At 55.9% G+C, this 136,027-nt stretch overlaps 6 protein-coding genes and 1 long non-coding RNA gene across 9 annotated transcripts; 2 read left to right on the top strand and 5 right to left on the bottom strand.

Moving 5' to 3' along the window:
• The first annotated feature begins 15,917 nt into the window (after window positions 1-15,917).
• RNF26 (ring finger protein 26) lies at window positions 15,918-18,548 on the top strand. Its single transcript, XM_036440166.2, has one exon. It carries the CDS (start codon window positions 16,399-16,401, stop codon window positions 17,695-17,697), a length of 1,299 nt encoding a protein of 432 aa, XP_036296059.1. The 5' UTR covers window positions 15,918-16,398; the 3' UTR covers window positions 17,698-18,548.
• Window positions 18,549-20,123: 1,575 nt separating this feature from the next.
• On the top strand, window positions 20,124-42,146 carry LOC123652457. The gene is made up of 3 exons (XR_006741809.1): window positions 20,124-20,303; window positions 27,548-27,552; window positions 40,948-42,146. It is a non-coding gene; the product is annotated as an uncharacterized LOC123652457 (long non-coding RNA).
• C1QTNF5 (C1q and TNF related 5) lies at window positions 20,182-21,563 on the bottom strand. The gene is made up of 2 exons (XM_036440167.2): window positions 21,210-21,563; window positions 20,182-20,948 (listed from the first exon to the last, which is right to left on the bottom strand). The coding sequence occupies exons 1-2, from the start codon at window positions 21,421-21,423 to the stop codon at window positions 20,431-20,433; spliced, it is 732 nt and encodes a 243-aa protein (XP_036296060.1). The 5' UTR covers window positions 21,424-21,563; the 3' UTR covers window positions 20,182-20,430.
• On the bottom strand, window positions 21,743-27,898 carry LOC118720351 (membrane frizzled-related protein). Its single transcript, XM_045582461.1, has 12 exons — window positions 27,823-27,898; window positions 27,638-27,740; window positions 27,427-27,537; window positions 27,178-27,324; window positions 26,845-27,058; window positions 25,994-26,124; window positions 25,737-25,868; window positions 25,533-25,609; window positions 24,848-24,996; window positions 24,371-24,495; window positions 24,125-24,247; window positions 21,743-22,684 (listed from the first exon to the last, which is right to left on the bottom strand). The coding sequence occupies exons 1-12, from the start codon at window positions 27,874-27,876 to the stop codon at window positions 22,263-22,265; spliced, it is 1,788 nt and encodes a 595-aa protein (XP_045438417.1). The 5' UTR covers window positions 27,877-27,898; the 3' UTR covers window positions 21,743-22,262.
• USP2 (ubiquitin specific peptidase 2) lies at window positions 36,034-61,511 on the bottom strand. Of its 2 annotated transcripts, XM_045582460.1 has the most exons (13): window positions 61,335-61,511; window positions 52,893-53,710; window positions 40,083-40,133; window positions 39,777-39,900; window positions 39,336-39,447; window positions 39,112-39,222; window positions 38,875-38,939; window positions 38,687-38,790; window positions 38,536-38,616; window positions 38,375-38,453; window positions 38,139-38,246; window positions 37,698-37,818; window positions 36,034-37,310 (listed from the first exon to the last, which is right to left on the bottom strand). In XM_045582460.1, exons 2-13 carry the CDS (start codon window positions 53,667-53,669, stop codon window positions 37,223-37,225), a joined length of 1,821 nt encoding a protein of 606 aa, XP_045438416.1. In that variant the 5' UTR covers window positions 53,670-53,710; window positions 61,335-61,511; the 3' UTR covers window positions 36,034-37,222. The 2 variants fall into 2 exon arrangements, with proteins under 2 accessions (XP_045438416.1, XP_036296058.1); XM_036440165.2 differs by lacking the exons at window positions 52,893-53,710; window positions 61,335-61,511 and adding an exon at window positions 43,520-43,785.
• Window positions 61,512-79,886: 18,375 nt separating this feature from the next.
• Window positions 79,887-97,572, bottom strand: THY1 (Thy-1 cell surface antigen). 2 transcript variants are annotated; one of them, XM_045582459.1, is made up of 4 exons: window positions 97,550-97,572; window positions 82,694-82,752; window positions 81,548-81,880; window positions 79,887-80,877 (listed from the first exon to the last, which is right to left on the bottom strand). In XM_045582459.1, exons 2-4 carry the CDS (start codon window positions 82,728-82,730, stop codon window positions 80,765-80,767), a joined length of 483 nt encoding a protein of 160 aa, XP_045438415.1. In that variant the 5' UTR covers window positions 82,731-82,752; window positions 97,550-97,572; the 3' UTR covers window positions 79,887-80,764. The 2 variants fall into 2 exon arrangements, with proteins under 2 accessions (XP_045438415.1, XP_036296062.1); XM_036440169.2 differs by lacking the exon at window positions 97,550-97,572 and adding an exon at window positions 87,106-87,175.
• On the bottom strand, window positions 91,126-91,511 carry LOC118720350 (FXYD domain-containing ion transport regulator 4-like). Its single transcript, XM_036440170.2, has one exon. The coding sequence runs from the start codon at window positions 91,509-91,511 to the stop codon at window positions 91,260-91,262; it is 252 nt and encodes an 83-aa protein (XP_036296063.1). The 3' UTR covers window positions 91,126-91,259.
• Window positions 97,573-136,027: the final 38,455 nt, after the last annotated feature.

The raw sequence follows: 136,027 nt of genomic DNA, 5'->3' as shown, positions 1-136,027 counted from the left end.
CCCATGAGCCCCCAGCCCTGAGCCCCAGCCCGGAGCCCCATGAGCCCCCAGCCCGGAGCCCCCATGAGCCCCCAGCCCGGAGCCCCAGCCCGGAGCCCCCATGAGCCCAGCCCGGAGCCCCAGCCCTGAGCCCCAGCCCGGAGCCCCCATGAGCCCCCAGCCCTGAGCCCCCGCCCGGAGCCCCCATGAGCCCCCAGCCCGGAGCCCCAGCCCTGAGCCCCCATAAGCCCCCAGCCCGGAGCCCCCAGCCCGGAGCCCCCATGAGCCCCCAGCCCGGAGCCCCAGCCCTGAGCCCCCATAAGCCCCCAGCCCGGAGCCCCCATGAGCCCCCAGCCCTGAGCCCCCATGAGCCCCAGCCCGGAGCCCCAGCCCTGAGCCCCCATGAGCCCCCATGAGCCCCCAGCCCGGAGCCCCAGCCCGGAGCCCCAGCCCTGAGCCCCCATGAGCCCCCAGCCCGGAGCCCCAGCCCGGAGCCCCAGCCCTGAGCCCCCATGAGCCCCCAGCCCGGAGCCCCAGCCCTGAGCCCCAGCCCGGAGCCCCCATGAGCCCCCAGCCCTGAGCCCCAGCCCGGAGCCCCCATGAGCCCCCCGCCCGGGGCCCCAGCCCGGAGCCCCCATGAGCCCCAGCCCGGAGCCCCCGCCCTGAGCCCCAGCCCGGAGCCCCCATGAGCCCCCAGCCCTGAGCCCCAGCCCGGAGCCCCCATGAGCCCCCAGCCCGGAGCCCCAGCCCTGAGCCCCCATAAGCCCCCAGCCCGGAGCCCCCAGCCCGGAGCCCCCATGAGCCCCCAGCCCGGAGCCCCAGCCCTGAGCCCCCATAAGCCCCCAGCCCGGAGCCCCCATGAGCCCCCAGCCCTGAGCCCCCATGAGCCCCAGCCCGGAGCCCCAGCCCTGAGCCCCCATGAGCCCCCATGAGCCCCCAGCCCGGAGCCCCAGCCCGGAGCCCCAGCCCTGAGCCCCCATGAGCCCCCAGCCCGGAGCCCCAGCCCGGAGCCCCAGCCCTGAGCCCCCATAAGCCCCAGCCCGGAGCCCCAGCCGGAGCCCCGCTGGAGGGCCATGGGAACCGGGTCCGGGCTTCCACCACTCCCCGGGGAGGGTCACATCCGCTCCCCAATACCGCCCCACGTCTCCAGGGAGCAGCATAAAGCCACTGTGGCTTATCCTGAGCAAGGGCCAGCTGGTCCATGGGACCTAGGGGTGCCCTGGGGTCTCCCGACCCCTCCCCCCACCTGCCCCTCCCCCCACCTGCCCCTCTCCTCCCCCCACCAGCCCCTCCCCCACCTGCCCCTCTCCCCCCCACCTGCCCCTCCCCCACCTGCCCCTCTCCCCCCCACCTGCCCCTCCCCCCCACCTGCCCTTCTCCCCCCACCTGCCCCTCTCCCCCCACCTGCCCCTCCCCCCAACCTGCCCCTCTCCTCCCCCCACCAGCCCCTCCCCCACCTGCCCCTCTACCCCCCACCTGCCCCTCCCCCACCTGCCCCTCTACCCCCCACCTGCCCCTCCCCCCCCACCTGCCCCTCTCCCCCCCCACCTGCCCCTCTCCTCCCCCCCACCTGCCCCTCCCCCCCACCTGCCCCTCTCCCCCCACCTGCCCCTCTCATGAGGGCTGCCCCTCTCCCCCCACCTGCCCCTCTCCCCCACCTGCCCCTCTCCTCCCCCACCTGCCCCTCTCATGAGGGCTGCCCCTCTCCCCCCACCTGCCCCTCTCCCCCACCTGCCCCTCTCCCCCCACCTGCCCCTCTCATGAGGGCTGCCCCTCCCCCCCACCTGCCCCTCTCCCCCCACCTGCCCCTCCCCCCACCTGCCCTCCCCCCCACCTGCCCCTCCCCCCACCTGCCCCTCTCCTCCTCCCCCACCTGCCCCTCCTCCCCCCCACCTGCCCCTCCCCCACCTGCCCCTCCCCCCGACCTGCCCCTCTCCCCCCACCTGCCCCTCCCCCCACCTGCCCCTCCCCCACCTGCCCCTCCCCCCCCCTGCCCCTCTCCCCCCACCTGCCCCTCCCCCCCACCTGCCCCTCCCCCCACCTGCCCCTCCCCCCCTGCCCTCCCCCCTGCCCCTCCCCCACCTGGGCGGGGGCCTGCAGGGGAAGAGGGGCAGCCCTCATGAGAGGGGCAGGTGGGGGGAGGGGCAGGTGGAGGGAGGGGCAGGTGGGGGGAGGGGCAGGTGGAGGGAGAGGGGCAGGTGGGGGGAGAGGGGCAGGTGGGGGGAGGGGCAGGTGGGGGGGCAGGTGGGGGGAGGGGCAGGTGGGGGGAGAGGGGCAGGTGGGGGGGAGGGGCAGGTGGGGGAGGGGCAGGTGGAGGGAGGGGCAGGTGGGGGGAGGGGCAGGTGGAGGGAGAGGGGCAGGTGGGGGAGAGGGGCAGGTGGGGGGAGGGGCAGGTGGGGGAGGGCAGGGGCAGCCCTCATGAGAGGGGCAGGTGGGGGAGGGGCAGTGGGGGGAGGGGCAGGTGGGGGGGAGGGGCAGGTGGGGGAGGGGCAGGTGGGGGAGGGGCAGGTGGGGGGACAGGGGCAGGTGGGGGGACAGGGGCAGGTGGGGGAGGGGCAGGTGGGGGGACAGGGGCAGGTGGGGGAGGGGCAGGTGGGGGGAGGGGCAGGGGGGGGGAGGGGCAGGGGGGGGGAGGGGCAGGTGGGGGGACAGGGGCAGGTGGGGGGAGAGGGGCAGGTGGGGGAGGGGCAGGTGGGGGGAGAGGGGCAGGTGGGGGAGGGGCAGGTGGGGGGAGAGGGGCAGGTGGGGGAGGGGCAGGTGGGGGGGAGGTGCAGGTGGGGGGAGAGGGGCAGGTGGGGGAGGGGCAGGTGGGGAGGGGCAGGTGGGGGAGGGCAGGTGGGGGGAGGGGCAGCCCTCATGAGGACACTGGTGCCCGACAGCTCGGAGGCGCCCTTGGGGCCGTGCTCCTCTCCGATGTGTGCGGTGAGGAAGCCGGAGCACCAAGGCCGTGTGACGGGCGCGCTTTGGCGGGGACAAACGGACACACGGACACTGACGTCCGTCCCGGGCGTGCGCGCCCGCTGCCCCTGCTCCGTCCAGGCCCTTTTCGGCCCCAAAGGGCCCGTCTGACCCGGCTATGTGGCTGCAAAGCCTCGGACCCGCCGCGGTTCACGCTGACTTAAGTGAACAGGTGGCGGGAACGGAGGGAGGCCGGAGCGCCCTGGGCTCTGGCGTGAACAGGAAGCGCACGGGCTTCAGCGCCGAGGCCCGGACAGCCCGGTGGCCGCGGAGGCCGGCGGGTCCGGAGGAGTCGGATGTCTCCCAACTTCGGCCCACCCCCAGGCCGTGGCCACCCTGTCGCCTGTCCGTGGGCTGCGCATGTAAGAATGTAAGTTCTTGCCAGGACTGGTTTGGCTCAATGGGTAGAGCGTCGGCTTGGGGACTGAAGGGTCCCGGCTTCGATTCCGGTCAAGGGCATGTACCTTGGTTGCGGGCACATCCCCAGTGGGGGGTGTGCAAGAGGCAGCTGATCGATGACTCTCTCTCATCGATGTTTCTAACTCTCTCTCTCCCTTCCTCTCTGTACAAAATCAATAAAATATATTAAAAAAAAAAAAAAGAATGTAAGTTCTTTGTCCCCCAACCAGAGGTACGTGTTCCGTACCCCCACACTTGGGGTCTAATTTTGCAGGTCAGTTCGTTTTGTTCAATGAATTCCACAGTGAGTGAGCTATGTGATACTTGTCTTCCTCAGACTGGCTGATGTCACTGAGCAGAATCCTCTCCGGTCCCTCCCAGGGGTCCTCAAACTTTTTAACGTGGGGGCCAGATCACGGTCCCTCAGAGAGCTGGAGGGCCGGACTATATGAACTACTGATTCCTACTGTAACACCTCGGCTGCGCTCACTGCCCAAAAAACCTGGCGGGCTGGATCAGACTCCTCTGCGGGCCGCATGTGGCCCGCGGGCCGCAGTTTGAAGACGCCTGCTCCATGCCATCCCACAGGGCAAGAGAGCCCTTCACAGCTGCGCAGGGCTCCTTTTGTCCCACAGCTCGCTGTGGTGGTAATCCTGGCCCAGGTGCAGAGCGCCTGGGAGGGCACCCGGCATTTCTTCAGTTGTTGCCAGCTGAATCCAGTGGTGGCAAGGCCACGCCTGGAAACACGCTTTGCAAGAGGCAGGCGTGCTGTCAGCCTGACCTTCAGCCGGGTGCCAGGGGGTGGGTTTTGTTATTTAAATCCAGCCAAGCACCAGGAAAGAATAGGCGGGGCTCACCGAGAATGCACATAATCTCCTTTGTCTTGACTTTTACTAAAACTTCCTGTTTTTTGCTGTATTGGCTCTGGGTTCCTGTCTCTGTCAGAGGACAGTGGTCCCACCCGGTCCCAGTGTTTTCCTTCCATCTGTGTCTGTCTCTTCTTTCATTTTCTCAATCCCCAGCAGCCCCTGTTCAGGAACCGGATTGCTCTCAAGCCATGCTGACGTGGAAAAGAGAGGTCTCCACACCAAGGATATTTTTCCCCATTGATTTTTAGGGAGAGTGGAAGAGAGAAAGAAATAACGATGTGAGATCGATTGACTGCCTCCTGCACCCTGACCAGGGCCCAGGCTGGGGAGAAGCCTGCAACCAAGGTACATGCCCTTGACTGGAATCAAACCTGGGACCCTTTGGTCCACAGGCCAATGCTCTACCCACTGAGCCATACCAGCTAGGGCTCTCACAGCTTTTATATTCACTCATGATAGATTAAATAGAGAAGGTAGCCAGAGACCGGGGTGGCAGGACACACAGGCTTTCTTGGAGGGAAGGGTACCCCTGCAGGCTGCTTCCACGGAGAGGGACGGAAGAGAGAGAGAAAGAGAGAGCTCCGTACAAGCACCTTTAAGGATAGGGGGCGGGGCTTAGGGCACTCAGCACACGCTGATTGGTGATTAGGGACCTGGGACTTAGGAATGGGGGCTTAGGATATTTGGCAGGTGCTGATTGGTGGTTCAGTGCTCAAGAATGTGTGGTACAGGTGGGAATTAAGTCTGTCCATCAACTGGAAGAAGGGAGGATCTATCAATTCACCAGCTGGTAGGCATTTAGGCTGCTTCCAAATCTTGGCTATTGTAAACAAAACTACAATGAACATAGGGGTGCTTACATTCTTTTGAATAAGTATTTTGGGTTTCTTAAGATAAATCCACAAAAGTGAAATCTCTGGATCACAAGGCAGTTCCATATTTAATTTTTGAGGAAACTCCATACTGTCTTCCACAGTGTCCACACCAGTCTGCATTCCCGCCAGCAGTGCTACGGTTCCCTTTTCTCCACATCCTCTCCAGCACTTGTCGTTTGTTGATTTGTTGATGACAGCCATTCTGGCAGGTGTGATAGGGTATCTCATTGTTTTGAATTGCATCTCTCAGACGATTAGTGACTTAGAGCATATTTTCATATGTCTATTGACCAGCTGCATGTCTTTTTTGGAGAAGTGTTTATTCAGGTCCTTCGACAATTGTTTAATTGGATTGTTTGGGTATTTTGGTGTTGGGTTTTATAAGTTCTTTATAAATTTTGGGTATTAACCCCTTATTAGATCTATTGGTAATATGTTGTCCCATTCAGTGAACTGTCTTTTCATTTTGTTGGTTTCCTTTGCTGCGAGAAAACTTTTTAGTACGATGTAGTCTCACTTGTTTATATTCTCTGCTGTCTTCCTCGCTAAGGAGAAATAGCAGAAAAAATACCGCTGTAAGAAATGTCTGAGAGGTGCCATCTCACTCCGGTCAGAACGGCCAACATCAACAAATCGACAGACGACAAGTGCTGGCGAGGTTGCGGAGAAAAAGGAACCCTCGTGCACTGCTGGTGGGAATGTAGACTGGTGCAACCACTGTGGAGAACAGTGTGGAGTTTCCTCAAAAAACTGAAAATGGAACTCCCAATTGATCCAGTAATCCCACTCCTAGGAATATATTCCAAGAAACAAAAAACACCAATCAGAAAGGATATATGCACCCCTATGTTCATAGCAGCACAATCTACAATAGCTAGGATTTGGAAACAGCCTAGGTGCCCGTCAGCAGATGATTGGATCCAAAAACTATGGTACATCTACACAATGGAATACTATGCTGCCATAAAAAAGAAGGAATTCTCATCATTTGTAGCAACCTGGATGGAATTGGAGAACATCATGCTGAGTAAAATAAGCCAGTCAATGAAAGAGAAACACCACATGACCTCACTCTTTTATGGATAATAAAGAACATTATAAACTGATGAACCAAAAGATAGATATAGAGACAGTAAAGCAACAAGCAGACTGTCAAATTACAGTGGGGAGGGGAGGAAGATCTGGGGGAGATAAGAAATCAACCGAAGGACTTGTGTACATGCATATCAGTACAACCAATGGACACAAAACTCTAGGGAGGGAGGGGATGTATGGGACGGGGGGGTAATGTTAAAATATGTACACATAATAATTTAATTAAAAAATAATAAATAAAATAAATAAAAAGTTTAAACTTTAAGGAAAAATAAAGGTTTAATCCTATATACTGAACTGAAGGAATATAAAACCCTCAACATCCCAATAAGATTATCCATTCAAATAAGGTCAGCAAAAAAGAAAAAGAAAAAAAAAGAAATGTCTGAAATATGACTATGTATCTTTTCTTCTAGGATTTTTATGGTTTTGAGTCCAATATTTAAATCAACTGAAACATTTCAGACCAGAAGGGATTGGCATTAAATATTCAAAGTTATGGAAATCAAGGACCTACAACCAAGATTACTTTACCCAGAAAGGTTATAATTTAAAATGGAAGGAGAAGCCGAAACGGTGTGGCTCAATGGATAGAGCATCGGTCTGCGGACTGAAGGGTCCGGGTTCGATTCCGGCCAAGGGCATGTACATTGGGTGCAGGCACATCCCCAGTAGGGGGTGTGCAGGCGGCAGCTGGTCGATGTTTCTCTCACATCGATGTTTCTAGCTCTCTATCTCCCTTCCTCTCTGTGGAAAATCAATAATATATATTAAAAAAAAGGAAGGAAGGAGAAGTAAACGGCTTCCCAGACAAGAAAAAGCTAAAGGAGTTTGTTACCATCAAATCGGCATTTAAGAACTGTTAAAGGACCTACTTTAAGAAGGAGGAAGGGGAGGGGAGGAGGGAGAAGATGAGGAAAAAACAAAAACAGGAATAAAATGGCAATAAATATGTAGCTATTAATAATCACTTTAAATGTAAATGGCTTAAATGCTCCAAATAAAAGACAGATAGCTGAACAAATAAGAAAACATGGCCCATGCACAGGGTCTCCCAAAAATGTACACACACGTCAATAGCTGTTTCTTTCTTCTCAGATTTAACGCGTCAGAATGAATGATTGCTCAGAGTGTGAGTAATATTCTGGGACGCCCTGTGTGTGCTGTCTACAGAGACCGCTCCTAAGGAAGGACACACACAGGCTAACAGTAAAGGGACGGAAACACAAGCTGGGGTAGCAATACTTATGTCAGACAAAATAGGCTTTTAAAAAGGCTGTGGGAAGAGACAAAGAATGACACCACATAATGATAAAGGGAGTAGTTCAACAAGAGGCTATAACCCTTATAAACATTTATGCACTCAACAGAAGAATATCTAAATATAAAGCAGATCTTGATGGACATAAAGGAGAGATGGACAGTCATAGTAGGGGATTTTAACATCCTGTTTACATCAATGAATAGATCTTCTAGGCAGAAAATGTCTAGATTAAGTGGCCTTCAATGGCACACTAGATCAGATGGATTTAATTGATGTCTCCAGAGCATTTTACCCAAAACAGCTAAATATACCTTCTTTTCAAGTACACATGGAACATTTCCTTAGAAAAACCACACATTAGGACACAAAACAAAGATCAATAATTTAAGAATATTAAAATAATATCAAGCATCTTCTCTGACTGTAATGGTCTGAAACTGGAAATCAATTTCAAGAAAAAACTGAAAAGCACACAAAGAGGCCAAAAAACATATTACTAAACAATGAATGGGTTAACAATGAGATCAGAGAAGAAATCAAAAGATACCTTGAAACAAATGAAAAAGAGAATACAACACCCCAAAAGCTATGGACGAGGTGAAAGTGGTCCTAAGAGGGAAATCCGTAGCATTACAGGCCTATCTCAAAAAAACAAGAAAAGTCTCAAATAAGCAATCTAACTTTACATTTAAAAGATACTTGGAAAAACAACCACAAACAAAATTCAAAGTGAGTGGAAAAAAGAAAATAATAAATATCAGAGCAGAAATAAATAAAATAGAGTCTAAAAAATCAATACAAAAGAACAATGAAACCAAGAGCTGGTTCTTTGAAAAGACAGAAAAGATTGACAAACCTTTAGCCAGATTCATGAAGATAAAAAAAAAAAGAGGGTAGCAATAAATCAGAAATGAAAGAGGTGAAGTAACAACTGACACCAAAGTAATACAAAGGATTGAAAGAAAATATTACAAACAACTGTATGCCAAAAAATTGGACAATGGACAAAATGTATAAATTCCTAGAAATATACAAGCTTCCAAAACTGAATCAGGATCTGAATAGATAGATTACAACTAGTGAAATTGAAGCAGTAATAAAAAAACTTCCTGGACCAGATGGCCTCACAGATAAAACTATCAAACATTCAAAGAAAAACTAACACATCCTTCACAAACTATGCCAAAATATTCAAGAGGAAAGAAGACTCCCAAGCTCATTTTATGAGGTCAGTATTATCCTAACTCCAAAACCAGACAAAGACACTACAAAGAAAGAGAATTACAGGCCAGTGTCCCTGATGAACATAATGGATCCAGCAACATTTAAAAAGATCGTACACCATGCTCAGGTGGGATTATTCTGGGGATTCTAGGTTGGCACACTATCCACAAATCAATAAACGTGAGGCATCACATAAACAAAATGAAGGCTAAAAACCACTTGGCCAGCCTGGCTCAGTAGCTGTGCATTGACCTCTGACCAGGAGGTCAGGGTTTGATTCCTGGTCAGAAAGGACACATGCTCGGGTTGTGGGGTGTGCAGGTTTGATTCCAGTCAAGGGCATGTACCTTGGTTGTGGGCACATCCCCAGTAGGGGGTGTGCAGGAGGCAGCTGATCAATATTTCTCTCTCATCGATGTTTCTAGCTCTCTATCCCTCTCCCTTCCTCTCTGTAAAAAATTAAAAAAAAAAAATAAGTAAAAGCAGATACAAATAAATTGGAGCATATACCTTGCTCATTGATTGGAAGAATTAAGATCATTAAAATGTCCTTACTACCCGATAGGGAGAAACCAAGATGGCGGCATAGGGTAGACACCTGAATGCAGCCTACCACAACAAATTTGAATTTAGAACTGGAAAACAGGGGAAACATCGCCCTGAAGCACCAGACGGCTGGCTGAGAGAAGGCTCTACCATCTGGGAAGGAGAGAGAAGGCACGCTGAACCTCAGGAACTGTGAAGGTGCGGTGAACTGCGTGCACCTGCGAAAAGGCGGCCGCCAGACTTCGCTGCTGGCTTGCACAGAGAGGGCTGGTGGCTGAGTTCGCTGCTGGCTTACTCCCTGTGCGCAGAGAGGGCAGACAGCTAATGTGCTGCTAGCTTTCTTGTTCGGGAGGAAAACAGAACCACCCTTTTGCTCTGATAGACGGCCCCAAACAGGGAGAGTCCAGACTGTCAGGCAGTGGGCAGAGATCTCTCGGAGGTGTGTGAAGCCAGTGGCTATTACTGCGGGACTCAGAAACCAGACCCTCGTAGGGAGGGGCTGAATAAAGCTTGTCTGCACCACCCGAGACTCCGCCCCATCCAAGCGGACCACAGAAGCCCTTCCAGTGGCCAGCTTTCTCGTTCACAGCCGCCGAGAATAGGACTCTTCTAGGGAGGGACAGACAGGAATCCAAAGCTTGTCTGCGCTTATTCCAAAGAGGTGAGCACGCTTGCAACCAATCTTTCGGGACTCACCAAGCTTGTCTGCGCCTATACCAAAGAGGTGCACGCACCTATAACCAATCTTGCGGGATTCACGAAAGCTTGTCTGTGCCACCCCAAGACTCCGCACCATCCAAACGGAATACAGAAACCCTCATAGCTGAGACACTTCTGATCCTCATAGCCAATTAGCTTGGAGATCAATGCTTCCCAGTGATACCAACAACAAGCAAAGCATAACAAAAAGACTGCACACACAGCTCACAAAGTGCTACACCAAGACTGTCCACCTCAGGTAACTGGGAGGCTGACTCACTGAACCATATAGGACACCTTAGCACACAAAGCCACCTACCAACTCAGGGAAGCTGTGAAAATGCCGAGACAAGGAAACAGATCACAAACAAAAGAAATGGAGGACAAGAAGCGACTGGATATAGAGTTCAAAACTATACTTATAAGGTTTTTCAAGAATTTCCTAGAGAAGGCCGATAAGACCTATGAGGATATGAAAAGGGATCAACTAGAAATAATAAGGGATCAACAAGAAATAATAGAGGAGAAACCAAGATGGCGGCATAGGGTAGATACCCGAATGCAGCCTACCACAACAAATTTGAATTTAGAACTGGAAAACAGGGGAGGCATTGCCCTGAAGCACCGGACGGCTAACTGAGAGGAGGCTCTGCCATCTGGGAAGGAGAGAGAAGGCACACTGAACCTCAGGAACTGTGAAGGTATGGAGAACTGTGCGCGCAAAAAGGCGCCGGCTTACTCCCGGCATGCAGAGAGGAAGGGCCGAGAGTGTTGATGGCATACTCGGGGTGCGAGAAGAGGGCGGGATGGGCTGAGTTCGCTACTAGCTTACTCCGGGCGTGCGAAGAGGGCGGACAGCTGACGTGTGGTTGGTTTTCTTGTTCGAGAGGAAAACAGAATCACCCTATTGCTCTGATAGACGGCCCCAGTCAGGGAGAGGCCAGACTGTCAAGCAGCGGGCAGAGATCTATTGAAGGTGTGTAAAGCCAGAGGCCATTACTGTGGGACTTGGGGAGCAGCCACTTGGGGAGGAGCCACTTGGGGAGGAGCTGACAGGAAAACAAAGCTTGTCTGCACCACCCCGAGACTCCGCCCCATCCAAGCTGAGCACAGAAGCTCTCCCAGAGGCTGGCTTTCTCTAAGGAGAGACTGGCTGGAATCCAAAGCTTGTCTGCGCCTTCATCAAAGAGGTGCGCGAGCCTGTAAACAATCTGGTGAGACTCAACGCAAACAGGACTTTTCTAAGGCAAGACTGACAGGGAACCAAAGATTGTCTGTGCCACCCCGAGACCCTGCCCCATCCAAGTGGAGTACAGAAGCCCTCCTAGCTGAGACACTGCTGATCCTCACAGCCAACTGGCTTGGAGATCAATGCTTCCCAGTGATAAGCTAGGCTTAACAACAAGACTGCACACACAGCCCACAAAGGGCTACACCAAGACTGTCCACCGCAGGTAACTGGGAAGGCTGTGCTACTGTGCTCTACCAGAACACCTAATACACAAAACTATTCCTTCAAATCAGGGAAACAACTAAAATGCAGACAAGGCACAGGACACAAAGGAAGGAGATGGAGGAAAAGAAAAGAATGGACATTGAGTTCAAAACCACTGTTATAAGGCTTTTCAATAATATCCTTAAAAAGGCCGATAAAATAAATGAGACCTATGAGGATATGAAAAGGGATCAACTAGAAATAATAACAGATCAACTAGAAATAAAGAAAACATTTTCTGAAATAAAAAAATATTATACAGAGTCCTAAAAACAGACTGGAAGATCGCAAGAATCAAGACAAAGATATAGAACACAAAGAGCAGGAAGATACTCTTCCGCAGAAGCAAGAAGGCCAGAGAATCCAGAAAGTTGAAGATAGTGAAAGAAACCTCTTGGACAATTTCAAGCGAACCAACATCAGAATTATGGGAATCCCAGAAGAAGAGAGAGAGCAAAATACTGAAAGAATACTGGGAGAAATAGTGACAGAAAACTTCCCCCACCTGGTGAAAGAATTAGACTTACAAGTCCAGGAAGTGCACAGAACCCCAAACAAAAGGAGTCCAAAGAGGACCACACCAAGACACATCATAATTAAAATTCCAAGAGCAAAAGACAAAGAGAGAATATTAAAAGCAGTAAGAGAAAAGCAGGTAGTTACCTATAAAGGAGCACCCATACGATTGTCAGCTGATTTCTCAACAGAAACCATGCAGGCCAGACGGGAAAGGCAAGAAATATTCAAGATAATGAATAGCAAGAACCTACAGCCAAAAATACTCTACCCTGCAAAGCTATCACTCAGAATCAAAGGCCAGATAAAGAGCTTCACAAATAAAAAAAAGCTAAAGGAGTTCATCACCACCAAACCAGAATTATATGAATTGCTGAAAGGGGGTTCTTTAGGAAGAGAAAGAAAATAAAGATAAAAATTATGAACAACAAATACGTAACTATCAACAAGTGAAACTAAAAGCCAAGGGAATTAAAAAACCTGATGAACAATATTAACTGGTGAATATAATAGAATCAGAGGTATGGAAGGGGAGTGAACTGACGATTCTTGGGGAAAAGGGGAGAGGGGGGCATGGGAAGAGACTGAACATAAACTGTGCACCTATGGATGAGGACAATGGGGGTTGGGGAAAGGGCAGAAGGTGGGGTGGGAACCTGGTGGAGGGGAGCAATGGAGGGGGGGAAAATGAGGAACATTTGTAATAATATGAACAATAAATATTTATTAATAAATAAAAAAAATAAAAATAAAATAAAATGTCCATACTACCCAAAGCAATCAATCTATAGATTCAATGCAATCCCTGTTATAATACCAATGGCATTTCTCAAAGAAATAGATAAATAAATTTTATGGACACAAAAGACCCAGAATAGCAACAGCAATCTTGAAAAATAATAACAAACGTGGCAGCATCACACTACCTGACAATAAACTATACTTTAAGGCCATAGTAATAAAACAGCACGGCACTGGCATAAAAACAAACACACAGATAGATGGAACAGAATAGAGAGCCCAGAAGCAAACCCATGCCCATATGGTCAATTAATCCATGACAAAGGAGACAAGAACATGCAATGGGATAAGACAGTCTTTTCAATAAATGGTGCTGGGAAAATTGGACAGGTCTAGGCAAAAAATTTTTTAAAAGAAACTATACCACCTTCTTACAACATATGCAAGAATAAACTCTAAATAGATTAAAAACTGAAAACTATAAAACTAGAAGCAAACAGAGGCAGTAAAGTCTCTGACATTTAAAAAATATATATTTTATTGATTTTTCACAGAGAGGAAGAGAGAGGGATAGTGAGTTAGAAACATCGATGAAAAAGAATCATCAATCAGCTGCCTCTTGCACACCCCCTACTGGGGATGTGCCCGCAACCAAGGTACATGCCCTTGACTGGAATCAAACCTGGGACCTTTCAGTCCACAGGCTGATGCTCTATCCACTGAGCCAAACCGGTTTCAGCCATTTTTTGTAGCAGTATTTTTTTCTGACATATCTCCTCAGTTAAGGGAAACAAAAGAAAAATAAACAAATGGAACTACACAAAATTAAACAGTTTTTGCACAGCGAAGGAAACCATCAATAAAATGAAAAGAAGACCTACTCAATGGGAGAAAATAATTGCCAATGACACATCTGATAAGGGATTAATATAAAAATTTATAAAGAACTCAGACAACATCCAAAAAAGAGCAAACAACCCAATGAAAACAAACGCCCCCTCCCCCAGACAACACAAATATTTACTACTTTGACTGTTAGAGGCAGCAGCCCTGAAAAGTCAGGACTACCGTGTTTCCCCGAAAATAAGCATTCTCCGAAAATAAGACCTAGTGCAACTTTGGGAGAAAATGAATGTAAGAGCCTGTCTTATTTTCGGGGAACAGGGTATATTCAGGATGCAGTGGCAGACCGAGGAGGTGGACTCGATTCAGAGCTCCGGCATATGCTGAGGAACGAGAGAACTCTTGTTAGTTGGCCCACAGCTAGTCACCGGTTAGTTACTCCTGTTCTCTCTCCAGCAACTTAATTTAGAATTTTCTCTGGTTAGTACATCACTTTTTACCCATGGCCCACAGGGAGTGACAGATGCAGGCGGTGTGAGGGGACACACAGACATTTCTGGAGTGCAGGCCAGCGTGTGGACGAAGAGCTCACTGCCAGCAGGAAATCAAAGGAACGGCGACCAGGGGACGAATAAGCTCCCAAGTCCTTGCTGTTAGCAAGTCAGTAGAGAACACCAGGTTTCAAAAATATTATTTGTTTTTTATTTTTTAAAATATATTTTATTGATTTTTCACAGAGGAAGAGATAGGGATAGAGAGTTAGAAACATCGATGAGAGTCATCGGTCAGCTGCCTCCTGCACACCCCCTACTGGGGATGTGCCTGCAACCAAGGTACATGCCCTTGACTGAAATCGAACCCGGGACCCTTCAGTCTGCAAGGTAATGCTCTATCCATTGAGCCAAACCAGTCTCGGCTCAAATATTATTTGAATATTAAAGAAAAAGGTAACTTCTTTTGTTTTTTTCTTTTTTAAAAATATTTTTATTGATTTCAGAGAGGAAGGGAGCAGGAGAGAGAGATAGAAACATCAAAAATAAGAGAGAATCCTGAAGGGTCCCAGGTTCGATTCCGGTGAAGGGCATGTACTTTGGATGCGGGCACTGGGGGTGTGCAGGAGGCAGCTGGTCTATGTTTCAAGCTCTCTATCCCTCTCCCTTCCTCTCTGTAAAAAAATCAATAAGATACACACACACACACACACACACACACACACACACAACCAGATCTGAAATACCATGGCTGACATGTTTGACATTGAAACTGGGACTCAAAAGAACTGTTGGCCCAGAAAGGAATTCACTTCAGACTGATTCATTTGCCTCTCAGCATAGCCATTATGGCTTGTCTCAGTTTCGGTCCTTATAAGGGAATTCCTTGTATCACATGATCTCACACATCTAGGGGAAATAATGAACAACATAGACTGATGAACAAAAAAGACCCAGAGACAGAGAAGCAGCGACCAGAGTGTCAGACCTCAGAGGGAAGGTAGGGGAGGGTGGGGGAAAAGGGAGAGATCAACCAGAGGACTTGTGTGCATGCATTAAGCCTAACCAGTGGCCATGGACAACAGGGGGTGGGCATACGTGGGGAGGGGTTTGGGATGGAATGGGGGGATGAGGACAATTATGTGACACCATAATCAATAAAGAAAAAAGAAGAAAAAAAGAGACTCCTTAATTGGCTGCCTCCTGCACACCCCCTACTGGGGATCAGCCTGAAACCCAGACATGTGCTCTGACCGGAATCCAACTGTGACCTTCTGGTTCATAGGTCAGCACTCAACCACCGGCTGCACCGCCGCTTCTGGAGCAACCTGGAGCTCCCCAAGCTGTGCGCCCCGTTAGATAGCCAAGGCCAGTGCACATTAACAGGGACTGGCGCAGAAGGCGAGCATTTCTGGTCTTGGCCTTTTTCTCAGACATCTGAGGATGCTGAGAAAAGCCGTGGAGCTTGAGGAAATGGCCGCTTAGGAATCCGTATAACAATCTGTCTCCCCTTGTGAACTGATTGAGAACGTGCCGGTCTTCAACATGTTTTGTATCCCTAGCGCAGTTGTAGGAAGGAGCTCAATAAAGGAGAATCGTTGAATGAACAGGAGTGTGAGGCACAGTGCCCGGGAGGCGGTGCAGTCCCCCGGCCCGGTGCACGACGGAGGAACCAGCACCGGAGTCCCCCCCAGTGCACGCCCGGGACGAGGAACGGACGCCCCAGGCCGGAGGGAGACCTGCGGGGCCTGCTTTCTGGGGGCGGGGCTGAAAGACAGCCGCCTCCGCCACTCAGCGCCCGGCACCGCGCGCGGGGCGGAGACTCGCTGTCCCGCCGTTCAAACGAGCCAATGAGCGCCCGCGTCCCCGCGCTGGCCCTGGAGCTCGCAGCCCTCCGGCCCGTCACGCCCCGGCCCCGCCTCCGCGCACAAAATGGCGGCGCGCGGCGGGGCGCAGGGGCTCGGCTGAGACCCCCTTCCCCGCGCCCTCCCGGGGCGCAGGGTGCCGCGAACCCAGGAGAGGGCCGGGCGGGACCGGGCCCCTGCGCGGCGGGGCGCGAGCCACGCCCGGCCCGCGCCGCCCCTCCCGGCCCCGCCAGCGTCCCAACCGCTCTCGGCCCCCGCTCCGCCCGCCGGGCCGCGGGGTCTACACAGCCGGCCTCTCCTCCCGCCCGGGCTCACCTCCGCCGGGAGATGTCCGGCCCCTCCCCTCCCAAACGGCCCGCCTTCCGGGCCGGGCGTCCCGGGCCCCGGGCCCCCCACTGAGACCCGCACCCCAGCCCGCTTCCTCCTCAGCGCCGATTCTCGCCCTCTGCGGGAGACTTCGTCCTCCTTCCAGAGTAAGCCTCCTTCCGCCCGCCCCCCAGCACACCTCCGGCACCGCCCCCACCCGCCCTCTGCCCGCCATGGAGGCTGTGTACCTGGTGGTGAACGGGGTGGGCCTGGTGCTGGACGTGCTGACCTTGGTGCTGGATCTGAACTTCCTGCTGGTGTCCTCCCTCCTGGCCTCCGTGGCCTGGCTCCTGGCCTTCGTCTACAACCTGCCGCACACCGTGCTCACCAGCCTCGTGCATCTGGGCCGCGGCGTCCTGCTGTCGCTGCTGGCCTTGATGGAAGCCCTGATGCGGCTCACCTTCGGGGGCTTCCAGGCGCTGTGGACCCTGCTGCACAGCTGCTGCTCCGGCCTCGAGAGCCTGAAGCTGCTGGGGCACCTGGCCTCGCACGGGGCCTGGAGGAGCCGGGACTTCCTGCACCGAGGCCTCCTCCATGTGGTCTCCAGCGGCCACACTCTGCTGCGCCAGGCCTGCGACGTCTGCGCCATCGCCATGAGCCTGGTGGCCTACGTGATCAACAGCCTGGTCAATATCTGCCTCATTGGCACTCAGAACCTCTTCTCCCTGTTGCTGGCCCTGTGGGACGCCGTGATGGGGCCGCTGTGGAGGATGACGGACGTCATGGCCGCCTTCCTCGCGCACATTTCCAGCAGCGCCGTGGCTATGGCCATCCTCCTCTGGACCCCATGCCAGCTAGCAATGGAGCTCCTGGCCTCGGCTGCCCGCCTCGTGGCCAGTTTCGTGCTTGTCAATCTCACTGGCCTGGTGCTGCTGGCTTGCGTGCTGGCGGTGACGGTGACCGTGCTGCACCCAGACCTCACCGTGAGGCTGGCCACCCAGGCCCTCGGTCGGCTCCACGCCCGCCCGTCCTACCACAGGCTTCGAGAGGACGTCACGCGGCTGTCTCGCCTCGCACTGGGCTTGGAGGTTTGGCACCGAGTCTGGAGCCGCAGCCTGCAGCTGGCAAGCTGGCCGAATTGGGGAGGGGCACCCGGGGCTCCCCAGGGTGGCCCTAGAAGGGTGCCTGCAGCCAGGACCTCGCAACAGGCCACTCTTCCAGAAGCAGGGCCCAGACCAGAGGCAGGAGAGGAAGAAGGTAGAACGGCCAGAGTGGCCGCTGCCTGGGGCAGGGAGCGGCTCAACGAGGAGCCGGGAGCCGGGCAGGACCCGTGGAAGCTGCTGAAGGAGCAAGAGGAGCGGAAGAAGTGCGTCATCTGCCAGGACCAGAGCAAGACCGTGCTGCTGCTGCCCTGTCGGCACCTGTGCCTCTGCCAGGCCTGCACCGAGATCCTGATGCGCCACCCCGTCTACCACCGCAACTGCCCACTCTGCCGCCGCGGCATCCTGCAGACCCTCAACGTCTACCTCTGAGGACCCCCTCCCTGCCCCTCCATGCACGCACCACAGCCACCTGACTGGGACAGCATTCACAGCTGCCGCCGGTCCTGGCCTGAGGCGCCTTTTGCCCTGTGGCTGTCATGACAAGCCTCCCAGCCATACGTCCGGGACATTGAGATGGACACCCTGGAAGACAGTGGCCTGGGCGGGGCAGGTTAGCAGCTTCTCCACTCGGGAGGTCCCTGTGACGCTGAGGGTGGTGCGTCCCTGTGCCACGCCCTGAGACTGTTTGCTGTCGCCTCCTTTCCAGCTTGCCAAGGCCCACCCAATGCCAGCCTCGGGCCCCTCCTCTGCTTCTGTTTGCTGCTGTTGGGGGTTTGCAGGTCCTCTTCCTAGCTTCTGTGGCCACAACGCACCAGTGTGATTTGTGTATTTGGCAACTTAAGGGCCTTGAGATGATCTTGAACCTTTGCTTTTAGCCAGAACTCCTGTTTTGGGGGTGGTGTCTCGCAGATGCCTAGAGCTTTTGCCTGCCATAATCTTCTGAAGCTCCTTCCCAACCTCATCCAGCAGCTGGGGTTGAAGTTTATCTGCGTGTGTGTGTATGTGTGTGTGTGTAGCTGTATCTGGCTTCGGGACCATGATTCCTCGCATCCCAGCTCCACTGGAGCCTCAGGAGAGAAAACAGATTTCTATTCCTGTCCTTCCATTCCCACGTCACAGGAAAATGGCATTCCCCTCCTGTTTGTCTCCCCGGCACTGGGGAAGGCAGACTGCACATTCCACTGTGGCCCACACAGTAGGGCCAGGGCCAGGGGCATATAGTTCCCTGAGGGGTCTTCTGGCTCAGTTTCCAGTGAATAAAGTTTTGTTGACAACCCTGACGGCCTCTGTAGCATCCTTGCGAGGTGAACACCTGGTCAGCAAGACTGACACTACAGCAGGTCCTTCAGTCCTGCTAGTCACCAGAGTCATCTGTGGGGGAACTGGTGGGGGAGGGAAGGTAGGACGGGAGCCCTGTGCCTTGGGGAGACCAGCGGTGTGGCTGGGTTGGCTTTTACCAACTCAATTTGTGTCCTCACACGAGCAGCCTTCGCATGTCTCCTGTCCTCTTTTTGCCGGAGCCCCAGTAGGGAGAAGTGGGAGCTTTCTCACGCCAGCCTTCCCTCTGGTGCCACTCTTCCCAGGAGGGACCCTGGGGTTCCTGCTGCTGGTGTCCAGTCTCCTCTGGTCCCTGAGGAGCAGGGGCTTGTCCTGTGTTTCTGGGCAGAGACCCTGATGGACCTGGTGGAGAGCAGGGAGCTGACGCTCAGTACTCCGGAGGCCTGTCTCCAGCTCACCCCAGACCCCATTGGTCACATCTGCCCTCATGGTCAGCAAGAGAGAGGGGAACATCCCCATAACTGTACTTAAATGTAGGAGCAGAATGCCAGGACAGCCTTCTGGAAGTGGGGGAAGAGGGAAGTGGAGAGCCCTCTGCTTTGTCGGGTTGAGAGGCTGGGCTGATGTGGGCCTTGCAAGCCCTGTTTGCTAGCTCTGGGTTGGGGTGTGGGGCTAGGGCTGCTTCGGAAGGTCAGAAGAGAGGAGCTTTGGAGGACTCAGACTTGGCACAGCTCACCCAGCCCGTGGGGTGGGGAGTTGGTGGAAACCAGCTTGAAGTTGGGAGGCCTGTTTCTACCCTCCCAACCCTGGAGAGCTGAGCGAGGAGAGCCTTGGCTCCTAGCACTGTTTACAGTGAGGATAAACGTTTTGGGAGAGAAGATAAACTTCCTGAGCAGGGAGCAGAAGACTCTCCCCTCCACCCCCAACAGGCATTCCATTGGCCAACCTCCACACGTTCCTCCCCCAACCAACCTAGGAGTCAAGAGCCCAAGCTGCCCTGGCCGGTTTGGCTCAGTGGATAAACTTGGATCTGCCTACGGACTCAAGGGTCCCAGGTTAGATTCTGGTCAGGGCACATATCCGGGTTACAGGCTCCATCCCCAGTGGGGGGCGTGCAAGAGGCAGCCAATCAGTGAATCTCATTATTGATGTTTCTCTCTCAAAAAACAAAAAAACAAAAACAAAATTCAAGCTGCCCAGGGTCATTGCTGTTGCATTCTAGAGCGGGCGCGCCCTCTTATGGCCACCTCAGAAACTACTCTAGACCCCAGGGACACTTCCCTCCCTGGCAATGGGGGTGAGGGAGGAGCAGCCTTCCTCCCCGCCATCTAGGGACCAAGCCAGCAGCAGGAAAACGGGCCAGGAAGAAGCCGGCTTGGTTTCCGTTGGCCAGATCACGGGTGTGTGTACAAGTAGCCCCTCCCAGGGCACAGGACACTGAATTCGGAAGTGGCCAGAGCTCACCTCCCTCAGCCAGGGAGCCCCTCCCTCGGGCCTGCGCGGTCTCCCCTGCCCTCAGGGCGTCTGGCCGAGGGCCCTCCCTCCCCCCCCCCCCCCCCCCGCTCCATCTCCTCGCTTTCCCCGCCCTCAGGCCCAGAGCATCTCCACCTCCAACCATCGAAACTCAGCCAGGCGCAGGGCTTGTAGATTTATTGAACGGCCTCCACCGAAAGGGCCCAGGAGCCCGAGGGGCAAGGGGAGAGGGAGAGAAGCAGAGTATAGGGAGAGAGCACCCGAGGGCGGTGGGGGGGGGGGGGGTCTGGGCCAGAGAACCCCACCTGCCAGCACAGGCTGGGTCTCCCAGAGGCCTTGAGCAGACAGCAGGGCGCCCCTCCTCACTCACAGCCTCCCGTGACAGGGGCCCCCGCCCGGGGAGCGAGGGCATCAAGCGAAGACAGGGGAGCCGTGCCAGTCGGAGTACACCAGGAACCCGGAGAAGGTGCTGTCCGTCTTGACGCTGGCGTAGATGCCCACGTAATCGCCCACCCCGACCTGCACCCACACCTGGTCCTCGGGCTCCAGCCTCAGCATGGCGCCGCCCGACAGCGAGGCGGGCTTGGGCCAGCCCCCGAAGAACTGGAAGAAGGAGGCCACGGCCTCGCCGTTCTTGACCAGGTCGAAGTGCAGGCTGGCGCGGAAGACGGTGGCGTGCACCGCGAAGTAGTAGACGCCGGGCACGCGGCAGGTGAACTTGCCCGAGGCCGCGTCGTAGTGGCCCTGCTCGTTCAGCAGCACCCGCTCGAAGGGCAGCGGCGCGTCCGGCGGCGGCGGCTCCCGGCTCTCGGCGCGCCTGGCGCTGAAGGCGGAGCGCGGGGGCACCGCGCACTCCCCCGCCGGCCCCGCCGCGCCCGCCGCGCCCGCCTCTCCGCGCGGCCCGGGCTCCCCGCGGGGCCCCGGCAGTCCTGCGGGAACGGGAGGGTTCGCGGGCTCGGAGGGCGACCCTGGGGACCGCGCGTCCCCTCCGAGCTCCGCAGCCGCCGGCCCCGCCCTGCCCCCGGCCCGCGTCCCGGAGCGCGGTCTGACCCGCTGGGTCCCGGAGCGCCGCGGGCGGGCCCCCTCCTCCCTCCCCGGCCAGGGGCGCGGCTGGTCCGGGGGAGCGCCCCCCGCCCGCCCCGGGAGGCCGCCCCCCGCCCGCCCGCCCGCGGCCCCGGCCCCCGCCTTACCCGGCCGCCCGCCCTCGCCCTTCTCTCCGGGCGCCCCGCGCGCGCCGTCCCTGCCGTCCCTGCCGTCGCGGCCGGGCAGGCCCTGGGCGCCGTGGTGGCCGGGCGTGCCGGGGAGGCCGGGGTGCCCCGGGCACAGGCTGGGGATCTTGTTGTCGTCGGGCGGGGCCGCGCCGGCCGCCAGGCGCAGGAGCAGCAGGGCGAGCAGCAGCCTCATGGCGCGCGCGCGGCCGACGCCGTCCTCCCGCCGCGGGCGGGCGGGGTGCCCAGCCTCCGGGCCGGCCTGGCCCCCACCCCGCGGCCCCCAGCCGGGAGCGGAGCGGCCGGAGACGAAGAAAAGGGCGCCCCTCGCCCCGAGAGCGCAGCGGGAGGAGAGGGGAGCCCCCGGCGGCCCGCCCCGCCCCGCGCCGCGCCGGGAGGAAGCCCAGGCCCGGCGGGAGGAACTCTGGTGCCCGGCGGGCGGCCAGGCTGCGGGGGGAGGGGAGGGGAGCGCCGGCCGGCCGCGGGGACAGACAGACACGCCGGCCCTGCGGCTCCGGGGGCGGTCGGGGAGGTGTTGCCCGAGAAATGTGCGCGGAGAAGAGGGCCGAGAGGGCTGCAGGCAGAAGGCAGACGTCTGGGTCCCGGCCCAGGACAGGCCCGTACAGCCCAGGCACTCGGGGAACAAACAAAACGGTCCGAGGCTGGGGCCGAGCCCTGGCCGGTGTGGTACAGTGGGTAGAGCGCGACCTGCGGACTGAGGGGCGTGCAGGAGGCAGCCGACCCATGATTCTCTCCCATCATGGATGTTTCCATCTCTCCCTCTCTCTTCCTCTCTGAAGGCAATAAAAATACATTTTAAAAGGTGGGTGACGGAGACACCTGGAGAAGCAGATGGAGGGGGAGGCAGGAGACAGGAATGGGGGTCGGGCTTAGTGGGAAGCGGCTGGGTTGCCAAGGGCACAGCTGGAGGTGCAGGGACAGAAGGAGCCTGCGGAGGGTCCCTCCTCCTCGAGGCCCCAGAAGGCCCGGCTGCCCCGTAGGCAGTGGGCGGGCGGAGGGCGGGCCCCGAGGGCGTCAGGGCTGGGCACATGCTTCCACGCCCGCGGCCTCGGGCAGCCGGTTGCAGTTGAAGGGCCAGGGGGTACCCAGCAGTGCCAGGCCAGACTGGCATCGGTGCTCCGCCTCCTGGCAGACAGAGCGGCACGGGGGGAGCACGCTGCCCAGCGGGGTGCAGCGGGGCACCAGCAGCCCGCAGAGGAGCCTCCGGAGGCTCGGGTAGCAGGGAAGGCGGGCCAGGCTCTGCGGGAGGAGGTCAGCCTCAGCCGCGCCCAGCGTCCGCCCCACCCCGCCCCTCCTCCCCTCCCGCACCTCGTGCTGTCTGAGCACCTCCCCCGCCTCCTCCTGGGCGGCTGCGCCGGTCCAGATGTTCGGGAAGGCGGTGGCGTTGTAGCTGAGCCCCAGGCACATGGCCACGCGGACGGGCTCACAGGCCGGCGCTGCGGGCAGGGGTCACGTGGGTCCACGCCCGGGGGTGGCCGCCGGCGCCCAAGCCCTCTAAGGGTCCGAGGGGGTGGTGAGCGTCATAGGGGACAGACGGAGGGAGAGGCCTTCACGCCTCTCTGAGCGCCATGGCCGGCCCTGGCACAGGCAGGCCTCTTTTAAAACAGCCTGCTAGCCTGCCAGGCTCTGTCCGAGGCCGGATCCAGGCCGCTCACCTGGAGGGGGACATGGGGGGGACACGGGGGACCCAGGCTGCTCACCTGGAGGGAGGACACGGGGGGGACAACGGGGGACCCAGGCTGCTCACCTGGAGGGAGGACACGGGGGGGACATGGGGGACCCAGGCTGCTCACCTGGAGGGGGGACACGGGGGACCCTGGCTGCTCACCTGGAGGGGGGACACGGGGGACCCAGGCCGCTCACCTGGAGGGGGACATGGGGGACACGGGGGACCCAGGCTGCTCACCTGGAGGGGGGACATGGGGGGGACACGGGGGGACCCAGGCTGCTCACCTGGAGGGGGGACACGGGGGGACCCAGGCTGCTCACCTGGAGGGGGCACACGGGGAGGGACACGGGGGACCCAGGCTGCTCACCTGGAGGGGGGACATGGGGGGGACACGGGGGACCCAGGCTGCTCACCTGGAGGGGGGACATGGGGGGGACACGGGGGACCCAGGCTGCTCACCTGGAGGGGGGACATGGGGGGGACACGGGGGGACCCAGGCTGCTCACCTGGAGGGGGGACACGGGGGACCCTGGCTGCTCACCTGGAGGGGGGACATGGGGGGGACACGGGGGGGGACCCAGGCTGCTCACCTGGAGGGGGGACACGGGGGACCCTGGCTGCTCACCTGGAGGGGGACATGGGGGGGACACGGGGGACCCTGGCTGCTCACCTGGAGGGGGGACACGGGGGACCCAGGCTGCTCACCTGGAGGGGGGACATGGGGGGGACACGGGGGGGACCCAGGCTGCTCACCTGGAGGGGGGACACGGGGGGACCTGGCTGCTCACCTGGAGGGGGGACACGGGGGACCCAGGCTGCTCACCTGGAGGGGGACACTGGGGACCGGGCTCACGGGGACACGGGGGGGACCCAGGCTGCTCACCTGGAGGGGGGACACGGGGGACCCTGGCTGCTCACCTGGAGGGGGACACGGGGGACCCAGGCTGCTCACCTGGAGGGGGGACACGGGGGGACCAGGATGCTCACCTGGAGGGGGGACACGGGGGACCAGTATGCTCACCTGGAGGGGGGACACGGGGGGACCAGGATGCTCACCTGGAGGGGGGACACGGGGGGACCAGGATGCTCACCTGGAGGGGGGACATGGGGGGGACACGGGGGGACCAGGATGCTCACCTGGAGGGGGGACACGGGGGGACCAGGATGCTCACCTGGAGGGGGGACACGGGGGGACCAGGATGCTCACCTGGAGGGGGCGACACGGGGCCGCACTGGGCGGGGCTGCCCTCTGCACAGTCTGGCCGCAGGTCACACATCCAGCGCCGACACCCCGGGTCCTGGCAGGAGGGCCCCGTGGGCCCACAGGGCTCTGCAGGTGCAGGGAGGGCAGTGCCCCACTGGCTCTGCGGTGCCCCACCGGACCTCAGCCCTGCCCTCTGCCCTCCTCTCCCAGAGGCACCCCATGCCCACACCCACCTGCCCAGGCACCTACTCTCTGAGGCGTCCAGGGCCCGGTAGGTGGCCGAGAAGCCCCCGGAGCCACGGCCTGCCCTGAGGAGCACGGCCAGCCGGGGGCGCGAGGAGAGGAGGCGGGGTGGCGGCTCTGCCCCACAGAACCTGCGGCAAGAGCGGCCCTGGGTGCGGCCTGAGGCCCCCAGGCCACGGAGCTCGGCGCCTGGGTGAGGCTGGAGCGGGTGGGAGACCCTCCTGGGGCATGGGACTTAGGGTCTGAGGGGGAGGCACGCGTGCAGGGGACGAAGTGCCAACCAAGGGAGCTCCGGCCCTGGGGATGGGGAAGTCCGGGCGCGCAGCGGGGCGGCCTCCTGGGGGCGGGGGCGGGGACAGTGCGGACACCTGCTGGGAGGAGCCGAGGGACCGGAAGTGAGGGAAAGGTTGGCGAATCGCTAGGAAGCGGGCGTGGTTACTGCGGAGGAAGGCAGGGCCGCCGGGGACTCCTGCGCTCAGATACCTGCCCAGGAGGCCCAGGGCCCCCGAGCTGCCGGCCTCGTACACCGCCACGTGGTCGGACTGACACTCCCCCTGGGCGTCCAGGTTGAAGGTGAGGAACTGCAGTTCTACGCCATGTCCGGCGGGGACGGAGATGTGCCAGGTGCAAAGCTGGGGGCACAGCTGGCATCATTCCAGGTTCCTGCTGTCCCTATGATCGCCCAGGCTAGGCCTGGAAGGGTGGGCACTGCCCACAGCTCCTCAGAGGTGCTTCTCCAGACAGGAAGGGCCTTCCTACTTGTCTGCTCTCAGGGACCAACGGGGATGGAATGACTAGGTATACAGTAGGCACTTAATGCTCCCTTCCTGTCCAGCTGTGTGGCTCAATGGTTGACCATCAATCTATGAACCAGGAGGTCACGGTTCGATTCCTGGTCAGGGCACAGGCCTGGGTTGCAAGATTGATCCCCAGTGTGGGACGTGCAGGAGGCAGCCGATCCATGATTCTCTCTCATCATGGATGCTTCTCTCTCTCCCTCTCCCTTCCTCTCTGAGATTAATAAAAATACATTTAAAAAAAATAAAAATAATACTCCCTTCCTGTCTGCTTGACCTCTGACCTTCCCAAGGACAAGGCCGTGTCTGCTGTGCTGTTCTCAGTCAGCCAGGCCAGATGCCACCTGCCCTCTCCATGGATGCCAGCTTACCAGTCGCTGAGGGTACCCCTGCAGGAAGCTGGGAGCAGAGAAACTTCCCTGGAGCCCCGTCAGGTTCCCGCCACATCCTGTCGAGAGGAGGAGGCGTGCTGGCCGGCCTCTGGCCTCTGTCCGCAGGCTGGCCGCGCCGCGGGGAACAGGGCCCCGCGGTTAGGGCGGGGCCAGACCGGGAGCCCAGCCTGCACCGGATCAGACCTGAAGCCCCTGAGGGGGTGCTGCAGTCGCCCTGGTCCCTGCCGTCAGCGCAGCGGGGGAGCCCGTCGCACGCCGAGCCGGGGGGCAGGCAGGTGAGCTGGTCGCAGGCGACCTCGTCCTGGGCACAGCTCCCTGGGGTGCGGAGCGTCCGGAGTCAGGACCGCCAGAGCCTCCCTGCCTGCGGTGCTGGGGGTGTCGGGGAGGAAGGGACCTGCGGCCGCTGGGCCCCCCCCCCCCCCCCCCCCGCACACGCTCACCGCGCCCCCGGGCCACGGCCTGGAACCAGGCCCGGAAGCCTCGCCCCTCCACGCTGCTGTCCGAGACGAAGGCCACGCGGAGGCGGCTGGCGTTGGTGTGGAGTGTGGGGGGCGGGTCCCTGCCGCACAGCCTGCAGGAAGCCGGGGAGGGCGAGGGCTCAGGGCAGCCTGCGCCTGCTGTGCCCATGTGGTCCTGCCGTGTCCCAGGGAGCTCTGGCTTCCTCCCGCTGGGCACCCAGCTCTGCACACTTTTCTTTTTAAAAATGCATTTTTAGCCGAAACCGGTTTGCTCAGTGGCCTGTGGACTGAAAGGTCCCGGGTTCGATTGTGGTGTGTAGGAGGCAGCTGATCGATTATTCTCTCATTGATGTTTCTAACTCTATCCCTCTCTCGTCCTCTCTGTAAAAAATGAATAAAATATATATTTAAAAATGTATTTTTATTGATCTCAGAGAGGAAGGGAGAGAGACATAGATGATGAGAGAGAATCATCGATCAGCTGCCTCCTGCACCCCCCCCCCCACTGGGGCTCGAACCCACAACCCAGGCATCTGCTCTTGATGGGAATCAAACTCGAGACCCTTCAGTCTAAAGGTTGACGCTCTATCCACGGAGCCACACCGTCTGGGCCTGGCGACATTTCTTGATGAGAAAGGAGGTCGAGGCTCCAGTTTACAGATTTGGAAACTGGCAGACGGGAAGTGACCTTCCCAAGGTCATAGAGCAAGAGGGCAGCAGAGCTGTGCTCGGCTGTGGAGACTGTTTCCTCCCGATCAGGCCTTTCCCCCCCCACTTCCTGGCGCTGCCTCCCAGACAGGGACTCAGGCAGGTGGGGCTGGGGCTGGGGCCACCTGAGGAGGGGCCCTTCCGGCTCTGGGGAGATTTCCAAGCGGTCGAAGAGGCAGGAGGCCGTGCCCTCCGTGCCCAGAGCTTCGATCCGGAGCTGTATGGCCCGGTCTGCGGGCACCCGGATGTGCCACACACAGTGGGTGTCGGGCGGATAGGGGTCTGGGTAGTTGGGGCTGCTGAAGACGCCCTGTGGTCCAAGGAGGAGGCCCCCACAGGCTGCGGAGACAGCGGTTAGAGCTCAGAGGTCAATGGGGAGAGACCCTTCCCCAGCCCGTGCCTCTTCCAGCCCCCCGCCCCCGCTCATGCCCCCCTCAAGGTCAGCCCGTGACACTCACAGGCCTGGGGCGCCAGGCTCAGGCCCGCCTCTCGCTGCCCCTTGGGGGTCCCCGAGGTGGCGGTGGCGGCAGGGGTGCCAGAGATGCCGAGGCCCCTGGCGGGCAGCGGAGGAGAGGAAGCTCCGGGTGGGGGTGCAGCCTGCAGCTCTGGAAGCAGGAAGGGGGAGGGGAGGCTCAGAGGGGCTGAGCCCTGGGGGAAGCGGGGCACAGCTCGGGCGTCCAAAGCCCTCTCCCGCAGGCGGCACTCACGGGCCAGCAGGACGGCCACCAGCCCCAGCAGCCCCAGCAGCAGGCTGGCCAGCAGCAGGGCGCACAGCCCTCCGAAGTGCCAGTCGGGTGGCAGCCCTCCGGGACGCCAACCTGTGGGCAGATGGGGTCGGACTGAACCCCGCTCCGCGGCACCCTCCGGTGCCCCTCAGCCCGGCCTCTGGGTCCTCCCCCGCAGCACCCCAGACGCTACCGTGCCAGGCAGCGCGGGCAGGACGGCGGGCATCCCCCCAGGAGGCGGGTGGCGGGTGAGGCGGCCCCCACTCGGGCTCGAAGGCGGGGTTGCAGAATTCGGTCTGTGAGAGAGGCGGAGGGCTGAGGGCAGGGCACCGCGGGGGGGGGGGGCAGCTGGGTCTGAGTGGCTCTCGGCGGCCTCACCTGGCTCAGCTCTGCGGACTCCACGCGCAGGACGGTGTCCGCGCCGTCCCTCATGCTCTTGCCGAAGCCGAACCGGGCGGCTCCTGACCCCGGCCGCCGGCTCCAGGGCCGCACTTGACAGGCCGGCTGGCGCTGGGGCTGTGCCCGGAGGGAGGGCGCGGCTGCCAGGAGGGATTTGCAAAGGGGGGACCGGCCCCTAATCCAACTCAGCTGAGGCCTGCGGGCCGCCCTGGCAGGCACTCGTGCTGCGCACATCCCACAGGAGAAACTAGGTGCTGTGCACGCGGGTGTGTGTATATGTGTGTGTATGTGTGTGCGTGTGTATATATGTGTGTATGTGTGTATCTGTGTGTGTGTGTGTGTGTGAGAGAGAGAGAGAGAGAGCGAGCAGGCAGTGTGGGTGCGCCTGAGGGGTGCTAGAAGGGAAGGCGGCCAGGGAGCTGAGTCCAGGCCCAGCTCCCCCCTGGCTCCCAGGACAGGATGAGAGCCCTGCGGGCAGACCGGCTGCTCAGGGCGGAGCAGTGAGGGGCGGACCCCCGCTGCCCTCAGCCTGCGAGAGGAGTGGGGGGGCGGAGAGGTGCCGCCTGGGCAGGAGGGCAGGAGGGCAGGGCACCTCTCCAAAGGGCTGGGCGTCCCAGCTACATCCACAACCAGAGCCTCCACGCTAACTCCCACCGGGGCGCTCCCTCCTCGCCGGGGCGCTCCCTCTCCACGGGGGCGCTCCCTCTCCACCGGGGTGCTCCCTCCTCACCGGGGTGCTCCCTCTCCACCGGGGCGCTCCCCCCTGCACCGGGCGCTCCCTCCCCGCCTGGGCGCTCCCTCCCCGTCTGGGCGCTCCCTCCCCGCCTGGGCGCTCCCTCCTCACCGGGGTGCTCCCTCTCCACCGGGGCGCTCCCCCCTGCACCGGGCGCTCCCTCCCCGTCTGGGCGCTCCCTCCCCGCCTGGGCGCTCCCTCCTCGCCGGGGTGCTCCCCCCTGCACCGGGGCGCTCCCTCCCCGCCTGGGCGCTCCCTCCTCGCCGGGGCGCTCCCTCTCCACCGGGCGCTCCCCCCCCCCACGCGCCGGGGCGCTCCCTCTCCACCGGGGCGCTCCCTCTCCACCGGGGCGCTCCCTCTCCACCGGGGCGCTCCCCCCTGCACCGGGCGCTCCCTCCCCGCCTGGGCGCTCCCTCCCCGTCTGGGCGCTCCCCCCCAACGCGCCGGAGCGCTCCCTCCCCACCGGGGCGCTCCCCCCGCATTGGGGCGCTCCCTCCGCACTGGGCGCTCCCAGGGAAGCCTGCCCGCCCGGCGCCCTCCCCCGGGGACACAGGGGTGGCTGCCTGGTCTGTGGGCGGCCGCCTGAGGGCGGGGAGGCAGCTGACAGCCACGGAGCCCCGGTGCCAGGCCCCGCAGAGCTCTGGCAGCAGTTTGTCTGTCCCTCCATGAGGTGGCACAACTATTTTCCAAAAGGTGGCTCCACGCTCACACCTGGGAGCGACAGAGACCAGAGCAGAATATGGGGCCAGGTGAATCCAAAGTGTTGGTCTGGCCCTGGCTGCTGTGGCTCAGTGGACAGAGCATCGGCCTGTGGACCAAAGGGTCCTGGGTTCGATTCTGGTCAAGGACACGTACCTGGGTTGCAGGCTCCTCCCTGGCCCAGGCCCTGGTCAGGGAGTGCAGGAGGCAACTGATCCATGTGTCTCTCTCACACCATGTTTCTCTCTGTCTCTCCCTCTCCCCACCCCCTCTCTAAAATCAGTGGAAACACCCTCGGGGAGAATGAACAAAGAACAAAGTGCTGGTCTTCTGCCCCCTCACCCACCCTGGCCCAGGAGGCCATCCTGTGACCGGAGGCAGCCCTGCCCCAGGCTCTGCCTGCTCCGCGGGGGCCTCGGCAGCTGTGTCCGCAGGCGGGGCTGCACAAGGATGCGCCAGCTGAAGGTCTCTCCGTAGCAGCACTGACGCCATCTCCACGTGCAGTGCCCCAGGCTGTGTGCTGTGTGTTCGCGGGACCTGCGTGCAGCGAAGGAGAACTCCCTGGGGGTTAGCGAGGTGGGCACTCACAAGACCTGCAAAAATGTAAAACTGCTACCCTGCTCGCTCGTTTCCTCCCTACCTCCTTTCCTTTCCTTTCCTTTCCTTTCCTTTCCTTTCCTTTCCTTTCCTTTCCTTTCCTCCTTTCTCCTTTCTCCTTTCTCCTTTCTTTCTCCTTTCTCCTTTCTCCTTTCTCCTTTCCCTCCCCTCCCCTCCCCTCCCCTCCCCTCCCCTGAGGATATCTTTCCATTGTTTCTAGGGAGAGTGGAAGGGAGTGGGAGAGACAGAGAGAAACACTGATGTGAGAGACACACCAATTGGCTGCCTCCTGCATGTACCCTGACCAGGGCTGGGGGAACCTGCAACCAAGGTTTGCGCCCTTGACCGGAATCAAATGCAGGACCGACCCTGCAAGTCTTGGGGCCGATGCTTTATCCACTGAGCCAAACCGGCCAGGGCATTAATTTCTTTTTGATCTGTAAAATGTAGTTTTTGAAAAAATGGACAATGTTATTTATCTTACTATAGAAAGGATTTACTGTTATTATTTTTTATTTTTTAAAATAGATTTTTATTGCCTTGACTGGTTTGGCTCAGTGGATAGAGCGTAGGCCTGTGGACTGAAGGGTCCCAGGTTTGATTCCAGTCAAGGGCATGTACCTTGGTTGCGGGTACATCTCCAGTAGGAGGTGTGCAGGAGGCAGCTGATGGATGTCTCTCTCATCGATGTTTCTAACTATCCTCTCCCTTCCTCTCTGTAAAAAAATCAATAAAATATCTTTAAAAATATATTTCTATTGATTTCAGAGAGGAAGAGAGAGGGAGAGAAAGAAGAAACATCCATGATGAGAGAGAATCATTGGTCAGCTGCCTCCTGCACGCCCCCCACTGGGGATGGAGCCTGAAACCCAGGCCTGTGCCTGATTGGGAATAGGTGGATGCTCAGCCGTGGAGCCACGTGGCCGGGCTGGAGTTCTCAGTCATTTCAGCACCCCCCCCCCCCCCCCCCCCAGAACTGCTGGTGCAGCGGACAGACATGAAGACAATTCACTGGGTTGAAGATCGGAGGTCGAATGGCCCTCGCTGGGGGCATGCAGAGGGCTTCCTGGGAGAGGTGGATACTGTCTGGAGTTTAAGGCTGGAAGGTATTTGAATGGGCAGACCTGGGGGGGTGAGTCCAGAAAGCAGGGGCCGAGCACATGGGTGGAGGGACTGGCGGACGGAGGGACGGGCCTGGCTTGGGAGCTGCTTTCAGCAGGATGGCTGGGCAGACTGGCCTTGGGGCGGTCATGTGCGGGGCCCAGTGTGCGGGAGGCGGGTCGGGAGCCTTCTCCCTGCTGGCTTTGCTAGGCCGCCCGGCGACGCGTCCGGCTGGCACCAGCGCTCTTGCCGTGGCTGCTTCACGTGGCCCCGGGGCCAGGCCCGGGGAGAGCGGCCCAGGGATGGCAGTGAGACAGGGAGCAGGGCCCTCCTCTCGTGGCCTCGTGTGACCTTCACAGCAGCCCTGGGCAAGGTCAGAGCTGCTTTTGTTCCCGTTTGGCAGATGGAACTGAGGCCCAAATGTGTGAGCTTTAGGAGCCGGGCTGCTGGACCCCTGGCTTCCCATTTTTGTCCCTTTCCTCTCCCTCCCTGCCCACGGCCAGGTCCTTTCTGTAAACCGTGCAGAGCAGTGGGGGCCAGAGGCCTGTGGGCAAGTACGAGGCCTTAGCTGGAGCCCAAGTGGGGAGGTGGCCCAGGCCGCACGCCGGGCCCAGCCGCTGCTTCCTCCTGGCCGCTGGGGGCCTGCTCCCTGCCCCAGGTCTGGCCCGGCCCTCCTGCTCGCACCCTAATTGCCAAAGATGGCCGTGGACAAGGCCTCCAGGCCCCAACTCCACAGCTTTGTGGAGACAAAAGGACACGCGCCTTCTGAGCATTAGTCACATGAAGTACATATATGCTCACATGTGCATTTTTTACATAGGGGTGGGTAAAAGTAGGTTTACAGTTGTAATACAAATAATGCAATAATACATAAATAAGAACACAAAAATAAACTGTGTTTTGTGTACCCACAACCGTACATCTACTTTTGCCCACTGGTATTTATTTATTTAATATATTTTTATTGCCGAAACCGGTTTGGCTCAGTGGATAGAGCGTCCGTCTGCAAACTGAAAGGTCCCAGGTTTGATTCCCGTCAAGGGCATGTACCTTGGTTGTGGGCACATCCCTTGAAGCGGTGTGCAGGAGGCAGCTGGTAGATATTTCTTCCTCATCAATGTTTCTAGCTCTCTATCCCTCTCCCTTTCTCTCTGTAAAAAAATCAATAAAATATATTTAAAATATATTTTTATCATTTTATTTTTTTAACAATATATTTTATCAAACCTGGGACCCTTGATTCCGCAGGCCGACACTCTATCCAGAGCAAACTGGTTTTAGGTTTTGTTTTTTTAAAATATATTTTATTGATATTTCACGGAGAGGAGGAAGGGAGAGAGACAGAGAGCTAGAAACGTCGATGAGAGAGAAACACCACCAGCTGCTCTTGCACACCCCCTACTAGGGATGTGCCCGCAACCAATGTACATGCCCTTGACCGGAATCGAACCTGGGACCCTTCAGTCTGCAGAACGGACGCTCTACCACTGAGCGAAGCTGGCTTTGGCTGGTTTTAGCTTTTTATCTTTTTAATGATTTCAGAGAGAAAGAGAGAGGGAGAGATAGAAACATCAATGGTGATGAGAACCATTGATTGGCTGCCTCCTGCATGCCCCACATTGGGAATTGCGCCCACAACCGGGTGTGTGTCCTTGATCAGAATTGAACCCGGGACCCTTAAGTCCACTGGCCAACGCTCTATCCACTGAGCCACACCGGCCAGGGTTGCGCACTTGCATTTCTATAGTAACTTCATGAACTGAAACCTGGGAACCAGAGCCATGTAAGTCTCCTTAGAACTCGGGGCACGTATTTGGAGAAGTGTCTGCAACGAGGACACGTGAGCGGAGACCGTTGAGGTTCACTAGCTTGATCTCCTTAAGTCAGACAGGCGTGCAGGCTCAGGAGGCGGAGGCCCGTGGAAGGTCCCACGGAGCAGGTGCAGGGGACTCGCTCCCCAGGCCTGCTGAAAGGCACGCGAAGAATGGGGGAGAAATCCCAGTTGCTAGGAAGCAAAGCTGACGGATAAAGAAACGGGGGCAGATTTTGTTTGCCATCTGGTAGCAGCAGGACCTGTTGCCACGGGGACGAGAAAGCACCTCAAGTTGAGTCTAGAAGGAAGAGCCAGGGACCAGGGCCCCCAGCCCGCCGCTCTCCGGAGAGGCATGCATTCTCAGGGAGGTGTGATTGGCTGGCCTGGCTCGGTGGGGAGTGTTGACCTATGAACCAGGAGGTCATAGTTCCCTTCTAGTCAGGACACAGGCCTGGGTTGTGAGCTTCACCACCAGTGTAGCCTGAGCAGTAGGCAGCTGATCAGTGATTCTCTCATCATTGATGTCTCTCTCTCTCCTTTGCTAAAATCAATAAAAATATATCATATAATAAAACCCTAATATACAAATTGACAGACTGGTGAAATGACTAGTTGCTATGACATGCACTGACTACCAGGGGGCATATGCTCAACACAGGAGCTGCCCCCTGGTGGTCAGTGCTCACGGCTGGCAAGCACAGTGGTGGTGGCAGGAGCCCCTCCTGTCTCCATGGCAGTGCTAGGGACCCTGGGGGATGCCTGCCTGCTGGATTCAGCCTGCAGGCAGACATCCCCCATCCCCCTAGGGTTCCGGACTGCCCAGTGCATGAATGTCATGCACCAAGCCTCTAGTATCCTATCTAATAAAGAGGGAATATGCTAATTGACCCTCCCATCATTGCAAAAATGGTGGTGCTCACAGCCAATAAGGAGGGAATATGCTAATTGACTGCCCCCCACCTTCAAAGATGGTGGTGCCCATAGCCACAAGATGGTGGTGCCCAGTCCCCTCAGCCCCACTGGGGCGCCTGCCTCCAGAGTCACTTAGTCCCCTCAGCTCCCCACCGCCCAGGGTCAGCTCGAGGCACAGGCAAGCCTCTGCTGTTGGCTGCCCAGCTGCCCAGGGACCCTGAGGCTCAGGTAACCAGGGCCGGCCAAGCCTTGCGCTGCCGGCAGTGGCAGCAGCAGAGGTGTGATGTGGGCGTCGCCTCCTGCCCTTGAGGGCTCCCAGTGTGTGCGAGGGGGCAGGCTGTGGAGGGATGCCCTTCAGCGCATGGATTTTCATGCATCGGCCTCTAGTCTGGATAAAATGGGGAGGCATAGCAGCTGACACGGACGGGGCTCTCCTGTTCACCTTGCTCTAACCCCCTTCATCCTGTGGGCCGCCCCATTCCCGGGGCTTCGGTCAGTCATCAGTGTTTAGAACCTTATTCGGGCGGACGCTCCAGGGCAGGGCAGGGAGAAATGCAGTGGGTGTTTCCAATCCCCCTTTTTTTTTTTTTAAAAATATATTTTATTGATTTTTTACAGAGAGGAAGGGAGAGAGAGAGTTAGAAACATCAATGAGAGAGAGTCATCGATCAGCTGCCTCATGCACACCCCCTACTGGGGATATGCCCGCAACCAAGGTACATGCCCTTGACCGGAATCGAACCCGGGACCCTTCAGTTCCCAAGCTGACGCTCTATCCATTGAGCCAAACCGGTCTCAGCTCCAATCCCCTTTTCACTCCTGGAAATGCCCAAATGCCCTCTCCGCCGCCTGCCTGCTCGGTGAGTCTGACAGCAGGTGCCACTGTCTCAGCAAGGATGGAATGGCAGGACGTGACTTTTCTTTTACTTTAAAAAAATATATATAGCCGAAACCGGTTTGACTCAGTGGACAGAGCATCAGTCTGCGGACTGAAGGGTCCCAGGTTCGATTCTGGTCAAGGGCATGTACATTGGTTGCGGGCACATCCCCAGTAGGGGGTGTGCAAGAGGCAGCTGGTTGGATTCTCTCTCATTTAAAAAAAAAAAATATTTTTTATTGATTTTTTTTAGAGAGGAAGGGAGAGGGATAGAGAGCTAGAAACATCGATGAGAGAGAGACATCGATCAGCTGAGTCCTGCACAGGGGATGTGCCCGCAACCAAGGTACATGCCCTTGACCGGAATCGAACCTGGGACCCTTCAGTCCGCAGGCCGACGCTCTATCCACTGAGCCAGACCGGTTTCGGCTCTCATTGATGTTTCTATCTATCTCTCTCTCTCCCTTCCTCTCTCAGAAAAATCAATAAAATATATTTAAAAAATATATATTTTTATTGACTTTATGGAGGAAGGGGAGAGACAGAAACATCACTGATGAGAATCATTGACCGGCTGCCTCCTGCACGCCCCCCACTGGGAATCGAGCCCGCAATCTGGGCCTGTGCCCTGACTGGGAATCCAACTGTGACCTCCCGGGTCATAGGTCGATCTCAGCTGCCCCGGCCGGCGAGCCGTGGTTTTTCTCTGCGGAGAGAGAATGGTGAAGGGGGAAATCCTGAGAAAACACTGGGGCTCAGCAGGCAGAGACTTCAGCTTCTCGTTCTGAGATCAGTGGCAGAGAGGGAACATCTGATGGAACTATGAAAAGATAAACCAAAGGAGACACCCCAATGACGATGGCTGAGAAGGGCGCGGGAGAAGCGGCGGTCCCCGCGCAGGCTGCCATCTCCTGTGGGTCCCGGGGCAGCTCTGCCCTCAGCCTCCGCTGGCATCTGGGCACGTCCTGTGTGCCGAGAACCGGTGCCCACGCCATGACGCAGAGTCCCCTTGCCCGGGTGTGGCTCGGGCTGAGCATCGACTAGGAGCCAGGTCTTTGGTTTGCGTCCCGGTCAGGGCACAGGCCGGGCTGTGGGTGAGGTCCCAGTGTGGGGTGTGCAGAAGGCAGCGATCTGTGATGTTTCTCTCATTGATGTTCCTCTCTTTGTGAAAATAAATAAAAACATATATTTAAAAAGAAAAATTGCCCGTCAGGTATGCCCGCCCTCAGGTGCAGGAGCGGAGACTGAGCGGAGTTCAGAAAGGCGACTGACATCTCGCCGACACGTTTGCTCAGAAGAATGAAGACTGCGAGAACCAGCGAGGCATTCAGTGTGAACGGGCTCGGAACGCGCAGACCAGCTTCTGGCGGAAAGCGTACAGGGCGGAGCAGGGTCTGGGCACGGCGCCAGGGCGTCCTCAACACCAAGCCCCCCAATCACGAGAGCGTCGCAGGCCAGTGGAGTCCTCCAAGCCGGGCTTTATTCTGTACACGCCCGTGTGCGCTCGCCCCTGCTTACACAGTAAACACGCCCGCGCCCGGGGCTCGGGGTCCCTAGAGAAGGTGTCAGGCCAGCGAAGTGCAAGTGGGTGTCTCTCCCCGATGCCTCCTCCTGGGAGCACGGGGATCTGCCGGCTCCACTGCACCAGCTGGGCCCTGAGTGGTGCAGAGCTCCCTGCCGGCACGCACCCTCCGGGGACAGCACAGGGTCTGCCCACGGCTCAGGGCACCCTGCCTCCGGCGAGGCAGCACCACCGGGCAGGCCGGGCACTGTGCGGGAGGGCGGCATCCCTGAGAACTTGTGAGGAGGCTGAGAAAGCGGGCGGCGGGGGGTGGGGGGGAGGTCAGGGAGAAAGGCAGGGCGGGGAATAAATTAAAGGTGAGAGGAGGCTCCAGGGACAGGAACTGTGTTGACCTTCACACAGCCGGAGTGAGCAGGGGTGGGAGGGAGCGGGCAGGGACCTGATTCTCTACGTCGTCGCAAGAGAGCGCCTCTCCCCTCCCGGCTCCTCGCCGCTGCCAGCCAGCGGGCTGGGGGCTGGCCCGCCCCCGCCAGTGGGACGTGGAGTGGGGCCAAGGGAAGTGGCTGTGGGACGTTTCAGGGAGGGACAGTCACCCCCCTGGTCCCCAATGCTATAAGGCACAATTCTTTAGAGGCAATTAGATTCCATCCAAAACATTAAAGAAAGAAAGAAAGAAAACAACAAAAACCCTAAAAACCAAAACTCTTTAGCTCCCAGGCCTCAGGGGCAGTGCTGGGCCTGGACGGCGAGGAGCTCAGAAAACGTGTCTGAGGAGACAGGAACCGCCGTGTCTGCCGGGCAGAGGGGGCAGAGGGCGCCTCCGCCGGACAGCCGAGGCCAGCGAGCCCCGGGCTTTAAAGCCGGGTCCCAGGACTGGCAGGCGAGCGGTCGGCGGGGCTCCTGCTCCTGGCAGGGAGGCCCCACTCGGAGGAGCCGGAGCTGGGAGCTGCAGAGCCCAGGCCGCGCCGGCTCCGCTCCTGCTGGTCTTCGCTGCGCGGCTCCGCCCGCCCGGTCGCAGCCACGCCTGCTCCGCAGCTTTACTCACTTTATTTTTCTCTTATTTGTCAGGTTTGCTGTTTTTTAAAAAACACGCAGGGCGTGGCCGCCACGTGGGGGCGCTCTGCGCTACATGCGGGAGGGCGGGCTGGCCAGCTCGTAGAAGAGCAGGTAGGCGTCGCTGGTGCGCACTTGGCCGGAGGACATGGGCGTGACGCTGCGGAGAGAGGAGTCAGCGCCCGGGCTGCGGGCGGCGCTGTGCTCTGGGCCCACCCGCGCCACCCTCAACGCCGTCTGCTAGGCTTCAAACGGGCAGCAGACATGCCCCTTGGCTTAAAAAAATATTCCCACTGATCTCAGAAAGGAAGGGAGAGGGAGAGGGGGAAACATCAACGATGAGAGAGAATCATCAATCGGCTGCCCCTGCTCGCCCCACACTGCGGATCGAGCCCAGCACCCTTCAGTCCAAGGGCTGATCTCCCTCCACTGAGCAACACCAGCTAGGCTCTGGCTCTAACTTTCCCGTCAGCCAAGGTGGAAGCCACGCAGACGGGCAGGGGCAGGGTCTGGCAGCGGGGGCTGTCTGGGCGCAGGCCTGTCTCACCTGGAGTCATTGAACGTGTGCCATTCGCCAGTGGCCGGGCTCCGGCAGTACGCGGTGTAGTGGCCGCCCATGGTGGTTCCGGAGTGATTGGACACAGCGTACAGGTTGTAAACAGCATGGTCTGGGGAAGAAGCACAGTCTGCGAGCCCCCGGCATTCCCGCCCCCCTGCCTTGATTCCCAGTTTCAAACTCCCTCTCCAGCAGCTCCCCTCCTCCTGACTTCCCATCTGCATCTACCTGTGCCCCTTCCCTCCCTCCCGTGACAAATACCACCGGGAGGTCACTGCTGGGGTCCGGGTCAGGGCACAGGCCCAGGTTGCAGGCTTGCTCCCCACAGGGCCGTGCAGAGGCAGCTGATCCATGATTCTCTCTCACCTTCTCTCTCCCTCTTCCTTCCTCTCTGAAGTCAATTTAAAAAATATTTAATTAAAAAACACTCACTGGTGTTTTCTGAAGCAAATTCTCTCAAGTCCAGGTCTCTCAGCGGGAAGTTCACAAACGTTGTGAGCTTGCTGGTCCGCACCCTGGACTCGGAGAACCGTTTCAGATCTGGCAGGAAGCGCGTCAAGGACAGACAGGGTGAAGCAGAGTCAGAGAACGGGCGGTCCCCAGGGCGCCCGGGACCGGAGCCACACCAGACCCTCTGCCCTGCGGCTGCGGCCGCGGCCTAAGGATACGGAGCACCAGCACCTTGGGGAACCGCTGGATGGAGAACTTCTTCAGGCACCGCCTGCGGGCGCGGCAGCGGCAGCACGTCTGGGGACAGAAGGCGGTGAGCCCGGCGAGGCGGTCTCCGCCCGCGGCCGCCGCCGCCCGGAGCCTCCCGGAGGCCACTTACAGGCTTCTCGTCGCCGTCCAGCACGTCCTCTTTGGTGAAGAGCCGCATGCAGTCCACTAAGGTCACCTCGGGATAGCCCCGCTGGCGGGCGAAGGACAGGTCAGAGGTCAGCGGCCAGAGGGTGGGGGAGTCCCGAGTGCGGGGCGCCTACCTTGGCGATGGGCAGCGAGAGGTCCCAGAAGGGGTCGAAGACCGTGGAGCAGTAGCCGCAGTCCGTGCAGGTCAGGGAGCTCTTCAGCTGCCCCACAAAGAGATCTGGGGGACGGGGGCGGCTCAGGGCGCGCGGGCAGGGCGGGGGGGGTCCTGGGCCCGCACGCCCCACTCAGCCCCCGCACTCACCGCCAATCCGGCTGTCTTCCCGCTCCAGGTATTTCCGCCACATCTGCCGCCCTTTCTCGTCATCGCTGGGGACCAGAGAGGGGAAGGCAGTGGGGTCAGGGGTCAAACCGTGGTGCCTGTAGCCTCTATCAATCTTATCCTTAATATTCAAGCTTCTTCTCAAGCCACTGCCCTGGGACGTAGGCAAACACCTCAAGTCCATCCAGTTTTGCTCCCCACGTTCCTCCTCTTACTTACGGAAGGTGATCGAGGTTCTCAGGGGTGGACTTAGGCCTCACTGTGACTCGGTTTACCTCATTGTGCAGCCCATCCAGAAGGAAGCGGAGGAACTCCTGAGCATCCTGCTGACTGAGCCCAGAACAGAGTGAGCAGCCGCCCTGGCCCAGCCGCTGCCCGCCCTCCGGGGCTGGGGGCTGGGGGCTGAGTGGGGCATGCGCCACTTATAAGTGCAAGGCCCTTACTTATAGCCCACGAAGCGCGGGGCGAATCTCTGGATCTGGGTCTTGAACTCCGAGGGACTCACCACCTCGTTGGGAGGCGAAGTCCACATGGCCTGGATGAGCTTGGCGAACTCTGCGGGAAGGGGGGCAGGGAGCGTCCCCTGTGAGCAGCTCCGAAAGCAGGCTCCCAGCGAGGAGCCCGCAGGCCTGCCGACAGGAGGGTCCCGGTTCTATTCCGAGCAAGGGCACAGGCCCGGGCTGCGGGCTGGATCCCGGGGGGGCGTGCAGGAGGCAGCCGATCCGTGATTCTCTCTCCCCACTGCTGTTTCTCTCTCTCCCCCTCTCCTTTCCTCTCTGAAATCAACACAAATATATATTTTTTAAAAAGGAAAGAGAACAGCTCCTGTGCAGCCACAGCGGAGCGGGAACGTGCGGGGGAAGGGGCTGTGCGGACGGGCCCACCTTCCATGAGGGCCGTGCTGGCGCGGCTGCCGTGGCTCAGGTCCCGCAGGTGGAGCCGCTGCAGGCAGAAGTCGCGCAGCTCGCGCGTGTTGCTCAGGCACTGCAGGATGGCGTTCATGAAGCACTGCGGGAGGGAAACGCTCCGCCGTGGCCCCGCCTGCGGCGCCCGCCCTCCCTCCGCCTCCAGCTCCTCCCTGGTGTGATGGGGCGGGGCGAGCCCAGGTGGTGCCGGCCCAGAGGGTGTGAGGAAGGGGCGGGCGGCGGGCAGGGGTCCCATGGAAGAGCGGGCGTGGCCGGAGGACTCACCGTGTTCCCAAGGTTGCGCAGGCCGACCAGACCCTGGGCGCTCTTGGAGTTCTGCAAGCGAGGGGCAGGCGGTGAGGCGGCCGGCGGGCACGCCAGGCCGCTCCAGCGTCATCACCTCCTGGCAAGAGGCTTGGGGACGCCGGCCTTTTCAGGGCCCAGCGATAGCCTAGGACTTCGCTTTCTTTACCTGCCCCCCATCTTAAAGGGACATTTTTTTGTTTTTTGTTTTTTAGAAAAAGCATTTTATTGAATTCAGAGAGGGAGAGAAAGAAAGAGGAACATAGATGATGAGAGAGAATCATTGACCAGCTGCCTCCTGCATGCCCCCCACTGGGGATGGAGCCTGCCATCCGGGCATGTGCCCTTGACCTGAATCACACCTGGGACCCTTCTGTCCACAGGCCGACGCTCTATCCACTGAGCCACACCAGCCAGGGCTTATGTTACTCTCCATTCTCTGCCATACTAGAGGCTGGAGGTTGAACCGGAGAGTAAGAATTCATATATTTGGGGACATATTTGAGTCCTGGTTACAAGAAACTTCAGGTCCCCAATCCAGACACTGGCTCAGAGACCTGTCCCTGGTGCAGGAAGCAGCTGTCAGAGGGCACCACAAGGAGAAGCTCAATGAGAAAAACATCGGAACTGAACGTAGGTCTGGGGAGGGGGGCGATATCAAGCCGGCCTGCTACAGTGAACGGCCAGAGGCTGGAGTCTTTCCGGGGAGCTGGGCCGGGCGGCCTGTCCTGCCCACCAGCCCCAGGGCGGCAGGGCGGCCTTGTGCTGGAGGCTGCGGCCGCGGAGGCACCAGCTGCCTGCAGGTGCCGCTCTTGCCCTTGCCCTTGGGGAGGTGGGGAGGTCAGAGAGAACAGGTGCGGGGAGGGCTCTGCGCAAGGTGTGTCCAGGCCCAGGCTAGTTCTGGCCCTGCCTCCAAGGAGTTAGAAGGCCTTCAGGCTCCAAAGGTTAGAGAAGCCGTCTGCAGATGAGCCTGCGCGCCCCCCTCCTCACCCCCCGAGTGCTCAACCAGCTCACCCTGATGGGACAGGAGCCAGAATAACTCAGCTGAAACTACGCATTCCGGACGCCAGAGGCCGTGGGCTCGCTTCCCAGTCAGGGCACTTAGCAGGTAGTGGGCTCAGTCCTCGAGGGTGGTGGACAACTGCCCTCCCTCCCTTCCTCCCTCCCTCCCTCCCTCTCCCTCTCGAAGAACGTCCCTGGGTGAGAATTAAAAAGAAGACACAAATACAATAGCGATGCCCTGTGCTGACAGCACCCCAGGAGGGCGGGCTGAAGGGCTTTCCCAGGAGGGACCCGCCAGCCACAGGCAGCACCCTCGCCAGCTGTCGGGCCTCACCAGGGGGCAGGGAAGGACAGGCCGGAGGGGAGGCGGCGCGGCCCGAGAGAAAAGCCCTCGCAGCACGAGGGGCAGCATTCGTGAGGACGAGCTGTCCCCGGCCCCAGACACAGCATCTGCCGTCTGAACCCGAGGTTCCGAAGAGGCCCACCGGGCGCGCCTGGGACAGAGCCCGCCGGCCGTGCTGGGACGTCCTGGGGAGGCCCCGGGCCCACAGGCCGCCCCCTCAGCGCGCATCCTGAGCGCGGCCCGAGCCTCACCGCCGTGGCACCGCTGCTCCCCCCGCGCCGCAGCCCACGCCTGCCACACAGGCCGCCAGGCAGTGCCTGCCCTGGCGCCCTCCACGGCCGCAGGCCCTCCGCTGAGAAGCGGCCCCTGGGGCAGGGACGGCGGCAGAGGCCCGGGAGGCTCCCTCACGAGGCCGGGCGGAGGGAAGGTCAGGAAGAGGCTGGCGTCGCCCGGTGACTCCCTCTGTTAAGTTTTTATTGGTTTCAGAGCAGAAGGGAGAGGGAGAGAGAGACATCAGTGATGAGAGGATCATTGATGGGCTGCCTCCTCTCTGGGGATCGAGCCCACAACCCAGGCCTATTCCCTGACCGGAATCAAACCCGGGACCTTCACTCTGCAGGCCGACGCTCTGTCCACTGAGCCACACTAGCCAGGCCAGTGACTGTTCTTGAGGAACTCGTCCTGCTAATGCCTGGTGCCGGGAGAAGTTCCGTTAAGGTGCTGTGAGGACTTGTTTTTTGGGGAGAGGGTGGGATATGGGGGGAGGTGCTCTGCCTTTCTCTGACTTCCTGAGTTCAGCCTGGCTGGTGTGCTCAGTGGTTTGATTCTGGTCAGGGCACAGGCCCGGGTTGCGGACTCAGTGTGGGGTGTGCGGGAGGCAGTTGATCCAAGATTCTCTTTCATCACTGATGTTGCTATCTCTTTCTCCCTCTCTCTCTCTAAAATGAGAAAAAAAAATATATATTTTGGAAACAATAAAGTTTTCTGAATTCACAACCACATGCCAATTTCTAAGGGCTCTGTGTAGAAGGCGGTGAACAGCGGCGTTGGGGGGAGGGCCGAAGGAAGCAGACACAGCATCTCTGTCTGAACCCGGGCGGGGTGCCCGGGTCCGTCTGCAGGAGGCGCCTGCTGTGCGCGCAGCCAGACATCCTCAGCCACCAGCAGCCACCAGCAGCCGGGGCGCGGGGAGGGAAGATCTCCGCCCGCAGAGAAGCACAGGTCCCGGGAGTGACCTTCCCCGCGGGAAACCACCCGCCCGGCCGCTGCGGGGAGAAGCTGGGCCTCAGGGCTGGGAGCCCCTGCCCAGCGGACTGGCCAGGAGAGGACTCCGGCGGGCCGGGCACTCGGGAGCTCACGTGCAGAGTGTGCATCAGGCAAACCTAGTTGGACAGCAGGGCCACGCTTCCAGGCCAGGACACAGGCCTGGTTCGCCCTCCAGCGATGGCGCAGGGTGCGGCAGGTGAGAGCTGGGCATAGGGACCAAGTAGGGGAGGCAGCTTGAGGGTTGTCTCCCCCCGCAAGACCCCAGGGAAGGGCTTTCCAGCTTCCTTCCCGAGCTCTGGGCTCAGCGGGCGTCCTGAGCCCAGCGTGGCCCTGGCAGGGGCAGTGGGCGCACGGCCAAAGGGGCGGCTGCCTGTTACGTAAGACCTGTCAAGCTCTGGCTCTCCTCCTCCCCAAGGTGGGCATGCCCACCTTTACCCCCAGCTTCTCTCGGTGCCTGCCTCCCTGAGGGACCCAGTGCCGCTGAGCAGAACCGGGAAGAGCGGGCTGCACCTCTTCTGCCCTCCACGGCCCACGGCCCTTGCCAAGCCTCCGGGAGGGGGCCGCCCGTGGGGTCAGCCTGTGTGTGTGTGTGTGGTGGGGGGCGGGCTGGGGGAGCTTTCCCACCAGCCTTCCTGGCGCCCTTTCGGCCTGAGTCGTAACCGGAGACCAGAGCCGCCACCAGGGCCCTGGCGGGCGGAAAGCAGCCAAGGTTACGCATTCCTGCGCCGGCCCCACCTGCCCACAGTGCGGGGGAGGGGCTGCGGGCAGGCATCACCTGGGGCGGGGCGCGGCGGCGGCCGCGGCCTACCTTGGCCTTGTTGAGCAGGAGCCCCACGAAGGTGGAGAGCAGCAGCGACGGGGAGAGCGGGGAGCGCGGCCGCAGCTCCTGCGCCAGGGCGGGGAGGGCGGCGGGGGCTCCCTCGGGCAGCGTCACGGTGTAGGAGGTGCGCATGCTGGCGCCGCCCGCGCAGCGGGGCCGGGGCGCGGGGGGCACCGCGCGGTCCCACCGCCCGACGCCCGCCGGCGGCCGCCCGGACCGTCCGCCGCCCGGTAACCGCTGCGGCGCCGCCCGCCCGCGCTCCTGCCCAACCTCCGGGCGCGCGGCCCAACGCCCGGCGGCCCGCGGCTCCCGCCCGCCCGCGGCTCCCGCGCCGCGACGTCAGCGCCCCGCCCCGCCCCGCCCCGCCCCGCCCCCGGAGACCCGCCGGGAGGGCGGAGGCCGAGCCCGCGCCGCCTGCGGGAGGGCCTCAGGAAACTGGCCTGGAGGCCGCGGCCCCGACGGACGGAGGCACTGGGCGGGCGGGGGGGGGGGGGGCCTTCTGGACCGTCTTCCCGGAGCGCGCGCTCGCCCAGCGCTGTACAGCCGGGGGAGGGGCGCGCTCACGCCCTCTTGGAGCCCGGCACCCGGCGGTGAGGTCCGGGAGCCCTGGCCGGGGCCCCGCCCTCCAGCCCAGATTGGCCCCGGATGGAGAGGCCAAGGCCATGTTCTCTAAGCCCAGAGGAGAGAGCCCTTTCTGGGCTCTTCCACGCCATTACTCACCTCCTCTTCTCCCAGAACCTCAATCTCTGACTGTTTTTTGGAGGTGGGGTGCCCGGCTATCGTGGGAGGGTGCCACGCTGACCCCCAGCGTGGCTGCACGGGAAGGTCAGGGGGCTGGTGTCTTCTCGGTGCTCCACCCCTTTACCTATCCAGGACCCACGGAATCTGCTTAGAGACAGCTTGCCTGGCCGGCTATTTTTAGCCTCTATTTTTAGCATCTCCAATACTCCGGAGGCCAGCGGCCCTGTTCCTCCCGCAGGCCCCACCGCACGTGCACACGCACATGCACACAGGATTACAGTTGTGAGGACCGTGTGCATGACACGCGTGGCTGCACCCTGGGCCACCCCCAAAGCAGCAGTTTCAAACCAATGGATGTGGGGTGGGGGGGCAGCAGGAAGCAGGACCTGCAGAGCTTCCACTTGGTGATAAAAGAGGGTGCTGGCCAAAACCGGTTTAGCTCAGTGGATAGAGCATCGGCCTGTGGACTGAAAAGTCCCGGGTTCGATTCCGGTCAAGGGCATGTACATTGGTTGCGGGCACATGCCCGGTAGGGGTTGTACAAGAGGCAGCTGGTCGATGTTTCTCTCTCATCGACATTTCTAGCTCTCTATCCCTTTCTCCTCTTCTCTGTAAAAAAACAATCAAATATATTATATTAAAAGAAAAGAAGAAAAAAAGAGGGTGCTGACGTTGAGAGGGTGGTCTCCAGTCTCTGAGCTCCCTCAGTGGCCCTGCTTTACCCACAGCCCGCAGCCTAGCTGGCGTGTGATCACGTCGCGTCTCCTGCGGCTCTCCTGGCGGAGCTGGGCGGTCCTGCCCCCGCCGGTCACCACCAGCCCGCTCTCCTTTCTCTGCCAGCCCCGGCCTTCTCCCGTGGGAACCACCCGCCTGAGCGCGTGCTTCCGGGAGGCCAGGGGCTGGCCGACGCTTTACTAAACCACGCAGGCGACACCGTCATGACAGTGCGCAGTGCGCGGCCTCTGCCTCAGACACGGCCCTGAGCTGAGAGCCGGGACTGCGTGAGGGCAGCACTAATGCCTGTCAGCTGGGGCTTTGGAGCCGGGCCTGCTCTGCAGCAAAACTCAGCTCACTCCGGAGACGGCGCCTGGCCTTCCTGGCCGGCTGACGGCTCCTTTCTCCAAAGCCTCCCGATGGGCTCCCCACCCCGCAAGGGCCCCGCGGTCTGCTGGCATCCGCCCTGCGCTGCTGGGGTGTCCCCCGTACCTATCTTTGCTGTGGTGTCAGACTGCGGACTGTCTGGCTGGGTGATGGTGCCATCAGGAAAGCACCTCAAAGACAGGGCTGTGGGTTCTTAGTAAACGGCGCTCTCATCTCCGCCAGGGGCCCGGCCAGGCTCTGCAGGGCTCCTGGGAGTCCCCCAGCCTCCGCTGGCGGGTGGGTCTGAGTTTGCATGTGGAATGGGGGGCTGCTCTGGGCCTGCTCCACCTAGGACGGCACTGCCTCCTGCCAGACGCTCCTCCCCTCCCCCGGGCAGAGGGTGGTGGCGAGGGTGGGTGCATCGGGGACAGGTGGGAAACCTTCACCTGGGAGCCATGAGAAGGCTCAGAGGAGGGGAGAGAATTCACACAGAGCCATCTTGCTAAGCAGGTCTGCACACCAACAGAGAACTGAGGCTCATTCTTGGACTAGCCACACCCCCTGGAGACCCTCTCTCTTTAGTGCCACTTCTTAACCCTCCGTGAGGACACTTCTCATTAATTCTAGAGCAAGAGGGAGGAAGAGTGAGGGAGAAGAGGGAGAAGGAGGGACAGAGAGGGGAACACTTGCCCCGACTGATCAGGAATGGAACCCTTTGGTGTCCAAGATGATGTGTTCTAACCACTGAACCACACCAGCCAGGGCCAGGGCCATTTCTGAAAGTGGAAGAGGTAAAGCCAGCCTCCTATATCTCTGGGTTTCACACCCATGGACTCAACTAACCTCAAGCTTAAAAAAAAAAGTGTCAGAAAGTTTCAAAAAGCACAGCTTGAATTTGCAGAGTGCAGGGCGCTACGCCGGGTCCGGTGAGAGGAGCGACATAGGTGCCCGTCCTGCCACAGCCTCCGGCAGGACGCCATTCCGCGAGGGGCTGCGCCGGGTTCGGTATTGGGAGGGTCCCCGCGGGTCCTGAGGGGCTAGTCTCCTGGCCTGAATCTGGCTCTGGCCGCCTGACTTGGGGGACCCGGGCTGGCGCTCAGGCTGCCTGCCCCGGCAGCACAGTGTTCTCCCTCCGGTCCTCCCTGCGCATGGGACACAGTCAGTCAGAGGTAGCTCCGTGAGGGCAAGACTGAGCGCGCGCCCGCCAGCCTGGCTCAGGCCTGGGCATCGGCCTGTGAACCAGGAGGTCACGGTTCAGTTCCCGGGTTGTGGGCACCTCCCCAGTGTGGTGTGCAGGAGGCGGCCGGCCAAGAGAAGAGAGAAACATAAAAGTACATGAAGACGGAGCGTGGCTGCTCCGCCGGCCTCAGTGGGCAGCGGGCCAGGGCTCGGAAGCACAGCTCAGGCCCCGGCAGGGCCAGGCCGGCCGGCTCCCGCACAGCCGCTGCTCTCGCTGCCTGCCCGGCAGCTGGAGGCTGGCGGGTGGTGGGGTTCCGGGTCCTTGCTGGGCTGGCTGTCAGCCACAGGTGCCCTGGGAAGGGAAGGCCAGTGGGAAGCTCACACCCCGGAGGCCACCAGCTGCGCCTGGAGCCTCGGCAGCCTGGCCTGGACCGGCCAGATCCCCGAGGCCCACACATTTCCCTCTCTTGCTTGAACTCTGTCTAGGGCAGTGGTCGGCAAACTCATTAGTCAACAGAGTGGCAAACCGCGGCTCTTGAGCCGCAAGTGGCTGGTCCAGGGCACCGGTTTATGTCTCCATCGCGGTCAGAGGGTGCAGGGTTCGCTGTACAGCGCCGGCCCTGAACATGACCTTCAGTTCTACACCCATGGCAGCGGAGTGGCGCCTGGGAGGGACCGTGGCCAGGCCAGACTAACTTCTGCCTGGTGGAGCTCCACCCACACCACGGCCACCCCGGGCAGGGTGAGGGAGGAGGCAGGGAGGATGGGGCTGGGCACCGATGGGGAGACAGCTGGGCAAGGCCGCACCGGGCCACTGCCAGGCCACAGCCACAGCCACAGCCGGCCTTCCAGGAATGACCGCATGTCCTGCAGGCTCTGACCACAAACCACGAGCCGCCTGCCCTTTCTCCGCAGCCGGCCCTGCCCCCTGGCTCCGGTCCCCTCCGAGTGGCTTCCCATGCTGACAGCACACACTCAAGCCTCAGCGAGTCCAGCCCCTCAGGGCGCCGACAGGCTGAGGGCAGGCTGAGGCATAGCGAGCCCAGAACAGCAAGGAGGTGGTCCCCCCCTCCCTCGGGAGCCTGGTGGTCCCCGTCTCCCTAACTGCTGCTTGTGGAGGACACCCCCCACCCTCCCCACTGCAGGCAGCAGGCAGGTCCAAAGTCCCACGGGAGACAAATCACATGACCTCAGCTTACATAATCTGCCTGCCACCCCACATCTGGGACCCGGAGCTTCAAGAGATGAGCCGGCAGTCCGGGGACAGACAGTCCGGGGACACCACGGGGCCAGGCCTTAGGGCCCAGACCTCTGGCTCTAGCGGCAGGTCCAGGGCAGAGGCACGGGAGCGGGGCAGACAGGCGGGCCAGGATCCCAGCCTCGCCCCGCTCTGCACAGAACAGCAGGTGCCTGGCCTGCCGACTGCTCTGGAGGGCCTGCCCCCGCCCCCCACTCTTCCTGGGGACCGGAGAGCGGCAGGGCAAGGCAGGGCAGGGAGCAGGCAGGGCTGAGGCTGCAGGCAGAAGGCCAGGGCGGCAGGGAGCAGTTGGCGGGGTGGGGAGGAGGAGGATTAGGACGGATTGTGGGGTGAAAGCAGTCCTGGCAGGGCTCAGCAGGAACAGCATGTCCTTGGGCCCAGGGACAGGAGTGGGCTGGGGAAGGGGAGGGGGGCAGACCAGATTGGGTACTTGGGCTCCAGCGTCTCTGCAAGGCCACCTGGTGTAGAGCGACCCCTGTCCCTTCCCCCAAAGTTTGCAGGGACTCCCCGACATCGCAGTGGCTTCACCCCTCCACACCAGCTCCGGGGCATCCCTGTGAGGCGGGTGGGCGTGTGGCCGCCCTTTCATGAGTGAGGGAGCAGAGCTCAGATGAGGGATGTCAAGGTAAAGAGGCAAATGCTGCTTCCAGCAGCCGCAGCCCATCCTGGCCACGCCCTCTCCCATCCCCCAGGACACCTGGAAACAACGAGGGCTGCATCCTATTGCAACTATTTTAAGAACTAATTTCCCACCCAACTCGACTGGGGTGGCTCAGTGGTGGAGTGCTGACCTAAGAACCAGGAGGTCAGGGTTTGATTCCTGGTTATGGCACATGCCTGGGTTGTGGGCTTGATCCCCAGTTGAGGGGTGTGCAGGTCAATGATTCTTTCATCATTGATGATTTTATCTCTCTCCTTCTCTCTTCCTCTCTGAAATCAATTAAAATCCCACCTAATAAAAGAGTAATATGCAAATTAACCACCACCAGCCAATCAGAGCGAGTACGCAAATTAATTCCAACCAAGATGGCTGCAGCCACAGAGCAGTTGAGAGGCTTGGGTTTCAATGGAGGCAGCCAAGCTTTCCACACACCCTGGCCGGCCTAGGCCTCCACTCCAGGCTACAAAGTTTAAATTGTAGAAGATACAAAAATCCAAACAGAAATGGCGGCAGCCACGAGTGAGCAGGCGGCTTGGCTCCGGTCCAGGCTACAAAGTTTCAGTTGTAGAAGGTGAATAAACCCCAGATACCAGGGCCTCCCGGGTCGCCGGGGGGCGTGGCCGGCCTGCAAACCACCACAGGACCCTCACTAGGCCACCCCACACCCCAAAAGAACCCCACCCTGATCCGGAACATCCTTCAGGGCAAACCAGCTGGCCCCCACCCATGCACCAGGCCTCTATCCTATCTAATAAAAGAGTAATATGCAGATAGAGCACATGTGTCAAACACAAGGCCCGCGGGCCAAATCCGTCCCGCCAGGCCTTGCAATGTGGCCGGCACCGCGCTGTCATCACTGCACTCCGCTGCGTTTCCATCACAATGACAGTTTATGACTGTTCAGTAAACCATTCGGCCCGCGATTTAGGCTGGATTTTAGATTTTGGCCCCTTCTCTGATTGAGTTTGACACCCCTGAATAGAGCATCACCCCAACACACAAGATGGCTGCCCCCATGTGGTCAAATATTCTGCCCCCAAGTGGACACAAGATGGCCACCACAAGATGGCCAGCAGGGGAGGACCAGGCCTGCAAGAGAAGGCAGTTGAGAGGGACCAGGTCTGAAGGGAGGACAATTGGAGGCGATCAAACCTGCAGGGGAGGGCAGTTAGGGATGTCCAGGCCTGCAGAGGAGGGAAGTTGGGGGCAAACAGGCTGGCAGGGGAGCAGTTAGACATCAATCAGGCTGGCATGGGATTGGTGAGGGGGTCATCAGGCCGGCAGTCAGAAGCGGTTAGGGGCAATCAGGAAGGCAGGCAGGCGAGCAGTTGGGAGCCAGCCGTCCTGGCTTGTGAGAGGGATGTCCGACAGGCAGTTTAACATCCCTCGAAGGGTCCAGTCTGGGCTGAGGGACACCCCCCAACCCCATGCACAAATTTCATGCACTGGGCCTCTAGCATTAAATAAAAAGGACTTACCCCTCCGTTACATGTGAATGCCCTGGGGCCGGCACCAGCTCACACAGCTCATGCCCCCCTGCACACCCGCTACACGCCAGGCCTTTCCTACACAGCCTACGACTAGTCAAGACAGACAGTCTGTGCCTAGGAGACAGGCGCAGGTGAGGCGCTTCTCCGGGCCAACCGCTAGGAGCTGAGCGCCTGCACTGTGTGACTGCGAAGGGCGGCCAGGGCAGATGCGCACAGAAACGGTTTAGAAATGGCGGCCCAGCCCCCTGACGGGCTGTTCTCATCTCAGCAAAGTGCAGGCTGAGCAGCGAGGAGAGGGGGAGCCAGGCCTCACACACCGCTCTCCTGGCTGCAGCACCTCCTTGGGCTCCGCGTGGGCACTGGCTCCGCAGGGCATGGCTGACACTGCTGGGGGCTGTAAGGTGTTCTGGAGCAAGGAGGGCTATTGGGGTGTCTAAGTGTGCCCCAGGGCAACTGGCCACTCCCCTGAGGCCCTCTCCCAGCACCTCCCTCAGCCTGGCCTGGGTGAGGGGGCCTGGCGTCTGCTTGGGCTGACGGGAGGGCGCGGACTTCTGCGAGGGTGGGGGTGTCTGTGTGGGAAGGAGGCAGAGCCCAGTGTTCGCACCCCAGAGCAGGAGATGCTGCTCCCTCCCGATGGGCTGAGGGGCTGTCCTTCCTCCTGGAGAGGCAGTGCTGGGCCCCAGTCTCTGGTGCCTATAGGCGGCTGAACATCTGAGCGCGGGTAGACTCGTAGGCACCAGCCTGGAGGCTTAACCTCAGGGAACTTGGGCCCCTCCACGTCACCCCTGAGGGGCAGTGCCAGCCAAGAGACACACTCCCCCCAGCGGCTGTCCTCTGAGCGCTCCCCTCTGTCTCCTCGGCAGTCTGCCATGTCCCACTCCTCCGCCCAGCCCGCGCAGCACCGGCCCGCAGCACCGGCTTCTGGATCTCCCTTGGCCCCTCAGACGCCTCGGGGCCAAGACTCTCTAGTCAGGTTAGCAAAGTTGTCCTCTAGACCGTGGTGCTTCCACGCTTTGTGGCCCGAAGCCCAGCCCTGAGCTGCACTCCCGTTCCATTTATCTGACAAGCCCGCTCAGCAGCCTTTCTCTTTTGGTTTTTGAACTTGAAGCAATCTTTTTAAAAAACCCATCCCCTGACAAAGGCTTTACTGACAACTTTCCATAAGTTAATTAAAAAATACAAAAATACAGAACATAGCAGACAGTATTTCATACACTAGAAACCAACATGACAGAAGTCCCTTCTCATCACTAAAAAAACCCCAAACCCTAAGCACTTCATTTTGGTGGGGACAGGACTGTGGTGTCCCACCTAATGAACCAAAACAACCCGGCAGAAAGTTCTAACTGGGTTTAGGACTGAGGCAGAGGATCAGATTTTAAAACAACTTCAGTATTTCTTACTGTGACACAGCAATAGTGTAAAAGAAGGCACATGTCCTAGGAATATGGGCTGAGCACATAAAGGAGTCACAACACCTAACTCTCCTTCCTTTATGCTAGCCTGTCCATCTGTTCACCCATCCACCTACCCACCTATCCATCCATCTATGCATCCATCCATCCACTCATCCACCCACCCACCCACCCATTCATCTACCCATCCATCTACCCACCCATCCTCCCCATCCATCCATCCATCCATCCACCCACCCATCCATCCACCTACCCATCCATCCATCCATCCATCCACCCATCTACCCATCCATCCACCCACCCACCCACCCATCTATCCATATTCCTTCCTTCCTTCCCACCTATCCATCCATCCATCCATCCATCCATTCATCCACCCATCTATCTATCTTCCATCTTCTTGTCTTCCTTCCTATCTACCCACCTATCTATCCATACTCCTTCCTTCCTTCCTTTCCTTTCCTTTCCTTTCCTTTCCTTTCCTTTCCTTTCCTTTCCTTTCCTTTCCTTTCCTTCTTTCCACCTATCCATCCATCTATCCATCCATCCATCCATCCACACACCCATCCATCCATCCATCCATCCATCCATCCATCCATCCACTCATCCATCCACCCACCCATCTACCCATCCCTCCACCCATCCATCCATCCACACACCCACCCATCTATCCATCCATCCATCCATCCATCCACCCATCCACCCATCCACCCATCCATCTATCCACCCACCCACCCATCCATCCATCTGTCCACTCATCCACTCACTCTCCCTCTATCCATGCAATCAGCTGAGTTCTGTGCTGCTCTAGGGACATGCTGAGGGGTCTAGAGACATCATTTCTTTCTCATCCCCAGAGCACTTGCCACTTAATAGGTTACCAACGGCCACAGACAAGACTGAATGAAGTCTGTGCCCCAAGGAAGGGGTGTTCAGGGATTAGATGCGAGGGAGACGCTGCCACCTCACTCAGTCTCCAGGAGAGCCCTGTCCTCACTGGGACAGGGAGGCTAGAATCAGAGGCATCAGCTTGTCTAAAGCCAGAGACAAGAATGTTTCTGAAGACACAGGAGATAGACGTCTGTCCAGGCGCCTGGCCCTGAGCCAGCTGGTGTCCATCAGTGGAGAACCCCTCACCCAGTGACCAGGCCTCCGGGCTGGGAGAGCCCAGACATGAGAGACCAGGTGGCCTGGGACCTCAGCACCGCACAGGAGGGGGCCGGCCTGCGGGTAAGAACTGTGGGGTGTGTGGGGGTCTCTGAGTATTGCCGGGAGCACTGCTGGACTGTCCTCATGTGCCCAGGTCCTCAGTGGGTTTCCCGGGGAAACAAGAAGCCTCGGAGCAGGCCCGGAGCCATCGGGGCACCGGCCCTGCTTGGCTGGGCCCCACCAGGGAGGCGGGAGCAGCGGCTGGCCAGGAGGCTTGGGGAGAAGCCCTCTGCCTGGATCAGCATTAGAGGAAATCCTTCCTGCAGCCTGGCTCTTCCCCAGAAGGGGCCCCTCCCGAGCCTCCCTGGGACCCCAGGGGCCAACTCACCATGGTGTCCCGCCCTGGGGAGCTGCTGCGGCTGGGTCCGGGGGCCAGGCCTTTCCCCTTCTCCCACAGAGTGTACCGGCCGCTGGGTCGGAAGGTGGGGCTGAGGACTTCAGAAGCTCGCGAGGGAGGGGCCTGGGCAGGCAGCTGAGGGGTGCCGCCCTTGCGCCCGTAGTTCTCCAGGTAGTCGGCCAGGTACTCCGAGCGGCTGGCCGCCTGGTAGAGGCCCTGCAGGGCACACAGCTCCCGGCGGGTGCGGGCCAGCCCGGGGCTGCGGCCCAGGGGCCCGGGGTCCAGGCGGTAGCTCTCCGAGGCCCGAAGGCTGGAGAAGTCCCTGGCCAGGTCGAGCTGACTGCTGGACTTCTTCTGCGTCAGGGGCAGCCCCTGGCTGCGGGCACTCATGGGCAGGTAGCCGAGGGAGCTGCTGGTCACTCCATATGGGAATCCGCTGCCCCCGCTGAGGCCGCTCCCTGCCGGCCGCTCCAGGCCCCGCGCGTGGCTCTCTGCCCTCTTACCGGCCCCGAGGACGTCTGACCGCAGCAGGGGGCGGCCCCTGTCGTAGTCCAGGATGGAGGAAGGGCCATAGGTACTGGGCCGGGCAAGGAAGCTGGCTGGGGGGCCCGGCTTGAAACCCCGCTTCTCCTTCTCCAGGAAGGAGGCAGCCAGGGTGGCACCGTAGGAGGAGGGAGTATAGGAGCCATAGCCTGCCTTGGCGTAAGGGGGGTCTGCGTAGCGGGCCGAGTCCGTGTAGCGCTTCAGCGTGGAGGAGAGCTGGGACATCCTTCAGGGCTGTGCTCAGTGGGGCCCGGGAGCCTCATGGGCTGGAAGACAAGGACAGATTGTCAGAGGGCCCTGCCAGGGGCCGGCTCCCAGCATTCCTGCTCCCCCACCCTCCACCTCCGAACCCTGGATCTCAACTAGGGACCACACGGTCCCTTTCCACAAGAGGCTGGCCTGCCACTGAGCAATGTGCCTCTGCACAGTGCACACACATGTGGGCATGCAGGCCTGCACACACTCAGCCATTCACACTTCAGGGAGGGCACAGAGGAACCAGGGCAGTCAGTCTCAGCACCTCCTGGCGTCCCAGAGTGCCCCCCTCACAACGCCAACATGCCAGCAGGAGCTGCCCTCTCCCCCAGCCTCCAACCACACACAACCCAGCCGGGCCCCAGCCCGCCTCCTGGGCTCCTCGCCCTCAGGATGGACAGTGCAAGAGCTAGGACCATCCCCCTCCTGTCTGACTCATGGGGCGAGTGAGTGGGAGTCTGGAATCAGTCTGCTGAGCCAGAAAGACCAGAGGATCCTTGGATCAGATTCCCGGTGATGAAAAGCAGCTCGTGAGGGGAGCCAAGGGGGTGGGGGAGGGGAGGAGTGGGCAGGTGGCCAGGAGGGGTCCCCACGCTCCACCCCAGCCCTTCCCTGACACCGGCTGCCCTGAGCTGTCTCCTGCTCTAAGTGGATCAGGGCACCGTGGCCTCCAGGAGTCCTGCCAGGGCCATGCCCAGCTGCTCCTGGGGAGGAGCACGTGCCCCTAGAGGCTGACACCCCGCACTGCAGGAGGCGCACGCTCACGGGGAGATCCGGTGAAGGACACAGACCAGCAGAGCCAGGATGGGAATCCAGGCCTCCCCAGCCCCGTGCTCTTTACACATGACCTTGATTCACCCCCGCCATCAAACAAACGCAGGCTCCCTCTGGACCCAGAGTCCCTTCCGCATCCCCAGAGCGCAGGCTTATCTACAGTGGAGCGGAGGGCACAGAGGCTTTGAGAGAGCAGCAGGTAGGACCGGAACCCTTTCCTGAGGGCCATCGGGGGCCCTCGGGGCGGGGAGAGCCACCGGGACCCGCAGAGTAGCCTGCCCTCTGGTGGACTAGCTGGGAATTTGCCCTCGTCATTTCACCCCTCCGAGCCGCAGGGTTCTCACCTGTGAAGGGAGTGTGACATCACTGCCATCATCCCTGCCTCACAGGGCTGTCCTGAGGAGGTCAGTGAGGATGACAGGGACAGCCCTCCACAGGACAGCTATTATCTCTCTGCTGCCCGTCCCCCGCAGGCAGCCTGTCCCGGAATAAGTTAAGGCAGGGCAGGGTCCCTCCCAGTTGCAGCGGCTTCTGACCTCAGCCTTGAGCACTCCGGTTCCCTGCAGCTCCCAGTGACCCGCACCCGCTCCTGGGGGTTGGTTGCTGAGGAGGCAGCAGCAACAATCGGTTGCTTAGGAGGCAGCCTGCAGCGTGCCAGGCCTGTAGCTCAGCCATCAGGGCAGAGAGGAGCTGGCAGAGGGCACTAGAGGCTCGGTCCATGCCAGGCTTGGGCCAGTGCAGGGGACACACAGATGGCCACGTTCGCAGGGCCCCGAAGAAAACGTTCAGCAGTTTCCAGCCCAGGCTGCCTCTGACCAATCGGCCACCCTGTCGTCTCCTTTCTCCCACCGGCCGCACCCAGCTTCCTCGCACACGCTGGCCCGCGCGCTCCCACCCCCACGGGGGCTGAGGGAGACCTCACTCAGGGCTGGGAAACCGCGTGCTTTCCTCGCACCGACTTCACTTTCTGGGTGCAGAGAGGAAGAGTGTGAGAGCTGAGGGGGCTGGGGAGGAACAGACCGGCCCGGGGCTGGGCCTGGGGCCGGGTCGGGCCCAGTCCAGCCGGGCTGTTTCACTATTGATGAGAACGCCATCAATAATTCACAGTCAAAGACACTCCGGGTCTCGGGAGCTGGGCTCCAGGACACAGAGCTGCCAATCAGATACGACCTGCCCCTCCCATGCTCCCTGCCTCCGGCCATGGCGGCTCCCTCCCCCACACCGTCCAGGGAGCTGGCTCTCCTCGGGCGGCGCCCAGCTCCTGACCTCCTGGCTGCCGACGGCGCCGAAGGGCTACAGCCAAGCTAGGCACAGCCCAGACAGGGACAGAGGGACAGACAGACGCTCTGGGACAGCTGATGAGCAGCCTGGAGGAAACCATGCCTCTGGCCTCAGCCCCAGAGGGGCTCCTGAATCGGTTTTCCCGCCTGGCAAGCAACTGGCCGGCCTCCCCACCCCTGGAAGCTGCCCCGGGGGGGGGGGGGGGTTCCTGCTCCCACACACAGACTGTCGGAAGCTGAGCTCTGGCTCACAGTCCCTGTGTCTGGGAAAGGGTTCCTGCTGGGGCCCAGGCCTGGAGGGTGCCCGCCCGCCCGCCCTGCTGTCTCACTCTTGAGACAGTGCGTACCTTCCAGGGGAGCAGACAGGTTGGGGTGCTCCTCCCAGCATTACCTGGCAGGGCCGACCCCGGAGGCTGCATCCCGCACCTCGGTGGGAGACCAGGTCAGGCCCTGGTGGTATCCTTGCCACACAAGCCAGGGGCAGGACTGGCACTCACAGGGCTACGCGGAGGCTGGTTGCCACAGGAACAGCCTGGACAGAATGGCCTTTCCGTGGGGCAGTGGGAGACATGCTGATTGGCTGGGGCAACCCCTCCCCGCCCTGCCCAGTGGGGGGTCCCGCTGCCTGGCTCCGCCCGTGTGCCCAGCGCTGGCAAGCACAGGCATGTGGCTCCCAAGTGCCTGGGACAGGAGGGCGTCTTCCCAGGCTGCGCCTCCGGCCGCTGCTCAGCCTCCTCTGAGCAGAGCCCCAGCCTCCCGAGGCGGGTGAGCCTAGCGCCCCCAGGCCAGGGCCCCGCGGAGCACACCCACTCGCCCCGCCTGTCTCCCGGCCGCCCCCGGCTCTTCTCAGTCCTTCAGACCGTCCCGAGCCTTCGCCCGCGTGAAGCCTGAATTCTTTTGGAAGAGTAATTGCCTTGCTCTGGCCGCATGACTCAGCTGGCTGGGTGTTGTCCGACGCACCGAAAAGTCACCAGTTTGATTCCTGGTCAGGGCACACGTCTGGGCTCGGCCCCGGGGGAGTGCAGGATGCAGGGCTCTGCGATGCTCCCTCCTCATCGTTTCTCTCACATCGAGGCTCCTCTCTCCCTTCCTCTCTCCCCTCCTCCCTCTCTAAAAGAATAATAATGACGAATAAGTGCCACAAACATCATTTGAAGATTTATTTTTTTACATTAACTTAAAATTTAAAATATTCTATTCAAAAATTTAAAAACAAATGGACATGAAGTGTAAAGAATGGAGCATTGAGACGCAGCACTCAGGTTCCCGAAGTTGTGAACGCTTACAACCACTGAGACTGTGGTCTCCGCCCTCAGGAGCAGGTGCTGGTCACGGCTCCCGTCTCACTGGGAGGAGGGCAGAGCTGGTGGGATCTGCGTTCTCACAGCCGCCCTGCCCTTGGCCCCCACTTCACCCTACCCCCTGCTCTCCCTGAGCTGGCCCAGGGAGGGGGCCCTTGGGACAGGGCGAGGGTGGGGCCTCCAGGAGTCACTGTCTGGCCACAGCAAGGCCGAGGCGGCAGCCTCTGCGGGGGCGTGAGCAGTCAGTGCAACCCGAGCTGATGGCAGCAAGACGGGAGATGGGCTGAGGCCTCCTTCCCAGCATCCGCCCCCGGCTAGCCCTGCCGGCCCCCGGCCCCGGCCTGGTCAGGGACGTGCTCCAGCCCCCCTCCTTGCTGCCACTGGCTCACTCCCCAAGGCGGCCGGGCCAGGTGAGTCAGGGGTTCAGATGAAACCGATCCCCCAGGGGCAGCCAGCCCCTTGCAATCAGTACTGTCATTTCCTGTTGCTCACGTGCAAGGCTCCCGAACCTGCCAGGCCAGGGGAGGACTCGCTCCCCAGGAATCCCGGGCACTCCTGGCATCCAGGTAGGGGACTGGGAACAGCCCACGTCCCGCAGCCTTCCTGCCCGCTCTGCCCAGATGTGCCCTGCTATCTGGGTGCAGGCATGCCAGCTCCCGTGGCCGTGTCGCTGCCAGAAGGAAAGTCAGGCTGGGTCCCCAAGGCAGGCCTCCCCAGGACCCAGGCTCGCCCCCGCCAGGTGGCCAGGGCAGGTGCATGAGAACCAGCCACCCCGGCCCCAGGACCACTGGTGAGGGCAGGAGGCCCTGCTGGTGTGCTGACCCGCAAGGCCAAGTGGCCGAGAGGGGCTCCGTCTCCCTTCACCCCCTCTGACCGCCCTCTCTGCTGTCCAGGCACTGGCGGGCACACGCGGGGGTGTCCGGCGAGTGTGGAGACGCAGGTGGAGTGAGGCTTGGCGAAGAGGCTGTGCTCACCCCCAGGAGACCCGTGGGCCTTCCCAGGGCCCCCGAGCCTCGGCCGGCTGCTCCTCCCAGCCTCTCCCTGGAGCTCTAGCTCAGGGGGGCAGCCAGGGCCCCACTAGGAGTGCCTGATCGTGAACAGGCCGTGACAGGGGTCAGGGAAGGGAACTTGGGGCCATTTCTGTCTCTCTGGCTCCCAGTAGGTGCCCAAGGATTGGGAGAGGGGCGGGAGAAGAGGTAAAATACATTGAGATGAGAGCAAGAATCCTGACTGGCTGAAAAGGAGTGGGTGGGCCCAGGGGAGTGTTCCCATTGGGTAATTCTTTCATTTGGGCTTGGGAGAGGGTAGGCATCTACAGGGCGAAGAAAAATCACCGGAAATGGGCCCCCGAGACGAATTGAAATCCTCACGTTCCCATCAGCGACCTCTGTGGGGCGCTCTGCACTCCCGGGCCTCCCCTCAGGTGGTGGCTTTCTCTCTCTCCCTCCAGGACTCCATCCTGTCTAGTCCTTGACCTCCAGCCTCTGGTCTTGCCCACAGCACCCACCAGGCCTGGTGGGCCATCTCTCCAATGTTCCCCCAAACAGTCGGGGACCCTCCATTCAGTGTCCCTGTGAAGCTCAGATATTAAAGGGGCAGCTACTAACCTGCGTTGGGGGCAATGGGCCGGACCTGGGGGCTTCTCCTTCCTGGCTGGGCCGGAGCGCCGCGCTGAGCCCTGGCGCTGGAGCAGCCTCTGGGCTGGTAATCCTGCTCAGGTTACTGACTGATATATATAGCACCTTATCTGACCTCACAGCCATGGCAGCTAGCTCCACTCACTGTGCTCCAAGCCGGGGATTAAAGGGGCAGGCACAGGCCTTCCCTTTAAGGGGCTGTCCTGACGGGCCGGGCCAGGCCAGGCGTCCCCAGAGGACTCTCTGAAGGGGGACACTGTGGAGGGAACTGGAGGGGAGTCCAGTGGAACACCTGGAAGGGATGCACACCGCAGAAGCAGGCGCCAGTCACAGACTTAGAGACAAGGAGCAGCACAACGCTGGCCCTTGCTTCTGAGATGAAGACCTCAAGGCGACAGCCCCTGTTCAAGGGCACAGACAGCGAGAAGCAGAAGAGACCAGCGCCAGACTTTCAGCCCAAGCCCTTTTCCGCGAGCTCCCAGACCTGGCTCCCAGCCCTTCCCTCCCTCCCAGTGGCCCTGAGACAGACAGTAGGCTCGGGCCTGAGTGACTGAGTCCACAGAACGGGAGTCACGGTCAGCTTAGTAACCCGACACCTCCGGTTGTGAGGGTAACTAAAGCACGTCGACATCCTGGCAGGACGGAGCCGAGCCGGCACAGCTCTGGCAGCGAGGCGGCCGAGGGGCCTCCTTCTCCTGCAGCCAAGCCCCCGCTTGTCCCCGGCCTTGAGGGCTAGCCCTGGCCGTGACCTCTGCCCAAGGCCTGGTTGGGGACATGCACCCCGGCCTCCTAATATAATAATAATTATATATTGAATGCTTCCACTTTTCATTATAGTTAGTGGTAGTATTTCTTGTTGTTGTTGCTGTTAACCCTCAACTGAGGATATTTTTCCCAGTGATTTTTAGAGAGTGGAAGGGAAGGGGAGAGACAGAGACAGAGAGAAACATCGATGTGAGAGAGACACATCGATTGGTAGCCTCTTGCATGAGCCCTGACCAGGGCCAGGGAGGAGCCTCCAGCTGAGGTATATGCCCCTGCCTGGCATTCATCCTGGGACCTTCAGTCTGAGGCTCTGTCCCTGGGCTAACAGTCCTCAAAATAATGCCCATCTCCCCGTTGTGAAGGTTAAAAAAGCGTATGTCGATATCCTGGCACACGCCCGAGTTCGGAAGCGGTCATTACTATTACGTGGAGGACTTGTATGTGAGTGGTGCATTGCAGTCGCACCTCCCAGGGAAGCTCCTCAGGGAGGACAGGGCTCTGTGCGGCCCTTGGAGAGCCCTGCCCTGACGCCAGGAGACGGCCCCGCTCCCTGAGCTGGTCTGCGCCCCGCAACTGGCCAGGGCAGAGAGGCCTGCGTGCTCCCAGCCCCAGCCCACCACGGCGGAGGCGGCCCGGGCGCCTTCCCCCTCTGCCCAGAGCAGCAGCCTGAGGGCCGCCCAGGGGCTCACTGTACCTGCCGGAGAGCGGGGCGCGCAGAGCTGGCTGAGCAGGGTTGTGGCGGGAGGAGCAGGTTCTCCACCTCTCGGCCGGCCGGGCTCTCAGTGTGTTTCTCGAAGGCGCTGCCTACGGACGACTGGGAGCCCCAGGCTGGGCCTCACCCTGTCTTGGCCGAGGCCTGACTCAGCCCCGGCCCTGATGCTGCACTTCGAAGGACGCCCTGGCCCGGCCCTCATTCCAGGCCTGCTGACTCCTCGTTTGGCAGCATCTGCAGCATCAAAGGAGTGCGGTGCCCAGCCCTGGCTCAGCCAGCTCTCTGCCCCCCACTTACGGGTCCCACTTGGGGGTCCTTCACATGCCCATGCCTGGGGAGGTGGTCATCACCCGCGTCTCCAACTCAGCCCCATTCTATTTTTTTTAAATTTATATTTGTTATTGATTTCAGAGGAAGGGAGAGGGAGAGAGAGAGGTAGGAACATCAATAAGAGAGAATCGTGGATCAGCTGCCTCCTGCACATCCCACACTGGGGATGGAGCCCACAACCCAGGCCTGTGCCCTGACCAGAATCGAACCCTGACCTCCTGGTTCCTAGGTCGATGCTCAACCACCGAGCCATGCTGCGGGGCTCAGCCGCATCCTAGAAGCAGCCAGGATGGTCAGTCCTCAGAGACCAGCTAGAGCGGGTTGGCCAGGGCTTTCCTAGCTGTTACTTGCCCCCTGAAGTCTCCCCCCGCCCCCCCTTCTGGTTCGGGATGGGTGAGGATTTCAAAGATGCCTCTTTCTGGTCCGGAGGGTGGGACATCCCTCCAGCACTTCATTGCTGCCTCCCGACACCCCCACTGCCCTTGGCACACTGACCAGAGGAGCCCCTCCCAGGAGCTGTGCAGGGAGGAGGGAGAGCTGCGCGCCCAGGCGAGGAGGTCCTGTCAGTGCCCGGCGGCTCTCAGGCCACCACCCCGGGGCACGGCACTGCGCGGGGCAGGCCCGGGACCCCGCCCCGCCCAGCGCGTTCCCGAGGACCCGGCAGCACGCAGGCCGCCCCTGGCACCCACGCTGGCACCCACGGCGGCGTCCTCCGCGCGGCTGGCGCCCGCGCTACGTCTCCAGTGCCCGTCCGCGCGGGCGGTCCCGGCGCTCCGCTCTCCGAGCCTCAGCGGCGCCGCCCGCCGCCCCCGGCCTCCGGGGCAGGTGGCACGTACCTGCGTCTTCGCCGAGGGTGGCCGCGCCGAGCCGGGCACAAGCATGGGGCCGCGGGGCCCCCCGGCGGGTCCGAGCGCGGGCAGCGAGCCGCTGTCGCGGGGAGCTCCCCGGCCTCGCTCCGTCGCCTCCCGCACCTCCGCCTCCCGCACCTCTGCCCGGGGCCGCGAGGACCTCCCCGGGCAATGGGCGCCACTCAGCGGGCAGCCGCCGCATCGCGCCGGGCAGCGAAGCCACGCCTCGCGCCGCGTCACGGGACGCCGCACGGGCATTGGCTGTTCCCATTGTGGCGTCACCAGCGCCCGCCCCGCTCGGTCTCCCTGGCAACGCAGTGCGCCGGCGCCGCTGGAGGGGCCGCGGCGGTTGGCAGCCGAAGCGCCGGGAAGAGCGGCGGCGTGGGAGCCCGAGGAAGGCGCACACATGGCGGCGGGGCGGGAAGGTGTTGGGAGGGGCGGGAGGGCCAGGGAAGGCGCCCTGGGGCGCGTGCGGCAGCCCAGTGGTTAGGGCGAGGGCCTGCCTCAGCCCCTTTCCCTGGAAGACACTCGTTTCACCGACGCCAGGCGGCGCCCGGTGGGGCTCCTCGGGACGCGGGCGGTGCTGAGGCCTCGGACCCGACGCTCCTGGTCTTGCCAGAAGAAGCCGCGGCAGAACTTGCATTCTGACCCTCGCTGTGTCACTCTTCCTGTGCGGCCTCCTCTGCCCCCGAGGGCGCGGAAACCCGCACAGCCAGCAGATGGGCGTGAAGACAAACCCGGGCTTTCCGCTCCCTGGACTCCCTCACCCCGAGGAGCGAGGCCTGGGCTCCCCGCCCGGCGCCCGGGAGGAAGCGGCCTGCTAGCTGCGCTCCCTTCTCCTCTGTGGGCGGCGTGCAGTGCCGCCCTCCTGAGACCCCTGTGTCCTCGTTTCCCCGAGAAACCAGAGGAGGAGAATCCTTGCATTTTTGCTGCAAACATATCTGAGCTCATTCTTCTGCGCACAGCAGGAAGGGGTGTGTCCCTTGTTTCAGACTCATCTTAAGGCTTGAGGATCTGGACCTCAACGCGCCGTTTCCTCAGGGCCCTGACTAGGCCACACCTCACAGGTGGTGGCTGACCGCCGGCACTCTTCTAGGCAGTGAGGATGCAGCAGCGAGCAAACAGGCAAAATCAGTGCATCCCGTAGAAGCAGAAGGACTATCGTCAAATAACATGTCCAGTGGGACGTTTGAGGGCAGTGAGAGCTATGGAAACAGAGTCGGGAGGGGAGGGGTCCCGTCGCAGTCAGAGATGGCCCCCAGGAGCCATTTAAACGACCTGACGGAGGTGAGGGAGAGAACCATCCGGATGTCTTGGGAGGGATGTTGGACACAAAAGGAGTATGTACAAAGGTCCTGAAGTGGAAGCATACTTGCCTCTTTTGAGGAAGAGCCACAAGGTCGTCGTGGCCGGAGTGAGGAGAGAGAGTGGGAGATGAGGTCAGAGTTAAGGGAAGGACTTCACCATGGCTCTAGGCCAGTGGTCGGCAAGCTCATCAGACCACAGAGCCAAATATCAACAGGACAACGATCGGAATTTCTTTTGAGATCCAAATTTTTTAAACTTAAACTTCTAATGTCATTTCTTCAACTAGACTCGCCCAGGCCGTGGTATTTTGTGGAAGAGCCACACTCAAGGGGCCAAAGAGCCGCAGTTTGCTGACCACGGCTGTAGGCCATGTGATGATGTTTGAGAGAGAAGCACCACTTTGTTGCTCCACTTACTTATGCATAATTGGTTGACTCTTATATGTACCTTGACTGGCATCTAACCCGCAGCCGTGGTGTATGGGACAATGCTGTAACCCGGCCAGGGCTGGCATATTTGAATGTATTATAGAACTCCCAGGGTCTCCGGATGGGCTGGTACTGTGAAAGGAAGGGAGGGCTTGTTGGCCTGAACATTGAGAGGGTTTAGTCTGTGAAGGGAGCAGGTTTGGGGGAGGGCAGTCAGGAGCTTGGTTTAATATATGATCCAGAATACTTTTTAATAAGGATCTATAGGATCTGACTGCCTTCCATTTACCTGCCTTTTAAAAATATATATGCCATCTAAGATTATGGTCTTGCCTCCATCCCCAGTGGTCAATCTGTTCAGCAAGACATGCTGACACTGAGACATCCTAGGAATGAGCCTTTCTAGCACCATGGGACTCCATTATCCAACCAAAAGGTTGGTCATCAATGCATCCTTTGGATTGATTAGTGACCAAAAGGGGAATGTGTGAAAGAAAAGAGCCACAAGCTAACCTGACAAGCTCCGGGAAGGCCTGCGTGGCAGTCTTGCAAACCCAGAGACCTAAAATAACCACAAAATATGGTTTGAAAATTAAATATTTTAAGTACAAACAGGTTATAGTGGGTAGTCATTTCCTAAGCCAATATTTTCCCAAAGATCAACTTGGATCTTTACTGAACCCATTTGCCTTTTTACCTCTAAGATAACATATGAGATGTCTGGGTAACTTGTAACTTCCCTTTTTCTGGAGCCCCTGGACAGATGCCTCAAATTCCTTCTTTATCATGTTAATTGTTCCTGCACTCACCTGAGTACACTCCATCATTTTACTTTTTATCCAGTCCCAGGAGTTTACCACCGCTTTGCTTTCTCCCACCTACTTACTCCATCACCAATGAATTTCACGTAACCCACCTATGACCCTCCTTTGATTTCAGTGTATAAATAGAGAAATATAACCCGCCATTCTTCGGAGCATTAGCTCAATCCATTGAGGTTTTGCTTCCTGGCATATGTCGACAGTTTGGCTCAGTAAACTCACAAAAATTCTTTACAGGTTTCAATGTTTTTTTTTTTTTTTAACATATAGATAAGTCTTAGATGTCTTTCAGTCATGTTAAGATGTAAAGAAAGTGGCTAGATGTATAAGTTTGGCAAAATATGAGTTGAAGATATAAAATTGAGAGTCATCATCTATGGTTATTTAAAGCCATGAGGTAGGAAGAGATTCCCAGGAGCAAGCATAAATAAAAAAATATGCAAGGACCGAATCTGGGAGCTTTCCAACAGTCAATGGCTTTATGTATCGCCAGCAGGCCTGCACACGAGTCCCTGCGCCAGCAGCTCTCGGCCGCCCTCCCGCAGCTCCCCCATTGCTCCCATAGCTTGCTGCTCTGCTCCCTCCTGTAGCTTTTCGTTGCCCGCTTGTAGTTTGGTGCCCCACCCTCCTGTAGCTCTGTGATGTGGTCATTAAGCGGTTGGTCTTTACGCCTCAAGGTGAATGGATAATTAGCATATTCCTCTCTTATTATATAGGACTAGAGGCCTGGTGCACAAAATTAATGCACAGAGTGTGTGTGTGTGTGTGTGTGTGTGTGTGTGTGTGTTGCTCAGCCCAGTCTGCCCACTCTCCAATCTGGGATATCCCTCTCAAGATCCAGGACTGCTGGCTCCCAACTGCTCGCCTGCCTGATTGCCCCTAACTACTTCTGCCTGCCATCCTGATCACCCTAACCACCCCCCTGCCCACCTGATTGCCCCTAACTTCCCTCCCCTCCAGGCCTGGTTGCCCCAACTGCTCTCCTTTGCCAGTCTTGTCACCCCTAACTGACCTCCTCTGCAGGCCTGATTACCTCCAACTGCCCTCCCCTGCCTGCTATCTTGTGGTGGCCATCTTGTGTCTACATGGGGGCAGCCATCTTGTGCATTGGAGTGATGGTCAATTTGCATATCACCTTTATTTTATTTTAAAAAAATAAATAAATCTTTATTACTCAGATAATTACAATTGTTTCTCCTTCCCCCCCCCATAGCTCCCTTCCACCCCACCTCTGCCCTTACCTCCTCCCCCATTGTCCTCATCCATAGTGTACACTTTTAGTTGTCTCTTCCTGCACCTCCCACATCGCTTTCCCCCTGATAATTATCAACCCACTCCCCTTTTTTGCCCCTGATTCTATTATATTCACCAGTTTATTCTGTTCCTCAGATTTTTAATTCACTTGATTTTTAGACTCACTTGATGTATATGTATTTGTGGATCATAATTTTTATCTTTACCTTTTTCTTCTTCCTTTTTTTTTGGGGGGGGGTGGGGGTTCATAGCTGGTGTTTATAACATTTCATTTATTTCTCTACTAGGGTTGGTGCATTTTATTTTATTTTAAAAAATAAATCTTTATTGTTCATATTATTACAAATGTTCCTCATTCCCCCCTCCATTGCTCCCCTCCACCAGGTTCCCACCCCACCCTCTGCCCTTTCCCCACCCCTCAAGTCCTCATCCATAGGTGCACAGTTTGTGTTCAGTCTCTTCCCATACTCCCCACTCCCCTTTTCCCTGAGTATCGTCAGTTCACTCCCCTTCCATACCTCTGATTCTATTAGTATATTCACCAGTTAATATTGTTCATCAGATTTTAAAATTCCCTTGGTTTTTAGATTCACTTGTTGATAGTTACGTATTTGTTCATAGTTTTTATCTTTATTTTCTTTCTCTTCCTAAAGAATCCCCTTCAGCAATTCATATAATTCATATAATTCTGGTTTGGCGGTGATGAACCCCTTTAGTTTTTTAAAATTTTATTAGTGAAGCTCTTTACCTGGACTTCGATTCTGAGTGATAGCTTTGCTGAATAGATTATTTTTGGCTGTAGGTTCTTGCTAGTCATCACCTTGAATATTTCTTGCCATTCCCGTCTGGCCTTCATGGTTTCTGTTGAGAAATCAGCTGACAATCGTATGGAGCACCTTTATAGGTAACTACCTGCTTTTCTCTTGCTGCTTTTAATATTCTCTCTTTGTCTTTTGTTCTTGGAATTTTAATTATGATGTGTCTTGGTGTGGTCTCCTTTGGATTCCTTTTGTTTGGGGTACTGTGTGCTTCCTGGACTTGTAACTTTAATTCTTGCACCAGGTGGGGGAAATTTTCTTTCACTATTTCTTCCAGTATTCTTTCGGTATCTTGCTCTCTCTCTTCTTCTGGGACCCCCATAATTCTGATGTTGGTTTGCTTGAAGTTGTCCCAGAGGTTTCTTAAATTATCTTCGACTTTCTGGATTCTGTTATCTTCTTGCTTCTGTGGAAGAGTGTCTTCTGGCTCTTTATGTTCCAAATCTTTGACTTGATTCTTGCGATCTTCCATTCTGTCTTTAGGACTCTGTATAATATTTTTTATTTCAGACATTGTATTCTTTTAAAAAAATATATATTTTTTATTGATTTTTATTTTATTTATTTATTTATTTATTTATTTATTTTTTTGTTTGCAGATACTTCAGTTTTATTAAATTCACCTGTTAGTTATGGGATAATTCACATCGCTACATAAAGCATATCATAAAGGGAAACAGTGTTCACGGTCTGCATTTATTTTATTTTATTATTATTGCTGAGCATTATCTTATAGGAAGGCCGTGTTAAGGTGTCCCGCTCTGGGTGTCCCATACACCGCAAACGCTGTGTGCGCTCCCATAACTGCTTGTTGAGCCAATGAAAGAGGGTGCGGTTTCACCCAGCCGCCACCAGGTGCCGCTGTTCCCGCAGCCAAGGCCGCTTGGCTCCTGCCCGGCCCTGCGTCTGGGTCTCTCCGGTGGAGGTGTGACCCCAGGCTCTTTATTTTATTGATTTTTAACAGAGAGAAAGGGAGAGAGATAGAGAGCTAGAAATGTTGATGAGAGAGAAACATTGACCAGCTGCCTCCTGCACACCCCCTACCAGGGATGTGTCCGCAACCAAGGTACATGCCCTTGACCAGAATCAAACCTGGGACCTTTCAGTCCGCAGACCGACGCTCCACCACTGAGCCAAACCGGCTTTGGCAGACATCGTATTCTTTATTTCTAGTTGATCCCTTATTATTTCTAGTTTATCCCTTTTCATATCCTCATAGGTCTCATTTATTTTATTGGCCTTTTCTAATAAATTCTTGAAAAACCTTATAAGTGTGGTTTTGAACTCTATATCCAGTCGCTTTGTCCTCCATTTCTTTCATTTGTGATCTGTTTCCTTGTTCAGCATTTTTGCAGCTTCCCTGAGTTGGTTGCCTTAAAAGTCTCTGTGTTCAGCTTGGATGGGGCAGAGTTTCAGGGGAGTGCCTACAGCCTTGGCTTCCCTCAACCCCACACTATGAGGCTCCTGAGTCTCAGTGTTCCTCAGTGTCCTTTGGTACTCGCTGAAAGCACCTCTGAGAGAAAGGTGCCCTCGAGTTTCGCCTGCTACCAAACAGTCTAGGCTCTCCCCCAATGAGCCCGGAACTGGGGTTCAGTTCAGTTGGAAGTGGGGTTGTAAGTGGGGTTCAGAGCAGTCTGGAGCTTTTTTCTCCTTCCCGCTAGGGCAATCCAGTGGCACTGTCAACCACCCATTCTCTGTGCGCAATGTGTGCACCTCCAGGACTTCCTTTCGCTGCTCCCCTGGATTTCCACCTTACAGCCCAGGCTCCCTCTGTATTAGCCTGGGTCCCCAGGGTCTGGCCTAGAGCTGGGGTTCAATGCAGTCGGAACTGGGGCTCAGCACAGTCTGCAGCTTTTGTCTCCTTCCCTCTAGGGAACTCTAGCCAGGCACTCAGCCTCTCCCTCCTCTCTGGCTCCATCCTCTCCATGCACACATGCAACGTGTCTCCGTATCTTAGGCTTTTACAGCTCCTCTGATTTTCCTTCTGGTTTTCTCTTTCTTTCTCATTGTAGCATTTCCAATCAGTCGACTTTCCTGTAGTTCTGGGTAATGTCCATTTTGTATTTTAGTTGTATTTTATTGAAATTGTTGTGTGAGGCTGCAGTTAGGTGTTATCCATGCCGCCATCTTGGATTCTCTTGTAGTTAAGTCTTAATTGTTGTTGGTATCACTGGGAGGAATTGACCTCCAGGCCTATTAGATGTGAGTATCAGCTGTGTCTACACCAGGATACCTTCTGTATTAGAGATAGTTTTATAGGATCAGACTTGAAAAATTGCAAAAGCTTCTGAGCTCAGCTTGGATGGGGCGGGCAGAGACTCAGGATTGAGCAGACAGTCTTGGCTTCCTGTCAGTTCTGCCCTTGTGCACCTGCACTTGTGCACATGCCTCAGACCTCTGCCTCCCATGGATCCCCTGAGTTTCTGCCTGACAGTCCAGATTCCCCTTGTAAGAGCATGGGTGCCCCAGGGGCTTGCCGTAAACTGGGTTTCAGTGCTCAGTGCAGTTGGAACTGGGGATTCAGTGCAGTTAGGAGCTTCGACTCCTTCTGCTATGGAGAGGCTGCGGTGATCTCCGTGGTCAGACCTCTCTGCGCACTCACTCGTGTGCTGTGGCTCCGGCTCCCCTGGTCTCCAGTCTGGTCAGACCACTCTGTGCACACTCACTCATGCGCTGTGGCTCCTGACTCCCCCGCGACTCCCAGTCTCTGAGTCTCTGGGTGCCTTTCTCTACAGTTCAGACTCCATCCGTATGAGCCTGGGTCCACGGGGTTTCCGCTGGGGCTGGGGTTAAGTGCAGTTGGAACTGGGGTTCAATGCAGTCGGGGGCTTCCTTTCCCAGCACTCAGCCGCCCTCCCTCTCTGTATGAGCATCTCCCTACCTCAGCACTTTGTGGCTCCTGATCCGATCTGTGAGCCTCTCTCTTTCTTTCTAGTTGTAGATTTCCTGCTCAGCCAGCTTTCCTCTGGTTTTGGATGATGTCCGTTCTGATTTTAGTTGTTATTTTGAAATTGTTGTGCGAGGTGGCAGTTTAGGGGCTTACTGAGGCTGCCATCTCGGTTCTCTTCACCTCTTTATTATGTAGGATTATATTAGGGGTCTGGTGCACTAAATTCATGCAATGGTACGATCCCTAGGCCTAGCCTGTAATAAGTGCCATCTTCCCCAGCTGCTGGCAGCTGGCCCCACTCCCCACCGCCACCCCCCCCTGGTTCCCCATTCACCAGTGGGTGATCGGAGCCTTCCGGTAGGGAGGGGGAGGGAGGGACCAAAAAGTTGGCCATCCTGCCTGCCAGATGGGGTGACCACCAGGGTGGGGGCCTTGGCCTGGCACCATCCGCTTCCACCACCATCCATGCCCAGTTCCCCATTCGCCATTGGCTGGCTGGGGTAAGGGACTAAGAGGTTGGCCATTCCTGCCAGCTCACCTGCCCCACCCCCGCTGCCACCCACACCCAGTTCTCTGTTCACTAGCGAGTGGTCAGAACCTGCCTGCCAGAGGAAGGGACTGAGAGGTTGGTCGACATAGGCCCTAATCAGTGATTGGAGCCTGCGCATTGGGGGCAGCTCCTGCCTTGAGCATCTGTCCCCTGGTGGTCAGTGTGCATCATACGACCGCTCGTTCTATCGTTTGGTCGATTTGCATATTACCCTTTTATTATATAAGGTTTTAAAAAATATAGTTTTATTGGTTTCAGAGAGGAAGAGAGAGGGGGGAGAGAGAGAGACATCAAGGATGAGAGAGAATCATTGATCGCTGCCTCCTACACACCTTACACTGGGAATCCAGTCTGAAACCCAGGCATGTGCCCTGACCAAGAATTGAACCCTGACCTCTTGGTTCATAGGTTGACACTCAACCCCTGAGTGTCGACACAGGCCGGGACCAATAGCACATGCTTTTAGAAGTCAGTGGGAACCACTAAAGAGACTGGCATGGCAGTGAAGTAGGAACAAAAACCCAGGAGGGGTGGTATGTGGGTGCCAGCAGCAGGGGACTTACTAGGGAGGATGGGAGGGCTGGGTCCCATGCTGCATGCAGGCGAAGGAGGGGAGTCTGAGAATTGACTTAGAAGGTTGTTGGTGACTCGACCTGGCAAGATGGGTAGGGTGGAGTGATGGGGTGAAAGTTGGATTGTGGGTGAGCTCGAGAGGGATGGGAGAGGGATGGATGACGAGAGCTTTCAGAGGAGAGTGGGAAAGGAAGGAGAGGGTTGGGTGGTGGAAACACAGTTGGGTTGTCAGGCAGCACCAGGGCCCATTGGAGGTCAGAAGCCACGGCGGGAAGTGTTTCTCTCACTTGCCATGAGCACAGCCACGCCTCAGGGTCAGAGTCCTGCATCTTTATAGCTTTCATCTCCCACTGACTTTCCTTTGGACTTAAAATTGTCCCCCGCCTCCCCCTCTTATTTTATTTATTTGTTTTTGTTAATCCTCACCTGAGGATATTTTTCCGTTGGGTTTTAGAAAGAGAGGAAGAGAGCGAAAGACAGAGAAATATTGATGTGAGAGAAACACATTGATTGGTTGCCTCCTGCATGAGCCCTGACCATGGCCCAGGCCAGGAAGGAGCCTGTAACTGAGGTACCTGCCCTGGGTAGGAATTGAACCCGGGACCCTTTGGTCCACAGGCCAATGCTCTGTCCACTGAGCCAGAGCGATTTTCCCCTTATAACTCCTTCTCTTTCTCCTTTTCTCCGCGTCCCTTTACCCTCTGCCTCCAGTGGAGCTTACTGCGGGGGTGGTTGTACAGGAGTCCCCTTTGTCCCCTTCGCTTCCTGTGGCTTCAGTTACCCAGTCTACCACGGTCCCCAAAGAGACAATTCCTACGTCTGAGATGGCCCACTCTTCTGAGGGCTCGAGGAACTCACACATCCCACCACCTCGGGCCCAGGATGCAAATCATCTCTGTGTCACGTGTTCACTGCACAGCTGCCTCGGCGGCCAGCCTGGTCACAGTGTTGCTGTATGGCGATGCTTGTGTTCAGAGTTACCCTCATTTTATTAAACAACGGCCCCACCGCCTCTCACATAACTTATGACAGTTTATTGCCATAATTGTTGTATGTTATTATTAGTTGTTGTGGATCACTCGCTGTGCCTCATTGATAAATTAAAGCTTACCATAGGTATGTACGGATAGGCAAAAGCATAGTACATATTGGGTTCTGTACTGTCCCCTGACCCGCAGATCGGGGACGATGGTGTATGCAGACTGTGGCTTTCCCGAGATGCCTTCTGACTCCCTCGCTTACCATCTGGAGGCCTGAGCATGTCTATCCGGTTTTCCATGCGTTTTAACAAGAGGGGTTAGCAGTGGCGTCTGCCTGGAGGAGTTGCTTTGAGCATTAAGTGAGTGGATATGCATGGAAAACTGACTGCAGGCCTGGCGCCGCTGAGCGTAACGCCACTCTTAGTGCGACTCACCCAGCAGCTACGCCTGTGAGGGGCTGCTGACGTCGGATGGGTCTTTCCGGGGGACTTTCCTCCTGAGCACAGGGCAGTTCCCCTGGCATGCCCGTGGACGTCCCACTCGCACCTCAGCCTCAACATGTCTGACCCTGAACTCACCATTCCCACTCTCTTCTCCCCCTTCTATACTCCTCACCTCTATGAACGGCACCATCATCTATCCAATTTCCTAGCCAGGAATTTGCTAGTTTCCAACTTTCCCCTCCCTTGATTCTTTTGACTTTTCCCCCCCTTTTATTTCAGAGAAGAAGAGAGAGGGAAAGAAAGATAGAAATGTCAATGATGAGAGAGAATCATGGATCAGCTGCCTCTTGCATGCCCCACACTAGGGATAGAGCCCACAACCCGGGCATCTGTCCTGACCCGGAATCGAACTGTGGTCTCCTGATTCGCAGGTTAACACTCAACCACTGAGCCATCCGGCCAGGCTGTGCTCTGACTGTTTCCTCTTGGGTTCCTGTGTGCTGGTGGTGAGGACGATGGGAGGCTTGGCTTTACCCAAGATCTCCTCCACATCTTTTGTCCAGGCCTCAGCAACTGGAATTCAAAAGCCAGAGTGCCTTCCCTTCCCTCCACCCCAATCTTCCTGCTCAATGAGGCACGGAACAAAGCCTGATGCTTGCAGAGGAGCTATAGGGCAAAAGGGAGGCAAACAATATCCTCTTACTATATCCCTTGCGTCTAGGGGGCGCTGTATATCTTACTGATTCTGTTGCTTTTCTCCAAAGATTCCTCTCCCCATTTCCATTGCTCCTGCCTCATTTGGAACTCCATTCTTTAAAACACACACACACACACACACACACACACACACACACACACACACACTGAGTGGCCAGATTATTATGATCTCTGAATGCATAATAATCTGGCCACTCCATGTATATAATATAGAATAAAAGGCTAATATGCAAATTGTCCCCTGGACCAGGAGTTCAACCAGCGGGCAGGCGGGGCCAACCGCCAATGTCCCCTCCCCCTGGCCAGGCTGGTCAGACCTCACCCATGCATGAATTCATGCTCTGGGCTATATACTGAGTGGCCAGATTATTGTGCACTTAGAGATCATAATAATCTGGCCAAAAAGAAAAAAAAGAAAAAAAAATCTGGCCACTCAGTATTTGCTGATCAAATTCATCCTATCATGTTGATGGCGTATCCCAGTGGAGATGGCTTCTTCCAACCAGACAATGCGCCATCCACGGTGCTGTATTGTGCAGGGGTGGTTTCAAGAACTGGGGAAGACTTTCCCTTGCTTAGGTGGCCCCACAATCACCAGATCTCAATCCAATGGAGCATTTGTGGGACGAAGTTAAAGAGCCATCAGGCAGCTGGTTCCACAACCATCAGATCTCACAGGCTGGACAGTGCTATCCATCAGGCACGGTGTCAGATTCCTCGCATCACCTGTCAGCATCTCGTGGAGTCAGTGCCAAGAAGAATCACCGCAGTACTGAAGGCAAAAGGTGGCCCAAGGAAGTACTGATGGGGCGGTCATAGTACTCTGGCCACCCGTGTGTGTGTGTGTGTGTGTGTGTGTGTGTGTCTGTGTGTGAGTGTGTGTGTGTGTGTGTGTGTGTGTGTGAGTGTGTGTGTGTGAGTGTGTGTGTTTCCGAGAGGAAGAGAGAGAAGCATCAGTGATGAGAGAGAATCACTGAAAGGTGGCCCAAGGAAGTACTGATGGGGCGGTCATAGTCCTCTGGCCACTCGTGTGTGTGTGTGTGTGTGTGTGTGTGTGTGTGTGTGTGAGTGTGTGTGTGTGTGTGTGTGTGTGAGTGTGTGTGTTTCCGAGAGGAAGAGAGAGAAGCATCAGTGATGAGAGAGAATCACTGAAAGGTGGCCCAAGGAAGTACTGATGGGGCGGTCATAGTCCTCTGGCCACTCGTGTGTGTGTGAGTGTGTGTGTGTGTGTGTGTGTGTTTGTGTGTGTGTGTGAGTGTGTGTGTTTCCGAGAGGAAGAGAGAGAAGCATCAGTGATGAGAGAGAATCACTGAAAGGTGGTCCAAGGAAGTACCTGATGGGGCGGTCATAGTACTCTGGCCACTCGTGTGTGTGTGTGTGTGTGTGTGTGTGTGTGTTTCCGAGAGGAAGAGAGAGAAACATCAGTGATGAGAGAGAATCACTGATCAGCTGCCTCCTGCACACCCCACACTGTGGGTCAAGCCTGCAACCCAGGCCTGTGCCCTTGACCGGAATTGAACTTGGTACCCTTCAGTGCACAGGCCGACATTCTCTCCACTGAGCCACACCAGCCTGGGGAGCTCCATTCTTTTATCTTTCTCCTTGTTGGGCAACATTCTCTCCCCAACCTGGAGAGTCAAGTTGCTAAAACAGTGGAAAGTTTTGCAGTTGACACTCCTTTTTGTTAAAATAATAAGATTGGGGAGGGGAGGGGAAAGGGGCCCCAGTATATGGTGATAGGAGAAGATCTGACTCTGGGTGGCAAGCACACAGTGCAATACACAGATCTTTCACATAGAAGCCCACACCTAAAACCTGTGTGTTCATGATGACCAATGTCACCCCAGTAAATACAATAGAAATAAAGAAGATTAAGACACTGACTGGCCTACAAACACTGGAGCAATTCTGTCTTCACTAACGCCACACATTAAGCACGAGCGTGCTAAAGGAAGGGGCACAGGGCAGTCACGGACGGCGAGTTAGCAGTGATGTGCGTTAGGCTCACTGGCCCTGCTTTTCACCTGCCTAGGATTTTCAACACGAGAGGCTAAGTGGGGCTTGTTTTGCTGTAGATGGCATGTAGGGTCCTCACGGCAGGTCCTTCTCACACTGAACCTGTGTGAAGGCAGGGCTTGCAGGAGCTGCCCTGCCCTAGCACTGGGGAACCTGAGATTGGATCCTATGATTTTTAAACACTTGGTGAGGAGAAACAGGAAAAACCATCATTTAAAAGTTGCAAGTAGCCCGGCTGGTGTGGCTCAGTGGTTGAGTGTCAACCTATGAACCAGGAGGTCACCGGTTTGATTCCCGGTGAGGGCTTGATCCCCAGTAGGGGATGTGCAGGAAGCAGCTGATCGATGTTTCTCTCTCATCTCTGTTTCTAGCTCTCTATCCCTCTCTCTTCCTCTTGTAAAAATCAGTAAAATACATTAAAAAAAAAGTTGCACGCAGCTTTGGTTTTAGAGGGAGAGCCCCCTCCTCGGGCTGAAGCAGTCTGCTTTGGAAAGCTGCTACACAATGTGGCTTTAGTTCCCACACTTAAACCATTAGTCACAGCGAGCAGAGGAATGTTCCATCTGGTGGAATGGGAAATGCTTGTCCCATTGTGCTTTTTATTTTCCCTAAGTGTGTTTTTTTTTTATTGCTGTCAGAGAGGAAGGGAGAGAGAGAGAGAAACATCAATGATGAGAGAATCATTGATCAGCTGCCTCCTGCACGCCCCCTATTGGGGATTGAGCCCACAACCTGGGCACGTGCCCTGACGGGGAATTGAACCATGATCTCCTGGTTCACAGGTTGATGCTTAACCCCAGGGCCACACTGGCCGGCCCCCGAAGGTCTTTACAGGAGCTGAGGCCCAGGGCGAAGGGGACTCACAGGAAAGGAGGTGAGAGCGGCAGGGCCCGGGATGGCTGGCTCGGATGGGATTTGGGATGTGTTGAGTGGGCGAGTCATGGTGTCTGAGGGCTTGTTAGGGTCAAAGGCCCCTCACACCCTGTGTGGCGGTGAGTCTGTTCTGCCGGAGGTGACTGCACGGCGAGGTGAGCGGAGGCAGGATATAAAGAGGGTCTAACCGAGTGGCAAGGACCACGCCCCCTCCCTGGGCCTCCTGACAGTGTTTGGGCTCGGAGGGGGTGTATGTGCTGAGCGTGGCTGGGGCTGTGGGAAGCTGACCTCGCCCTGGGGAGCAGGCTGCGAGGCTGGGCAGCTCCTCAGGCCGTGTGCGTGAGCTCCTGCCCAGGTCCCGCCTGACGCCCAGCGGAATGCTGCGGGTGGAGCTGCCGTGCCAGCCGCCAGCCACATGAGCGCTGCAGTGTAGCTGCTCTGACTGAGCAACTCATCTTTTAATATACTTGAATGTAATTTATTCATTTTATTTATTTTTAAAAATTTATTTTTATTGATCTCAGAGAGGAAGGGAGGAGAGAGAAAAATCAATGATGAGAGAGAATCATTGACCGGCTGCCTCCTGCACGCCCGCCACTGGGGATGGAGCCCTCAACCCGGGCAAGTGGCCCGGCTGGGAATCGAACCCTGACCTCCTGGTTCATAGGTCAGTGCTCAACCACGAGCCACACCAGCCGGGCTAAATGTAATTTAAGTTTAAATCTAGACAACAGGTGGGACTAGTGGCTACCACACTGCACAGCTCCAGTCTGAGGCAGGTCTGCAGAGCCGGCTGCCTGCTGAGGCCAGGAGAGGCTGAGGATGGTGCTGTGAGTGGGCGGGGCTGCCTCTGAGCCTCACAGCCAGCCCAGCAGGGGGCGGTATCCTGGCTGTGCCAGGCCCCCCACACTGACCACGCCGGCCGCACCCCGAGCCCAGGTGGTGGGAGCCAAGCCCAGGGCGCGCACGGACCCTGTGCCCGAGGGGCACCTTTCCCAGGAGCAGAGCCTGGTTTCACTTGCTTTCAGCACCTGGGGCGCAGGGGCCGTGCTGACAGGCTGTGGGGTGGATTTCTGCCTGTGCCTTACACACACACTCACTTTCTCACCCTTTTGGAAGCCACAAACGGAGGTGTCACAGGGCCACACACACACACACACACACCACGACGGACTTTCCTTCCTCTTCTAGTTCTGGTGGCCCAGGGTTCCTTGGCTTGTGGAAGGCTCACGCCAGCCTCCGCCTCTGCCTGCACATGCCATGGGCCCGTCCCGTCTCTGGGGCCGTCTCCCTTCTCTCACAGGAACCGCCTTCCTGCACTGGGACTGCATCGAACTCGATTCATTAGCAAAGACCCTCTCTCCACAGGCTGTCCGTCCACGGTGAGCGGGCGGCTGCCAGGCGGCCACAGCCCTGGTGCGTGTCCCTGCGCCCGTCCTCCCCGGGCGCTGGAGCGTCGCCCGGCCTCGCTGCACTATTGCTCCTTCTGCCTCGCCTTTGCCTCACCCTGTGACCCCCGTCCGGTCTCATCTCCCTTCCTCTGCCACCCTCTGTGCAGCACCCCTTTGCCCAGTGTAAAATCTAAAGTGCATCATTTAATCACTACGTTTAAGAAACAAATACTTTTATTGGTTTCAGAGAGGAAGGGAGAGGGAGACAGAGAGAGAAACATCAGTGATGAGAGAGAATCATGATCAGCTGCCTCCTGCACGCCCCCCTCTGGGGATGGAACCCTCAACCCTGGGCATGTGGCCGGACCGGGAATCAAACCGTGACCTCCTGGCTCAACCCCTAAGCCAATGGGGGGGAATACTTTGAAAGTATGTGTAATATTTCAACAAGAAAGATTTATTTTTAAAAAACCACAAAAAACAACTTCCTCTTCTCTGGCGCACGGCCCTGGTTGATGCTCTGTAACCTCCGGTGCTTCCCCAAAGCCTAAGTCCTGCCCAGCTCAGACCGCAGGTCTGACGTCATTTCTCTATCACGTTTCCCTGCATGGTTTCACCGCCCGGCTGACACCCACCCGCCCCAATGCTGTCCCCCCACCCCAGCTGTCTTCTCAGTCTCCCATTTGGGTGTCTGATGGGCAGGTCCCACCCCAGCCCTCCCCGCCTCTCCTGGCTCAGTGGGTGACATCACTGCCCCTTCATTGTTCCAGAAAAACCTGAGTCACTTAGGACTCTTCTTTTCCTTTCAAACCCTTTCCCCTCTGTCTTCCTCCCCCTTCAAACCACTAGTAAGCAAGTCTTCTCTGTTTTGTTTTTGTTTTTGTTTTTTGGGGGGGAGAAGCATTAATATATTTCTTTAAATATGTTTGATTTACAATGTTTAGTGAGCCAGTATATTTATGGAGATAAATTATTATTAGGCTTATAATGTAAGAGCCGTCTGTTACCCCATCCTAAATTTTCATTCCTCAAAGCAATCATTCTCAATTATTTTAGCTACTTTTTTTCACTATTTACTTCTGTATTCCAATATCTGTCATATAGTGATGTCTTGTTTTTCAGCTATAAGCGTTGTCTTTGACTTTTGACATTGCCCTCTCCACCAAACACGTACACTTATTCTCCCATCTTCCAATCTAGCTTTATTACAATTTTTGGTTAAAAATCAGTGTTTAGTGTTTATGGTAGTGTGACTGTATAAATATTATTCACAGATAAGCCATGCAATGTGCTACTGGAATTCTTTTTCCCCTCCCTCTGGAGTTACTAGGTGGCTTTTTTGGGGGGGATTATTGAGAATTAAAAACACTCGGTTGGGGTACGTGTGGGAGGGAAATTGATGTGTCTCACACGGATGTCTCTCTCTTTAACCTTCCCTCCCTTACAATCGCTAAAAATCAATGGGAAAATATCCTCAGGTAAGGATTAACAACAACTCACTTAAAAATAACAGATTTACAGGAAGTTGCAACAATAGCAAAAAGCAGTCCCCTCAGCAGTGACATCTTACATAGCTGTAGCATAGAATCCAAACGGGGGACCGATCCTGGTAAATCCTAGGCCACGTTCAGATCTCAGCTTTAACTGTATCTCAAAGCCAACACTTGTCTGCTTTTGCCACCACATTTTCTTTCTAGATGACCAGCATCTCTTTCAGGATTATTGCAATATCCTCCCGACTTTTAAAAGAAACATGCTTTTACTGATTTCAGAGAGGAAGAGAGAGGGAGGGAGAGAAACATCAGTGACGAGAGAGAATCAGTGACCGGCTGCCCCGCATGTGCCCTGACTGGGAGTGGAACCTGGAACTCCTGTCCGCGGGCTGCACTCTATCCACTGAGCAAACCGGTGAGGGCTCCTCCTGATTTCTTGCTCTTGTTATTCTTCAGCAACACGCCAGTAAACCAGTGCCTGAATCAGATGATCGTAGCTTCGTGTGGCTTTCCTGGAGGAGGGAGTCTGAGAGCAAGGGTGGAGCCTTGGCCGGGACGTGGGGGAGAGCCACGGAGCGGATGTGGCCATGGAGCGGGCCTGAAGATGTGGCCATGGAGCGGGCCTGAAGATGGGAAGACCCCTGACGAGCTGCAGGGGTGCCCGCAGCACAGGGTGGTGAGGGCACACCCTGCGGGCCCAGGGAGGGCGTGGGACAAGGTGTCCGTGGGGATGAGATCCAGGTCCCAGAGGGCCTCGGAGGTCATGATGAGGAGTTTGGGTTTTAGCCCCGGCCGGTTGGCTCAGTGGATAGAGTCGGCCTGCGGACTGAAGGGCACCGGGTTCAATTCCGGTCAAGGGCACATGCCTGGGTTGCAGGCTCCATCCCCAGGAGTGGGCATGTGAGAGGGCCAATCAATGGCTCTCTCTCACAGTTGTTCTCTCTGCCCTCTGTAAGAATCAATAAAAAACCACTAAAAAGTAGCGGAGTCGGTCTTTTGTGTTAACGCCTCCTCCTGCCCCCTCCCCGGGAGGCGCGGGGATGGCGGAGGGATGTGCACTTCGTGAGGCCACTCGAACATGAGATGGCCCCCCCTTCAACGTGAGAGTGCGGCGGAGAGCCTGTGCGCTCATGCCGGCGCGGAGCGCTCCCGCCGGGCTGCTGCGCGCCGGCCTCGGCCTCCGCATCCGCATCCTGCCCGCCCTCCGGCCGGCCCACCGCCCTGCGGCTCTCTAGGAATCTGACTTTGCACTATTTTTATTGTGGTAAAAACACATGGAAAACTTACCATCTTACCCATTCTTAAGTGTACAGTTCAGTAGTGTTGGGTACTAGTTTATTTTTTAAGCCTATCTTTTTAATACATTTTATTCTTTATTGATTTCGGAGAGGGAGAGGGAGAGAAACATCCATGATGAAAGAGAACTATTGATTAGCTGCACACCCCACACTGGGCATGTGCCTGACCTGGTTCATAGGTCACTGCTCAGCCACCAGCCAAGCTGGCTGGGCTGGATACTGGGCCTTCTACCAAGTGCTCAGAAGGAACCGCTCTACCCAGAGCTGCCCACGGAGTAAGAGGGCCTGGTGTCTGCACCGCCTCCCCCAGGCCCCGGCCCAGCAGGGAAGGCCGTGGGGGAGCCTCAGGCTGCCGGCTTCGGGGACCTGGGCCCGGCGCGGCCGTCCTAGCACCTGAGCCAGGACATGTGTGCAGTGCGGCCTGCACATGGCCTCTTCGGGGAGGGAGCTGAGCAGGTGCCCCGGCGCTCCCTCCCCCTGGTGATGGTCCGCTCCTGCTCCTCTGCTTGCCCAGCACATGCCCTCCCCACACAGGCACCACCGGAGCGGGCATTCCCGAGGACCAGGTGTGAGGAGAAGGGCGCCACCTCTTAGCACTCGTTGGCATGTCTCAGGGCCGGGGTCACCGTGGGCAGGTGTGTCCCGCTAACAGAGCGGTCCTGAGCGGCCGCACACTCGGTGACCTCACCGGCCAGGCGGGCCGTGGTGGAAGGAGCGGAGCCGGGACCACAGGTTCCAGAGGCCGGTTTATTGTGACCTCCTCCCTCCTCACGGGGAAGCCGTAGCGGGGCACAATGCGTGTCACAGGGCGAGGCAGAGCTGCCAGGGCCCCAGGAGCAGGCTGTGGGCAGGGGTCAGGCTCCGGCACCGGCGGGGGCTGCGATGGTGGAGGAAACACTGGGGCCAAACCCCGTGGCTCTGGGCGCCCTGGCCCCTCACCGCCTCCGGGTCGGCGTCTGGGATGCTCAGGGCTGGGACAGACACCTGCTCAGCTGCGGGGGAGCAGCAGGCCCCTTCCAGCGTCCTGAGGGAGGGAGAGGAGGGCCCTCCTGCACCCCTCCCGCCCCTGGGCGCGGCCCCAGGGAGGCCCGCTGTGGGAAGAGGCCGGCTTCAGGCTGGGGGAGGCGCCCCAGCTCTCCCCTCACATACCGACACAGGCCGCAGCTCCCTAGTCTGGGCGGGCTGCGAGGCTCTGCACCAAGCACACCTCCCTCCCACAGGCACCCTTCCGCCCCACAGCCCCTCCCCGTCCTCACTCTCCATCAGGCCCCAGCCTGGCTGTCCTTTACACAAACTCCCCAAGAAAAGGCAGGAAAACCCTGAATGGACTACAGAAGCAGCAGCAGCTCTGGAGCAAGAAGGAGAAGCCAGTGGTGTGTGGAGGTGGGAGGCGCGGGGGTGGGGAGTGGGTCGATGATGGCATGCAGCACAGGACTCCTTATGAGGGTGAGGTCCCCATCCCCCGCAGGTGTCTAAGGGAATGGGGGAGGGGCAAGCTGACCGGACAGGGCCTGTGGTTTCCTGCGTCTCTGTGGCCCAGCCGGTCACAGGTCACAGGTCACAGGTCACAGGGAGACGAAATCCATGGCCTGCAGGAGAGGCAGGGAGAGCAGCAGCAGCAGCAGCCACGAGGCATCCTGGGCCAGCAGGCAGGCGCCCCTGCACTTGACCAGCTTGTCTGTGGGGAGAGACAGGGAGAGGGCAGAGCAGGCGTGAGGAGCAGCCCAGGCCGCCCTGCAGGGAGATGGCCGGCTCCCTGGGGAGCTGGCACCATGAGGCTCTGGGCTGGAACCAGGCCAACCTGGTCCAGCAGAACCACCTTTCCCACGAGCAGGGTCCTGAGTCTTTGAGCTAACATCATATCCACTCTCTGCTAACATCCTCACGGGAAGACTGGGGTGACTGGCCAGTGTTGCTCAGTGGGTAGAGAGTCGGCCTGCAGACTGAAGGGTCCGGGGAATGTACTCAGGCTGCAGGCCCCTCGCCCGCCTGAGGCCCTGGTCAGGGATCACACAGGAGGCAACCAATCGATGTGTTTTTCTCACGTCGATGTCTCTCTCCGTCTTTCCTTCTCTCTCCCTAAAATCAGTGGAAATATCTTCGGGTGAGAATTAACAAAAATACAACCAAACAGAACTGGGTGAGGTGGCCGGGTCAGCCCCGTTCTCCAGGTGGGGAGAGGGGGGCCGTGGCAGCGGGTCATGGTGGAGGCCGTGCCTGGCCCTGACCCTCGCCCCCTCTCTGAAGGCAGGGACTCCCAAGGCGTGGGAAGGGGAGAGGCTGAGGCGCCCCCTCCGGCCAGCGGAGCAGTGCCCGCTCCTGCGCCCCTGCAGCCTCCGGGCGCTCACCTCTGAGCACAGAGATGTTCTTCTGGGACACGTGCAGCTGGCCGGGCAGGTGCAGCTCGCAGGCGTACAGCCCCTCGTCCCGGGAGCTGAAGCCGGACAGGTAGAGGACCTTGAGGGTGTTCCTGTAGGTGAGGTTGGTGCGCGAGCGGTACGTGTGCTCGGGGACGCCGATGGTGCCCAGCAGCACGTGCTTCTTGGCGTCCCGGGTCAGGCTGAACTGGAACTGGATGGGCAGGGTCGTGGTGTTCTCATGGCGGCAGTCCAGGCGCAGGCTCTGGTCCTCCAGGCAGGCCGTCAGGCTGGTCACCTTCTGTGGGCTGGCCACCTGCAACCCTGCCCCACAGCGCCCCTCTGAGCAGCGGATGGCCCGGAGGGGTGCGGGCTGCCCAGCAGCAGGCTTCCCTCCTTCCACAGCAGAGGGCCCGCCCTGGAGGGCACAGGGAGTGCCTTCTGAGCCCCCATGTCCTGTGAGCCGAGCCCTCCCCCAGACACCCATGCGCCTCAGGGCCAGGGCACCCTGGGGAGCTCCCCAGGGAGGTTCCAGCTCCCAAACCACCCAGGCTGCCAGGGCAATCGGCGCCGCTGACTGAGGGATAAAAAGCACCCTTTCTGCCGGGGCCTCGTGGCTCAGCAGTTGCCCTTGGATCCAGGAACCAAAAGGTCATGGGTTCGATTCCTGATAAGGGCACATGCTCCAGTTGTGGGCTCGATCCCCAGGGTGGGGTGTGAAGGAGGCAGCCGATCCATGATTCTCTCTCCTTATTGATGTCTCTCTCTCTCCCTTCCTCTCTGAAATAAAAATATATTAAAAAAAAAAAGAAGAAAAAAGAAAAAAGGATGATCCCTGACCGGTTTGGCTCAAGTGTCCCGGGTTCGATTCCAGTCAGGGGCATGTGCCTTGGCTGCAGGCACAGCCCCAGTGGAGGGTGTGCAGGAGGCAGCTGGTCGATGTTTCTCTCTCATCGATGTTTCTAGTTTTCTATTCCTCCCCTTTCCTCTCTGTAAAAAAATCAATAAAATATATTTAGAAAGAAAAGAAGAGCCCTCCCTCCGAAGTCCTCCCACCTTCCCAGCCAGGAGGAAGCAGCTGGCTTTTCACCGGAGGAAGCTAGGCTGCTGGAATCCCAGCCCGCCCTTGCTCAGTACCTGTCAGCAGGAGAGTGATACTGAGGACGGGGTTCATGGTGCCGAGCTCGGTCCTGGGTCTGTGGGTGGGAACAGGAGTCAGCCAGGAGGAGCCGGCGTGCCATGAGGGCTGGGGCCGGACACAGGAGGCAATCAAGCCTTCCCCAGCCCAGGCCCTACTTCCAGCGGCCGCCGGCCGCCCCTCCTTCCCCAGGAGCGCAGGAGGAGCGCAGGGAGGGGCGCAGGGGAGGGGCGCAGGGGAGGGGAGCAAGGGGGGCGCAGGGGTGCCGCTGGCTCTGCGATCTCACCCGTCAGGAAGGCAGGGACTCCTACTTGTAACGGTGGCAGCGCTCACACACCGGCACCACCTCAACCACTCAGCTTCTCTCTCTCTTTTTTTTTTTAATCCTCATCCGAGGACATTCAGAAAGAGGGAGGCAGACAGACAGGCTGCCTCCTGTATCGTCCTGACCAGGAGGGACCCGCAACCAAGGCCTGTGCCCTGACTGACCCACAGCCTGCGCAGTCAGGCTCCAAACGCTTTCCATCCCGCACCCTCTGAAAACAACGCCGCTCTCCGGCTTCCTAGTTCGCTCAGAGGGAACGTGTCCACGCTCCCGGCGGCAGCGCCCCAAGGTGCTCAGGGATGGACGCCGGGCGCCAGCGAACCGGGCTGTGAGGTCCGGAGGAGAGGACGGCGGGCCGCCGCGCCGCCTCTGCGGTCAGGGCCGCGGCCAGGCAGCACCACAGGCTCCCGCTCCGGGCGGGCGCTGCCCGCGGGGCGGTGCGGGGCGGTGCGGGGCGGGGAGGGGGTGCCCGCGGGGCGGTGCGGTGCGGTGCGGTGCGGGGAGGGGGTGCCCGCGGGGCGGTGCGGTGCGGGGCGGGGGTGCCCGCGGGGCGGTGCGGTGCGGGGCGGGGGTGCCCGCGGGGCGGTGCGGTGCGGGGCGGCGGCTGCCCGCGGTCGGGCTGCAGAGGAACCGAGAGGCTCCAGATGCCCAGTTCTCCCCGCAGGCCTCCTGGGCCGGCCTCAGCGCTCTCAGGCCTGGGCTCTATCCCTCCCCCCCTTTCTTCTTTGCAACCGCAGGCGACTCAGAGCGGGCACCAGCCGGGCACCTGCGCGCCAGGGAGGCTGCTGAGGGCCGCAGTGCGCCTGCCAGGCCAGGGCGTCCAAGGCGCAGTCCGGTCGCGCGCACTGCCCCGCGGCTGGGGGGCTGGGGGGCTGGGCCCGCGGCTGGGGGGCTGGGCCCGCGGCTGGGGGGCTGGGCCGGCGGCTGCGGCCGCGGCGAGAGGAACCTCTGGGGGCGCAGAAGAACGGGGGCGGCTCTGGCTTGTGCACCCCGAGCCATGGAGAGAGGCGCGAGCTTGGGGACGGGAGCTGAAGCAGCAGCGAGGCAGAGGGAAGGCGTGGGGCTGCGGGCAGGGCTGCGGGGCTGCGGGCCACAGGGGCGGGCGGGGCAGCGGCTCTCACCTCCTCCGCGTGGGCTCTCACAGACCGGACCCCGGCGAGGCCCCCGCCGCCCTCTCCGGCGCCCACACGGGTTCCTTTCCCGTCGTTCGGCCCATCCCGCCCCCCGCGTGGCTCCCGCCCAGCGCTTCCAGTTCCTCCTCCCCCGCCACGGCCCTGCTCTGCGGGCCCAGCCCTCCCAGTTCCCCCAGCTAACCGCCTCCTTCCCGCTGTACCGCCCTGCCTCCTCCACCCCCACCCCACCCCTCCACCCCCTCTCACCGCCCCACTCCACCCACCCCCCACTCCACCCCATCTCACCAGCCTACTCCACCCCTCTCACCCCCCCACTCCACCCCAACCCCCACTCCACCCCCTCTCACCCCCCCACTCCACCCCCACCCCCCACTCCACCCCCTCTCACACGCGACCGCCCCCCACTCCACCCCAACCCCCACTCCACCCCCTCCCCCCCTCTCCACCGCCCATCCACCCACCCCCCACCCCCCACTCCACCCCCCCACCCCACCCCAACCCCCACTCCACCCCCCCCCCACACCGCCCCCACTCACCCTCCACCCCCCACTCACCCCCACCCCCCACTCCACCCCACCCCCCACTCCACCCCCCACCCCCCCACTCCACCCCCACCCCCCACTCCACCCCCTCTCACCGCCTCCACACTCCACCCCCACCCCCACTCCACCCCACCCCCCCTCCCCCCCTCTCACCGCCCCCCCACTCCACCCCCAACCCCCACTCCACCCCCTCTCAACCGCCCCCCCACCTCCACCCCCAACCCCCCCACTCCAACCACCCTCTCACCGCCCCCCCACTCCACACCACCCCGCCACTACCACCACCCCCTCTCCTCACCGCCCACTCCCACCGCCCCCCCACTCCACCCCCACCCCCCACTCCACCCCCCACTCCCACCCCAACCCCCACTCCACCCCCCCCTCACACCGCCCCCCCACTCCCACCCCCAACCCCCACGCCACCCCACCCACCCACTCCACCCCCCCCACTCCACCCCACCCCCCCACTCCACACCCCCACACCCCCACTCCACCCCCCACTCCACCCCTCTTCACCCTCATTGCACCATCACCCACCGCCGCCCCCACTCCACCACCCCCCCCCCACCTCCACCGCACCCTCTCACACCGCCCCCCCACTCCACCCCACCCCCAACTCCACCACCCCCTCACCGCCCCCCCACTCCACCCCCTCTCACCGCCCACCACCCCCCCCCATCCACCCCCACCCCCCACCCCCCACTCCACCCCCTCTCACCGCCCCCCCACTCCACCCCCAACCCCCACTCCACCCCACCCCCCACTCCACCCCCTCGCACCCCCCACACTCCACCCCACACCACCCCCACGCCACCCCCACACCAACCCCTCCCAGCCCCCTCTCACTCACTCCACCCCCCCCCTCCACACCCCACACCCACCCCCACACCCCCACTCCACCCCCACCCCCCACTCGCCCCCAGCCCCCCTCTCACTACCCCCCAACTCCACCCCACCACCCCCACTCCAACCCCCCCACTCACCAGCCCCCCCCCCACCCCACCCCCACCACCACACTCCCACTCCCCTCTCAACCGCCCCCCAACTCCACTCCAACCCCCACTCCAAACCCCCAACCCCACTCCACCCCCTTCTCACTCACGCATCACTCACAGCCCCCCAACTCCAACTCCACCCCCAACCCCCACTCCAGCCCCCAACCTCCACTCCACCCCCTCTCCGCCCCCACCCCCCTCACCGCCCCCCAACCGCCACCCCCACCCCCACTCCAACCCCTCTCACCGCCTCCCCCCCCACCCCACCCCCACCCCACAACACCCCCTCTCACCGCCCCCCCACCCCGGCCTTCCGAGCACAGCTTGGAGCCTCGGGTGGAGAGCGGACCCCAGGGTGTCCTTGGGGCCCTTCCCCCAACTCCCCTCCAGCGGCCCGGCCCCGGAGCCCCTGTGGGCGAAAGCCTGGAGGCCCTCCCGGAGAGGCCCGCAGGCTGCCCCAACCCTCCCGCCCTCCAGAAGCGACCCTCCTCCTCCCCCTCTCCCCTCCTTTCCCTTCTCCCCTCCCTCCCCGCCCCCCTCCCCCTCTTCACCTCCCTCTCCCCCTCCTCACCTCCTTCCCCCTCCTCCCCCTCCCCTCCTCACCTAACTCCCCCCCTCCCCTCCCTCCCCCTCCCCTCCCTCCCCCCTCCCCTCCCCTCCCTCCCTTCCCTCCCCTTCCCTCCCTCCCCCTCCCCTCCCCTCCCTCCCCTTCCCTCCCCTCCCCTCCCTCCCCCCTCCCCTTCCCTCCTCTCCCCTCCCTCCCCCCTCCCCTCCTCCCCTCCCTCCCCCCTCCCCTCCTCCTCTCCCTCCCCCCTCCCCTCCCCTCCCTCCCCCCTCCCCTCCTCCTCTCCCTCCCCCCTCCCCTCCCCTCCCTCCCCCCTCCCCTCCCCTCCCCTCCCTCCCCCCTCCTCCCCTCCCTCCCCTCCCCTCCCCTCCCTCCCCTTCCCCCTCCTTACCTCTCTCCCCTCCCCCCTCCCCTCCCTCCCCTTCCCCCCACCTCCCTCCCCTTCCCCCCACCTCCCTCCCCTTCCCCTCCTCACCTCCCTCCTCCTCCCCCTCCTCACCTCTCCCTCCCCCTCCTCACCTCTCCCTCCCCATCCTCCCCTCTCCCTCCCCCTCCTCACCTCTCCCTCCCCCTCCCCTCTTCACCTCTCCCTCCCCCTTTCCCTCCCCCTCTTCACCTCTCCCTCCCCCTTTCCCTCCCCCTCCTCACCTCTCCCTCCCCCTTTCCCTCCCCCTCCTCACCTCCCAAGCGGGCGCCCCTCCTCCCCGGTGCGCAGCCTCCAGTCCCGTCCTCCCTTCGGGCTGCGGGGCTCACAGCACATGCCCAGCCCAGCCCTGCCCCCCTGCCCCCCAGCCCCCCAGCCCCCCAGCCCCCCAGCCCCCCAGCCCCGGGGCCCCAGGGCCAGCGCTCACCTGCTCCGTCTGCTCCGTCCGCTGCCTCCGCTGCCGCCTGCTCTGCGCGGGAGCCGGCGCCGCCGCAGCCCTGGGGGGGGGGGGGGAGCGGAGGGCGGCCAATCAGAGGCCGAGCGCGGCGAGCCGGGCTGACGGGGGCGCCGGGCGGCGTGTGCAGGGGCCTCCCGCCCGGGGTCGCTCCCCTTTCCCGCGCCCTCTCCCGCCGGCTCCGAGCCCACCGAGCCCTGGGCAGTGGCCTCACCGGGCGCCCACCCCCGGCCAGGGAGGCTCAGGAGAGGGTGGGAGCTGAAATGTGACAGGCTTTTCCGGAGGAAGATGGTGGGGTGTTTCCCGCCCTGGAGCGGCCCTTGGGGAGCAGGGCAGCACTGCCCCGTTTTTCCAGGTCCCCGCCCTCCCTCCATCCTGGCACCCAACTGCAGGGCTGCCTCCTCTGGGCGCCGTCCCCTTCCTGGGCTCTCCTTCCTGGGCTGGCAGCGCCCTGCGCAGGAGCTAGAAGGCTCCTACCCCGCTCCCCTCCCCCCTCCCCCTCCCCCTCCTCCTTCCCCATCCTACTCCCCTCTCCTTCGCCCTCCTTCTCCTCCCCCCTTCTCCTCCCCCCTTCTCCTCCTCCCCCCTTCTCCTCCCCCCTTCTCCTCCTCCCCCCTTCTCCTCCCCCCTTCTCCTCCCTCCCCCCCTTCTCCTCCTCCCCCCTTCTCCTCCCCCCTTCTCCTCCTCCCCCTTCTCCTCCCCCCTTCTCCTCCCCCCTTTCTCCTCCCCCCCTTCTCCTCCCCCTTCTCCTCCTCCCCCCTTCTCCTCCCCCCTTCTCCCCCCCCTTTCTCCTCCCCCTCCTTTTCCTCTGCCCCCTCCCCCCAAGTCCCTGAGCACCGTGTGTGCTTGGTCTCCAGACCAGGGCAGCAGTGCTGTTCTCCACCAAGCACTGTGCTGGGCATACCACCGGTGCGCCCCCCCCCCCCCCCCATCCGCTGGGCTCATCCCATTGCGTGGCTAGGGAGTGGGGGAGTTTCCAGTCTGCCTGGGCTGGTGAACCCGGATCCCAAGGCCCAGGCTAGTGGGGGGAGCCGCAGGCAGGGGGGGAGCTGGGCCAGCTGGAGAGGAACCGCAGGGAAGAGCTTTCCCTCCCAGGGCGCCTGTCCTGGTGCCCCGTCCGCTGCCACCGACCCGCTCTCACCACATCCGCTGTCACCAGAAGCTCGTGGCGCTTTTCCTTAAAAAGAATCCCGTTGCTTTTCAGAGAGTGGACGAGAGAGGGAGAGACAGAGAGAAACATCGATGTGAGAGAAGCACATCAATTGGTTGCCTCCTGCACACCCCTGAGCAGGGGGGAGGGGGGTCTGGGGAAGAGCCAGCACCTGAGGTCGGTGCCCTTGACCGGAACTGGACCGGACCCTTGGGGCCGCGGGCGCCGCTCTGTCTGCTGAGCCGCCCGGGCAGGGCTGGGCTGTCCTTTTTCAGCCAGACTGCCCACGTGCCTCCCTCCACAGGGGAGGGAACTTTTTGAAGGAAGGTTCCTTTTATTGATTTGCATTCTCATGGCCACTTTGTGAATTCTGGTCAGGACACCCTGCGGGCCTTCCCGCCACCTGCCTGCCTCCTCCTCTCCTGTTTCTCCGTAGCCGGGGCCTGCCAGTCACTGTGAATGGCCCTGGGCACCGGCCTCTCGGCCGGGCTGGGTGGCCTCCGCACTCAGAGCGACAGCTCTCACGGGAGGAGCCTGGTGGAGGAGCCTGGCGGGGGGAGCCTGGTGGGGGAGCCTGGCGGGGGAGCCTGGTGGAGGAGCCTGGTGGAGGAGCCTGGTGGAGGAGCCTGGCGGGAGGAGCCTGGCGGGGGGAGCCTGGTGGGAGGAGCCTGGTGGGGGAGCCTGGCGGGGGGAGCCTGGTGGGGGAGCCTGGCGGGGGAGCCTGGTGGAGGAGCCTGGCGGGGGGAGCCTGGTGGGGGAGCCTGGCGGGGGAGCCTGGTGGAGGAGCCTGGCGGGGGGAGCCTGGTGGAGGAGCCTGGTGGAGGAGCCTGGCGGGGGAGCCTGGCGGAGGAGCCTGGTGGAGGAGCCTGGCGGGGGGAGCCTGGCGGAGGAGCCTGGCGGGGGAGCCTGGCGGGAGGAGCCTGGCGGGAGGAGCCTGGCGGGGGGAGCCTGGCGGGGGGAGCCTGGCGGGGGGAGCCTGGCGGGGGGAGCCTGGCGGGGGGAGCCTGGCGGGGGAGCCTGGCGGGGGGAGCCTGGCGGGGGGAGCCTGGCGGGGGGAGCCTGGCGGGGGGAGCCCGGTGGGGGAGCCTGGCGGGGGGAGCCGGGGGAGCCTGGCGGGGGGAGCCCGGTGGAGGAGCCTGGCGGGGGGAGCCCGGTGGGGGAGCCCGGTGGAGGAGCCTGGTGGAGGAGCCTGGCGGGGGAGCCTGGTGGAGGAGCCTGGTGGAGGAGCCTGGCGGGAGGAGCCTGGCGGGGGGAGCCTGGTGGAGGAGCCTGGCGGGGGGAGCCTGGTGGAGGAGCCTGGTGGAGGAGCCTGGCGGGGGGAGCCTGGTGGAGGAGCCTGGCGGGAGGAGCCTGGCGGGGGGAGCCCGGCGGGGGGAGCTCGGTGGAGGAGCCCGGTGGAGGAGCCTGGCGGGGGGAGCCTGGCGCGGGGAGCCTGGCGGGGGGAGCCTGGCGGGGGACCCCGGCCACGCGCTCTGGGCCAGTGGGGGCCGCTCCCTGCCCCGACTCCCTCGCGGCTCAGGAGAGCTGCCTGAGTCTGCACTTCTCACGGCAGCCTGGGGTCTGGTCTGGTATCAGACCGTTCTCTCTCTCCTTTTTTAAAACACGCACCAAGTGGCCAGATGATGATGATCTCTGAACACATAATAATCTGGCTACTCAGTATCTATCCTATATGATAAAAGGCTAATATGCAAATTGTCCCCTCGACCAAGAGTTCAACCAGGCCTGCCAACCGCCCATGTCCCCTCCCCCTGGCCAGGCTAGCTGGACCCCGCCCAAGCACAAATTCATGCACCGGGCCTCTGACACACACACTCTGATATACTGAGTGGCCAGATTATTATGCATTCAGAGATCATAATAATCTGGCCACTCAGTGTATGTTTGTATTGATTTCAGAGAGGAAGGGAGAGGGAGAGAGAGAAACATCGTTGATGAGGGAGAATCAGGATCAGCTGCCTCCTACATGCCCCACTCTGGGGATCCATCCGCAGCCCAGGGATGTGCCCGATTGGGAATCAAACCCTGACCTGGTTCATAGTCTCTCAACCACCGACGGAGCGGCGGCCGGGCTAAGACCGTTCTCTTCACATGCGCGTTCGCGCACACAGATGGAGCTGGAGACCGCGCCTTTCTCCCTGTGGCAGGACATGGGCTTCCCAGAGGCCATTAACCTCAAAGCGCTCCGGGCTCGGACGGGCTCGGATGGGGGCTCCCGCGGGGCTCGGATGGGCTCGGATGGGGGCACAGATGGGCTCGGATGGGGGCTCCCGCGGGGCTCGGACGGGCTCGGATGGGGGCCAATGCGCTGTCTCCCCTCCTCAGCCCCTCTCTGGTGCTGCTGGGTGGAAGGCCTGGCTGTGCTATTTTGATGAGTTCTGAGAACCTGGCCTACATTCTGGGTCCCCAAGCACGGCCTCCAGCCAGGGAGGGGGTGGGACTCCGGAGGGAGGGGCAGTCGTGTCCGCTGGAGCAGGTCTCCCTCTGGATCGGGTAATGGCTCAGGGAGAAGCCCTGAGCGCAGGGTGGTGCAGGAGAGAAGATCTAGAAACTGCCATTTCCTAATGGGGAGGGGCAGGTGCTCACAGCAGGCAGGGCTAAAGGTGCCAAGCTGAGGCGGACCTTCCTGGCAGGCCGTGCTGCTTACTGATCCCTAGATCTCCCTTCTCCCACCATCTCAGGCGCTCCGGCTACAGGCACCTGGGCTCAGACCGCTCAGATGCTGGCTCCTTCAGGGTGACTCAGGAACACGACCTGCTACTCCTCTTCCCATTCACTGATGTAACCAGAAAGTTTTATTTATTTATTTATTATTTATTTATTTATTTATTATTTATTTATTGAGGAGTGAGACCAGTTTAATTTAGAAATAAGCTTTGAACAGCCTCCTGATCAGAAGGAGCCTAAGGTCTCCAAGTGGGGAGGGAACCAACCGCATGGGAGCTGGCTCTGGAGGTGCCACGGAGCTGGTCCTCCCTCAGACAATACTGGCAGAGCCTGACGTGGTGAGAGGAACAGCTTTCTCAGAGAAGGGGCTGAGGTTGCAATTGCGCTTGCATTTGCACTTGCCACTCAGAGCAAACACGATTCCAGCGATGGAGAGGAGCGCAGCGCAGATCATCCCGCCCAGCTGCAGGGTCTCCCAGTCGTAAGAAGAGGAACTGTCTTTGGCTTCCAAGGCAGGCAGGCCTGCCCGCACAGGGAGAAGGCCCCAGGTCACTCCCTCCATGTCACAGCTGCAGGCAGGGCTGAGAGCAGGTCTGGGGAGGCCGCTGGGGCTGTAGGGATAAGACGGGAGCCTGCAGCTTTGAGTGAGTCCTGAAGTGTGTCTCCAAGAAGAGTCTCCGAAGAAGCCAGTCTCCTTCCAGGTAAATCCAGAATGTTCTTTACAAAACCACAGAGGCGACAAGACATCTCATCATTCTGTTTCTTGATTGTTTTTTAAAATATATTTTTATTGATTTCAGAGAGGAAGGGAGAGGGAGAGAGAAATAGGAACATCAGTGACGAGAGGGAATCTTTGATTGGCTGCCTCCTGCACGCCCACACTGGGGACGGGTCCCAGAATGTGGGTATGAGCCCTGACTGGGATTTGAACTGTGACCTTCTAGGAGCGAACTCATCAGTTCGCAAACTCATCAGTCCACAGAGCCAAATACCAACAGGACAACGATTGAAATTGCTTTTGAGAGCCAGATTTTTTAAACTTAAACTTCTTCAGAATAGACTTGCCAGGCTGTGGCAGAGCCCCACTAAGGGGCCAGAGAGCCGCAGAGTGCTGATTGCAGTCCTAGATCATATAATAGGCTTCAGAAGCTCAACCACTGCTGGCGTCCCATCGTTTTAGAGCAGGAAGCCAGGGCCTGAGAAGGTGAGTGATTTGTCCAGGGCCAGACATCACTCTGGAACTCTGCCGGGGAGAGCCCATGCCCGCTCCTGACCCACAGACCCTGCTGTCCACGGCTGGGGCGGGGGGTGGCGGTGTGTGTGTCTGCGTTCTGCCGGATGGGCCCCTGGCTCTGGTGAGCTGGGAACACAGGACAACGAGGGAGTCTGCACAGGGCTGTGGGTGCTGCCTGTGGGACAACCTCTCTTCCCTTTGTCGGCGAGGGAGGCGCCCCATTCTAGGGGCTGGGAGGTGGCTGAGCTCGGACACCCGAGGCTGCCCAGGGACGAGCAGCAGCGGTTATGTCACATACGCTCACCAGAGAGGCGCAGCATGGCGGGGCCAGTCAGGAGCCCCCGTGGGGACGCGTGGAAGCCAGGAGCAGGAAGCAGGTTAGTCAGATCAAGCAGCGCGGCTGCCTGTGTCCCACGGGGCGGGGAGGGACTTGTCTGAGTGACTGGCAGGGGAGGAAGCCGCGGCCAAGGGTAATCAGGCGCGTGCCTGGTCCCGAGCAAGGAGAACGTGTGGTCAGGGCCCGGGAGTCCTCCCAGGCTCACCAGGTGTCAGGAGGGCACATGCCATTGAACCTGGTTTTGGGCTAACGGAGGCCACACACTTCCCCTCCTTGGCAAGGCCTCTGTTCCGTCTAAGGTGCCACCTTTCTGTGAAGTGGTGGCCGACGGCCTGTGTGCTAGTGGCCCAGCCAGGCAAAAAAGGGAAAACGGATAAGTCTCTGTGGAGCCTCACACTTCTTTGGAAATGTGACTGGTCTATAAAATAAAATAAAAAGTATCTTGGAACCACTGCTCTACACTCTGCTGGCTCTCCTAACCTCTAGCTGAAGTCAGCGCCTGAGTGAGGTCACTCCCTGAAGACCCGCATGGCTGCCTGGAGAGCAGCACAAACAAGAACGGCCTTTCTCAGAGCACAGCGCTGAGGGCAAGAGGACAGAGCCCTGGCCGTTCGATTTAAAGAAGCTGCTACTTCGCCGCTGGGTCACGAGGCGGCGCCGTTGTTAGTTTTTGCGGCACCTCCGTACTCTTTTCACGTGGCCGCACCACCTGCGTTCCCACCGATGCTGCCCAAGGGCTCCTTTTCCCGGCGCCCTCACCAACACTTGTTTTGCTGATTTATTGGTAAAAGCCATTTTGGCAGGTGTGAAACCTTCCTGTGGTTTTCATATGCGTATTCTGATGATTAGTGATACTGAGCATCATTTCATATGTCCATCGGCCATCTGTATGTCCTTTGGAGAAGTGTCTGTTCGGAACCCCTGCTCACATTTTTGTAGAGAGCGCTTGGAGCGCACCTGAGCAAAGGTCATCGGCTGAATCCAGAGGCAGCGGCAAAGCCATGTCCTGGAAACATACCTTACAAAGGCAGAAATGTTGTCAGTCCTGCTGTCATTATCTAAGTTCAGCCAGCACCAGGGGCAGACACAATTATCCAGGCTCAGTAAGGCCTGATAATTATGAGAAGCCACAAGAATGAAGAATTGCAGCTTGATCTTTAAGCATGATTTCACATAATTTCTTTTGTCTTAAATTCTGTAAAACTTCCTGGTATCATGCTGTATATAATAAACACACTGCACTAGCTCTGGTCACTGTCTCTCCCTCTGAGAACAATGTCTCGCCTGGTCCCAGCTTTCCCTACTATGTCTGTGTCTGTCTCTTTTTCTCAATCCCAGTCACTCCCTACTCAGGACTCATTTGCTCTCTAGCCATGCTGGTTGAGGCTGGAGAACCATCCCCCCTCCAACACACACACACATTTTTAAAAATTTTATTATTTTAAAAAAATATATATTTTATTGATTTTTTTACAGAGAGGAAGGGAAAGAGATAGTTAGAAACATCGATGAGCAAGAGTCTTTGATCAGCTGCCTCCTGCAAACCCCCTACTGGGTACGTGTCCACAACCTAGGTATATGCCCTTGACTGGAATTGAACCTGGGACCCTTCATTCCACAGGCTGATACCCTATCCACTGAGCCAAACTGGTTTCGCCCCCCCCCCCCACATTTTAATTGGATTCTTTGTTTCACTTTATTCATTGATGTTTACTTAAATCATAGAGCACATCAGCCTTCAAAGGCTTGTCCAATGATGGAGACAGAAATGGTACGTGGAGAATTAGAAAACAGTAGGTAGGAGCAGAGGTAAAGATGTGTATAGAGCATTGTGGGAGCCCCAAGAGGGCGGGGGGAGGTGACTGGTCACCCAGCCTGTCAGAGGGCTTTCTTGGAGAACTTGGGGCATGACGGAGTCTTTGAAGATGAAAGGGAGTTAGTTGCTCAGGGTGGTAGATCGTTACACTAAATGACCCCTAATGCCCCTTTATGTAATCCCTCCACATTCCTTCTGGGTTGGTCATTGGTTTTCTTTGGCCAGTGAGTCTCAGCACATATGACCCATGTTGAAAGTATTATATCTGTCCCCCTTCTTCCCCCCATTGCCCTCTCTCACCCCCATGCCCCCAAGTCTTCACCACTGTCTGTGTCCATGGGCTATGCATATATGTATATGAGTTTATTGGTTTGGGCTCTTTCCTCCACCTCCACCCTAACCTGCCTTCCCTCTGAGGTTGGCGGTCTGTTCGATGCTTCTCTGTCTCTGGGTCTGTTTTTGCTCATCAACTTGTTGTTCATTGGATTCCACCTCTGAGTGAGAGCATGTGACACTTACCTCTCTCTGACCGGCTCATTTAGCTCAGCATCATGCTCTCCAGGTCCTAGAGATGGAGTCTTGAAAGTGCCATGGGCTGCTCCCAGCTGTGTTGGCGTTTTGAGAGAGGGATGAGCTAAAGAGGATGTCTGGTTCGTTGGACTGGAAAGAACTTTAGTTCTCATTTCCAGCCTCCCCAGCAGGCAACACACTTTCAAAGCCAGAGCTGGTCTAAAGGGTATGATTATAGAATCTTTGTTCACACCGGGAAGTTTAAGATGGTGCCTAGTAGGCCTTCTCAGTAAAGAAAAAGATTTCTAATTATATTAAGGATGCTGTACCATAGCTGCAGTAGCATCTTCATTTTTTATTTTTAATATATATTTTTATTGATTCCACAGAGGAAGGGAGAGGGAGAAAGAGATAAAAACATCAATGATGAGAGAGAATCATTGATTGCCTGCCTCTTGCATGGCCCCTACTGGCCATGGAGCCCACAATCTGGGTATGTGCCCTGACTGGGAATTGAACCATGACCTCCTGGTTCATAGGTTGATGCTCACACCTGAGCCTTTCCTGAGTTTATTTTTGGATATGGTGTAATAAGGTGGGCTAGTTTCATATTTTGCATGTTCTGTCTAATTTTCCCTGTACCATTTATTGAATAGAAAGTCTTTACCTCATTCTGTGTTCTTGTCTTCTTTGTTATATATTTTATATATTGACCATATAGGTATGGGTTTACTGGTATTTTTAGGCTCTTTATTCTGTTTCATTGACCTATGTGTCTATTTTTATGCCAGCACCATGCTGTTTTGATCATTATAGCCTTGTAGTATAGTTTGACATCAGGTAATGTGATACCCACAAAAGGTTCTCTACCTCAAGATTTCTGTGGCTATTTGGGGTCTTTTGTAGTTCCATATAATGTTGGCATTATTTGTTGGAGTTCTGCGAAAAATGCCATTGGTATTTTGATCAGAATTGTGTTGAATCTATGGATTGCTTTTGGTGGTATAGACATTTTAATCATGTTAAATCTTCCTATCCGGGAGCATGGTATATGCTTTCATTTACCTGTGTCTTCTTTAATGTCCAAGCTTTTAATTGTCTGAGTCCAGGTCTTTTACCTCCTTGGTTAAATTTATTCCTAGGCATTTTATTTTGGGGTGTGTGTGTGTGTGTGTGTGTGTGTTTTATGTAATTATAAATGGGATTGTTTTCTCAGTTTCTCTTTCTGATTGTTCATTTTTGGTGTACAAAAATACAATCAATTTCTGAATACTTTTCATTCTGACACTTTACTGAATTAATTTATCATTTTTCTTTGACTTTTTGGTGGAGTCTTTACGGTTTTTTTGTACTATATCATGTCATCTGCAAATAATAACAGTTTTATGTCTTCCTTTCTAATTTGAATGCTTTTTATTTATTGTCTGATTTCTGTGTCTATGACTTCCAGTGCTGTGTTGAATGAGAGTGGTGAGAGTGGACATTTCCGTCTTGTTTCTGATGTTAAGGGAAACACTATTAGTTTTCTCTCATTAAGTATGATGTTGGCTGTGAGTTTGTCATCTATGGCCTTTATTATGTTGAGGCTTATTCCCTCTATTCCCACTTAGCTGGAGTGTTTTATTAAACCACTAGATGCCCCTTGCAGGAAGATTCCTGCAATAGGCTTCCTGCTGCAGTCTCTGCTGCTCTGCCTGTTTCCCTTCCTTCTCCGCAGCCCCCCCCCCCCCCCCCCCCCCGCCAGCTTCTCTCCCTTCTCCCATCCCCCTGCTTCCTTGCCTTCTCTGCCCCCCACTTGCTTGCTTCTCCACAGCTTTGCTCCTGCAGCACTTGGCTTCTTTCTATGCTGTCTTCAGTCTTCACTTTGGCCTGGATATGCAAATTTGCATACTCGCCCTGCTTGGCTGGTGGGCATGACTTGTGGGTATAGCAAAGATATGGTCAATTTGCATGTTTCTCTTTTATTAGAGAGGATAAATGGTGCTGGGTTTTGTAAATGCATTTTCTGGATCATTTGATATGGTCACAAGATTTTTCTTTTGTTTTATGCGGTGCATCACGTTAATTGATTTGCAGATATTAAACCATCTTTGTATCCAAGAATTGAATTCTATTATTATAGATCATGGAATATGATCTTTTTAATGTATTGCTGGATTCAGTTTGCTAATATTTTGCTGAGGATTTTTGCTTCTGTGTTCATTGCAGATATTAATTCATAATAGTGTCTTTGACTGGTTTTGGAACCAGGATAATGCTCACCTTTTAAAATGAGCTTGGGAGTACTCCCTCCTTTTGAAAAATTTCAAATAGTTTGAGAAGGTTGGGTGTTAATTTTTCTATGAAGCCATCTGGTCCAAGACTTTTGTTTGTTGGAAATTTTTTGATTACTGCTTCAATATCATCAGTCTCTTCTGGTTTTCTGTTTTGTCTTGATTCAGTTTTGGAAGATTGTATGTTTCTAGGAATTAAGCCAATTCTTCCAGATTGTCCAATTTGTTGGCATATAATTGTTTATAGTATTTTCTCTTTCTATTTCTGTGGTGTCAGTTGTCAGTAATCCTTTTTCATTTCTGATTTTATTTATTTGGTTCCTCTCTTTTTTTAAAAGAAAAAATATTTTTATTGATTTCAGAGAAGAAGGGAGAGGGAGAGATAGATATAATGATCAATGATCAGAATCACTGATCAGCTGCCTCTTACCTGCCCCCTGTTGGGGACTGAGCCTCCTGGCTCACAGGTCAATGCTCAGTCACTGAGCCAGGCTGGCCCAGATCCTTTCTTTCTTTCTTGATGAGTTTGGTTAAAGGTTTGTCAGTTTTGCTTATCTTTTCTGAGAACCTGCTCTTGGTTTCATTGATCTTTTTATTCTTAATTTTTAGGCTGTATTTTGTTTATTTCTGCTCTGGTTTTTATTATTTCATTCCTTCTACTCTCTGTGTTTTGTTTAATATTATTTTTCTAGTTTCTTTTGGGATAAGATTAGGTTGATATTTTTCTTGTTTCTTGAGGTAGGCCTTATTGCTATGACTTTCCCTCTTAAGACTGCTTTAATTATCTCCCTTAGAGTTTTGGATGTTCTGTTTTTATTGTGATTTACCTCAAGATATCTTTTGTTTTCCTTCATTTAAAAAAAATATATTTTTATTGATTTCAGAGAGGAATGCAGAGGGAGAGAGAGTTAGAAACATCAATAATGAGAAAGAATTACTGATAGGATGCCTCCTGCTTGCCCCCTATTGGGGATGGAGCCTGCAATCTGGGCATGTGCCCTTGACCGGAATCGAACCTGGAACCCTTCAGTCCACAGGCTGATGCTCTATCCACTGAGACAAACCTGCTAGGGCTGTTTTCCTCCTCCTCCTCCTCCTCCTCCTCCTCCTCCTCCTCCTCCTCCTCCTCCTCCTCCTCCTCCTCCTCCTCCTTCTTCTTCTTCTTCTTCTTCTTCTTCTTCTTCTTCTTCTTCTTCTTTTTAAAAATAATAAATCTTTATTGTTCAGATTATTACAGGTGTTCCTCTCCCCCCTCCAAAGCTCCCATCCACCTGATTCCCCACCCCACTCCATCCCATGCCCTTACCTTCACCACTGTCTTCATCCATAGGTGTAAGATTTTTGTCCAATCTCTTCCCACACCCCTCAGACTCCCTTCCCCCTGAGAATTGTTAGTCCACTCCCTTTCTATGTCTCTGATTCTATTATATTCACCAGTCCATTCTGTTCTGCAGCTTTTAAAAAATATATATTTTATTGATTATGTACAGAGAGGAAGGGAGAGAAATAGAGAGTTAGAAACATCGATGAGAGAGAGTCATTGATCAGCTGCCTCTTGCACACCTCCTACTGGGGATGTGCCCGCAACCAAGGTACATGCCTTTGACCGGAATCGAACCCGGGACCCTTCAGTCCCCAAGCCGACGCTCTATCCATTGAGCCAAACCGGTTTTGGCTGTTCTTCAGCTTTTTTATTCACTTGATTTTTAGATTCACTTGTTGGTGGGTATGTATTTGATGTCTTTTGGTTGTTCATAATTTTTTTAAAAAAAATATATTTTATTGATTTTACACAGAGAGGAATTGAGAGGGACAGAGAGTTAGAAACATCGATGAGAGAGAAACATCTACCAGCCGCCTCTTGCACACCCCCCACAGGGGATGTGCCCACAACCAAGGTACATGCTCTTGACCGGAATCAAACCCGGGACCCTTCAGTCAGCAGGCCAACGCTCTATCCACTGAGCCAAACCGGTCCCGGCTGTTGTTCATAATTTTTACCTTTACCTTTTTCTTCTTCTTTCTCTTCTTAAAGAATACCCTTCAGCATTTCATGTAATACTGGTTTGGTGATGATGAACTCCCTTAACTTTTTCTTGTCTGTGAAGCTCTTTATCTGACCTTCAATTCTGAATGATAGCTTTGCTGGGTAGAGTAATCTTGGTTGTAGGTTCTTGCAATTCATCACTTTAAATATTTCTTGCCACTTCCATCTGGCCTGCATAGTTTCTGTTGAGAAATCAGCTGACAGTTGTATGGGCACTCCCTTGTAGGTAACTAGCTGTTTTTCTCTTGCTGCTTATAAGATTCTCTCTTTGTCTTTTGCCCTTGGCATTTTAATTATGATGTGTTTTGGTGTGATCATCTTTGGATTCCTTGTTTGGGGTTCTTTGCGCTTCCTGAACTTGTAAGTCTATTTCTTTCACCAGATAGGGAAATTTTTATCATTATTTCTTCCAATAGGCCTTCAATATCCTGCTCTGTCTCTTCTTCTGGCACCCCAAAAATTCGGATGTTGGTACACTTAAAGTCATCCCAGAGGTTCCTTACACTATCCTCACACTTCTGGATTCTTCTTTGTTTGTTTGTTTGTTTGTTTGTTTCTTTTATTTTTTCTTTCTTTCTGCCTCTCTGGTTGGGTGTTTTTAGCTTCCTCATATTCCAGATCTTTGGTTTGACTCTTGGGGTATGCTGATCTACAATTTAGTTTCTGTATATTCTTTATTTCAGACAGTGTATGCTTAATTTCTGACTGGTCCTTTTCCATTTTTTTTTTTTGGCATTCTCATTAAGGTCCTTTGTTCTTTGCTTCTTGGAAGTCTCATTAAGTTTCTCAGCGGTTTTTAGAAGATCCTTGAGTAACCTTATAAATGTGTTTCTGAACTCTGTGTCGTCCAGTAGTTTACTTTCCTCCATCTCTCCCATTCGTGACATGCTTCTGTGTCTCCTCATTTTGGCTGCCTCCCTGTGTTGATGGAGTGGATTTGTATGGTAGGTGACCTATAGGGGCCAGTAGTTCAGCTTTCCCAATCACCTGAGGTGGTTGCTCTTTGTACACCCCTTTGTGGGCTGAGTGCAAAGTCTTGGTGTAGTTAAGCCTTGATTGCTGTTGGTGCACTGGGAGGAATTGACCCCAGGCCAATTGGCTGTGAGGACCCGCTGTGTCTGTAATGGAGAACTGCTGCGGTGGAGACACGCTTACGGTGCAGGCCTTGTTTCAGTGGGGCTTTGGTGCTCACTGAGTCTGCCTCCTGAATGTGTCATTTATGGATGTGAGGTGCTGAAATCTGGTGTCTCACACTGACCACTAGGTACAGTGGCTTCTGGATCTCCAATGGGGTGCATTTCAGCTACTGTCTGAAGCCCCCCTGCAGGAGCTACTGCGAGAACCACAGTCCTCTCCTCCCTGCTTGGAGCTTGGAGGCTTTGGAGCTGTCTGCACCAGGTTGTAAGTTTGCTAGGTTAAACTGCAATAGAGAAGGCCATTCATATGCAAAAGCCACTGCTTGGAGCTTGGATGTGTTTGTAGATTGTGCGGGGAGGAGTCTCAGGGCATCACTAGGTTAGGGCGTGGTCAACAGTGATGGCTGCCCATCAGTCATCTCTGCTTCTCCGACCGCGCCCACGTGTCTCCCCACATCTCACGCCCCAGCACAGCAAACAATTATTATTGCGCGCAGCTATGCAAGCAAGCCACCCTCACTTTCTGACCTGTTGGCAGACAGTCCAGCTTCTCCTCAGAAACTGGGTTTCAGAGAGACTGGGAGATTATCTCTCTTCGGGTTGAAGAAAGCAATGCCCTCCCTCCGCCAGCCGGGATCCGCCGCCTGCCCGTATCGCACTCACCCCTGTACCGTACCTCAGTTTTTCAGCGCTTGTGCCCTGACTGCTCCTTTCTCTTTCAGTGCAGTTGTAGAGCTTCCACTCAGCCAGCCTTCCCGTGGTCCTGGCTGATAGACACTTTGTCTGTTAGTTGTGGTTTTGAATTGTGCACAGCAGCAGTTTAGGTGTGTTTACCTACGCTGCCATCTTAGATTCTCCAGTTTTCCTTCTTGATCTCGTTGTTATCATATTCATTGTTTAGTAACAAGCAATTCATCCTCCACAAGTTAGTGTGTATTTTTGTTTTTTTTTTCTTGTAATTGGTTTCTGGTTTTAACTACCATTGTGGTCAGAGAAGATGCTTGACATGATTTTAATATTCTTAAATTTATTGACACTTGTTTTGTGGCCCAATATGTGGTCTATCCTAGAAAATGTTCTATGTTCACTTGAAAAGAATGTATATGCTACTTTTGGGTGAAATTCTCTAAAAATAACATTTAAATCCAGCTGTTCTAATGTTCTTAAGACTAGTGTTTTCTTGTTGATTTTCTATATCAAAGATCATTCCATTGATGTCAGTGGGGTGTTAAAGTCCCCTATTATGACTGTATTACTGTCAACTCTTCCTTTGTGTTCATCAATATTTACTTCACATATTTAGGTGCTTCTCTGTTGATGCTTAGAAATTTGCAAGGGTTACATCCTCTTGTTGGATTGACCCCTATATCATTACGAAATGTCCTTCTTTATCTCTTATTATGGCTTTTGTTTTAAAGTCTGTTTTCTGATATGAGTATTGCTACTTCAGATTACTTTTGGTTTCCATTTGCATGAAATATCTTTTTCCATCTCTTTACTTTTAGCCTCTGGGTGTCTTTTGACCTGAGGTGGGGCTCTTGTAGATACCGTGTACATAGCTTTTATTTTCTTATCCATTCAACTGCCCTATGACTTTTGATTGGAGTGTTTAGTTCATTTAAATTAAAAAAAATATATATATATTTTATTGATTTTTACAGAGATGAAGGGAGAAAGACAGAGAGCCAGAAACGTCGATGAGAGAGAAACATCGACCAGCCACCTTTTGCACATCCCCCACCGGGGATGTGCCTGCAGCCAACGTACATGCCCTTGACTGGAATCGAACCTGGGACCTTTCAGTCCGCAGACCGATGCTCTACCACTGAGCCAAACTGGTTTCGGCTAGTTCATTTAAATTTAAACTGATTATTGATAAAACATAGTTATTGCCATATTATTATTTATATTTGTGTTTTTTTCCTTTTTCTTCTTAAAGTAGTTCTTTAACATTTCCTGTAATACTGGTTTGGTGGTAATGAACTGCCTTTACTTTTTCTTGTCTGGAAAGCTCTTTATCCTTCAATTTTACATGATAATCTTTCTAGGTAGGGTAGTCTTCATTGTAGTTCCTTGCTTTTCATCATTTTGGATATTCATGCTCCTTACTTCCGGACTGTAAAGTTTTTGTTGAAAAATCAGCTGACAGCCAAAGCTGGTTTGGCTCAGTGGATAGAGTGTCGGTCTGCGGACTGAAAGGTCCCAGGTTCAATTCCGGTCAAGGGCATGTACATTGGTTGAGGGCACATCCCTGGTAGGGGGTGTGCAAGAGGCAGCTGGTTGATGTTTCTCTCTCATTGATGTTTCTAGCTCTCTATCCTTCTCCCTTCCTCTCTGTGAAAAATCAATAAAATATATTAAAAAGAAAAGAAAAGAAAAATCAGCTGACAGTTTCATGGGAGCTCCCTGGTAGGTAACTAACTGCCTTTCTCTTGCTGATTTTATGATTTGTCATTTTGATTATTATGTGTCTTGCTAGGGGCCTTTTTGGGCTCATCATGTTTGGGACTTGCTGTGCTTCTGGATTGTGTTTCCTTTTTCTTCACCAGGTTAGGCAAGTTTTTTTAAGTCATTATTTCTTCTAATAGATTTTCAATAACTTGGTTTCTCTCTTCTCCTCTGAAATTTCTATGTTGCAGATGTTGGTATGCTTGATACTGTCCCAGACATTTTTAAACTATTCTTATTTTTAAAAATTTCTTCCCCCCCCCTTTTTTTTGCTGCTGTTGTGATTGGGTGTTATCTGCTGCCTAATTTTTCAAATTGCTAATTTGATCCTCTGCTTCATCTGATCTGCTGCTGATATTTTTCTAAAATGTATTTTTTATTTTATTTACTGTATTCTTCATTTCTCACAGGTTCTTTTTTATGGTTTCTATGTCCCACCTTTTTTGTTAATCCTCACCCAAGAATATTTCCCCCCAACTGATTTTTAGAGAGAATGGAAGGGAGGGAGAGAAGATGTATGTGTGTGAGAGAGAAACACCAATGTGAGAGAGACATATTGATCGGTTGCCTCCTACATATGCCCCAACAGAGGCTGGGGATTGAATTCACAACCCAGGTATGTGCCCTTGACTGGGAATTGAACTCATTCCCCTTCAGTGGGTGCCGGTGTTCTTGTCCAGCATTAAGAAAGGTTCATCAATCTGGAGAAAGGCTTTGTGTAACTGAAGTAAGAGTCTAGGAATAAAAGATAATTTCTAAAGTCACTGGGGGTCAGAAAAGCCTGGCTAAAGAAACTAAGTTCTCCTTGTCTCAGGACCCCTTGCTTTTTATTAACACAATTTGTCCTAAGGCAAGGTGGAGATATACACTTCAAAGGGTAGGGTTTCATTTACAGAGTCCATTGTCAGAATAGCCTAGGCTATTCAGGTATTTGGCCAGTAGGAGGCAATAACATGTAGATTAAGATGCCCTGAGTTGTCTGGTAGCAAGCAATCATCCTTTTCAGGTTTAGGGAAATGCCTTCAGCCATTCCCAACAGAAATAACATATGTGACTCAGCCCTTGTTGACTCCACAAGTTCCATCAACCTCTTGATGAAACTCTTGGTTCTGTGACATGCTGGAACTGGCTTCCCGCAAGTGGGCCAATGCTCTAACCACTAAGCGACACCAACAGGGCTCTGTATCCCTTTTCTGCACTGTTTAAGTTCTCACTGAGTTCCCTGACCATCTTTATAACCGTCCTTTGAACTCTGTATCTGGCAGACTGCGTGCCTCCCCTTCAGCTAGTTCTTTTTCTAAAACTTTCCCCTATTGTTTCATTTGGGGCATGTTTCTTTGTCTCCCCATTTTGGCTGCCTCCCTGTCTTTGTTTCTCTGTATTAGGCAGATCTGCTGCATCTCCCAGCCTGGGCAGGGTGGCCTTCTGAATTGGGTGTCCTGCCAGCTCAGTGTCACCTGAGCTGGGTGCTCCAGGCATGTCCCTGGTGTGTTATGTAAGCCTCCTGTTGTAGTTGAGTCTTGATTGCTGCTGGCCTTTCTGTGACTGGGGTTGTCCTCAGGCTGGCCGACTGTGAGGACAGATCCCCACCAGTGTCTGAGCTGACCCACTGATTGGAATCTGCCCTTGCAGGCTCTGGTGCCAGCCCAGACTTCCCTATGGGTGCGCTGCTCATGGGGCTATCTGGGTCATATCTGATGTGGTCTGGTAGAAACATCAACGATGAGAATCATTGATCAGCTGTCTCCTGCATGCCCCACATTGGGGATCAAACCTGCAACCTGGGCATGTGCCCTGAGCAGGAATGGAACCGTGACTTCTAGGCTCAAAGGTCAAGACTCAGCCACTGATCCATGCTGGCTGGGGTAGTTGTAATTTTCTTTAAAAAATTTATTATTGCCCTAGTGGGTTTGGCTCAGTGGAAGGGTCCGGGTTTGATTCTGGTCAAGGGCATGTATAATACCTTGGTTGCAGGTTCCTCCCTGTCCTGGGCCCTGGTTGGGCACTGTAGGAGGCAACTAATCAATGTGTTCTCTCACATTGATGTTTCTCTCTGTCTTTTCCTCTCTCTTCCATTCTCTAAAAACCAATGGAAAAACATTCTCAGGTGAGGATTGAAAATATAAAAAAATAGCCCAAACCAGTTTGGCTCAATGGATAGAGCATTGGTCTGTGGACTGAAAGGTCCCAGGTTAGATTCTGGTCAAGGGCATGTACATTGGTTGTGGGCACATCCCCAGTAGGGGGTGTGCAGGAGGCAGCTGTTTGATGTTTCTTTCTCATCGATGTTTCTAGCTCTCGATCCCTCTCCCTTCCTCTCTGTAAAAAAATTAATAAAATATATTAAAAAATATATAAAAAATAAAATAAATTATTCCATGTAATAAAAGGCTAATATGCAAATTGACTGAACGGTGAAACGACCAGTCACTAAGATGCACACTGACCACCAGGGGGCAGACGCTCAATGCAGGAGCAGCCCCCCCTGTGATAAGTGCGTTCCCACAGGGGGAGCACTTCTCAGTCAGAAGCCCTGAGCCAGGTCATGGCTGGTGAGTGCAGCGACGGTGGCAGGAGCCTCTCTCGCCTCCGTGGCAGCCCTGAGCTGTCAGTGGGCCATCCCCTGAGGGCTGCGAGAGGGCACAGGCCTGGGCTGCGAGAGGGCACAGGCTGGGCTGAGGGACCCCCTTCAGTACATGATTTTGTGTACTGGGCCTCTAGTTGTTTTATGTTTTTAGAACAAAGAAAGTAAATTTTATTTTTATAAATTTCTCACTTTTTGTTCACAGTGTTACAGATGTCCCCCATCTTCCCATTTAGCCTCTTCTGCCCAGCCCCCACCCCATCCCATACCCCTCAGAATAGCCCCCTGAGTCCTGACTCAGGCTCTTTGGTAAAGGAAAAGTGAATTGGCAGTGTTTTAGGCAGGTATAGTTGTGCCTGGGGGTAAACAAGACTCAGCCCTGTGGAATGTGAGCAGAGCTGGCTTTTTCTTTTTCTTTTTTCAATATATTGTATTGACTTTTTACAGAGAGGAAGGGAGAGGGATAGAGAGTTAGAAACACCGTTGAGAGAGAAACATTGATCAGCTGCTTCCTGAACACCCCCACTGGGGATGTGCCCACAACCAAGGTACATGCCCTTGACCGGAATGGAACCTGGCACCTTTCAGTTTGCAGGCCGATACTCTATCTACTGAGCCAAACTGGTTTTGGCTCTTTTTATTGTTATTTTTTGGTGGGAAAAAAACACAGGTGGAGGTCCCGTGCTGTCTAAGGGTCACCTCCCCCTCAACTTTCCAGGGCCAGTTTCTACCCCAGGCAAAGCTGCTTTGCAGTGAGCAGCTGTCTCCTGACACCAGCTCACAGCATCTGACACCTCTTAGGAGACTGACAATTACCCAGCACTCCTTGCCAGATGGTGGCAGCCAATAGAACTGCAGCATGCAATTGTAGCTGCTCTGGGTCAGGCTATCCCAAAGTGAGGGGCAATTCAGTCCTCTATGGAAAAATTTAAAAAATATTTTCTTTATGGTGGAGGCATTTCTGCTGAAGGAAAGAGGAGAATGCGGATGGGTGTTGGCAGGAAGGAAAAAGGAGAATGTGGATGGGTGTTGTTTTTTTCCAAAGTGTGTTATGTAGGAAAGTATGTGCTTCAGCTCCTGTGAGTGAATCTGGGGTGCAGTCCAGTAGACCAGGTGATGGAGAAAGGGGAGGGGGGGAGAGAGAGAGAAGATGGGGCTATTTCCTCACCCAGCTACACCCTGATCCTGGGCACCCTCTCTTCAGCTCCCCGAGGCAGGCCCCTGCCCCTCGGGCCACCCAGGAGCTGCTGGAGGAACGGGAAGACCTCGGGGAGTGACTCCAGCATGAAATGTTTCTTACTCCCTTTGTGGCCTCACTGGATCTTTCCTGGGAAATGCTCCGTGTATACTTTAAAGAATGGTGTATACCTACTGCTTTTGAGTGACATGTTCTAAAAACATCAATTAAATTTATCATATCTAATGTGTCATTTAAGGCCAGTTCTCTCTCTGATTTTGTCTGGATGGTCTATCCATTGATGTCAATGAAGTATTGAACTCCCTTACTATAACTGTATTACTAGTGATCTCTTTCTTTTTTATAAAAATAAATCTTTATTGTTCAGATTATTACAAAGGTTTCCCCCCCCCCCCCCATTTCTCCCCTCCACTAGGTTCCTGCCACACCTACAGCCTTGGCTTCCGGCAGCCATGCCCTATGAGGCTCCTGAGTCTCAGTATTCCTCAGGGTCCTTCAGTACTCATTGCAAGCACCTCTGAGAGAAAGGTGCCCTCAAGTTTCGCCTGCTACCAAACAGTCTAGGCTCTCCCCCAATGAGCCCAGAACTGGGGTTCAGTTCAGTTGGAAGTGGGGTTGGAAGTGGGGTTCAGAGCAGTCTGGAGCTTTTGTCTCCTTCCTGCCAGGGCAATTCAGCGGCACAGTCAACCGCCCGTTCTCTGCGCACAATGTGCACATCTCCGGGACTTCCTTTCACCGCTCCCCTGAGATAACGCCTTACACCCCAGGCTCCCTCTGTATAAGCCTGGGTCCCCAGGGTCTGGCCTAGAACTGGGATTCAGTGCTGTCGGATCTGGGGTTTAGCACAGTCGGAGCTTTTATCTCCTTCCCGCTGGGGAACACCAGCCAGGCACTCAGCCTCCCCTTTCTCTCCGGCTCCGTCCTCTCTGCACACACAATGTGTCTCCGTACCTTAGGCTTTTACAGCTCCTCTGATTTTCCTTCTGGTTTTCTCTTTCCTTTCGTTGGAGAATTTTCAGTTAGTCAACTTTCCTATAGTTCTGTCCATTTTGTATTTTAGTTGTATTTTATTGAAATTGTTGTGTGAGGCTGCAGTTAGGTGTTACCTATGCCACCATCTTGGATTCTCCCAAAGATTCAGCAGGTCATATCTTTAAAGCAATTGATGAACTATAGAACTTCAGAGAATTATAAAATATATATATAGAAGGTGGTACTCCCTTCCAGCATACCTGAGGGAAGTATTCAGATGAGCACTAGATATTCAGGGGTAAATTTAAGCTTAAAAAGGGGGAAATAAGGATCTCTTCCACCAATATTTCACCATTAATAAAAACCAAGAAGGTGTGCCTTCTATCCAAACCTTTCCCTGCAGAGTTAACTAGCATGTTTTTGGGGGAGCAACCAAGTTGGTTGCCCTTTTAAAGGAGATACAATTTTAAAGATTGCATTTTTAAGGTTTGGAAATAAAACAACAGAAATTAAGGGTCAGTAAAAACTAAGTTAAGCCAATGAACAGGAAGTTTAAAGTATTAAATCAAGCCAGAAATAGATTCCATCCTTTCCCCCAAACCAGGCAGAGGACGAGTCCTTCAGTGATGGGGGGTACAGAGGTGGGCCGGAGCTGTGTGTACTTTCCTGGGTCCTGGCCGAACGGGGTTCGGGGCACTGTGTGAGCTCTTAGTCCTCACCCAGAGCAGGCCCCTCAGGAGCGCACGCCACAGGCAGCCAGCTGTCCAGCTCAGCGGGTGCTTCAGACATGACGGCCAGCCCAGGCCCTTGCTAGTCAGGACACGTGGCCTGAGAGCCAGACACTGTTACACAGGCTCCCCAGGAGAGGGGGACACCACGGCCGCTGGTGCGCTCGCTGGTGGGCGCGAGGTAAGGACGGCCCATCCACCGACGACCTCTGCGCCGTGCGCAGCAGGGCCGCTCCGGACTCTGGAGTGCGGTCCCCACTCCTCACACCGCGGTGGGGTGGGTGGTGGGGGCGCTGCCGGCAGAGGCACCCCTGGCTGGAGGGGACGTCCCCTGTGCTGCCCCCCAGGGGGCGTCCTCAGTGGACCAGGCCATCCTTTGTGAGGACAGGATGCTGGACATCCTTGTGCATCTCCTTTTCTTTCTTCTTCCTTCTGATGGGAAGAGTGCCATCTGTCACATAAAACACAGCCCCTCAAAAACGGGGATAGGTTTGACCACAACCTTAAAGAAAAGCCTGATTTCTCTCTGCCCTCCGGTTTAGCAGCCTCAATGCCAACCAAAGAGAGAATGGGAAAAACTGCCCCAGATGAGGTTTAATCTTTTCAATAGAAAAAGTGGAAAATGGTGAGAGTCCCACTCGTCCCAGCTTGGACCAGAGCTGTACGTAGCCCCTCGCTCTGGCAGCGACACCCCAGCCCGGCCAGCAGGGGCAGAGCCCGTGCTCCCAGACAGACGGAGGGGCAGTTGTACATTAGCCCAGATCCCTCCTCTCCCGGGGACGTATTAAAAGTGACTTAGACAAGTTCTCGGAGACCCTGACAAGCGTATTGAAGTCTTCCAAAGCCTCACTGGGTATTTGATCTCCCAGAGAGACCTCGGGCTCATGCGAAGTCTGACCCTCTCAGCCACTGAGAGGCAGGGTCTCTGGAAGGCAGGAAAACTGGGATAGTCACCTCCTCACTTACGCCGGGAATGTGATTCTGAGGAAAGGATAGAGATTTCTCAACAGGACAAGAAACACCCTCTCCCCCCCAATGGGACCCTAAAACTGAGAAACAGAAAATTAAAAACTTCCCTTTCTGTACTATAGGAGGTCTCAGATATAACAGAGCCTGTAAATTACTCTAAGTCAGTTAACCACCGTTAATCCAGAGGCTGACAAAACGCTGGGCCCTTCGGAGGCTCGGCGGCTTTGGCTGGCACACCGCCTCTCCCCGGACTCAGGATTGGGACTGTTTTAAAGGACAAACTTACACCCAGGCTCCCAGACATCAGGAGGTTACAGAATCGGCTACTGGCCCCAGAGCCCTTTAGCAATCTCCGAGGCCCCCCCCCCACCCCCTCCCGTGTGCTATGCGAGGCCAGGACGAGGGAAGGAGACTCAGGAGCCGGCCAGGGCCAAGGCTCTGGGTGCCGCTCCAGCAAGTTCGGCAAGCAAGGGCCTGTGCGAGCGCGAGCGCCAGCGGGCCGCGCTGGGCTGCCCCGGGAGGGGCGGGCGGACCGCGAAGCCGCCCTGCCTGCCGGGGAGCCACGGGAGGGGGGCTGCCCCTGGAGACGGGCCCTTGGGGCGGGCTGGCGAGCAGCTGGCCTGACAGTGGGCGGGGTGGGGTGGGGGGAATTAGTTTCCTCCCCGATGCTGCAGCCACCTCCTCGGTGCTCCTCCCAAACCCGGCAGCGCTGCAGGCCGGTCTGGGAAGCCGGGAAAGCCCCTTTTCTCAGGCTTCAGGGCGCAGCGGCTGAGCGGCTCCCTTCCCAGGCCTCCCTGACCCCGTACAAAGCCTCACGTTCACACCCGCAGCGCCCTCCGCAGCCCCGAGGCTCCGGGCCTCGGCCTTCTCACGGCTGTTCTGGAAGCCGCCGTCACTGAAGCCGTTCCAGCCCTCGCAGTCCCCCGTCTTAGCGGTTCAAAGCCAAACGGGAAGGCCTAGTTCAGGACTCATCACTAACCAGGAGCCAGTGATTCCCATCCGGCCACTGCCCCTAACCCTTATCTCCACTCATCCAAACCCACGGCACACAGTGGCTGGCAGCACTAACTCTCAGGGACGCCTTTCTCTCAGTATGCCCGCTCCTTCTCACAGTCCCTGCTGCCTTTACAAACGCGACAATTAAAGCAGCCAGCCGGCACGGACAGCCCCCGGAGCCCCGGGAACAGCCCTCTTTATTCGGGCCGGCCTCTGACAGCACAAGAGCCCCTTCACAGACCCGTCTCCCCAAGGCCAGCAGCCCCTCCTCATCGCCGCCTCCAGGAGCCTCGCCGGCCAGCAGGGGAGGACGGACGGAGCTGCATGCCAAACTGGATGGCCCGGTCCTGCTCAGCGCCTCTAGAGGACCCGAAGCCCTTTCGGAGGGACCCTGGGAGTCAGTGAGTGCCAGGGGAGGAACATTCTCCGGAATTTCTAGATAATCATTGCTTCCATGTTTTTTTTTCTGTTTGCTTGTTGTTGTTTTTTTTGTTGTTTTTTTAAATATATTTTATTGATTTCCCACAGAGAGGAAGGGAGAAAGATAGAGAGCTAGAAATGTCAATGAGAGAGAAACATCGAGCAGCTGCCTCTTGCACACCCCCTACAAGAGATGTGCCCGCAACCAAGGTATATGCCCTTGACCGGAATCAAACCCAGGACCTTTCAGTCCGCAGACTGACGCTCTACCACTGAGCCAAACCGGTTTCGGCCTGCTTCCATGTTTTAATAATTCTTATTCTGTCTTTTCAGAAGTGTCACATGAACCCTAGACTGGCACCTGGAGGAGGCCTCCTGTGCCCTGCCGGAACCGGAAACACCACGGACGCTCCCGCCGAGAGCCCGCCCTGGGTCAGCACACTTCCCCGCACACGGCTCCGCCCCGGCTGCTGGGTATATCACAGCAGCCCAGCTCAGAACAGGGCGTACGCTGTCAGACCACAACCGGGACCCTTGGCCTTCTTACCGCTGTTACAGTTACTCCCGCCTCCACCAGCCAGCCAGGACCTCTCGTCTTGATCCTGATTTCCAAGAAGGCCCTCAGTCAAACGGCCGTCTGTGCCATGACAGCACTTCTCGCTGCCAGCGGCTTAGCTAAAGGAAAAGGCTCAAAGTACAGAATACCCTCTCTATTAGCCAGCCTCGTTTATTCTGTTTTACTGTTACTCATCTTTCACCATCGCCTGTCTAGCCGTTGGTATGCTTGGATCCTCCCACTTAGAAGCCCTGAAGCTACAGCTGGCCCCGCATGGAACCTCAGGAGGCTTAAGGCCGCTATGTCCATCGTCCACGAGCCTTCCTTAGCCTCTCCCGCTGGGACCTGACTGCCGCCCCTCTGCCAGCGGGAAGCAGCCAGACAGACCGGCATCCATTGCTCCCAACGGCAGCTGGGTTTGCTAATCAGAGGGGGCACTGAACCAGGAACTTTAGGGGTTTAATAGGACATGTTTGGGAAATTTTGGGAATTGGGGGACCATGGAGGAGGCACAGGGCAGCAGAGCAGCAGGTGTGTCTCCATAGAATGGCCGGAGAGCTGCGACAGGGGCATCCCCAGAGCTCAGGGAGCTGGGAGCAGCCAGCAGCGGGAGGTCTGTGTTTACAAGATAAAGGGAAGGAAGCCCTTATGCAGACGGAAAAGAGGAAAGCCAGAGGGAACAGGGAAACAATGAGGAGGGGGGGGAAGGGGGGGGAGAGCCTCACGTGTCCCCTGTGACCTTTGAGCTCAGGAGTCACTGCAGGAACCAATCCAAGGGAATAGTGACCCATCAGAGGGACATCGAGGCACCAGGATCTGCAGCCTTTATACACCGAGGGAAAAGGGACTCAGTGGGCCCTTCCCTCCCCACACGGGGTCTGTGCTGGGCGTCTCCCCCCACACGGGGTCTGTGCTGGGCGTCTCCCTCCCCACACGGGGTCTGTGCTGGGTGTCTGTCCCCACACGGGGTCTGTGCTGGGCGTCTCCCTCCCCACACGGGGTCCGTGCTGGGCGTCTGTCCCCACGTGGAGTTCCCCACTCGGGAACGTACACTGGTCTTCAATATGTTGTGGGTGACCCGCGAATGACGACCACCAGTCAGCCAAATTGGAATTTAGGAAGCCTTTATTATGAACTGGATTCCGGCTCACGTCTCAACTGACACAGCAGCGAGCAAGCAGAGCCTGGACTGTTCATAAAGGCTTCCCAAATTCCAATTTGGCTGACTGGTGGTCGTCATTCGCGGGTCGCCCACAACAAGTAAAGCTCCCCCTCTGCCGTCGCTGTCCGCCTGTGGATTGTGGGACAAAGAGCTGCGGAACCAGTCCCCCAGGGGAGCACCGCATGTTCCAGCCAAATCGCCCGCTTCAGCTCTGTCCACTGAGCCACACTGGCAGGCTCTGTCATGGCCTTCCCGCCGGGCCTGTCTGTGGAGTTTGCGTGTTCTCCCGAGTCTGCGAGGGTACTGGCCTGACCAGTCCGCCCCGAGGGCGGGGGTGGGCGGCCGTGAGGGGGCGTCCTGTGGGAGCAGGCTGCTGACTGGGTCCCTGAGCTGCTGGTGTCAGGGAGCGAATCAAGTAAACAAATGGCCATGGAGCCCAGACCAAACTGGAGTGCAGGAGCCTTTATCCGCCTCGGACTGCTCTGCTCGCAGCCCCGGCCCTGTGTGTCCGACTGTGTCTGTACCCGCTCACTGCCTCCTGGGTTTGCAGAGCAAACAATTTAAAACAACTTGAACAAAGTAGTTTTTTAGGTAAAGCCAACATGTCATCTACAGGGTCCTGGCGCCTGTTACCGGGAAAGGTGGCAGGGTCTGTCCTGGGAGGCTGTTTGGTGAGTGTAACTGGGACTCATGGCCACGTCCACTAGGAGGAAGAAGCTCAAAAGTCCCCACTGTAACTCCGGGACGAGCTCAGCCCCCCGACTCAGCTTGAATAGCAGGCTGGAAAGTCATTGTCCTGTTTGTGTTTATCCATCTTTCTTAAATGTAGGCATAGCTCACATCTCAATGTTTCTTAGAGAAGCATTTGGGTCTTTATTCAGAGTTTGGTGATGTTTTTGTGACCAGAAATATGACACAGGAACTCAACTCTTGTGTCTATCAGTTGGCCAGGGTCCCGTTGGTTTATCCGTGTCACTTAGAGCGAGCCCGTTTCCAGGAACCTGACACAGACATTGAGAGGACACTGTGCACAGTGTGCATCCTGAGAAAGAATCGCCTCCCAAGAAGGGCTCCTGGTGGCTGCTGGGCTCAAGTCCTTTAGGAAAAGCAGCGCATAGGTGCCATTTCTGCCCGGGCCTCACCCAGAGAAGCCGCACTGCAGGCTCTGCCCGGGGCTCTGCGTCTGAGCCCACCTTACAAAGCTGCTCCCGAACCTTATCTCCGCCATTGCGATTGGAGCTGCACAGCTCTGCCCAGCCAGGGGTTGGGCTGAGGGGGCAACTCTATTCTGACCAATCAGGACAGTGCCTCTTGCACCAATCAAACTGTGAGGATTTAGAGTCCTCATTTGCATGGAATGGACCAATCAGGGACCAGGGGTAGGAATTTCTATCCATATAAGCCAGCTCCTGTGCATTTCCTCTGTCTACCTGAGGTGGAGCACTGTGTCTCCTTGTTTGACGGGAAAGAGAAGTTGTCTCTCTAGAGCAGAGAGAAGCAGACGAGCCAGGCCAGAGCCCACAGGCACAGAGGGGAGCAGGCCAGCACCAGCACGGGGGAGCAGACCATGGGGGCCGAGCAGGTGCGGGTTGGGCTGGCTGCCTCGCAGCCATGCTGTCACAGGTGAGCTGTTTTTACACTGAACAAAAATTCCTCCTTCACAGCACCCCAACTGGGGATCCTGTTGGCATTGATTTGGTTCCAACTACCAGTTGACAATAGCTTGTTGAATTTTCACAAAGTCACATGCAAGTGCAACCAGAACCCAACCCAAGAAACCAAGTCGACAGCCCCTATGCATAAGCCCATGGACAGACAGTAGCATAGGGAAGGCCTGGGGTAGGTCAGGGCTGGGCCGAGGAGGGCAAAAAGGGAGAACATGTGATACTGTCAACAATAAAATAAAAATTAAAAAATCATATATGTCATAAACTCCAATGCCAATCATTTTAAAAATGTGGGAAAAACTAATTTAAAGGAAAGACAATTTGCCCGGCCCGCCAGGCTGGCATGGCTCTGGTTGAGGGTAGACCTATGAACTGGGAGGTCACAGTTTGATTCCTGGTTGGTCGCATGCCTGGGTTGTGGGATGGATCCCCAGTGGGGGGCATGCAGGAAGCAGTCAATGGATGTTTCTCTTTCATTGATGTTTCTCTCTCTCTCTGAAAATTAATAAAAATGTATTTAAAAGAAGAAGAAGAAGAAGGAGGAGGAGGAGGAGGAGGAGGAGGAGGAGGAGGAGGACAAGAGTTAACGAGGGAAGGCCCAGAGGGGAGGGGAGAGGGGACGGGAGCTGGAGGAAGCCTGGGAGTCCCTCGGACCGAAGGGGACCACACCCATTCCTGGAGCTACATTGTTCTCAGTCTTGGGAACTGTGAGGTGTGTTTCTGTGCGATGGATAAGAACACACACACCAAGCTCTTAATCCCCGAGTAACCTGGATACAGAGCAGTTCTAGCTGCGGCAACTTCACTGTCACTGGTCCCCGCGGGCTGGAGGGGGCACTCAGGACAGTCACCTCGGCCAGGACCTCGGCGTCCCGGTGGTGGTTCCCTCCCATCAGTTTCCATCCGGAGAGAGGGGTCTGGGCGGTGTGGGGGGAGAGGAGCAGAGGAGAGCTGGCCTGCACCACCGCTGCCTGCTGGCTGTCTGGCCCGACTCTGCAGTTGGCTGCCAACCTCTGACTGGTGACGACCCCACAGGAGGCCAGCGGCTCCCGGCCCTCAGCCTGTGGCAGAGTGAACGGCCACGCTCTGTCCACGAGGGAGGAACGAGGGTGCACACCCAGCTGCTTCGGATCTTCGCAAAGGCCTGGGAAGAGGCTTGTAAAGGCTCTTTGTCTCCCTGTTCATGCCCCGGGGAATGAGCCTTCAGTCCGGAGACCTCTGGGGCACCAGGGTGGGGCCTGAGCCGGGCCGGAGGCCAGCTGGGAGGAGAGGGCTTCGGAGGCCCTGGGAGTGGGGTCTGTCCCTTGTCCGGGGCCCCGCAGGCTGCAGGCTGAGAGGACATTCAGAGGGAATTCGGAGCATCTGCTGCTTGTGGTCCGTGGGTCTGAGGAGGCAGGGAGACCACTCCAAGTGCATGGCTGGGTTTAGAGAGACGATGACTTTAACAAAAAGAAAAGACAATTTAACAAAACTGATTCACAAAGAGTGATAAAACCCCACTGATGGAGTAGTCATTAAAGACAAATTGAATCAGCTTAATTTAAAAAGAGCCTACTTCTGAAATAATGCATACGTTCAGAGGGTCATTTATTTTGATTATTTTATTTTCTATTCTTACTGGAGAATATTTTTTCCATTGATTTTTAGAGAGTAGAAGGGATGGAGACATTGGGAGGGATGGAGGCATTGGGGGACGGGCGAGGGGGGGGGGAGAGAGAGAGAGAGAGAGAGAGAGAGAGAAAGAGATTAATTGGCTGCCTCCTGCATGGAGCCCAGCCAGTGGTCAGATCCACAACCTGGGTCTGTGCTCTGACTGGGAATCGAACCTGGGACCCTTCAGTCTGCGGGCCGATGTTCTATCCACTGAGCCAAACTGGTTAGGGCTAAAAATGAAGTATTGACAAAAAATGTCTAAAATAGCTCAAGGAAAAAAAAAATTGTGACTTTGAAATAGAAACATTGATCAGCTGCCTCCTGCACACCCTCCACTGGGAATGTGCCCGCAACCAAGGTACAAGCCCTTGACCGGAATTGAACCTGGATTTTTCAGTTCACAGGCCAACGCTCAGTCCACTGAGCCAAATCGGTCAGGGCTTGACTTCTTTTTTAAAAAATAATTATTTAAAAAATGTTTTTATTGATTTCAGAGAGGGAGGGAGAGAGAAATATCAATGAGAGAGAGAAACATTGATTGGCTGCCTCTCGCATGCCCCCCACTGGGGATTGAGACTGCAACCGGCATGTGCCCTCACCGGGAACCGAACCTAGGACCCTTCAGTCCACAGGCTGACACTCTATCCACTGAGCCACACTGGCCACCGCTATTTTTGACTTATTAATATTTCATTTTTACTTTATAACTTATACACCATAACATCTCAATTCTGTGCTCTTGGTCTGTTTGTTAATTTTTAAAAAATATATATTTTATTGATTTTTGTACAGAGAGGAAGGGAGAGAGATAGAGAAACATCAATGAGAGAGAGTCATCGATCAGCTGCCTCTTGCACACCCCCCACCGGGGATATGCCCGCAACCAAGGTACATGCCCCTGACCGGAATCGAACCCGGGGCCCTTCAGTCCCCAAGCCAATGCTCTATCCATTGAGCCAAACCGGTCTCGGCTGTTTGTTCATTTTTAAAAATGATTTTTCTCATCTGTTTCTAGTTTCAGACTTAATGTGGTCTCCCTGGCAAAGTTCTGGATCTGAGCTTAGCTTCATGCTCCTCCAAGCAATGACTCAGTGTTCTGTTCTAAGAAGCCTCTGGCACATATCGCTCAGCTGCTGGTTTGTTGGGGGAGTGAATGCCTGCAATTTTAAGTTCATTATTTTTGTGATTATAATAATAAGCAATTCCTGTACTTCCTCCCCACCTCTGCTCTTTACTGTGAGGGTTGGACCATTTTTCCTGTAGAGCTTTGCAAATCAGAACTTTAAGAAACAAGCTCAATAGCTTAGAGAACATAAATGGTTGTTGTGAGCTTCTTCTAAAAATTGGTTATTTTGAAAGTCAGTTTGGCCTGGCTAGTGTCGCTCAGTGGTTGAGTGTTGACCTCTGAACCAGGAGGTCAGAGTTCCATTCCTGGTCAGGGCCATGCCTGGTTTGTGGGCTCAGTTCCTGGCATTGGGGGGTGAGGGGGCATGCAGGAAGCAACTGATCAATGATTCTCATCATTAATATTTCTATCTCTCCCTCTTTCTTCCTCTCTGAAATCAATACAAAAATATAAAAACAAACAAACAAACAAACAAACAATTTGGTTAAAAAAAGTGATGTAAAAGAAAAAGAATAGACAAAGATGACTCCTTGTTTTTGCCTCGGATGATAATATTCTACCAGCAGATTTGGGTATGGCGAATGGTAGAACAAATTTGGGGAGAAGATATGTTGGGTTTGGAATGTCTATTTAGTCACTCAAGAAGAGATGTTGAGTAGGTGTCTGTAGATGAGTTTGAAGTTCAAGAGGAAGGTCAAGGCTGGAGATGTATGCTTGGGAGTTGAGGGCATACAAATAGTGTTTAAAAGAATGTGACTGACTGGGTTGGATGATAAGCTATATATATAAATGCCTAAACAGCCAGAACGACCAATTGCTATGACACACACTGACCACCAGGGGGAAGATGCTCAATGCAGGAGCTGCCCCCTGGTGGTCAATGCACTCCACAGCCAACTCCCTGTGGTTTCTCTCCCTGGCCCCTGGGCTGGGACAGGAACTGGGGTAGGTGGCAGAGGGCAGCATGGCCATGAGAAAAGGAGGTTGGAAGGGAGGCAGGGAACCACCTGATCGGCCTGGCCTAAGGACTCCATCTGTGGACGAATTTCGTGCACTGGGCCTCTAGTCAAGAAATAAGCATGTTTAAGTGATGGCCACAGAAATTTGAGTAAATTGAACAAGCTAAAATACTTTAGTTATTTCATTTACCATAACCATGTAGACATTAAATAGAACTTATAAAAAATTGACTCACCACTGACAAAGTTCTCTCAAACAGGCAAAATTCTTAGATATGTATAAAAAGACCATTTATTTTACTGGTTAATGAGTCTCAGGTCTGGTCCTTATGAGTCTACTTTGATTCCTTTAATAATAGCACAATTTTTCTCATGCCACGTTCTAAGACCATAAACTGCGTGCCTTTTTAGCCAGCTTCTTACATTTTGTGATCTAAGGAGATGGAATATAGATGTCTCAGAGGCATCACAAATAACCTCTCCTGTGGAGAAAGTCGTTTATCACTAAGACCATTTTTATTCCTTTACTAGAGGCCCCACGCATGAAAATTCATGCACTGGAGGGGGTCCCTCAGCCCAGCTGCCCCCTCTTAAAGACCGGGAGCCTCAGGGTCAGAAGGCAACCCGGCGATCAGGGGGAGGTGATGCCCCATCACACCTTGGCTGCCGCCACTGCCGGCAGCACAAGCCTCGGCCAAGCCTGGTTACCTGAGCCTCAGGAGGCCCTGGGCAGCTGGGCAGCTGCCATCTGAGGCTTGCCTGCACCTCGGCCCGGCACTGGGTGGCTGGGGGGCTGAGGGGACTGGGGGACTCTAGAGGCAGGCGTGTGAAGCACCTAGGTGCACACGTGCCACCCCAGTGGAGCTGAGATGACTGGGTGCCACCATCTTTGAGGGTGTGGCAATCCATTAGCATATTCAGTCTTTATTGGCTGTGGGTGCCACCATCTTTGTGACAGTGCGAGGGTCAATTAGCACATTTCCTCTTTATTAGATAGGATTTCTTAAAGAAGTTTCTTTCTTTTTTAAAAGTGCATTTTATTGATTTTTTACAAAGAGGAAGGTAGAGAGACAGAGAGTTAGACACATCGATGAGAGAGAAACATCCATCAGCTGCCTCCTGCATGGCCCTTACTGGGAATGTGCCCGCAACCAAGGTACTTGCCCTTGGCCAGAATCGAACCCAGGACCCTTCAGTCTGCAGGTTGATGCTCTATTCACTGAGCCAAACCGGTTTCAGCTTAAAGAAGTTTCTTTAACATTTTCTGGTAGTACTGGTTTGGTGGTGATGAACTGCCTTAACTTTTTCTTGTCTGGGAAACTCTTTATCTCTTCTTTAGTTTTGAATGATAGCCTTGCTGGGTAAAGTAGTCTTGGCTGTAGGTCTTGCTTTTCATCATTTGAATATTTCATGCTTCTGATGAGGTCTGGAATTTTCTTGGTTGAGTGTCAGCCTCTTCCTCCCCTCTCACTAAAGACACTTTCCCAAAGTATTTTCTCCCCATGTCTGCCCTTTGTGGGGGTGGTGTCTTTGCCAACTTGATTCCTGAGTTTTCATAAAGCAATACACTGCTGGGAGGGGGAGAGAGGGAGAGAGGGAAGCCAGGATGGCAACGTGCATTGGGAGGACCAAGGTTCACTCCTGGGAGATGCTGGGGACCCCTTCCTTGCCTAAATGCCGGAACAGTGAGGCCGAAGACAGGCTGTCAGGCAGAACTATCGTGGCATGGAAGAGCTGCTGTAGAGATGGTGAGTTTTTAGAAAAGTTGGATAAATTTTACATATAACATGGTGTAAATATAAGGTAGACAGGGGTTACTTTGATGCCTCTATGTATTGTAATATGATTGCTGTTGTAGTGATGTTTATCACATTACATAACATAGAACAATATTGTTGTGTATATTCATTATGTTGTGCATTATTTTTATAGATTATTTACTTCTCATTGCAAGCTTGTGCCCTTAAACAACATCAATCTTACCCCCCATCCTTCAAGATATAACCATGTTGTACGCCAGCTTCCCATAACTGCCTTCCAGAGTGCGGTCATCGGCCCACCTCGCCGGCAGCACCGCGCGGGCCTTTGCAGAGCTTTCAGCACAAAGGACAGCGGGCGGGAGGCGCCTGCACCGGATGTCTGACCTGAGGAGGGGGCGGAGGGAGCCAGGCTCCCACCAGGCTTCCTTCCCAGATCACCGGCAGGCCGGCTTCCCGCGGGGAGCGGGTGTGGACGCGGGGCCCTTCACACGGAAGGACACCAGATGGGGGGCTGGCCGCACACCTCCTGGATTCCTCTTCTCAACCCATTGGCTAACCGTTAAGCCTTTGGCCAGCCAAGAGGGTGTCTGCTGTGTCAGAGGGAGGCCCCCATCTCCCTCACCTCCCTTTTCCTGCCCCTGCACCGAGCCTGGCAAACAGCGGTGCTTAGTGCACGCCCTTTGGAGGCAGGCGGGGCGGCCTTGCCTCAGAGAAGAGAGGTCGGGAGGCCTCGCCCTGCTCACCACCTGCCCCTGCGCTGGTGAGCCATCCCCCCCAGCGGCCCGGCCCCCAGGCCTGGGGAGGCAGTTGCTCACATGCCCCATGCTGCCCCAGGATTCTCATGGTACAAACCAACCACCAGGCTGGGACCGTAATTAACAAATGAAATAGATCTGATAGAGCAGACAGGCAACGAAAACCGGAGAGCACTCCGTGTGAGCAAGAGGCCGCTCTGTGGGGACTGATGTGCATGTGTTTGTTCTCAGTTGCCTTGATAATTGCGTAGTTTGCTCTGAGTTGCAGTACAAAATGTCCAAAACACTGACTCCCCGATTCAGCAGCAGGAAACTGTGCCCCTCCCGCAGGGCGAGCCAAGGGGAGGGAGGGCTGGCCGCTCCCAGAGCGGGGACCTGGAGCCCTGAGGGGCTGGCCTTTCGGGGAGCCCAGAGAAGGGGGGCGGGCGGGAAGTGCTCAGCGTTTGGGGGAGCAGGTAGGGATCACTGGCTCCAAATGCACTCTGTCCTGAGCTGGGGAAGGCGTGGGCAGGCTGCTCCCCGCAGATGCCATTCCCTTCGCCCTGTCATTGGTTCTGAAGTCAACGTGCATTCCAGAACCTGCCCTGCCTCTGAGCAGGTCAGTATTCCAACGCCCACCAAGGGAAGGCGCTCTCGGGTCTACAGAGATGCCTGCTACTGCGCCCCCTGCTGGTCTGGACCGGAAGTTCCTCCTGGCAAGGGCCTGAGGTGGGTGAGCCTTTTCATTTTCCTTTCCCGTTCGCTCTGATGGCCAACGAAGAGCCTTCTTAGAGAGAAAGCCTCTCCCGGGGTCACGGGCAGGGCAGGGGATCGCTCGCTGCAGGCCCTGCCGCCAGAGGGAGCTCCCAGCAGGCGAGGCTCCATGCGGCAGTCTCCAGGCCGAGTCCTCCCCCAAGGTCAGGGGTCGGCAACCTTTAACACATAAAGGGCCACTTGGACCCGTTTCCGAAGGAAAAAAAACCTGGGAGCTGCAAAACCATTGCGACATTTAAAACAAATATAACACTGCATGTATTGTTTCTTACCTTAATGCTATATACCGGATCATGCAGTTAGCTGTCAATCTGAAGAAAAAAAGGACTTTTTCACTTAACAATGTAAAATATATTTTTGCAAATTAACAGCAAATTAAAATATTTAATTTACCTGGTTAATGGAATTTTTGCTCCTGAATCTCAGTGCACAGTGTCTGCACATCAGGGCTGTAAGACGTTACCTTCATTTTCACACAGGCTTGCAAGTTGTCATCTGTGAGGTGTAATCGATGTTTGTTTTTAATATAGTTCATGTTGGAGAAGACCTGCTCACATACATATGTGGAGCCGAAGATCGACAGGACTCCAAATGCATACTTTTTCATGTTTATGTAAGTGTTGGGGATGGCATTCCATGTTTCGAATACAAGTTTGTCCTGTTTGGGAGGTTTTCAATATCACTCCATTTATGGTTCTGAGCCAGAATGGCCTTCTGACGGGCAACATCCTCACGAGTAGCGGCCAGCATTTGAACTTGGACACCCATATATCTTTGTCGGCTATATCGGCCAGTTCCATCTCAAGATCAGGTTGACTTATACCTGCAAATGCAGTCATATTCAATAGGGATGGATCGATCACCAGGGGAGTGACAGGGAAGGATAATGTGTTTTTTTCCTCTCTGAACCCACAGAATCGTTTCCCAAACGAACTTTGCATTGTGGTGATTGCAGACTTCAAATATTCCAAATTTATCGTATCATGACTTTGTTTGAACTCTCGCTAAGAGGGAAAGTGAGACAGTGTACCTCTCTGTAAATCTTTAACAAACACTGTCAACTTGTGCTCGAATGCCAAAACCTCCTCCAGCATGTGCAGGGCTGTGCCTCCTTTCCCCTGAAGGGTTGTATTTAGTGTGTTTAGATGTGCTGTCATGTCTACCATAAAATGTAATTTTTCCAGCCACTCTGGTTGTTCCAGCTCAGGAAAGGTGAACTCTTGCTGGCCAGGAAAGTTTTTACTTCTTCCAAACATGCAACAAAGTGTTTTAGCACCTCGCCTCTGGACAGCCACCGGACCTTGTTGTGGAGCAGGAGGTCAGAATATATGCTTTCCACCTCATCCAATAGCAAACAGAACTGGCAGTGGTTTAACCCTCTGCCATTATCTTATTAACAATCTGAATGACCACATCCATCACTTTTTATTTTTTATTTATTTATTTTTAAATCAATCTTTATTGTTCATATTATTACAAAGGTTCCTCATTTCTTACCCCTTCCACCAGGTTCCCACCCTCCACCCCCTCCCCACTCCCCATTGTCCTCATCCATAGGTGCACAGTTTATGTTCAGTCTCTTCCTCCCTCCCTTTCCCCGAGAACAGTCAGTCTACTCCCCTCCCATATCGCCGACTCTACTACAATGAACAGCTATTATTGTTCACCAGGTTTTTCAATCTCCTTTTTTTGTTGTTGTTGTTGTTGTTGTTGTTTTTAAATTAATAAACTTTTACACTTCTAAGAATAAATTTTAAAATCTAATAATTTTAAATCTTGTTTGTTTGTGTTTTTTTTTTCTGCCCTGGGAGTTGAGAGCAAACTTGTTTACATGTAAACTTGCCCTTAGACTATCAAAAGGTGTAGCCATTCAAGTGTAAATGGACACATTGTTTAAACTAGGGGTGTCGAACTCAATCAGAGAAGGGGCCAAAATCTAAAATCCAGCCTAAATCGCAGGCTGAATGGTTTACTGAACAGTCATAAACTGTCATTGTGATGGAAACGCAGCGGAGTGCAGTGACGTGCGGGCCACGTTGCAAGGCCTGGCGGGACGGATTTGGCCCGAGGGCCTTGTGTTTGACACATGTGGTTAAACTTAGCTGCTGGTTGGAATTGGATTACCTGTTCTGGGTGGGAAGGGCTTGTCTTCCCCTTTCTCCATTAAAATTAAGGTGTTAGCTTTAAAACCTCTTTTTGGCAAGAGACCTTAAACTTTCAGAACTTTAAATTTTCAGATAGTAAATCAGTTACTTAGCATTTTCTCAAATCAATAATACCTCCACATGCCCAGGGATACCCTTCACACAAAAGACATTTCCAAATAGATCAACCAGCCTCATCCAGGCCCCACACAAGGCACTCACAGATCAACACCCCAGCGCTATACTAACTCAACACATCCAGATCTAAGCCTTCATCACTTGATTCAGCAGACCCTCAAGTTCCCACAGAAGTTTCCAGCCATGTCTGAGAGGCAGCCGTGGGGCAGGGGCAGGCAAGGAGAGAGCTGTTCCGGGCCTGGCTGCTCCGGGCCTGGCCTCTGTTGCTCCCAACCTGGTTGTTCCGGGCTTGGCTGCTGCTGCTCCGGGCCTGGCCTCACCGGACCCACCCATCACTTTTTAGATTATCTACATTTGTAGATATGGCGTTAATTTATTTTCCATTGATTTTTAGTGAGAGTGGCAGGAGGCTGGGCCAGGACAGGGTCGCTGTGGTTGCCTAGCGACGCTAAGTCACCTGCAACCTGCCACACAGAGCGCTGGGAGCGCCGGAGGCGGGCGAAGGTAAGTGATACAGCTCCCCGCCCACCCCCTGCTATTGGCCCTGCTAGTGACGGCCCTGCTGGGAGCTGCGGCAATGCTTCAAAAGAGCCGCATGCGGCTCTGGAGCCACAAGTTGCCGACACCTGCCCAAGGTGCTTGTTCTCCCTGCCTCCCTCTGAAGCCCTTTCCAAATCTAAGTCTCCGTTCCAATACTGCACACCCGACCACTCCCCCCAGAGCCCCCGAGCATCAGGCCAGGCGCCCGGCCACCGCGGCCGAGTGTACCTGGGCTTGTTGTGCGGCAGGTCCGGACCTTATCAGTCCGGGCACAGGGCGTGCGTCTCCCCATCGGTGGTCACTCCCGAGTCTCTCTTCAAGGCAGCCCCAGGCGTGACCTGGGACAGGGCAACACCTCGGCCAGGCTCTGGCCGGCCGCGCGGGGTGATGGCCTGCTGGTTAGAGGTTTCCGGGGAGGGGGGGTGACAGGGTGGGTGTGGAAGCGGCTCGGCAGGCGTGGCTCCGTCCCCAGTAGGGGGTGTGCAGGAGGCCGATCCATGAATGATTCAAAACAACAAAGATTTTTTAAAAGCTAATAAGCACGGCGGGCAGTGCAGCGTGTGCTGCAGGGTCAGCATGGGGCGCCGGGGGGATGCCCGGAGGGCGGGCGCAGGCAGTGGGTGAGCCGTGGCTGCGCCAGCCCTGGGTCCGCCAGCCCAGCCTCGCTGGCAGCCGCCCAGAGGGAGCGGAGCCCCCGGCGCTCCTGTCCTTGCTGCCACCGTTTGTGTGTCACCACAGAGTTCTTAAGCCCTGCGGGAAGGCTGCTCTTGCAGAGAAGAGATCAGAAGGCTCTGCCCGATGAGACGGGGCAGGAACAAAGGCTTGTTAATGACCTCAGAGCGCCGGCCGGGGAGCCAGGCTCCGTCCCCACTCCCCCTCCCCCCACCCCCAGCCTCCCAGGCTAGGCCCTCCCTGTTCTCCAGGCTCACCTTTGCCCATCCTGGTGTCCTTGAAGAGCGGGCCAGCGTGGCTCAGTGGTTGAGTGTGACCGACATAAAAAGGATTTGGTTGAATAGATCTCAGGGGCTCATGGGTGTCCCCCCTTTAAGGGCGCCATTTCAGGCTGCCCGTTGTACACGAAGCCCTGTCCTCTGGAGACGCTCTGGGGGGTGGGTCCGGGGGGGGGCAGAAGAAGGCACATGCAGAGGACTTTCTTTTTTAGTGCACTAGAGGCCTGGTGCACAAAATTTGTGCACAGGGAGGGGGGTTGTCCCTCAGCCCAGCCTGCACCCTCTCCAATCTGGGACCCCTCTCACAATCCAGGACTGCTGGCTCCCAACTGCTCACCTGCCTGCCTTCCTGATTGCCCCTAACTGCTTCTGCCTGCCAGCCTGGTCACCCCTTAACCACTTTCCTGCCAGCCTGATTGATGACTAACTGCTCCTCTGCAGGCCTGTTTGCTCTCAACTTCCCTCCTCTGCTGGCCTGGTCACCCCTAAATGCCCTCCCCTGCAGGGTTGATCACCCCCAACTGCCCTCCATTGCAGGCCTGGTCCCTCTCAACTGCCCTCCTCTGCTGGCCTGGTCCCTTCCTGTGGGCGGAGAGGGTTTCTCTCTTTCCCGAGTCCCGCACGGAAAAGGAAAAAGGTCAGGTTCCTGAGTGGAGGAGCTGGGAATTAAGAAATTAAAGAATGAAAGAGACAAGAGGCAGAAATAGATTTATAAAGCTGGGCACCATTCTCTCTGATGGAGAGGCAGCAAGCACCCTGAGCCACACAGCAGATTTATTTTATACCCCCCAAATCCAGGAAGTAACACCAAAACTTAGAATCAAAGGAGCTTATTTGCATTCTTAAGTAGGCCCTGGCATTACTGGATTTACATATCTAGACCCGCCCCTGCTGACACCTGGACGAAGATAAGAAATCAGAAACTGAATAACACCCCCGGCCCTCTGGGGTGTGTGTGTGTAACCATGGGCACTACTCTGCCAGTGCCTCTGGCTCAGCTGACAGTTTAAAGAACGTCCATGTGCCTTCCTGGGGGGCCTCTGCACCTCCCAACTGCCCTCCCCTGCTGGCCATCTTGTGGTGGCCATCTTGTGTCCTCATGGGGGCAGGATCTTTGACCACATGGGGGCAGTCACCTTGTGTGTTGGAGTGATGATCAGTCTGCATATTACTCTTTTATTAGATAGGATGGAGGCCTGCTGCACGGGTGGGCTGGCTGATTTGCCTTGAGGGTGTCCCGGATCAGGGTGGGGGTTCCCTTGGGGTGTGTGGTGGCCTGGGTGAGGAGCTTGTGGTGGTTTGCAGGCTGGCCACACCCCCTGGTGACCCAAATTGAGGCCCTGGTATCTGGGGTTTATTTATCTTTACAATTGAAACGTTGTAGCCTGGAGCAGAGCCAAGCCTCCTGCTTGCTCCCTGGCGGCAGCCATTTCTGTCGGAATTTATGTATCTTCTATCACTGAAACTTTGTAGCCTGGACTGGAGGCCTGGCCCGCCAGGGTGTGTGGAAAGCTTGGCTTCTTCTACTGCCTCCCTCCTGCTCTCTGTGGCTGCAGCCATCTTGGTTGGGGTTAATTTGCATATGTGCTCTGATTGGCTGGTGGGCGTGGCTTGTGGGTATAGCAAAGTGATGGTTAATTTGCATATTACTCTTTTATTAGATAAGAAGGAGGAAGGAAGAATATATTTTTGTGTTTTTTTTCTTTTTTTTTCTTTTTTTAATTAATTAATTTATTTTTTCTTCTAGGAATATATTTTTTATTGATTTCATAGAGGAAGGGAGAGGGAGAGATAGAAACATCAATGATGAGAGAGCATCATTGATCAGCTGTCTCCTGCATGGCCCCTACTGGGGATTGAGCCCACAACCCGGGCATGTGCCCTTGGCTGGAATCAAACCCAAGACCCTTCAGTCTGCTGGCCAACACTATCCACTGAGTCACACCAGCTAGGGCAGGACTTTCAATCAAGATGAGGGCACAGGTAAACACCAGCACTCACATCCTCCCACAACCCATCAAAAATACAACTAAACTATAGAACAATCATCACTCGACCATCTGAAATCTGGCTGAGTGGAAATCCTACAACTAAGAATACACAGAAGAAGCCACATTGAGACTAGTAGGAGTGATGGAGATGAGGAACAGACTGGTCCCATACCCACGGGTGGTGTGAGAAGCAGGAAGGATATCAGATACAAAAGTTCTCCCTGAGGAGTGAGGGGTCTCAGCCCCACACCAGGCTCCCTATCCCAAGGCCAGGAAGAGAAGTTCCCATAACTTCTGGCTGTAAAAACCAGCTGTGGGACAGAGGCTGCTGGAGTCCCAGGCAGTTCTTTTTAAAGGGCCAATGCATGGACTTATTTGGATTCCTTCCCTCTGAGCTCCAATGCTGGGGCAGTAGCTCAAAGGCACCAGGAATGTATGGGGAGAAACTGCACCATCTGCATCAGAATGGGAGCTGGAGGGGCAGCTTTCTCAGACAGAGGTGCTAGCAGAGGCCAGTGTTCCTTTCTGAGTCTGCCTCCCACAGAGCCAGCAGGGGGTGCCATATCTGACCTCCAATAACCTAGCTCACACTGTTCACTTGCCCTGGTGATTCCCTGAGACCTCACTCTACCAACTGTAGACCTACCCAAGTTGTTTCTAGTTGTTTTTTTGTTTTGTTTTGTTTTAATACCAATGTCCTGTCTTGGTTCATGCTTCAAATTTCCTAAAAGTTTGAACTGTCTGACCTCAGCATGCCAGTACCTCTTGATAAGTGGCCCCAGGCCTGGTACTAGTGACAGTCAACCTTGGTTCATGGCTTGGTATCTCCTGGGCACGTCCAAGCCCAGCACCAGAAGCAGCCATCTGCACATTGCTTTGTAGCTCATGCTAAGTGGCCCTGGGCAGAACACAAGGTGGTGGCCAACCTTGGCCTGTACCTCCTGGGAGGTCCCAGAGCCAGAACACCCTGTGGACAGTTTCATGCCATGTCGAGGCAGAACCCATCCACCCTTACACTTCTTTTGGCTTTTGGCAGCATGGGCGGGGTGGGGTGGGCTGGGTGGGTGCGGGCGGGCATAACGTTTGTGGCAGATCGCCTTGGTGCTGTGGGCCTTCTGGGCGAGCTGGCAGAGGGAGGCTCAGTGATGCACCGGTGCAGTGGGCTCTGGTGTGGCCTGCGTGTGGCCGTCCTCCTGCTGTTAGCCCTCGAGGACCAGATGCTGCTGGCCAGCGGGATGCCCTCCTGTCTTGGGTTTTAACGTTGAACTCTTAATGATGTCACTGCTCCACCTCGAGGGTCATGGTCTTGCCAGTCAAGCTCTTCACAGAGATCCGTGTCTCTGCTATGCCACCTTGTGGAAGAGAAAGAGCTGGTCCCAATTATTATTATTTAAATATATTTTTTATTGATGTCAGAGAGGAAGGGAGAGGGAGAGAGAGAGACATCAGTGATGAGAGAGAATCATTGATTGGCTGCCTCCTGCACACTCCCCACTGGGGGTGGAGCCCACAACCTGGGCCTGTGTCCCGACTGGGAATCGAACTGTGAACTCTGTGCCCAGGAACTGGTTCCCAGGTCCCGCTCCCGCACCTCCTCTCTTCTCTTTTCTGTGGCTCTAGGCGCCTCCTGCACGGGAGTCACGAGCAGCTGTCCTGTTAGGATGGTTGTTTCAGTCAGTCCCCCCCCCCCCCCCCCCCATCCACCTTCAGGTCCATGTGCCAGCATTTCCTTCTTCAAAAAAATGTATTTTTAGCCAGAATGGTTTGGCTGAGTGGAAAGGCCCCAGGTTCGATTCAGGTTAAGGGCATCCCAGTGGGGAGTGTGCAGGAGGCAGCTGATTGATGTTTCTCTCTCATTGATATTTCTGACTTTCTGTCCCTCTCTCTTCCTCTCTGTAAAAAAATCAATAAAATATATTTTAAAAAATTTATTTTTATTGGTTTCAGAGAGAAAGGGAGAGGTTGAGAGAGAGAAACATCAATAGTGAGAGAGAATCCCTGACCAGCTGCCTCCTGCAGGCCTCACACTGGGAATGGAGCCTGCAACGCTGGCCTGTGCCCGGAGCGGAATCGAACCCTGACCTCCTGGTTGCTAGGTGGACGCTCGCCGCGGGGGAGGAACCGTTTTCTGTAGTGGCCGCACCACCTCACCTCCTGCCAGCGGTGCGGAGGCTCCGCCTCCTCCCCATTCTTCCCAGCACGTGTTCTCTTCTGGTGCTCTCCCTTTTCTAAGAGGCTGCGAGGTGAGAGCTCACGTGGGCTGGATTTGCATTTGGTCCCATTTTATTTGTTTTTGACCCCAATTTAGTTTAATCCCCTCCTGCGAGGGGCCTCCCGCTGTCCAGGATGCTCAGAAGGTGGTGCTGAGAGGCTGCCCCCCCGCCCCCAGCCGTGGACCCCAGCCTTGTGCACGGAGGGCCCTTTCCCTGCAGCCTCAGCACAGCTTCGGGCACCCGGGGGCTCCGTCACACTGACGGGGTTCCTAAACTTGACCATGAATCAGAATTGCCTGCTGGGCTTGCTACACCCCAAAGGGCTGGGCCCTGGCCCCAGGCTCTGATTCAGTAAATCTGGGCTGGGCCTGAGGACTGGTGTGTGAACAAGCTCTCAGGTAATGCTGACCCGGATGCTGCTGGCCCAGCGACCACTCTTTGGGCACCCCTGCAGTTCTCGAGATCTGGCCGAATTTCTTTTCATGCTCCCCCCGCCCCCACTTTTATTTGTTTTTATTTTGTAATTTTTATTATTTTTATTTTTTATAATATTTATTGTTCATATTATTACAGGTGTTCCTCTTCCCCCCTCCCATAGCTTCCCTCCACCTGATTCCCCACCCCACCCCATGCCCTTACCTTCACCACTGTCTTCATCCATAGGTGTAAGATTTTTGTCCAATCTCTTCCCACACCCCTTAGACTCCCTTCCCCCTGAGAATTGTCAGTCCACTCTTTCTATGTCCCTGATTCTATTATATTCACCAGTTCATTCTGTTCTTCAGATTTTTTATTCACTTGATTTTTAGATTCACATGTTGGTAAGTATGTATTTGATGTCTTTTTGTTGTTCATTTATAGTTTTTACCTTTACTTTTTTTAAAAAAATAAATCTTTATTGTTCAGATTATTGCAAATGTGATCCTCTTCCCCCCCTCAATTGCTCCCCTTCACCAGGTTCCCACCCCACCCTCTGTCCTTTCCCCATCCCCCATTGTCTCATCCATTGGTGCACAGTTTTTGTTCAGTCTCTTCCCGCACCCCCACTCCCCTTTTCCCTGAGAATGGTCAGTCCACTCCCCTTCCATACCTCTGATTCTATTATATTCACCAGTTAATATTGTTCATCAGATTTTTAAATTCCCTTGGTTTTTAGATTCACTTGTTGATAGCTACGTATTTGTTGATCATAATTTTTATCTTTATCTTCTTCCTCTTCCTAAATAACTTCCTTCAGCAATTCATATAATTCTGGTTTGGTGGTGATGAACTCTTTTAGCTTTTTTTTATTTGTGAAGCCCTTTATCTGTCCTTTGATTCTGAGTGATAGCTTTGCTGGGTAGATTATTTTTGGCTGTAGGTTCTTGTTATTCATCACCTTGAATATTTCTTGCCATTCCCGTCTGGCCTGCATGGTTTCTGTTGAGAAATCAGCTGACAATCTTATGGGTGCTCCTTTATAGGTCACTACCTGCTTTTCTCTTGCTGCTTTTAATATTCTCTCTTTGTCTTTTGCTCTTGGAATTTTAATTATGATATGTCTTGTTGTGGTCCTCCTTGGATTCCTTTTGTTTGGGGTTCTGCGGGCTTCCTGGACTTGTAAGTCTATTTCTTTCCCCAGGTGGGGGAAGTTTTCTGTCACTATTTCTTCTAGTACTCTTTCGGAATCTTGCTCTCTCTCTTCTGGAATCCCCATAATTTTGATGTTGGTTCGCTTGAAATTGTCCCAGAGGTTTCTTACACTATCTTCAACTTTCTGGATTCTTTTATCTTCTCTCTTCTGCAGAGGAGTGTCCTCTGGCTCTTTGTGTTCTAAATCTTTGTCTTGATTCTTGCGATCTTCCAGTCTGTTTTTAGGACTTTGTATAATATTTTTTATTTCAGAAAATGTTTTCTTCGTTTCTTGTTGATCCCTTATTATTTCTAGTTGCTCCCTTTTCATATCCTCATAGGTCTCATTTATTTTATCGGCCTTTTTTAGGATATTGTTGAATAACCTTATAACTGTAGTTTTGAACTCAATGTCCAATCTTTTCTTTTCCTCCATCTCCTTCCTTTGTGTCCTTCTTCTTGTCTGCATTTTAGTTGTTTCCCTGATTTGATGGAATAGCTTTGTGTGCTAGGTGTTCTGGTAGAGCCCAGTAGCACAGCCTTCCCAGTTACCTGCAGTGGACAGTCTTGGTGTAGCCCTTTGTGGGCTGTGTGTGCAGTCTTGTTGTTAAGCCTTGCTTATTGTTGGTATCACTGGGAAGCGTTGATCTCCAAGCCAATTGGCTGTGAGGATCAGCAGTGTCTCAGCTAGGAGGGTTTCCGTACTCAGCTTGAATAGGGCGGGGTCTCGGGGTGGCGCAGACAATCTTTGGTTCCCTGTCAGTCTCGCCTTAGAAAAGTCCTGTTCGTGGAGAGTTTTGGAAGATTGGTTGCAGGCACGCACACCTCTTTGGTAAAGGCGCAGACAAGCTTTGGATTCCTGCAAGTCCCTCCTTAGAGAAGGCCAGCCTCTGGGAGAGCTTCTGTGCTCAGCCACAGGTAGGGCGGAGTCTCGGGTTGGTGCAGACAAACTTTGTTTTCCCTTCGGCTCCTCCCCAAGTCCCGCAGTAATGGCCTCTGGCTTCACACACCTCCAAGAGATCTCTGCCCCCTGCCTGACAGTCTGGCCTCTCCCTGTCTGGGGCCGTTTATCAGAGCAATAGGCTGATTCTGTTTTCCTCTCGGACAAGAAAGCCAGCCGCGTTAGCTGTTCGCCCTCTCCGCGCCAGGAGTAAGCCAGTAGAGAACTCAGCCCGGCCCGCCCTCTCTGCGTGCAGGGAGTAAGCCAGCAGCAATCTCGGTCCGGCCCTTCCTCTCCGCACTGGGATTAAGCCAGCGCCTTTCCGCGCACACAGTTCTCCGCACCTTCACAATTCCTGAGGTTCAGCGTGCCTTCTCTCTCCTTCCCAGATGGCAGAGCCTCCTCTCAGCCAGCCGTCTGGCACTTCAGGGCAATGCCTCCCCTGTTTTTCAGTTCTAAATTCAAATTTGTTGTGGTAGGCTGCATTCGGGTGTCTACCCTATGCCGCCATCTTGGTTTCTCCTACCTTTACCTTTTTTTTCTTCTTCCCCTTCTTAATGAATACACTTCAGCATTTCATGTAACCCTGGTTTGGTGGTGATGAACTCCTTTAGCTTTTTCTTGTCTGTGAAGCTCTTTATCTGCCTTCAATTCTGAACGATAACTTTGCTGGGTAGAGTAATCTTGCTATTCACCACTTTAAATATTTCTTGCCATTCCCTTCTGGCTTGCATAGTTTCTGTTGAGAAATCAGCTGATAGTTGTATGGGTACTCCATTGTAGGTAATTAACTGTTTTTCTCTTGCTGCTTTCAAGATTCTCTCTCTTCTTTTCCCTTGGCATTTTAATTATGATGTGTCTAGGTGTGGTCCTCTTTGGGTTCCTCTTGTTTGGGGTTCTGTGCGCTTCCTGGACTTGTAAGTCTATTTCTTTCACCAGGTAAGGATATTTTAAAAAATATATATATATTTTATTGATTTTGTACAGAGAGGAAGAGAGATAGAGAGTTAGAAACATCGATGGGAGAGAGTCATCGATCAGCTGCCTCTTGCACACCCCCTACTGGGGATATGCCCGCAACCAAGGTACATGCCCTTGACCGGAATCGAACCCGGGACCTTTCAGTCCCCAAGCCGACGCTCTATCCATTGAGCCAAACCGGTTTCGGCAGGTAGGGAAATTTTTGTCATTATTTCTTTCAATAGGCCTCCAATATCTTGCTCTGTCTCTTCTTCTGGCACCCCAAAAATCTGGATGTTGGTACACTTAAAGTCGTCCCAGAGGCTCCTTACACTATCTTCACACTTTTGGATTTTTCTTTCTTTCTACCTCTCTGGTTGGGTGTCTTTTGCTTCCTCATATTCGAGATCTTTGGTTTGCCTCTTGGAGTATGTTAATCTACAGTTGAGTTTCTGTATATTCTTTATTTCAGACATGAAATGAAGAATATAATTTCAGACAGTGTATGCTTAATTTCTGAATGGTCTTTTTTCTTTTTCTTTTTTTCTTTCTTTTTTTTTTTTTTTTTTTTTGCATTCTCAATAAGGTCCTTGAAGGTTTCTTCAAGTTTTTCAGTGGTTTTTAGAAGATTCTTGAGTAACCTTATAAATGTGATTCTGAACTTTGTGTCATCCAGTAGTTTACCTCCCTCCATCTCTCCCATTCGTGACATGCTTCTGTGTCTCTGCATTTTGGCTGCCTCCCTGTGTTAATAGAGTGGCTTTGTGTGGTAGGTGACCTATAGGGGCCAGTGGCTCAGCTTCCCCAATCACCCGAGGTGGTCGCTCTTGGTACACCTCTTTATGGGCTGAGTGCAAAGTCTTGGTGTAGTTAAGCCTTGATTGCTGTTGGTGCACTGGGAAAAATTGACCCCAGGCCAATTGGCTGTGAGGACCCGCTGTGTCTGTAATGGAGAACTGCTGCGCTGGAGACACGCTTATGGTGCAGGCCTTGTTTCAGTGGGGCTTTGGCGCTCACTGAGTCTGCCTCCTGAATGTGTCACTTATGGATGTGAGGGATTAAAATCTGGTATCTCACACTGACCACTAGGTACAGTGGCTTCTGGATCTCCAATGGGGTGCAGGTCAGCTACTGTCTGAGGTCACCCTGCAGGAGCTACAGTGAGAACCACAGTCCTCTCCTCCCTGCTTGGAGCTTGGAGGCTTTGGAGCTGTCTGCACCAGGTTGCACATTTGCTAGGTTAAACTCAGTTTTTCAGCACTTGTGCCCTGAATGCTCTTTTCTCTTTCTGTCTAGTTTTAGAACTTTCACTCAGCCAGTTTTCCCGTGGTTCTGGGTGATAGACATTTTGTGTTTTAGTTGTAGTTTTGAAATTGTTGTGCATGGCAGCAATTTAGATGTTTACCTACACCACCATTTTGGATCTCTCTCTTTCATGCTTGATAAAGATAGATCTTAAATTCTTTCTTTCTTTTTCACTTTCTGAAGTAATAACTAACCACCCAGTTTGGCCAAGATTTGCATTTCCTGCCACATTCCTCCACTCTCCTTCTGGAGTGGGCTTCAGGCAGTCCAGAATCAGGGACCACAGACTGAAAGTAGAGGCAGGCATTCCTTTCAGCTATATAATGATCGCAAAGTTGTTTTCCTACCTTTTCCTGTGCCTCTATATTTACCTTTTCTTCCTCAGGAATCCATGGGCAGGTTTTACTCACAAAATCCCAAAAATCAAAAAGCTGTTCATACTTCACAGAACAGCCCCTTGCTTGGATATTCATGCATTCTTTTCCTGCAATCCTGAATTTCCCATGTTTTACACATAGTAAGTACTACCAGTGGGACGGGAAGGTGGGTATATGCACAGGTGAGCAGTGGAACGGAAGATGGGTGTTAAAAGATGAGACAGAGGCCGAAGACCAGGACACAGCCTTCATTAGAGGAGAAGACCCCATCAGGCTGCCTCCCGAAGGAAGAGTGTGCGCAGGGGTGAACACACCTTTTGAGGGGAGGGGTGGGAAGGGGTGGTTTCATATAAGGCACATGATTAGGGACTAAGGAATTGGGGGCTTAGGGTACAGGGGAGGTGCTGATTGGTGGTTGAATGCACAGTCCACACAGGTGCCTGGTTAGGTGCTCAGGAATGTGGGCTGCAGGTGCAGGTGATGTCGTATCCGCCCACCAGTTGAGAGAAGGAAGGACCTATCATTCCAGGCTTTTGGTAATATTTTTAAAAATTGAGAGTCCGGTCAAGGACAGGGGTGAAGGTCCATCTTTTGTAGCTATTTCCTGCTGAGAGGCGTCATCACTATGGGCATCTACCCAGGGTCTCAAGGATTCTGGTGCTAGGTTCTGAATTCAGTGCCAGATAGATCTCTCCCACCTTCTGGTTGGCAAACACCTGCATTCTGTTCTGCAAGAGACTAGTGAAACAGCGCATGAGACTGGGGCCAAAGAGAAAAATTAAGTCTAAATACCAGTGGGCCTAATAGTGGGAGGAGCTAATGGGTAAGTGAGTGAAAAACAGGTAGTGTTTTCTGTGCTGGACAAGGGGTGCAGCAGCATGATTTCCCCAAGAGACTGGTAGGTGAAGTCTTGAGAGCGATCCTGTTGAGTCAGTTGGGAGGTAAAAGCTGGTCCTGAGGCTGCCACAGAGGCACTTGTCTGGATTTGGCTGCTTTTCTGGGCCTGGAGCTGAAAGACAACTGAGACCTAGATGTTATCATTAGGGGGAAAAGAGTAGAGGTCTCAGTGGCCTCACTAGTGATATGAAAGGGGAGAATAGGTTACCCTGGAGTGAGGTTCTTGTTTTCCCAGTTTCGCCCCTTGCTGGGCATCCACGTATCTTGTAGGTCCTGGGACAGGGTTTCAAAGTAGGCAGAGCAGTGGTTAAGCTCCCTATGGCAGTTCCAGCCCCTGCGGTGAGGCCGTGGGTTATGAGGAAAGGGATGTTCTGGACTCCTTTTGTGTCAGACATGGTGGTTACAGGGACAGGTAAAGACTGGTTATTGGGCCGAAACCGGTGTGGCTCAGTGGATAGAGTATTGGTCTGCAGACTGAAAGTCCCAGGTTCGATTCCGGTCAGGGGCATGTGCATTGGTTGCAGGCACATCCCCGGCAGGAGGTGTGCAAGAGGCAGCTGGTCGATGTTTCTCTCTTATCGACGTTTCTAGCTCTCTATCTCTCTCCCTTCCTCTCTCTAAAAAAATCAATAAAATATTAAAAAAACAAACAAACTCGTTACTGGGGCTGCATCTACATTGGGTGAGAAATAGATGAGAGTACAGATTCTGTCCAGCTGATGGGGAGACAGATGTATGTGTTCTCCCCACAGAGGAAGAAAACCCCTGATCATGGAGACAAGCTGAAAGGTGCAGGGAGAAGAAGTGCACTAAAAGGAATGGGATTCCTTTGCCTAGTTCCGCACTCCAAGCTGAGAGGGTAGTCGTTATGGTGCTACCGATAAGGGTGAAAGATGAGTGATAGAGATTGTACTGCAGTGAAAGAGGGAGAGAATGCCAGAATGGGCTGTTAT

Source organism: Pipistrellus kuhlii, unplaced genomic scaffold (genome assembly GCF_014108245.1).
Source record: "Pipistrellus kuhlii isolate mPipKuh1 unplaced genomic scaffold, mPipKuh1.p scaffold_m20_p_162, whole genome shotgun sequence".
Classification (NCBI taxonomy): Eukaryota; Metazoa; Chordata; class Mammalia; order Chiroptera; family Vespertilionidae; genus Pipistrellus; species Pipistrellus kuhlii.
This window is presented reverse-complemented; position numbering and strand designations above follow the sequence as displayed.

What these genes read in the sequence shown, in the direction of transcription:
- LOC118720350 (XM_036440170.2), bottom strand. Translation starts at nt 91,511, where the DNA reads ATGGAGGGAGTGACCTGGGGCCTTCTCCCTGTGCGGGCAGGCCTGCCT.
- C1QTNF5 (XM_036440167.2), bottom strand. Translation starts at nt 21,423, where the DNA reads ATGAGGCTGCTGCTCGCCCTGCTGCTCCTGCGCCTGGCGGCCGGCGCG. An exon ending in GGGCGAGGGCGGGCGGCCGG is followed by an intron (nt 20,949 to 21,209) that starts GTAAGGCGGGGG and finishes CCGTTCCCGCAG; the next exon opens with GACTGCCGGGGCCCCGCGGG.
- LOC118720351 (XM_045582461.1), bottom strand. Translation starts at nt 27,876, where the DNA reads ATGAGGGACGGCGCGGACACCGTCCTGCGCGTGGAGTCCGCAGAGCTG. An exon ending in TGCCCGCGCTGCCTGGCACG is followed by an intron (nt 27,538 to 27,637) that starts GTAGCGTCTGGG and finishes ATCTGCCCACAG; the next exon opens with GTTGGCGTCCCGGAGGGCTG. An exon ending in CACCCCCTCAGGGGCTTCAG is followed by an intron (nt 25,610 to 25,736) that starts GTCTGATCCGGT and finishes TCCTCTCGACAG; the next exon opens with GATGTGGCGGGAACCTGACG.
- THY1 (XM_045582459.1), bottom strand. Translation starts at nt 82,730, where the DNA reads ATGAACCCCGTCCTCAGTATCACTCTCCTGCTGACAG. An exon ending in TATCACTCTCCTGCTGACAG is followed by an intron (nt 81,881 to 82,693) that starts GTACTGAGCAAG and finishes GCTGTGGGGCAG; the next exon opens with GGTTGCAGGTGGCCAGCCCA. An exon ending in GAACATCTCTGTGCTCAGAG is followed by an intron (nt 80,878 to 81,547) that starts GTGAGCGCCCGG and finishes CTCTCCCCACAG; the next exon opens with ACAAGCTGGTCAAGTGCAGG.
- RNF26 (XM_036440166.2), top strand. Translation starts at nt 16,399, where the DNA reads ATGGAGGCTGTGTACCTGGTGGTGAACGGGGTGGGCCTGGTGCTGGAC.
- USP2 (XM_045582460.1), bottom strand. Translation starts at nt 53,669, where the DNA reads ATGTCCCAGCTCTCCTCCACGCTGAAGCGCTACACGGACTCGGCCCGC. An exon ending in TGGACGGCGACGAGAAGCCT is followed by an intron (nt 38,454 to 38,535) that starts GTAAGTGGCCTC and finishes TTCTGTCCCCAG; the next exon opens with ACGTGCTGCCGCTGCCGCGC. An exon ending in CACACGTTCAATGACTCCAG is followed by an intron (nt 37,311 to 37,697) that starts GTGAGACAGGCC and finishes CTCTCTCCGCAG; the next exon opens with CGTCACGCCCATGTCCTCCG.